The following is a 144,179-nucleotide window of genomic DNA, read 5'->3' as shown; positions in this document are numbered from 1 at the left end:
TAAAAGGATTAAATGAGACAATGAACATAAAATATGTTAGCACAGTGACAGACAAATAATAAGTGTCCAATCAACGCCAGAAGATGCTCTCCATCACCTTCCATCCAAGGACTAGTGCCTACATACTTGAAACTCCATGAAAACATCCCTGCCTGACCCAAGCCGATCCTACTTGAGGACAGTAGAGAGAACTTTAAGGGCGTTCTTATCATACATGGCAGATTCAGGACAAACACTTTCATTGCTTATGATCCAATCGTATTTCCTTAATGTGATTTGGTCTTGAAGAATCCTCGGGTTGGGAGCAGAGTGGATTAGGTGAAGATGAAGCAGTCGCAAAGAGGCCTGAGGAAAAGGAGGAGCGTCCCTAATTACCAGAGAGGGAAAGGGGAGGGCTGAAATAGTGGGAGGGAGTGGGATAACAGGTGTTAGAACCAGAGAATAATCACTCCTTAGCTTACAAAGAAAATAGACCTACAGATTCCATTAGAAAATACAAAACGCGCTGGGCATGGGATTGCGTGCATATAATCCCAGTACTTGGAAGGTTGAGGCAGGAGGATTGATGTCAGCCTCAGCAACTCAGTAATTTAGCAAGACCCTGTTTGAAAAGATAAATAAAAAGGGCTGGGAGAGTGGCTTGGAGGTAGAGTGCCCCCAGGTTCAATCTGAAAGACAGAGAATGAGGAAGGGAGGAAGGAAGGAAGGGAGGAAGGGAGGGAGGAAGGGAGGGCAGAAGGCATGAGGGGAGGAATAGGAAATACTAGAGTTAGTATGGAAGAATTACACAGCATCTTTCACAAACAAAAATTAGAACTACTGAGGGAAATTCAAATCTCACTTTCATATTGCCATGTTTACAAAGTAGATTCCCAAGCACTGAATCCTCCCAACAGCCCTGTGAGACAGGGACCATTCGCTCCATTTTATAGATGAACACCAAGGCTTGGAGGAAGAAGCTAATTTGCCTAAAGAAATTTTTAGACATGAAACTCTGAAAGAACATTCCCAATCATTGGAATGAAGAGGTGAATGCGAGGTGAGACTAAAAAGAGATGAGAATGAGTGATATGTACATGTCTGCCTCTGCCATCTTGTACCCCATTAAGACGTATGACTTCAATGTGCCAATAAATAAATAAATAAATAATAAAATAATAAGACGTGATGTGTCTTCTAAGCTGTGAAGGGCCCACAACACCACATCAGGGCCTCTGATCCAGCCCTACTTGTTTTGTTAAGTGTTTTCCAATAGATGGACATTTGAGGTGATTTTTTAGGCTCTTCTACATGAGGGAGTCAGGAGACATGACCCAAGGTCTCTGTTAAAGCCCCGTGGGGTAGAGAGAGTAACTAGGATCAGCAGGTCTTAACTTTCCCATTGACAGCCAATTTCGCATCCCGTGCTTTGAAGCCGTTCACTCCACCACCCTGCATGATTTCGGTCTTGGTGATTGCCCTCTTTTCTTAACCAATGATACACCTTCTCCCCAGCCAACAGGAAAGACGAGGATAGACCCCACTGCTTTCCTCTGATTCCAGTCAAAAGTCACGGAAGAGCTTGGATGGGGGAACTGGTCTGGGTGGTCTCGGGTGGTCGACTGCACCATCAGGAACTCAGTCTGACTTCACATCAATGCTCTCAAAGCTGGAACCCTGCGCTGGCACCACAGGGCCCCAGATCATTATGCACCACATAGAACCAGGGCAGGACTGATAACAGAACAGACAAGAGCTCCCCATGTTCAACCGCACGCTCTGCCTCCACTTGGAGGCTCATAGGTAGATGTGGGGCTGCTCTTTAACAGACTATGCTGGAATCACAGAGAAGCCAGCACCTTCTGCAGGAGCGGCATCCCACTGTGGGTTCCCATAGCCCTCAGTAACTCCATAACCTCATTACTGGTCGGCAGGACAGCCATGTGAGGCAGTGTGGCTGCAGTGCACAGCTCCCAGGAGCTCCCGCGGAAGCAGCAGGGCCCCCTGCAGAACCAGCAGAGAGATCCTGCCCCTCTGAACAACCATCACCCCCCACTACAGCCAGGCTCAGCATCCCTTTCCCATCTCCCAGTCTCTAGCGAGAGAAGAGAAACAGGACCCCTGAGTCCCAGAGTACAATGTGAGGCCACCCTCAAACTCCTGCTCCTTCAAAGGACCTCTTCTGACCCTGCCCACCACTAACCTAAACTTGACAGCTTCCTACTCTAGCCTGCAAGACTGTCTCCGAGAAAAAAACAAAAACATTGCCAATTTTTCGTGGCCTTGCATGTTGTGGCAAATACCTTCTGGCTCCGGACACTCCCGCACGCCCAGGCTAGTATTCATGCTAACTCCACTGTGCGAGCTAGCCTTTGGCCTCCTCAGTCTGCACCGCAGCGCCTTCTGCAGCATGGTCCTCGCTTTTTTCCTCTGGATTTCATCCTCAATCCTCTCTTCTGCGCCCTCTGCTGAGACCCTAAGGCTGTCTGTCTCCCACAGAGCCCTGCCCTCACCCTCTGCTCCTCCTCATTTCCTCTCCGTGGGCCCACCACCTGCATCTCCAAGTCTGAATTCCACCTCCTCCACAGACCTTCCTGAGGTCCAGATCACAGTGGCCATCTCCCTCTTCCTCCAAGCCTCCCTTTCAGAAACACCAAGAAGGCCCAAGTCCCTCTGGAGTAAATCAGGAACATGAACACCGACTTCCCCTGGTTTACCTGAATGCTACATGGACTCACTAGCTCACTCTAAGTGGATGTTATCACGTCAGAGATTGTCTATGGCTGTGTTTTGTTCCTTTATTAAATTAAATAACAAATACTCTTCTATGGCATAGTCCCCCTCATAGAAGATACCATTTCCCATAAATGGTCCATGCATTAGGGTCAGACAGATCTGTCTAGCCATCTCAACTCAACCCCTTGCTAGTGGGGTGGGCATGCTACTGTACCTCTCTGTTTATTTCTAAGTCAGAAATAATACTGTTCATCTCTCATCCTTAAAATGGAGGCAATATTAAGTAGACAAGACATATTTATAAAGTTCCTACTCTGCATAATAATTTCTTATCGAGGAGCTTATATAATAGAAGGATTTACAGAAGAGACTTAGAGTAAGTTTGACCCTACCCTCATCCAATCTCATAACTTAGAGTCCAGAGATTTGCTTCAGGGCAACTTCGCTGTCCACCAAGCGGCAGGCCGGGAGCTAGAGATCTTTCCTTCCTGTCCTCTAAATGAACAAAGGACGAGAATGGATCTTCTATTCCCAGGGCACGTGTCTTGTTGATGCACTAATAACACAGCCACGGGAAATTCAGGTCAGGGATTTGGCGGGAAACTAAAGGAACTGACAACAGTCTTTGGGGAACCCAGCGTTAGGATTCTAAGCTTTTAAAACAGCTTCTGAAATCCAGGAGAAAACTGCCTTTAATAAGTGCCAGCATCCCAGAAGAGACTGGAGAAATGATATTGTGTTTTATCTTGTATTGTCGGCTTTGGAAGGTGGTTGGAGACCTCAAAGACCTGCCAACTATCCACTCAGAGGCACACGCTCTGGGGTCTCTGTGGAGCCTGCCCTGATCTCTTCTGTCTGAAGCCTAAGAAGCTACCAGAAAAGAAGGACAGATGACGCAGCGCCCGGGAGGTGCGGGCACAAACACAGACCGGCCACAGAGGGGAGGGGTAGTGGCAGCATTCCTAACAGTAATAATTGGGCTCTTCCCTCAGCCGGTGCTGTGCTGGGTGTCCTTTGTGTAGGACCTCATATTCCAAGACAGAAGTATGATTATCACCACCGATTTCAAGGTAGAGAAACTAAGTTCAGAGCTGTTAAAATAACTCCTACATCAGAATGCAAAAGATCACGTTCTTTGCCACTCAGTCTCGCTGCCTTTGTGGATATTATCCCACCAATGCTTTGCTTCCAAGAGCATTCGAAGGCCAATTGCCCTGAAGGTCTCTTAAATACTCCCATGTGCGTGGGAAGGGGCCTGCAGGCCCAGTCCTTCTGAACAGGCTCCAATTTCCTCTGCAGTCTTCCTGCCAAGCGCTCGCTCAGCACCTGGCTTTATACCTGCGGCGACACACACCTCAATTTTCTCAGAAGACTTCCCCCTCGCCTACCGACCTCCTTGACTGCAGGAAACCCCATATCGAGCTGAAATATCTCTCCCTAGAATGGCTACCTACCGGTCTTATTTGTGCCCTTTGGGACGGCACAGACAGAACAAATTCAACCCTTCTTCGGCGTAATGGCCCACCAGGCACTTTGGAAACAGTCTTTCTGGTTTCTTGAAATGTATCACCACTCCCCATCCTATTTCCCCACAAATAAATAACAAAGAAGAGTATCTGTTCGTACTCTCAATAAACACCGTCAGAATACCTGCCACAGCTCAACATTCTGCCACCTGTGTGCTGAGAGGAATGTGGAGCATAAATTCCAGGCAAGAAAACCAAATACACACAAGTGATAACATAATAAGGTGGGGTATTACGAAACTGCGGGTACCTCCCAGATCCCTGTGCAGGTTCAGAGGAGAGTTCCTTTCCAGGTGGGTGATACGTGGGGATAATACGGAGGAGCTGCTGTTGGAGCCCGGGCTTGAAGAAGTACTAACAACCATCTGCTACAGAGAAAACCCTGGATGGTCGGAGGGCCGCCAAGCAGTGTAACAGGAACACTGGCCTCAGGCCGGACCTGCTACGCTGTGGCTGTGTCTCCTACACTTCCTCTTCCTCATTTGTAGAATGGAACCGGCAACACCTGCCCCAGCGATAATTGAGTCATCATGAGGATCAGATCAGTGCAACGGTTTGGGAGGTGACCACAAGAAAACTGGCCCCAGGTGTGCAAGGGAAAGTTAGAGCCTATTGGCCTGCATTTGAAGGCTTCCCCAACACGGCCACGACTGGTAGAGGGCTGGGGAAATCAAAGCACTCTGGCTCTGGTCAGAGCCCCATGGAGATGCTTCCATTTAGCATCACAGAAGAAAGAAGAAAAGCAATGTCGGTGCCCAGCCACACAGCCCAGGTGAGAGCCAAGACGACCAAGCAACAGCCCCGGCTCCTTGAGCTGCCTCATTACATGGAAATCCTGTAAGGCGTGTTCAAAGAAAGGCTCAGCAGCTCAAACACGTTATCAGCCACCTAAGCCTGTGGGGGAGAAGGTCCCACGGAGAGACTAAGAGGCTGCGGACAAGCCTGAGAGCTTTCCCGCAGTCAGAGCTCGTACTAATTGATAGCCGGGCGTCGGCAACCACTCCAGCTGGCTCGCTATTGCCTCCCCCCGAGCGAGGACCCAAGCTGGGAGCTGAAGGAGGTGTATGGGAGATTTTCTTCAAGGGCATATGGGATGTCCTCATGCCTCCAGCTGGGCTACACTGTTGGGTTAGGGCCCAGTTGTGTACAGAGTCAACAACCATCAGTGGACATTTATGAAACATCATATGAATCAGGGTGTGGAGGGGGGTCTGCCACTGAGCTACACTCCCAGCCTTTTTTATTTTGAACTGAAGTCTCACTACGTTCCTGTGCACCAGCCTTGAACCTCCTGTCTTCCTGTCTCAGCCTCCCAAGTGCTAAGATTATAGATGCACGTCACTGCACCGGGCTATCAGGCTCTTAGACGTTAGGGAGAAAGAAATCCAACTACAACAAGCTTAAGCACAAAATAGATTAATTGGTCCATTGAACCAAAAAGGTCAGGGGAAGAGGTCTGATTCCCTTTCGCCTTGGGTTTTTACTCCCTCTACTTTGGCTTCATTCCTGTTTGGCTTTTGTTGAAGAGCAGGGTATTGGACTCTCCTTTTCGGGTCCTTCAAAGCGTTAAGACTTAAAAGAACAAAAGTAACTTAAAGTGAGCTTCTTTCCAGCAAAGACTCAGAATGAACTCTGATTGGATGGACTTGGGTCAGATGCGAACAAGTACCTATTTAGAGCCCAGTGTGTTTTGGTTAGGTAGTCCTGGGTCAGGCCCTACCACCTCGGGACCCTGGACTAACCCCAGCCAAACCACCTGAACTACACTGGGTGAGAGAGGGGTGATCCTAAAGAAAATCTAGGTGCTATTCCATTAAGAGTGACTTATGGATCCTGAGGGAGAAAAAACAAGAGATATCAGTTCTCAAAATTCTTCTGATGAAAATCTACAAAGAAAATCCAAAGTAAGCCTTATTAATAAATGTATTTATATATTGTGAGTGGTAGCAGGGATCTAACACAGGGGCATTCTACCTCTGTGCTACATACATTTAGGGGTTGACAGTGTAGGCTTGGGGTTAAATCAATTCCACCAGTCACCTGCTGTAACTGAACAAGGTGTTTGATTTTGGAACCTTAAGTAGTATTCCTCTGTAAACAGAGACAATAAGACTCCGCAGGATTATTCTAATAATTGAATGAGAGTGTATCAGAAGCATGAAACACAATGCATGTCCCACGGTAAATACAGCTTGTAGAATTCCATTCATTCATTTCATGCATGTTCAAGAACTACTATGGGCACTGGCGATGCACTGGGGAAATCGAGTCCTGATTATCATGCTGCACGTACTCTAAAATAAAAAAGTAAATGAATGCAATAATTAATGCTGGCGAGGGTGTGGGGAAATAGCAATGCTTATACACTGTTGGCAAGACTGCAAATTAACACCACCACTGTGGAAATTAGTTCCCAGTTTCCTCAGAAGACTAGGTATAGAACCTCATATGACCCAGTATTACCACTCCTGGGAATCTTTCCAGAGGAATTGGAGTCAGCCTATTAGAGTGATAGATGTATGTCCATGTTTACAGTAGAACAATTCACAATCGCCAAACTATGGAACCAGCCTAGGTGTCCGTCAACAGATGAATGGGCTGTGAAACTGTGGTCTATACGCACAATGGAACTCCACTCAGCCATAAAGAAGAATAAAATTATGTCATTTGCAGGAAGAATGGATGGAACTAGAGAATATAAGGCTAAGTATGATTAGCTGGTCTCAGCAAGTGAAGGGGCATATGTTACCTCACATACTGTGAGCTAGTGAGGAGCGATCCCAGGTGAATAGTGGAAGGGAAATAGAGGGGACGGGAAAGGGTGAGGCTTGATGAAGAAATCAGTTCAAACTATATCCATATATCTATATCTATATATACATATATATATGAAACTATAGATATTAATTTTTGTGTGTTGCTGGGGATATTTTATTCTTTATTTTGAAACAGGGTCTCACTAAGTAGCTGAGGATGGCCGTGAACCAGGATCCTCCAGTCTCAGCCTCCCAAGTACTGTGATTACACCACCATGCCTGGCTTATCAATACCAATTTTAATATTATGAATGGGGAGGAGGAGGGAGTAGAGCAGGATCTAGAGGGGAATGAACCAGGTGCTATGTACAAATATGTTTCTATTACACTAAACCTCAATATGATGTATGGTTACAATGTACCAATAAAATTACACATTTAAGGAAAACTTTTTAATGCATAAAAGGTAAATGCATAAGTTAACATAAATTAGATAAGGATAATTGCTATAAAAATATGGCGGAGTGAATGATAGAGACAGAGAAGTACTTTGGGAGGATAGTCAGGGAGGTTTTTTGAGGAGTTATCATTTTGACTGAGATTCGCGTAATAAAAAGAACCAGTGAATATCTAGACCCAAAACAAGAGTGAACAAGTCTATAGCTTGGTGGGAGAAAGGGAGAGACCAAGGTCATCCAGGAGCAGGGCAGGGCTGATCACAGAAGTCTGAGGTGTGTAGTGGTATTTCATTCTAGATTCAAAAGGAATTCAGCACAAGTGTTAAGACTTGATAGTGTAGAGATTACTCAGGCTGCTGCGTAAAGAATGGACTATGGGTTGGGTATAAAAATAGAAGTGACAGCTGGAGAAGGACAAGAAAGATGCTCGATGGAAGAAAAGTTGTTGTGTGTGTTTTTTTTTAAGTAGCAGCTGATCCATAAGGAAAGCCTAAGATGAGACAGAAAGATGGACCCAGAGTGAGCGCCTTAAACAGCCGTGGATTGGTGCAGAGGTGGGGGACACTCAGTGGCTCCCACTGCCTCCTGGCCATGCAGGAGAAGCCCACATGGGATGGGGTGTGAGGACAATGATAAAACTGGATCAAAAATACAATCAGAAATAAATGAATAACTGAGGGGGATGAGAGGGAGGAAGAGGAAAATCCCCTAATGTACATGATGTACATTCATAAACATATCAAAGTCAATCGCCAAGCCAAACATGAGCAGGAGGGATTGGGGTGGGAACTGGGAAGGGCTAAATAAGTGATGTGTGCATGTGTGCCTCTAGCATTTTGTGCCCCATTAAGACGTACAATTACAAGGCATCAATAAAAAATTTAAAGAAATAAATGAATCAATAAAGTGAAGTATTTGAAGGCAGTGGGTAGCAATCTAGACAGCCATGACTTGACAAGCCAGAGAAAAGGAAAATACATTGAAGTGAACCCTAAATCACTAGTGTTCTCCACTCAGGGTATTTTCCAATTTCTTTGCAGAGCAAAAAAGCAGAACAGAAAGCAGTGACCACGAGCTTTCAGGAGTTTCACTGGACCAGAAAGACAAAAAAAAATTAGAAGCAGCCAGAAATTGAGGAGCCAAGACCCCCAGAGAAAAAGAACCACAGAAAAGTGAGCCCAGTGTTCTGCATGCAATCTCTCACCAATGTGTTTGCCAAATTCTTGGCTGCACATATATAGATATATGAAGTCAGAGGCCAGGAAGTCAAACACACAAAGCTGATAACCTCCAGGAGTTCAAGCTAATTTCCCTCTCCTAGAACGTGAACTAGACTTCATGACTCACTTCCAAAGAACAGAATATGGAAATTTAAAAAATAACAACTTTATGACGGAAAAACCTGGCAGATACTACCTCAGTCTAACAAGCAATGTTAACATCAACACTGAGATATAGTCTCCATCCTCTGACATCATGGGACAAGGGCTTTTCACCTCTCTAACATTCTTCCCAAAAATTCTAATTTTAATCTAATCATAAGAAAACCATTAGACATAGTGGCTGAACCAATGAAACTCCAGATAATGGAGGAGATTCTTAGTGGAGCCAGGGAAGAAGGGTAGGAGAGGAAGAAGGCTGAGGTTCATTAATGGAAGTGCTACCTGAGACTACGTGTATATATGTGAATATAACATTGTTAACCTGGACACTCGGTGTTGGGAGGGTGGGAAATGGGGAAGTTGGGAGGAGAGGGAGGGCACCAAGCACTGTGTGGATGTATGCCACAGAACATAAAAAAAATAGACAAACCCAAATTGAGTGACAATACACAAAACATGTGACAAATACCCTTCAAAATTACTGAGATCATAAAAAAAAATAAAGACTGAGAATCTATCCAGTTCATAGAAAACCAAAGAGACAGGAAAACTAAATGTCATATGGTTCTCTGGATTGGAACCTGGGCCAGTGAAAAGATAATAAGAAAAAACTAGAGAAATTCCAAATCAGTCTATAGCTTTGTCAATAGTAAGGTGCCAATATTCATTTCTTAGTTTTGACAAATGTGCTATGTTATGCAATGTGTTCGCATCAGGAGGAACCAGGGGATGGGTATCTAGAACATTCTCTTTAAGTCTAAAGCTAAAACAACATAAATAATGGTAATTGTATGCGTTATTCAGAGAGGAGCATCAAGGAAGACTTCATTACAAAAGAAAATCAAATGATTACTTTCAAAAGGCAGCTGCAAAGGGTTGAAAACTGTGGCAGCCTCATAGAGACAGGGAAGCAATACTTGGGGTTCAGGGCTCACCTAAGAAAGGGTTTCAGTTGAGACACTGATGAGTGAGCTATGCCCAAAGAATATAGTATATCAGAATTAGACCTTTCTTACAAAGCTTGAAACACAGCTCCAAATCAACCTATGATTGGATCAAGGTAGTCAGTCCACCACCCCCATCTGCCAACCAGAAAGAGCTTAACCCTTTCCAGAAGAGAACATGGTCCAGAGACACTATCATATATCATATGCCATTTAATATATTCACTCCAAAGGTACAGATACAAAGGAGAACATTCAATAATAGGAATACATCAATAGATGACCCAGTTTTTACTTTTAAAATGATCAAGTTTAATATGTTCTAGAAAAAAGGCATCAGATGATGATGAATCGCACCAGAGAGCTAGAATCTATTTTAGAAAGAAAAGAACAGGAAAAAAAGAAGCAATGGGTAATGTGAGAGCTGAAAATTAAAACAACTGAAACTGGTTCAATAGGTAAGCATAAAGGCAGATTAAAGGCAGCAGAAGAGATGCATGAGATGAGTTAAAAAAAAAACCAGCCAGACTGATGGAGAAAAGAGAATAAGAAACACAAAGAAGGCCACCAGCAGCCCAGGTAGCAGGAGAAGATCTAGCACGTGTATAACTGGAGCCCGTGGAAATACTGCTGATGCAAGACGTCAAGACACAAATGCAAAAGGGCTCAGGATCCTCCAGTAGGATACTTTATAAAGACAACAAAACTGAAAGGCATTACCTAAAACTGATAGAAACCAAAAGCAAAAGGATCTAAAACATTAAAAGAATACTTAACTACCTTTAAAGGAAGGATCTAGAATAACACATATTGCTGACTTTTCACAGATATGATAAGCTGGAAAACAATGAAATGATTCCATCACACAGCACACCTCTAAACGCCTCTAAGGATCAAGGAATAAAGTAGAGTGGATACCAGGAAAGATGCTGAACTGAACAATATTGAAATGCAACTGATCACAGTTTGTGGGATGTGGTTAAAGCAAAATTCAGGGGAAAATACAAAGACTTAAATACTTAACACAATTAGAAAATAAGAAACGTTAAAAACTAATTATCTAAGTAATGCCAGAAGAGATGATTAAGTTCAGCTCTCCCAAAATGCATAAGTTGAGAGCCAAATAATATGATAGAAATAAATTTATAATATAGAAAAAAATCATTGTGGCCAATCAAACGAGTTCTCTCCTAGAAGGAACATCAAGAAAAAAGAAAGAAAGTACACGTTAAAATATGACAGAGAGGAGATCTAGAAGGTGGCAGTGGCCGCGGTCGCAGTGGTGACCATGGCTGCAGCAACAGTAGCTGGCAGTGGCCAAATATGACAGGTATTCCTCTGAGAAACCCTGAACATCAGATTTTGGGTTAATATCTGATTGGGACAATATATAGAGACATTTGTAGCCATGACTTCCTAACTAAAATATAAAAAGAAGAGACAGACCAATATGGTGGAGATGGTGGCGGCAGCGGTGGCCAGTATTCGGGAGAGGTAGATAAAACCAATCTAACCCGCCTTGAACTGTTGGAGAAATCTCCCCAAAAAAAGACTGCTCCCGCCCCACAAGCTCAGGAATTCTGGACAGTATACTATGTAAGAAAAATGCTTGGGAGGAGGGCCAAGATGGTGGCGGCGGCAGCGGGCAGTATTGGGAAGAGGCAGGTAAATTCATTCTAATCCGCCCCGAACTTTTGAGGAAATCTCCCCAAAAGTAGATTGCACCTGCCCCACATGCTCAGGAACTCTGGACAACATACTATGTAAGAAAAATGTTTGGGGCGTGTCAGATGGAGCCCCACATAGTAGGGTCGGCCTGCGCCATGCGACCCGGGAGCCAAGGGTGCTCCTGCTGCCACCACGCTCCTCTGTGCAGCACTGGGGCTGGGTACCACAGAGCAGCAGAACCTGCTCTCCATGGTGAAGCTGTGGGCCTCCGCTCCTGGAGGGGAGATAAAACACATTGCTACTAAGTACTTGGGCCCCCGACTCCTGCAAAAGACACATACTGTTTTCTTTTATTAAAAATACTAAAGAGGGAACTGGGTGTGGTGGCGCTCGCTTGTAATCCCAGCATTTGGGAGGCTGAGACCGGAGGATGGCGGTTCACGGACAGCCTCAGCTACTTAGTAAGGCCCTCTGCAACTCAGTGAGACCAGGTGTCAAAATAAAGAATAAAAAAATAGGGCAGGGGGTGTAGTTTGTAGGTCGAACGCCCAAATGCCCCAGACCCGAAAAAAAAAAAAAAAAAATATATATATATATATATATATATACACACACACACACACACATATATGTATGTATGTGTGTGTGTGTATGTATGTATGTGTGTGTTGAAGAAGGAGGAAGATGGCTGCAGGGGCATTTGCAGCTGCAGCAGTGACCACAGCCGCAGTGGTGACGGTTAGCAGCAGCTGAATAGGATATGCATCCCCCTGAGAAACCCTGGACAACAGATTTTGATTTAATAGCTGATTGGGACAACACACAGAAACATTTCCAGTCATGACTTCCTATCTGAAATATAGGAGAGAAAGTGGAAAACGGTGGAATTAGAGGTAAGACTGCAGCATGGCGCCCGCCACTGCAAGAAAAGTGATTTTGGGAGGAATATCCCAGAAGACATCAGAAAGCAGACTGCTCCTGCCACCCATGCACAGGAATACTTAACAACAACATACTCTAGGAGAGACCAAGAAGGTGGTGGCCAGTATTCAGGAGAGACAGATCCAATCCAATCCACCTTGAATTTTTGAAAATATATCCCCAAAAGTAGACTGCTCTTGCCGCACATGTGCAGGAATCCCAGACAATACACTATGTAAGTGTTAGGTTTGCGCAGTAAGTAAAAGCACAAGAGAGACCAGGGAGCGCGATACCAGTTTTAATGTGGTCCTCTCGGGTATGGGGGCTGGACGGTTCCAAAGACCTACGGGCCCATCCGAGGCTAGAGGGAAAATGCCTCTCTTTTTAAGGTATACATCTTGGGGGTGGGACTACCTATGGGAATGCCACTTCTCTCATGATATCACCTGCCTACCTAGCAGAGTCTCCTCCTCCTTCTCCAGGGTTCCGCCTCCTGTGGGGTAGGGGGGAGGGACCCGACTTGTCAGTAAGAAAAATGCCCAGGGCAAGTCAGAGGGAGCCCTGCCCATATTGCTAGGCTGATTCACTGCACCAGGTGTCCTGGGAGACCTCAGCTCATGGCCACTGCGCTCCTCTGTGCTGCTCTGGGGGTCAGGGTGTGCTTGGAGCAGCGGATCCCGCTCTCCATGGTGAGGCTGTGAGCCTCTGCTTTCAGTGGGGAGGTAAAATCCATTGCTGCTAGAGAATTGGGCTCTCAGCTTCTGCAAATGACACGTGCTGTTTTCTCCTACTAAAAAATATGTGGAGGGAAAAATGGGAACCTCTGTAAACATCATGTCCACAGTGACAGGAACCAGAGCCTGCCAGGCGGTGAGGCTGGGTATGGAGCCAGCGAGGCCAGGCCTGGACCCTGTTGCTCAGCAGGCCTGGAACTGGAGCCTGATCCACAGCAAAGGGCCAGCAGGTTTCTTCAGCTGTGTGGCCAGGAAGCACTAGAAGCTGCTGCCGCCTCACCTAATCTCTCAGCAGATTTCCAGGTCCAAGTGACCTCTATTTAAAAAAAAAAAATTGGTTGTGAGTGGATCATCCTGTCAGTTACTCACCTTCTGGCTTTCAGGTTCTCCATAAGTGAGAGTAAGTGTGGAGAAATAGAAGCTCTAATACACTGTTGGTGGGATTGCAAGTTGGTGCAACCACTTTGGAGAACAGTATAGAAGATCCTCTGAAGAAGGAAAACGAACTTAACATATGATCCAGCAATACCAGCTCTGGTATCTACCAAAAAGAATGAAAAATAAAATACCAAACTAATGCATGAACAACCATGTTCATAGCTGCACAGCTCACCATTGCCAAACTGTGGAACCCGCCAAGATGTCCTTCAATGGATGAATGGATTTCAAAACTATGGGATATGTACACAATGGAATTTTGCCCAGCCATAAGGGAGAACAAAATTATGGCATTTACAGTGAAATGTCAAAAAATATAAGAAATCAGATGCTTTTCTTAATGTGCAAAATATTAGGGAGAAATGGGTAACAGGAGGAACTCTAGATGAAGAAGGGACCCTCTAGAGGAGCAGTGAAGGTGACATATCTGAGGGGAGAAGAGGGAGGATAAGGGAAACTCTCTAAAGCACATGATGTACTTAGACATATCAAAGTCAATCAGGAAGCCAAGCATGGGTAGGAGGGAGAGGGAGGGAAGGAGTTAGAGATTGGGTTGGGGCTGATTGGGTGATGTGTGTATGTTTATTTCCACAAGTTTTTTATCTCGTTGAGATTATATGACTACAATGCACCAATAAATATTTATTTTTAAAAAATTTTTAAAAATATGACAGAGGGGAAAAAACACATGTCGACAGATTCTGAACACCAACAAATTAAGAGGATGATAAGATATAGTGCAAATAAATATGAAAATTTAAATAAAATAAACAAATTTCACTTACTATAACTAAGAAATACAATCTAAATGGTTATATATTCAGTAAATAAACTGAATCTATAAATAAAAACCTTTCACTAAGAAACCTGCAAGCCTACTTAACTTCACCAATGAACACTTCCAAACATTTAAAACTAAAATTCACTGAATCCAGGAGTACACACCTGTAATTCCAGCACTTGGGTGTCTGAGACAAGAAAATCAAAGTTCATGACCAGCCTCAGCAACTTAGCTGAGACCCTTTTTCAAAACTAAAAAAAGAAAAATTTAAAGGCCAGGGGTGTAGGTCAGAGGTAGAATGCTCATGGATTCAATTCCCAGTACGAAAAAAATAAAATAAAGATTGGACTTCCGGGAAGATGGCGACTGAGAAAAGCGGGGCTTAAGAGCCCCGCTAACAACCAATCTCTATTAACACAAAATCAGCGCCTTTCATAGCCAGAAAACACCATCACCAGAGAAACAAAAAAATGTAACTACAAGGGACAGAGAAAAAGAGGGCTGGCAAAACGGGACACCAGAAAGAAACCAGATCGCGGTGCTGTGGCCGGAGTTGTGGCACGGAGCGGCGGGCACCATCTTTTCTTGCAGCACCAGCCCCAGAGAGGAGGGGTACTCAGAACAGAGCTCAGAGCCACAGAGGAGATACGCTGGCCTCACGCCCGAGGATGCAGCAGCAGCGCCTTACTGCCAGCAGCAGTGGCGCGTTCACTGGACAGCTACGGCTACAGACCAACGCACTCAACAGCCCACCAGGCTCCAGAGAGGAGCGGCGGACAGCAAGCCGAGGTGAGCCGCTGCAGAACTGCCAGGAGGATTCGGCAGATTTTTCAGTGCAGGGTGCAGCTAAAGCTCCCAGTGGCTGGGCTCAGCGCACCCTGCAGGGACTCAGAGTGAAGTTCAAAAACAGAAAAGAAATACGCCAGCCTAATGGCCAAGGGCATAGCAGTGGCGCCATATTGCTACCGAAGGCAGCAACAGTGAATTTACCGAGTCCATGACAGCTCCATCTGCGCACTCAACAACAGTGAGTCAAATTGCAGGCCCCAGAGGAGAAATCCCAGTACTGACTCCCAGGGACTTGACCCGGTGGGGAACTGGTGGTGGCAAAGATATCACACCATAGGAGAACGCCCAACCTGGCACCCCCCATAGTCTAAAGCAGACTCAATTGACTCCCTGGGTCTGAGACTCTGCGATACAACCCAGTAAAGGAGTAGTGGGGACTGAGATACCACAGACTCGAGATCCAGAGCACCTTAAGTGAAGTCGTAGTGACCCAAGGGAAGAACCCAGAGAAGGCACAAACTTCCGAAATCATGGGAAAGAGGAATAACAATGGAGCAATGAATGCCCCCACAACATCAGAACCCGATAAAACAGAAATTCAGAGATTTCTAGAAGATCAAATCAGGAAAATAACTGTAGAAATAATAGAGGTGTTTCGAAAAGAATTCAGAGAGAGCCAAAAAGAGATAAAGGATGCAATTAATGAAGTAAAGGCCTCAATTCAAAATACAAACAACCGATTGGACCACATGGAGAACAGAATCTCGCTCCTAGAAGATGATCATTCAAAAAATGAACGCATAGTTTCTAATTTAGAAAAAAAAAATCCGACAGCAGGAATCTGACATTGAAGAAATATGGGCCCATTTTAAGAGAGCTAACCTAAGAATAATTGGAACAGAGGAGGGAAAAGAAGGTGAAACCAAAGGGATCAACAATATCTTCAAGGAAGTAATAGCAGAAAATTTTCCAAACATAGAGCAAGAGATCGATACACAGGTCCAGGAAACTTATAGAACCCCCGTTAGAGAGGATCAGAGAAGAGGATCCCCACTGCACATAATTGTCAAAATGATCAATGCGGAAGCCAAGCAGAGAATCTTAAAGGCAACAAAAACAAAGGGCCAAGTGACATTCAGAGGAAAACCAATTAAAATCACTCCAGACTTCCCAAACCAAGTCATGAGAGCCAGAAGGGCTTGGAGTAACATATTCCAAACTCTAAAAGAAAACAACTTCCAGCCAAAAATTTCCTACCCAGCAAAACTTTCTATCAAATTAGATGGAGAAATAAGAAGCTTCCATGACAAACAGAAACTCAAGGAATTTATGTCTTCAAAACCAGCACTAGAGAAAATACTCAGAGATTAACTACAAAGAAGAAATAGGTAACACTCACCAGAACCAGAGAAACAAGAGTTTCCATCCAACAGACAACTAAGATTGGTTATCTGTGGAGATTCATTATTTATGTTAGTCTTTTACCTATCTCTAAATTGTATTGTTTGCTTTTATTGTTGTTAATTTTTAGGATTTCTAGTTGGAATATTAATATACCTTCAGATATAGCATTTGGAAATATTTTATCCCATTCTATCAGTAACTTTTAACTCTGTTTACATTGTCTTTGGATATACAATATTTTTTTATTTTTTAGGGAGTTTGTATACTCTTCTGTTGCCTGTGCCATTGAAATCATATCCAAGAAATCACTGCCAACTTCAGTGTTGTGAGGTTTTATGACCTAGATTTTCTTCTAAAAGTTTATAGTCTTAAGATTTATATTTAGGTCTTTTATCTATTTTGAGTTAATATTTGTATATGGGATTAGGTAAGGGTCCAATTTTATTCTTTTTCATGTAATTATTATTTTTCAACAATATTTGGTTAAAAGATTATTATTTCCTCCACCAAATGTTCGTAGAAACCTTGTCAAAAATAACTTGACATTATATGGAAGAATTTATCTCTAAGCTTTTATTTAACTCCAGTGGTTTATATATCTGCCTTTAGAACAGTACTACACTGTTTCAATTATTGTAGCTTTATATGGTTTGAAATCAGAAAATATACATCTTCTAGCTATGTTCTTCTTTGAGATTGTTTTGGGTATCTAGAGTCCATATTCCATATCAGGATAGATTTTTTCTGAAAAATAAATAAATAAATAAATGTATGATAGCTTCACCTAAAAAAAAGAGAAAAGAAAAAAATATTCTCTGGTAAGAAAGAAAGCAAAAAGAAATATTGAACTGTTATCTTTTAGTCATCAAAAGCTTGGTATCAGACAAATGAAACTGTTTTGTGAGATTATCATCGTTAATATTGGATAAATTGCTATAAAACTAGATGTCAACCACTAAGCCAAGCATGGGAAGGAAGAATGGGGAGGGAACGGGGTGGGGATCAGGTAGGGGCTAACTGGGCGATATGTACATGTATGTCTACAAAAGTATTTTCTTTATACCATTATGATGTATGAATACATTGCACCAATAAAATATATATAAAAAATAAAATAAAATAAAAAGTAAAAAGAAAAAAAAATAACTTGACAATATAGGGAAGAATGTATCTCTAGGCTTTTATTTAACTCCAATGGTTTATATATCTGCCTTTAGAACAGTACTACACTGTTTCAATTATTGTAGCTTTATATGGTTTGAAATCAGAGAATATATATCTTCTAGCTTTGTTCTTTTTCAAGATCGTTTTGGGTATCTAGAGTCCATATTCCATATTAGGATAGATTTTTTTCTGAAAAATAAATATATAAATATATGATAGTTTCACCTAAAAAAAAGAAAAAAAATATTCTCTGGTAAGAAAGAAAGCAAAAAGAAATATTGAAATGTTATCTTTAAGTCATCAAAAGCTTGGTATCAGACAAATTAAACTGTTATGTGAGATTATCATTTTTAATTTTGGATAAATTGCTATAATAATAGATGTCAACCACTAAGCCAAGCATGGGAGGGAGGGATGGGGAGAGAATGGGGTGGGGTTCGGGTGGGGACTGACTGGGCGATGTGTGCATGTCTACAAAAGTTTGTATCCCACTATGATGTATGAATACAGTGCACCAATAAAAAATTTAAAAATAAATAAAATAAATTTAAAAAATAAAATAAAATAAAGATTAAATTCCAACAATCCTGCTAGATATTTCTAAAGAATAGAAAGAAGAAAACATTTATAACTTAATGGTGTCATCATGATCTTTTTATACCAAACTAGAAAAGACATTTTATAAAGAGAAAGTTATAGGTTGGTCCCTCTCATAAACATGTTTACATTTGATCAAAAGCAAAATAAAAGTAAGAGAAATCAGAATACTAACGATCTTGCATGGATAGTGGCCAGGCGGAGTTTGAAGGCAGGCTGCTAGAGTTCTCTATGGTGATATGAGTTCTGATTATTTCATACATAATTCACTAAAATGGATGTAGTGTATTTCTCAAAGTGAATTGAGATGGATACCTTAAAAGATAGCTTATTAAAAATGATTGTTTCATATAAATAAAAGTATTTTCTTCTATTTCTAAAAAAATAGGTTATTTATATCTGTATTCAATTTTACATACATATATATATATATATATATATATATATATATATATATATATATATTGGCCATGCCAGAGATCAAACCCAAGGGCCCTCTACCACTGAGCCAAATCCCCAGCACTTTTTTAAAAATAAGGTCTTGCTAAATTGTCCAATCTGGCCTTGAACATGTGATTCTCCTGACTCAGCCTCTTAATCAAGTCACTGAAATGTGTGTGTGTGTGTGTGCGTGAGAGAGAGAGAGACAGACAGACAGACAGACAGACAGACAGAGAGAGACAGAGACAGAGAGGGGGGCTGAGGACTGAACCCAGAGGCATTCAATCTCTGAGCTACATCCCTACCTCTATTTTATTTTTATTTTGAAGCAGGGTCTCACTAGGTTGGTCAGAGTCTCACCACTTGCTGAAGCTGTCCTCAAACCTGCAGTCCTCCTGTCTTAGCCTCCCAAGTACCAGAATTACAGGCATGGGCCACCACACTCGGCCTTAAATGGTTGTTAAATATGCAATACAAGAATTCATTTTCACTACCCCCTTCTTCAAAGTGACACTAATCCCAAGGAAGGTTAGAAGAGGCTGGCAGCAAGCCTTCAGCTCCTTGGAGGAAAGGCTCCTCGGCGGTCCCGTGTTCAAACTCACATTCATCATGGCACCGTAGCACAATTAGGCAAGCTGCTTGCTTGCTCCAAATTCCCACCTGTCTTTGCAAACCACCACTGAAGCCTGTCAAAGCAGCATGGGTGCATGGCCCTCTCCTAGGTGAATGCCACCATGGACAGAGGCTGGCATTACATTAACTACACAAACTGGCTCCAGCCAACAGAAGCTCACCAGACCAACACAGTCTCTCCTCTCCCTTGGTTCTCTTCAGGCTATTTTTGCTTTTCTTTCATTTATTCATTCATTCATTCTTGCAAGAAATAGTTACCATACACCTCTTATATGCAGTGCTTGATGTGGACAGGCAGTCCCAAACTTACTATGGTTTGACTTACAATTTCTTATAGCTTTTTTTTTCTTTTTTTTTTTTTTGTACTGAAGGCATTCTAACTCCAAGTGATACCCCCAGCCCTTTTAGCTTTAAAAAAAATAGGATATCACTAAGTTGCTGAGGCTGGCCTCAACCCTAATGATCTCTCTTGTCGCAGCCTCCCAAGTACTGGGATTACAGGTATATGTCATTTAATGATGGTGGGAAAATTATACACATTTAGTAGACATTTAGTAGGAACCATACTTCTAATTTTGAATTTGGGTCCTTTTCTGGGATAGCGATATATGCAATACCATATTCCCTCATGATTTTAAATAGCAGCAGTGAGCCATGTTCCAAGCCATTCATGCAACCATGGGGGTGAGCAACCAGTACTCCACAACGTAGTCAACAAATACAAGATAGTCAACATTTCATTATAAGTCATCTTTGTGCTAGATAATTTTGACCAACTATAAACATACATGTGTTCTAGGCATGTTTAAGATATACTAGGTTATCGAGGCATGGAGGCACACATCTATAATCCCAGGCTTTGGAGGCTGAGATAGAAGGTTCACAGGTTCAAAAACAACCTCAGCAACTTAGTGAGATACTCAGCTACCTAGCAAGGCCCTGCTTCAGAGCAAAAAGGGCTGGGGTATAGCTCACACATAGAAATATAGCTCACACATAGAATGCCTCCAGGTTCAATCCTCAGTAACACACACACACACACACACACACACACACACACACACACACAGTACTAGGCTAAACTGTGACGATTTGGGTAGTTTAAGTGTGTTGAATCCATTTTCTACTTAAGGTATTTTCAGCATGTTATGGATTTATCAAGATGTAACTCAATCATAAATATATATGTCAATAATAAGCCAGGTAAAGTTCTTTCTTTTGTGGATTTCCTTGATAGTTCTGCATTTGAGTTGGGGTTAAAAAATCATGAAAAAACTCTGTAACTATAGTTAGGGTACCTGTGTTCTTGTACCAGCTGTGCTAATAGTTAACAGGCAAGTTGATCAACCTCTCTGGATATATGTTTTCCCTTCTGTAAATAAGAGTGTTGAGTAAGACTAGTCCGTAAGAATTTCTTGCATAGACTTTTTCAGTAACTCCTAACTAGTCTCTCTGCTTTTACTTTGCCCCCCATCTGCATCCTACACACACACACACACACACACACACACACACACGCACGTACACACACACACACACACACACACACACACACGATTCTAAGCACAGTATCCATACAAATCTTGTTAAAATGTTAAGTCAGATCTTTTCCCTCTGTTTATAACCCTCCAGTGGTGGCCTGTCTCACTCAAAATAAAACTCAAAGTCTGCACCTCTCTGCCTCCCTCCATTAGAAAATGCGCTTCACTAGAACAGAGGTTTTTACCTGTTTTGTTTCTTCAGTGCCTAGAACAATGCTGAACACATTAGAAATGCTTAATAAATGTTTGTTGAAAGAATAAAAGAATGAATCTTTTCCAGTAACAATTCTCACGGTGTGTTGAAATTCATTTGTATTTGGTAGTGTTTCAAATCTGGCTACCTGGACCTAAAGAAAGAAATCGAGTAGTAGAATTTCACTCAATAGTGGGCTCTACAGAATGCTTAACCAATAAAAAATGAACCATTAGTTGAAGCTAATACAATTCTATTCCATAAAGATTTCGATTTTCTAAAGAATTAAAGTGAGAACACCATAGACACATGCATACCCATGATTATAATGGCACAATTTACAATAATCAAGCTATGGAACAAACCCAGGTGTCCATCGACAGATGAATGAATAAAGAAAACCTGGTCTATGCACACAAAAGAATTTTACACAGCCAAAAAAGAACAAAAATTATGTCACTTGCAAGAAAATGGAACTAGAGAATATTATGCTGAGATTAGCCTGTCTCAAAATTTCAAGGGCCAATAAGTTTCCTCTCATATGTGGAAGCCAGAGATAAAAAAAAATAAAAAGGAATTTAAAATGCAATGAAGCCGGGCGTGGTGGTGCTCACTTGTAATCCCAGGCTTGGGAGGCTGAGACAGGAGGATCGCAGGTTCAAAACCAGCCTCAGCCACTTAGCGAGGCTCTCAGCAGCTGAGTGAGACTCTGTTTCCAAATAAAATATAAAATTGGTCTGGGGGTGTAGCCCAGAGTTAGAAGGCTTCTGGGTTTAATCCGCAATATCACACACAAAATAATAATAATAATAATAATAATAATAAAATAATGCAAAGACAGACCAGTAGAGCAGTAGTAAGAGATTAGGGAAGAGGGTTGAGGAGGAGAAGAGGGAAGAATGGGGAAATAAAGAGTTCAAATAATACTATTAGCCGGGCATGGTGGCGCACGCTTGTAATCCCAGCATTCGGGAGGCTGAGACCGGAGGATCGTGGTTCGCGGACAGCCTCAGCTACTTAGTGAGGCCCTCTGCAACTCAGTGAGACCCAGTTTCAAAATAAAGAATAAAAAAACATAGGGCAGGGGGTGTAACTCGGAGGTAGACTGCCTCTGGAGAGGAGGAGAGGGGAGTGGGGGGACACAGAGAGCTGTGTGCATATCTGTTTTTAACACATGGAACCTCACTATGATTTATAAACATAATGTACCCAAAAACATAAGATTAATTAAAATTAACAAATAAAAAGATATAGTGGACATATCAAAAAACCAAAAAGATCTGTGTCTGATAGCACGGTGCGTTACAGTGAGATTAGACCCAAGGTGGTTTCTTCTCTGCAGCGTCTTCTGGTGAGAAGAGCCGGCCTACTGCTCTCCTCTGTCATAGCCGGGGGACGTTTAGCCCTTTATCCAGTGCATCCAGGCTTCCGGAGGCAGAGATAAGGGCACAATACCCGACCGAAGCCACAGTGGTTTATTTTCAGTACTGGCAAGCACAAAAGCAGGACGGTCGGGTATGCTGTTTGGGGGCATAAGAAATCAGGGGGTGTGCGGTAAAAAGCATGGATTAACAACCACGGGCTGCTTTGCTGCTTTTCTCACTGAGCCTCTGAAGCAATCGCTTGGTCCAGAGATTCAAAGTACTGTTTATCTCAAGTATTTTCATGATGCTCGGTGCCTGTCCAACCCACAGGTACCGATTTAACGAAAACACCAGCCTCATCCTTATTAGAAAACAGGAACCCCTCCCTCCAGGTCATATACTCTTAGCTCCTGCAGAGGCAACAGCCTTGGAACTTTGTATGTTTACAAACAGGAACACACACACACACACACACACACACACACACACACACACACCTTCCCTCAGCTGAGTGCACCAGCCAGTTGAGGACAAGGATGAAGTTGCCAGCTCACAGCTTGTTTTACCACCCCTGGGACACCACAATGATGTGTGTGTGTCTACATGTCATGCACACATAAACACACACACATACACATATATACACATCCATGCCCATGTGGACACAGACCCGTGTACAAACACGAATGTACAAATACACACATGCACTTCATATGCACTCCAGAATTAAGCAAGATACAAATCACAAATAAATCTCCACACATAGAAATATACATACTGGTTCTGTTCAGTATGTATATCTGTGCAGGTATACTTAGAAATGTACACACATGCATGTACACAAATATATGCATGAAGCAACAATACTTACCTCAGGATAGGACTGTGAAAAGCAAACGAGGTTGCGTGAAGCTCACAGTTGTGCCTGTCACCAAGAAAAGGGGGTTAGCTTTTCTCACATATACTGTGCACACACGTAGACACAACATTGCATACTATGCCAATATATGAATTTGAATCTAACTCATATGACTATCCATCACCAAAGCAAAATTTCCTCTGCAGCCATGCCTCAAAACATCACGGCAATTCTGATCTGTGGGAGCCAATAAAAGCAGCAGCAGTGTAAGGTGTGCTGTTACAGTGCAGAGAGAGGGGAGGAAACTCCTGCCTGTGGAAGCCTGATAAACAAAGCTTCCTAGATGACTTTGCCTGGGAGAAGACCTAGACCCAGGGAAAACAGAGCCGTTCAGAACTATCCTAGGAAGACCCAGCAACCAAACACTCCAGATAAGGCATTGTTAAAGTCACTGGGCAAGGGATGGGGTGTCCTCCGTCAGGAGCCCCGGGGAGAGAGAGCCCCCAGATTCACCCGGAGTTCAAATCAACCAGAAAATCCTGCAGAGGCCATTAATCCTTGAAGTCCCTTCGCTTGCAGCAAATCTGATTAACCCCACCTCCCCAGATGGGCTCTGGAGTGAAATGGATATCTGGTTTCAGAGACTCAAATAAGGTGGGAAAACAGAGGGGGGCGGGATGAGGGAAATGGGGAGAGGGGCATACAAGTATCGGGTACTTCTGTGTGCCTCTGGGCTCTGCCATTCAGTAGGAGCAAGCCACCAGCTCGATGAGGCTGTTTCCCCAGCTTACGAAGTGTGAATGGAACTGTCTCCTGTCCAGTTGGAAGAGGGTGTATCTTCCTTCTCTCCCAAAGGGGTTCCACTAAGAGCAGTTCCCTCTTGACCCTGGAAACTGTTTGAGGGATTTTCCTGTTGCCGCCATCGTGAGGACTTCCTCTAGCCGACAGACTTCTTTTTGAAAGCCTCTCGTTTCCTTCCGGGGGTGGGGGGTGGCAAATAGTTTAACTTCAGAGCTGTTCCATCCAACTCTGCCCTCTTAAAATGATCTACAGCCCAGAAGCACGTCCAAGCTGGGATTCGTGGTGTTGTACACCCACAAGCCCACGTTCTTTAGAAATCCAGGGAAGATTTTGAGAGGGAAACTCCATAACCTTCGTCACCCCCACCGAAGCACGCAGACTCTAGTAGGCGGGAGACGGGGGAGGCGGATCTCGCCCAGCACGCCAAGCGTTAAATTCAACCCAGAGCCTAACACGCGATTGGCCAAATAACGGGAGAAGATGTGGTTTTCGCAGCCTCGAGCCAATGAGCGCCTCGAGTGGGAGGGTTTGAAGATACTAAGGAGTTTTTTCTCCCCTTTTCTTTCCTCCCTCCACCCCCTCCCGTCGGCTGTCGCCCCCCCCCCCATCCCCTACGCCGCCAGTTTGTTAAATTGATGCAGTAGGAAAGTCTGAAGATCTGAGGGAGTCCTGGCCAAAGGAAGATGGGAGAGCTCAGAAAACGGAGATGTGTCTGAAAGCTTGGGCTCCCGAGCCCCGCGGGGTAGCCATGGACCCCGGCAGCCCCTGAAAGTTGCCCTGGGCTCTCCCCCGCCTGCAGCCCCGAGCAATGGGACACCTTTCCCGCAGCGATCATAACTTATTCGGCGGGGACCAGAGAACAGGGATTGCAAAACGACAGCAAAGCGGAACGCAAGCAGGAGGAGACTCCGGGACTCGGTCGCGATGCGCCAGCCTGGCACACTCTCCCGGATCTAACTGAAGGCAGCGGCGCCGTCCACCGCTTCCCCCCGACCCTAGCCCCCGCAGGCCAGCCCAGAGCCAGGGAGATGCTCGCCCAGCGTAGAGGTCCGAGGCCAGCGCTCTGATCTCCACGGAAGATTTGTTTTTTCCTTGCACGGAGCTGGCCGTTTAAACAGAAAAACAGGGGTAAAAAGAAAGAAAGAAAGAAAAAGAAAATATACCCACCCCCAAACGTGCCTCCCCAGCGCCGCAGGGAACCGGCAGGCACGCTGGAGTTTAACCCGGCGATACTCCTCGCTCCGGAGCGGGCTGGGCGCTCTCCGTGGTGCTGAAACGCTTCGCGGCCGCCGCTGTCCCTGGTACCCACCGCCTCCTCGCTCCAGTTTCCCCGGGGCTCTCCCTCCGCACCCCTGCTCCTCGCCTCCTCTGAACATCTGGATTATCGTCCCCGCCGCGCTCGCTGGTTCTTCGTTAAGTGCCAATCTGAAACAGTTTTTTTTTTTTTTTTTGCCCCATAACTCGTGGACTACAAAGCACAAGGACCTGAGAAAATGTACAGCTTCAATACTCTTCGACTCTACCTTTGGGAGACCATTGTATTCTTCAGGTATGCAATTTTCTACTGACCACGTCGCTCTGGTGGAAATGGGGGGGGGGGACAGGAGTTCAGAGTCTGGACTCCGTCCGTGGTCCCATCATTTGGGGGAAGGGGCTGCTGTATACACCGCTGCAATCGGGTCCTTCCATCCCCCCAACACACCCCCCCGCAGGGTGTCTGGCTTGTGCGTGGAGCTCTGAGGCAGTCGCTGCTTCGGCAGGCAGCTGTTTTCCGATTTCTTGCGGTTTGTGTATCCTTCTGCCTCCTCTGCCCCCCTCCCCGACCCTGTTCCCTGGCCCCCTTGCATATTAGCCCTCCCGCGGCTGGGGACTTTAAGGGGAAGCTTTAGGAGTTACTCTGTTTAATTAGGACTGCATTCTCTCTAACCGCAGTGCCGAAAACCTCAGCCCTCCCGTCTGGGAGCCAAGTGACAACTAGCGGTGACGGGGAGGGTTGCATTCAAACTGGCTGGACACAAAACATACCGTTTTCTATTCTTTTTGTTGTTTTGTTTTTCGGTCGGGGCGGGGGAGGGAGAGGGGTTACTGAAACGACAGTCTTGTGACCTCGGTCTGTAAAGCCCTGAACTCGAACGCAAGGTGAATTCATTTAAGAGAGGTGCTGGGAAACATTCCCCCTGTAAAACTTTGACACCCTCCTTTCCCCCACCCACCTTTACAAACTACTCTTTTAGCAACACATCCTAAAGTAGCAGACAATTCTTGTTTGTTTTGTTTCTTAATTTATGCCTAACCCCGATTCGATAGCTGGGTCCCCCCCCCCATCCATTGTCTCCTAGGTTAAAATTGTCTGCCTACGGCTTGGCATTCTCCTGTTGGTACAAATGAAAAGTAAAATAAATGATCTCTTAAGGCAGGGTAGAAATAGATAGGCCTCCGTGAGTGGGTGAATCATGCCATCTTCATAGGTGGTTATAATAAATTCCATTTATGTGGATTGAAAAAATTACTCTTCTTCCATAACCTGCAGTGATCATTAATCTTCCTCAGTTTAGGTGCCTGCTCCTCCTGTTCTGTCACCGCACTGGGTTAAGAGACATTTGAGAACCCCACTCTAGGTGTTTTTAAAACTAAACAACCACCAAAGGTTATCCTCTCCCGTCATATAAAGCAGCAAATACTGTTTGTTTTATTACACTGCATATGGATAGTTTGTCTGGCTGCCCCGTTGATTGGCTATTAAATGAATGACACCCCCTTTCAAATTTTTAAATTTCTATAGTGAGCCTCTCTTCGTGTCTCTCTCTTGAGCTGAAGAAAAGATGCCCCCTTTTTAAAATACCCAATTTTAAAAAGGGTCTAATCTTCGGTTGGAGTAGTTGCTAGTCACTATCCTGGCCCCAGCTCAGAATGTAAATAGCCAAGGAGTCAGCTCAAATTTAAAAAGTACAACAATCCAGGGCCCTCTAAAATTTACCTGCTTTATGGGGGAAAGCAGAAAGCATCCTATTAATAATAGCAAGTCCTTTGTGCCCTTTATGTCTAGTAGAACTGTAAAAGGCTACGCAAGTGAGGTACTTGGTAACATTTGTATGCAAATTGACTCTCTGTCTTACCAGAGACAGAACTGAAACAGAGATTAAAGAGAAAATTAATAGGACCGAGCACATCGTCCTACCCCCTCCGACTCTTTTTTCCTGACGAACAGTATACGATGCTCGATTTTTCTCTCCCAGACATTGTCTTTCACAAAAAGAGAGCCTCAGTCTAAAAGGTCTGCACTGTAATCCTTTTGATACGGCTATGAATCCACTGTGTTAATTCTCCAAGTAAACTGGTGGTGGCCTGTCACGAAGTACCGCTTTATATCTCTTTCCCCTGCGTGCTTAGAGGCACGCATGAGCTACAATGGACGTGAGCCACAATTCCATGTATTTAAGAGAAAAGAATTGTGCAGAGAGCTGGGGAGGCAGCGGGACCCAGGCACTTCCAAAATATAGGAATGGCCACTTCGTTTGAGAAGTAACTGCTCATTTCTGAAACCTAAAATACAAGGACTTGAACTAGAGGAATACCCTTAGCAATTTTTTAGAGAGATGGAGCTCGGGGGAGGTGGGGGAGGTCACAAGGACGGTAAACCGAATAGGTTGTCTTTGAACCATTGGAACTTTCATTTCTCATTCTTTCAGTTTTAGATTTTAGGTGAAAATACAGAAGCATTAAAATCCGGGGGCATACTGGAACTTATGAGGGGGATGGACGCTGGCAGCTCTGTAGCAGGTTCCATATGAATAACCCCTTCTCCCCCAAGGGATGGGCACTGTGTGAGGATGAACCATTCCAATCATCTCAGGCACCCAGGTGCCCCGTAGGTTAAGTGACATCAGCTTCTCCCCTTGTTGAGAAGATGTAGGGGCCGGGGAAGCTCTTGATTACAGAGGGGCTGCTGCATCCGCAGGTACCCAGAGACATGGCAATAGCAACAGCCAAGCCAACGAGACGGCAAGGGAGGTGGGCAAGGACAAAGTGCCACATGAAGGCAGCGCAGAGAATGGCTCGAAGCCTCGGGAAGGGAGCCTGGGGTCCCAGGACACCAACGGCAATGCGGTGCTCAGCGCTGGGTCCCCAGGAGTAAAAAGGGGTGGTTTACCTGAAATTCTTGCTATGGTATTTTAAAGCTGCCATTTTTATATCCCATAAGTGACGTTCTAGGGCTCAATAAGTTAAATTCTGTGCCATTTTGAGGATAGGGCCTTATTCAAGACAAGCCCAAAGTAATAGGCAAAGCGTTTTTTTTTTTTTTTAAAGTGATGGAAATACATTTCTTTAAAACCTTTTAAGCCAAAGGGGACTTGGCTTTAACTCCAAGAGTGCTTAAAGGAGCTCATGGCTAGGACAGACCCAACAGGATCCCCAAATTCTCTTGCCTTCTCTGTAACTCAAACAGACCCACGGCATCCAACTCTATTTCTCAACCTCTGCACTTCGGGCATTTGGGGCTTGGTTAGTTGTTTGTTATAAAGGCTGTCTTATGCATTTTAGGATGGTTAATAGCATTCTGGTGCCAAAATTGCACCCCCTACTAGTCATGACAATGAAAAAATATCTCCAGAGCTGCTGAATAGCCACTGGGAGCCAGGAGAGGAGATAAAATCACCCAAGCTTTGAACCACCACTTGAAATGACTACATTTTTTAACCAGCTGCCTTAATGTACTAATTATAGTAAGGAAGAAAGTCTAGCTTCCTTTAGAAAAAATGCACCATAAAAATATGCAAAACATCCCAGTAAAACAAAAATGACCCTGGTCTGTACTTCAGGTGGGAAGAAAGACAGGGAGATAAGCCAGGTCCGATACATGGGTAGCTTTCCAGGGCATGGCCACTTTTTTGTTTTCGAGCATCTTTCATCTCCCATCCTAGCAGATAATTCTTTGCCTGGGCTTTGGTACTGAACATGGCCCTCACTCGCTAAGAAAGGTCATCAGAGCTTGAAGGGAAGATGTTTCAATCCACACTAGGGTCAAAAGGAACATGACAAATATATTGTCTCATATTTCAGTCCTAAAAACTACCCGCTGAAAGGTAAATAGGCTTTTCCTGGAGGTGGTCCCCTGGCTTCAAGGTCTCCAAGATCATCAAGAGGGGCAGATCCTTTGCATCTTGGATCTGTTCATCCTGGAGGCATAGCTCTATCCAGCCTCCAATTGTACCTGCTGCATTTGGGGCACTGCGGAAAGTGTCTGAGCGCTTTTGAAATGGGCCAAGGACTTTCTCCCAAGGGAAGAAGCCCGTTGGACGAGTTTGTATCACAACCAATAAAAATGTCGATCAGTCCACCTCCACGCTGGGGGCTTAGGAACCTTAAGAGAGAGAAAAGAAACCGTCATGTTCTTGTAGTGTCAGCTCAGATGGTGACCCAAAGCCGGTAAATGGAGTTATGAATCGGCACGTAACATCTGCATATTTGCAAAACTGTTAATGACCTATCAAGGGACACATAGAGAATTTATTTTTGAGAGTGCCTTATGAAAGAGGCTGTAGGTACATGGTGCAGCGGAAAGGGCCATTTGCCTGGGATTTGAGAGCCCCTCCTCCTCGTGTTAGCTCTGCTCCTGTCCTACAGCGTGGCCAGAACAAATCTCTTCATCATGATGAGGACTCAGCGTGCACCTCACATGACTGAGTCCAGCCCTGGCGAGTTCCCTCCAGCCTCTGAGAAGCTCTTCATCAAAGACAGGGTCCGACACCCACAAAGGCTCAGGATAAACTGGCCCAGGGGTGATCCTGTCTGAGTGTCTTCACCAGACGCTGACGTATCCTGAGCTTACATGTCTTGTCCAAAACTAGGCACTCCGCAGGGATGGATGCCACAGTCCCTGTCTTTACAGAAAGGGGAGATGCAGCTTCTTTTTCTCCCTTTCTCCTTCCTTGGAAGGCTCCCCTCAGGCAGCCTCGGCATGTCCTGCAGCAGTTCCACATTTACGTGGGAGTCATTAACTTTATTTCCTTCTCATATGGTAGAAGCCAGAACGGTTTTTAAGATGGATGGCGCTCTCTCCCAGAAGGCCATCCTGACGGGGTGCTACAGGGTTTAGAATATGCTTTTGGCAAAGTGGCCTGGGCCAAAGGGCAGCTGACCTAGGATCCAAAATTTAGCTGGCAGCATGACCTTGAGAGGGCTTGGCGACCTTTCCGAGCCTCAGTTTCCCCACCTAGAAAATGAAAGAATATGACTCATCACTTCCTCTAAAAATATCTTTAGCCATGCCAGGTCAGGATTATCTTCTCCCAGCCTCTTCCAGAATAGCTCAGTTTGGGGTACAGTTCTTGCAGTATATTTTTTATTAGGGAAAAATAGCCACACTGAGGTGTACCCGGCTCGAGGTCTGAGAGAACTGAGGATCGGAGTAAGCAGGTTTATTCTTTGGAGCATTATCCCAACCCAGACACATTTGGGGGAGGGGGCGCAGGATGATGCGGGGAATCGAACCCAGGGACACTCTGCCTCTGAGCTGTACCCCTATCCCTAGCTTATTTTATTTTTTATTTGGAAACAGGGTCCTGCTAAGTTCCCAAGAACCTCACCAAGTTGCTGAGGCTGGTTTGGAACTTGTGATCCTTCTCTATCTCAATCTACCAATTACTAGGATTACAAGTGCATGTTAGACACAATTATTGACAGATCCTATAAATATCCCAATTTCCCAACCCCCCCCCCAGAAAGGCTTCGAATGATGAGAAAACCTGATGTCTGATCACTGTCCTCAAAATCTTAAAAAAAAAATGTGAGAAAGAGAGAGACTGAAGTTTTTATACTTTCAACCGATGATTCTGTTTAGGAGTTATTCCCCCCATAAAGCCTCTATTTAAAAAAAAAATGTTTACCAAACCCCATTCATCATCCACTTACGTCCTCATCTTTATTAACCAAAGGCATACATACCAGGATATACTGAATATCCGCAAAACACTGAATGCCGCAGCAGCAGCAACACCACCGCCCCGGGTTGACCCACGAAGACACAAAATTAGAGACACGTGATGCGCTTTCGTTAGTCTGCAGAGCTTTGTCGAAGAAATATGCAATTTGTTAGAGTCTTTGAAATGTTTAAAATGGATTCTGAGTCCTCATTACTATTTCATGGACCTCCTAGGTACCCAGGGACCCCACATTGGGAAACATTAGATTTGATTTATTCTATAGAGCTCCAAGAGAAGAATTGGAGCCAGTTGGTAGCTTTTTTTTAAATGCACACACATAAATGCAGGCTCAATGTCATTCAGAGCTTTCTGGCAGCCAAATATGTGGTGGGCTGCCTCAGTGGTAGAGAGGGTCCCTGTCAGCGGAAGTGAGAGCTCAGAGACTGAGAATCGGCCTCCCAGGAGGCCAGCAGAAGAAATCCCAGCCTCTTTTGTAGCTCAAAGTCTGCAATTTGCTGCAGAGGGGTAAATAAAACACATGACAGAGAGAAGCCTTCGCCGTGCTTACATTCTGTCTTTGCCTGATTTCCGAATTAACGCCGGATCTCTGTGAACTCTGAATCATGCCATAAACACAGCCTCACGGTGGCTGTTGTTGTTGTTGTTGTTGTTGTTGTTGTTGTTGTTGTTGTTGTTGTTTTTCATTCTTTAAAATGCACTGGATAATAAAGAAAGGAGGCAATGAACATACACAATGTGACAAAGAATTCTGAAAGGGATCTCCCTGGTTAGGAAAAGTTTGCTTTGAAGAATTGAGAAACACCTTAGAAAACCCGGAAGCCCCACCAGGAAGTGCACAAGTCCACAGGATTGACGGCCCACGGGACTGACAGCCTACAGGACTGACGTTCTAGAGGACTGACGGCCTACAGGACTGACGGCCCACAGGACTGATGGCCTCTACAATGAACTGCAGCTGTCTCTCTCCCAAACCAGTTCCCTGTTATGCCCAACACACAACCGGAAACACCATAAGGCCAGCCAGCAAATTCGTTCAGAAAGCAGGTTAGAAACAATGCAGGAGATGACGGGGTAGCCCGCTTTGTAACAGGAGCCCTTCCAAGGTGCTGAGGTCCCAGCACTTTCGAAACTGCATATAAAAAGATCCCTTTGTGGCTTTCTGAAGTTGAAATTGTCCGAGTCTCCTGAGGCTAATTCAGGGCAATTAGATTTCGACTCTCAGCCTTTGCATTCGGCTGTTTCTTGGTGTCCATGGCTAAATGCATTTACCGTTTTAACAGGGAGCTGCTGACAGTCATTAATCCCAGCTGAGGAATGAACAACAGCTCCTGGCCCTCTCTCACCAACTGGGCTCCGCAACCGCAGGCGCATTCCTGTTTAGATACATCGTCAGCTCTCCTGAGCTACGCCCTCAACTGTCCCAACTGTTCACCCCCGGAAAACCACATTTTCCTTCCGAGCCCTGCAGTCTTGAGGGAACCCCAGGCTTTGAGTAGGTCCAGAATTCAACAGCTCTCAGACCTAGCTGTGAATGTCTTGGCAAAAAGATAGCTTCCCCCAAATTTGCTAAAGGGGTAGATCTTACACTAAACATTCGCATTGCAAAGTGACAACAACAACAACAATAATAATAATAATAATAATTAATAATAATAATAAAAAATAAAAGGGCAGCTACCACTGTTAGAGGTACCAGATAGGTTATGGCACTAATTACAATGAGGGTTTCACAGGTGTAGACTTAGCTCCAGACCCACCAAGCTGTGTACATTAAATATGTAACTGATTTTTGCACGTCAATCACCCCTCAATAAAGTGGTTTTAAAAATTAAATCGAAGCCGGGCATGGTGGCGCACACTTGTAATCCCAGCATTTGGGAGGCTGAGACCAGAGGATCGAGGTTCGTGGACAGCCTCAGCTACTTAGTGAGGCTCTTTGCAACCCAGTGAAACCCTGTTTCAAAATAAAGAATAAAAAATAGGGCTGGGGATGTAGCTCAGAAGTAGAAGGCCCCTGGGTTCCACCTCCAGTACTACCAAAAAAGAAATTAATTTGAGTTGGAGCTGAGGGCATCGCTCAGTAACAGCACATTTGCCCATCATGGGGAAGTCCTGGGTTTGATCCCAGCACTGCAAAATAATTAAAATTATTAAATAAGGCAAAAGACGAACACCCCGGCTACTGAAACAAAACCTTCCCAGATGGGGATCAAGAGACCTGCAATGTTAGTTTCTACCTCGCTGCTTTTCAAACTTGCATGTGCATGGGAACTGCAGAGGTGTCTAACAAGGGTGTGCGTCTGCCTGGGGCCCTGCGAGCCTGCCTTTCTGACAGCAATCAGGCGAGACAGAGCCTTCCTGAGCAAAGGCTTGAGAGGAAAGGCTCTACATGGTCCTGACCAGAGAGCCCCACCATGGGTCCACTCTTTTCCTTTGCAGATAAAGATGGGATCATTGAGTCCCTTGAGGTTCCGGAGTGATAGGACTCCCCAAAGCCCGCCCTGTGCTTTCCGCAAACTCATCCCCAACGTGTCACCTAACCGACCACTGCGCTTCCCTTCCTTCCTCCCTCTCAAGCCCTGTCCCCATCAGAAACATAAACACACTCCCACTTCAAGAGGGTTGGTTCCTCGAGGAGTTAGCCCCATCCCAAACTGGTCCTGCTCGCTGAAGCCCTAATGCACCAAAAGCTCCTGTTGGCGCAGCTGGGGGCTCCATTTGTGTGTGGCTGTGTGGAGAGAGGGGGCGTCCACGGAATGGGCTTTGAATCCCGGGACACAGCAATGAGGGTCTGCTGGGATTGGTGGGGGGAAGTGAATCAAGTGGTCAGGAGGGAATGCTTGGTTTCTTTCTCCAAAGATCTCACTCACCAGTCTTTCTGTACATACCAGACCATCAGCCTTGGATAATGAGAGATATTCCCAGGACTCCTGGGTGTCCAGAGACTTCTGCCCAGTTCTACCACTCGCCTGGCCTCAGAATCACAGCCTTTCTTCTCTGCTCCTGTGACCTGTCCACCTTTCCACGGAGCCTGTTAGTATCTTATGCTCCGAGTACAATAGCTGCAATGGGCCTCAGCCCTCAAGAGCAGCATGTTTATTGCTGTGTGCTCCGTTCTGCAACCCGCCCCAGCTCTAGAGAACTGCGGCAAGGCTGCCGCAACCCCGGCTGCCAGGCAGACTCACTCTGCTCTTCCCAGCCCCTACAGTATTTCACCTCTCCAGGCCCACAGGAGCTGCCCAGTTGCCTTGAAGAGTTGAGCTAAGACAAGGCTCCCTCTTCCCATTGTAGAGCTGAGGAAACTGAGGCTTTGAGAGGAACAGTGACTTTCCCTTGAGCAGTAGCCAGTCACTAGGCTGTCAACCTCAAAATAAAGCTAAGATTTGAATATAGATTCCCCTGCTCCTAACTCGCCATGCTGAGATGGATGACAGAGAGATGACAGATGGATTAGATAGATAGATGATAGACAGATTGATAGATGTGTGTGTGTGCGTGCGTGTGTGTGTGTGTGTGTGTGTGTGTGTGTGTGTGTGCGTGCATGCACGTTCGCCTCTAGCTGCAGTTCCTGTGAGCTGGTCAAGACATCAAGAGAACCACCCTCCTCCTCTGCCAGTGGGCCACAGGGATGGGAAGAAGCTTGGCAGAGAAGAGCCGGGAATTTCCCATCAAGCCTGGGTTTGGACAGCCCCGTGTCCTTTCTATTCTTAGCTAGATAAGTACTTCTTCCTCCACTCTTGATCATTCTTAACCAGACGGCATGGGTTACACCTTCACTTTTTAAGAAATTCTAATACTAGACGTAAGCCTAAAAACCCCTTTTAGAGTGACCTTCAGGTTCCTTCTAGCTGTGACCCCTTCTTGATCACTTTTATTCACATATACTACATATTACATATATATTATATACATATATATGTGCACAAGCGATAACTGATATACATATTTGTGTACTATCACTCTTGGACACATATTGCTCATGCAACCCACTGTCTGTTCATGTATCCCCGGGTCTTGGGGCTCCTTACCTGTTGAGGTACACAGCCCCAGCACGTTTTTTGAGCTGCAGCAGAGCATGTTCTCTTACAGATGTGCCCCCATGGTATTCTGGCCATCTCCCTATGGATGGGAGTTTATACCTTTTTTTTAATGTTTCCCACTGTAATTGGTGCTCCAATAAGCACAGTGTACACACATCTTCATGAACACATGTGGCGTTTCTCCGGGTAGATAATAGAAATAAGAAACAGAGATGCTGGGACACAGAGCATGTGTCTTTGACCTTAACAGACACTGCAGGCAAATATTCCTTTCCTTCTAAGTCTTCTCTCCTGAGCGCGCTCTCTCTCTCTCTCTCTCTCTCTCTCTCTCTCTCTCTCTCTCTCTCTGATGACCCATCTCTGTCTAGACTGTGACGACTCACCAGTAATAATCCTGATCATTTATTGAGTGTTATTGAATGCTAGATACGGTGCTAATGGCAGCACATGGCTTATCTCAGAATTTTCACAAGGCTCCTAAGAGGTAAAGAGCATCATACCCCTTTTATAGCTTGACAAAAATTGAGACATAAAGAAGTTATGTAACTTGCCCAAAGTAAGACAACCATGAAGAGACAGAGGCAAAAACTGAGCGAGATGGTGCATGCCGGTACTTGGGAAGCAGAGACAAGAGGATCACAGGTTTGAGGACATCCTCAGCAAGCAGTAAGACTCTCATCAATCTAGCAGGATCCTCTTTCAAAATAAACTTTTAAAAAGATGACTGGGAGTGTAGTTCAGAGATAGAATGCTCTGAGCTCAATCCCCAGTACCACAAGGGGAAAAGAAGGAAATGGAACCAAGATTCCAAAACACAAACGCACACACCAGTAATCCCAGCACTTGGGAGGCTGAGATAGGAGGATCACAGGTTCAAGGCCATCCTCAGCAGTTTGGCAAGACCCTTCAGCAACTTTTATTCTATTTCCAAAAAAAGAAAGCGCTAGGGGTGTAGCTTGCAGGCGAATGCTACTGGGTTCAATTCCTGGTACCAAATCAACAACAAGGGAAAAAATCCACAACAAAACCAGGTGCGACTCTGTCTTGCCGTCCTTGTCCACAAACAAACAGGGGTGAGGTGGGAGGAGAATGAAGGGGGTGAGGCCCCCGGTGGTAAGTTCACTTCTCCAGATACTTGAGAGCCGACGTAGTGTAGGTTGTTCCAGATTAGACATATGTTTCCAACCTCCATCCTTCAAGTAGGAGGGGAGTTACACTATATTCTATCCCCCTCATAAAGGTGCAGAGTAGCTTTGTTTAAGGGCCAAAGTGGCTGACCACACAACAGCCTTTCTTTTTCCCACCTGCCTGGTGGCCCAAATCATTCAATTGAAAGAGCTATCCAAGAGCTGGGCGTGGTGACACAAGCTTGTCATCCCAGCATTTGGGAGGCTGAGAGAGGAGAGCCACGGGTTTTGGACAGCCTCAGCTACTTAATGAAGCCCTTTGCAACTCAGTAAGACTCTGTATCAAAAATAAAGAATAAAAAAAATAGGACTGGAGGTATAGCTTGGAAGTAGAATGCCCCGGGTTCCACCCCCAGTACAAGAAAGAAAGAAGGAAGGAAGGAAGGAAGGAAGGAAGGAAGGAAGGAAGGAAGGAAAGAAAGAGAGAGAGAAGGAAGAGAGAGAAAGAGAGGAGAGAGATCTAAGGTTATGGAGAATTTCCAACTGACTTGGGAGCACAGCAGAGTATCTCATCCAGAAACAAGACTTTTTAAAGCCTCCATCCCTTGTGCTGAGACCCGGGACCTGCCAGCCTCACAGTCAGCCTCCGACACCGAGGACTGCGCACCCCCAGTCTCCCTTGTCATCTGTGTGGGAGGCGGGGTCCGATCTCTAGCACTGGAGATCTCTCTCGTGATCTGGGTTTGTCACTCCCAAGGCAGACCCAGTGGGCTCCTCAGAACATCCCTAGCCAGGAAGCCACACCCAGAGCAGGGTGGCACTTGGGGTGCATAGATAATGCCATCTCAGGCACCTGTGTATCCCTCCGGGCCTGTTGCTAATAGAAGAAAAAACACAATAGAAATAACATCTCCTAATGTTAACTCTGTGTGTTGTGTGTGTGTGTGTGTGTGTGTGGGAGAGAGAGAGAGAGAGAGAAGGAGAGAGGAAGAGAGAGACAGACAGACAGACACTGGGAATGACACAGGGGCATTCTACCTCTGAGCTATATTCCCAGCCCTATTTTACCTTTTATTTGGAAACAGGGTTTCACTAAGTTGTGAAGGGCCTTCCTAAGCTCCTGAGGCTGGCTGTGAACCTGAGATCCTCCTGTCTCAGCCTCCCAAGTACTAGAATTCCAGGTTTGTACCACCATGCCAGGCCTAATATCAACTTTTGAAAGTGATCTACTAGATTGTTATTTAGTTTTTTTTTTTTTTACTATACACACACACACACACACACACACACACACACACATTAGCCTTTGTGGTTAAATAATACAACATAGGGAGAAATGTTTAAAACAAATACAAAAATTTTATTCCCTAGGATAAATTACTTAGCAGTTTCATATCCAACTTTTGAGATTATTTTTAGAACATAACAATAAGCAAAGCACGAGTACTTACGTGCCTGGGGCCACTGTACAGTTGGGTCTGTGTTAACCCACACAATCCTCCGAACACCCTGCAAACCACATGCTCCTGCTCATCCCATAGTAAAGAGGCGATGGGAGCAGATCCCAGCGTCGCCCAGCCTGGGGGTGGCCATGCCAGGTTGGAATCCAGGCGCTTCAGCCTCAAAGAGCCTCTTGTTGGCATGCCAGAGGCACAAGCTATTTTTTTCCAGTTGGACTTTGTTTATACCTTTGTTGGTACATTCTAGTCTACCAGCATAATACAGTTCAAAGCGATGGAGATATACACACACGCGGCACTGGGTGAGCCCCCAGCTCCCGCCCGTTCTCGCTCCTTCCCGAACATGCTACTGAGATCGACGTGGGTAATTTCACATTTGTATATAACTTCAGTGGAAGTGTTTCCTTCATGAATCCCCCTGTCCCGCCCTCCCCCACACCCCCGACTGCTGCACTGGGGCTCCTCCGCTGTCTGAGCTTCCTCTTGTATCCCAGTTACTCCCTGGCTTCTGCATAGGAGAGAAAACACGTGAGCCCTCACTTCATGGAGGCGCTGGTCTCACTTCACATTATGTTCTCCAGCTCCATCCATTTTCCTGCAAATGACATAATTTTGTTCTTCTTTATTGCTGAGTAGAAGTCCTCAGTGTGTACATCCCGTAATTTTGAAATCCATCCATCGATGGCCACCTAGACTGGTCCCTAATTTGGCTATTGTAAATTATGCTGCTACAAGCATGAATACGCATGTATCACTATAATATCCTCGTTTCAGTCCCTTTGGAGAGATACCCAAGTAGTGCAGCTGGACCGTATGGTGGTTGCTTCGCAACCCCACCAACCGCGTGTAAGATTTCCTACTTCCTCACATCCGGGCCAATCTTAATAATAAGCTCTTTGTGTTGTACCAAGTTGGACTTACTCTAAACTTCCCTTTATCCCTCAGTAACGCCTTCTCAAGTGCGCACAGATCTGTCTCGCTCTTCCTTGCAGCCAGGTCGCCTCTTAAGAACAGCGGGTTTGAGTATAACACGAAACTCAGCTTACCATACGCAGCCTCCCCTCCCTTTCTAGCTCCTTCGTTTCGCACACACCAGATCCCAAGCCACGATGGCCCCCCTGGCCCGTAAGTCGCACCTCTGTGCTCGCGGTATTCCTGAGCCCCTCTGTAAAGCTGGAAATTCCACTCCTCTCTGTTCTGCCAAGAAAGGCGATGTGCAGCCCTGGCTTCAGGATGATGTGATTTAAACCTGGCTCTTATTGCTTCCCTTGCTATACAATGTGTGTGGTTTGTCCAACATTTCTGAGTCTCGAGTTCCCCATTTTAAAAGTTGGGGATAACTCCTGGGTATCTTTCCAAAGGGGTTGAATTCAGAGAAATACAGCAACATATGCATACCTGTGTTCATAGCAGCACAATTTGTAATAGCCAAAATATGGAAACAACCCAGATCTCCATCAACAGATGAATGGATAGCAAAACTGTGGGAAATGCACACAATGGAATTCTATTCAGCCATAAAGAAGAACAAAATCATATCATTTGCAAGAAGATGGAAAGCCCTGGAGAACATTATGTTAAGTGAGATCAGCCAAGCACAGAAGGAGAAGGTACATATGTTTCCTCTAATATGCTCAAACTAGGAAACACAAAGAATACCAGTGGGACTCCAGATAATGGAGGGGAAATATCAGCAAAGTTTCAATGGAAAGATAGGAGAGGAGGAAAGCTGATCTTGATTAATGAGGGTCTACATCTGAACATGTATAAAATTATGAATAAGACATGGTTAACCTGGACAACCATTGGTGGGAGGGGGGAAGGGCAAACGGGGGCGGGGGGGAGAGGGCACCAAATATAGTTTAAATGTATACTATTTATGTTCAATTAAAAAATTGTTAAAAAGAAAAAAAAGCTGGGTGTAGTGACACACGTTTGTAATCAATGCGCTTGAAAGGCTGAGACAGGAGGATCACACAGGTTCAAAGCCACCCTCAGCTACTTAGTGAGGCTCTCAGCAACTTAGTGAGACCCTGTTTCCAAATAAAATATAAAAAATAGGTCTGGGAGTATAGCCCGGAGGTAGAAAGCCCTGGGTTCCACCTCCAGTACCACAGGGGGGGGAGGGAATATATATATATATATATATATATATATATATATATATCCTGAAATCAGACTGAGATAAAATAGACAAGCCCTAATTGACTATTCCTAATAGAAAATACATGCAATTCAATATGTTTCCAGCCCAAGCTCACATAAAGAAATATGATGAAGTCTTGATAAAATTTTGGAGTTTGCATGGAGTATAGATGACTTCCAAAAGTAAACTTAAAATACTGTTTGTCTCTTGAAAAAAAATAAATAAATAAATAAAAGTTGGGGATAAGAGCTTCACTGATAGCTAATGAAGACCCATTTCAAATGCTTTCTTCTAATGGAACACAAGCCCTTAACCAATGGTAATCCCCGCCCCACATCTCTGAGCTCCTGTGCACGCATCAAGCCCCATCACAGGCATTGCCTCCTCCAGGAGGCCTCCCGGGATGGCCACTGTCCCTGTCCCCAGCTGGGCATGGCCCTGCCTTTCTGAAGCTCCGTGGGCATTGGCACTCCATCTGCTTAAAGTGACTGCCATACATCTGGGAGCCCTTCTACTTTTCCTGCTGGATTTTAAGCCCCTCACAGACCAAGAAGAACTTAATGAATTTCTTAGTCATGTGAAAGGCACCAAGGATGTATCTCCTGGTGCTTCCAAGAGTTTTCAAAACGCTCCATTTCTCCTCAAAAACAGTGTCATCCCAGCGGTTTCTGTGTATTAGACACGATGTTCGTTGGATCAAGTTGCTTTGTCCTCATATGCCCGCTCCCATTCTCCTCTTACCGGCTCTGCAGAAGCCCGGCACCTGGAAGATTCCAAGCCCAAAGCAAAGCCCTGTCTTGCTGAGACCCCTCTTTTGCTCCCAGGAACGAGTCACGAGTATGCGCTACAAGTAGCCGCCCAGCCCTGACCACTGCAGCAAGGTGATCGGGCCTCATCCCTGCTGCCGGGCAGGGCAGGACAGACTTCAGGGCATCCAAGATATCGGAGCCACTGCAGATAAGGTTGCTTCCCACCATGAGCCAGGCCTGCAGAGGGGCCCCTTCCACGGGACAAGAAAGACTTTCTAAAATGGTAGAATTTGTGCAGAAAGCATGAACTTCTTTGGAGGTGTTCTTTTCTTTTCTTTTTTTTTTTTTTTTTTTTCGTTTTTTGCGGGTCTGGGGATGGAACCCAGGGGCATTTGACCTCCAAGCTACACCCCCTGCCCTATTTTTTATTCTTTATTTTGAAACAGGGTCTCACTGAGTTGCAGAGGGCCTCACTAAGTAGCTGAGGCTGTCTGCGAACCACGATCCTTTGGTCTCAGCCTCCTGAATGCTGGGATTACAAGCATGTGCCACCACGCCCGGCTAGAGGTAGTTTTTTGTTGTTGTTTTTTGGGGTTTTCTTTTTTTTTTTTTTTTTGCGGTACTGGGAGTGGAACCCAGGGGCTTTCTACCTCCAGGCTATACTCCCAGACCTATTTTATAATTTATTTGGAAATAGGGTCTCACTAAGTTGCTGAGAGCCTCACGAAGTAGCTGGGGCTGGCTTCAAACCTGTGCAATCAATCCTCCGGTCTCCAGCTCCCAAGCACGGGGATTACAAGCGTGCGCCACCACGCCTGGCTTAGAGGTGGTTTTCTTAATGTAGCCTAAAACATCTAGTAGAAAAGAAAAATTCTCCACGGAAGCAAAAAATTATATATATATATATCCTCATTCCCAGATGGAGACAGGGGGCTTGTAGGAAATCACTGAATATGCCTTGCAATGTAAAAGACATCCCTCCAAGATAGGGTGATAAGGCTCTGTAAACGACATAATACTGCTGCTGCCTCAAAACTGGATAGCCTCGAGATCACAGCAAGATTTTTCCTCCCCCTGCAAGCTCTCCTCTGACTTTGAAAGTGAGTCTAATTTTCTTTCCATGCTGTCCAAGATGAGACTGGACTATGGTAGCACTATGGGTCCCTCCAGCTGCCGCGGCAGAATCCCTCAGTTTGAGGCTCATGGAGAACCCAGAGGTGGAAAACTGTATCTTGCAAACCAGATGTCACCTAGAATTCTGGCTATACCACTTAGTAGGTGCATGCATTGCAAGCAAATTAAGATTTCAGGGCCTTAGTTTTCCTCATCTGTGAAATGGGAATGATAACTAGCTCTCCCTCAGAGATGACCATCAAATGTTTACATGGAAGAAGACGTGTAGAGTGTGGCATTGCCCGTGACACATAACAATTGTACAAAGCAGGAAGGCCATCATTATTATAATTAAAGTGGACTGGGGGCAGAGTGTGGTAGGGGCACAAGAAAGAGTCTGCCTCCAGACGGAGGTACAGAGTCGAACACAATTCCACAGGACCCGAGACAATTAAACTGGGCCACAGAGAATGACTAATTCTCCAGGTGGCAGAGAGTGCCAAGAGAGTGATGCGGGCTGAGGACAAAGGCTGGCCGCGGAGGCCAGCAGGATGACGCGGCGCTCAGGGACTCTGGGATGGGGGCAGCTGTCCACCCTGCCGCCGGCGCTGGCCCGGGCCTGCTCTGCCCTGCTCTTGCCCAATGGGCTTTGTATCGACAAGAAGAGCTTCTGAGAGTGGATAATCCGTTATCATCCAAAACGCGCATGTATTAATTCCTACTGCGGGCCAGCGATTGCCCTCCGTTCCCAAGCTAGATACGTTAAGGAACAGAAGAACCCTGGCCCCTGCTCTCCTGTGGCCGAAGGGGTCCCAACCATTCAACAAAGTGGGAAGCTAGAAATTCAGGGCCTGATGCGTGCCACAAAGCCAGTAAAACAGGAGGACGTCCATTAGGAGCTACGCGCCACAGTGCTACACCTCGCACACTCTTTATCCCTCGAGCCTTACGGGCTCAGAGATGGACAGGTGCGAGGGGCTGCTCCTTCCTTCTGACAGGTGAGGAAACCTAAGTCTGCAAGAAGCAATCACTCATCCAACATCTCATGCTCAGGAAGAGCCATGCCAAGCGACCTCACTCCATGCAGAAAGTCAAAAATATCCTGAATGAGTACTGAATTGGAGAGGGTGGGGAGAAGCAAGTAGCAAAATCGTATTATGGTAGGATCCCATTTTTATTTTTATATAGATTGTTGTTCCCATGTGGGGGGAGAAGTCTAGAGAAATATACCCAAAAAACTGTTTATTGTTGTTATTTATCTCTTGAGAATGAGCTATGGGCACGTGTGTGTGTGTGTGTGTGTGTGTGTGTGTGTGTGTGTGTGTTACTGGGGATGGTACCCAGGGGCATTCTACCTCTGAGCTCCACCTACAGCCCTATTTTTTAATTCTTTATTTTTGAAACAGGATCTCACTGAGTTTCAGAGGGCCTCACTAAGTAGCTGAGGCTGTCCGCAAACTGTGATCCTCCTGTCTCAGCCTCCCAAATGCTGGGATTACAAGCGTGCGCCACCACGCCCGGCTATGAGGCACTTTTATTTTCTACATTAAATATTTCTGTAATGCTTGAGTTTTTTATAGTAATATATGTTACTTTTAAAAGCTGAGAAATGCTTTAAAAAGAGAAAGTCAGAGCATGCAAAGTCAGAGGCATACAAACGTAGAGCCCACCTTAACAGAAGACAAGCTGCCCCAGGTCGGGAAAAAAGACAGCTTTCCTGAGCTGCTTGCGTTTTCTCCGAGTGCAAATGAGCCTCGAGGCTCGCACCATTCGGTATGTTCGTTGGAATTTCCTGAACAACTAAAAGTTGACTTTCCCACTGGAATTATTCTGCTGAAAGTAAAATATCGTTGAAAAACAGAAGGCCGGAGTTATTTATTTATGTATCTGGGTTTTTAGAACCCGGTGATGGATGGGACATATTCTGATCAGGGTGATGGTAGTCCTACCCAATTTTGTGCCCAATTTTATAAAATCTTCCTCGTCATGGGAAAAGGGGGTGGAGAGATGGGAAGAATTATCTGGCCCAATTCCTTAAATTCCCAAGGAGAAATGAGGCCAGAGAAAAGGTGCTTGTCCAAAGTCACAAGTCACAGTGGATTAGTGCTCAGTCCAGAGAAGAACTGAGGACTCCAAGTCTCTTACCCCCAGGACAACTTTCCCTAAAACCTATTAAGTGTTGTGTCGGTAGCGCGCAGGGTACATAGCAATGGTATGGGAATTTTTCCTTTATCTTAGTCATCATGAATTTTATTTTATGAGGCACCAGATATACTGATTCTATTACAGTATGGATAATGTGAAAGGTCAAGTTAAAAACACATTAAATAACAGCACGGAGAAAGCCCAACTCGCAGCACAACGGGCAAGTGGTTTGGGTTGGGAAGAGACTGCAGTCCGCCGTGTGCGTCAGACGCTGTGACTGGGAGAAGTGGAAAATACCACAAGGACTTTCTAAACTGGGTCAGTTCTGAGCAAACCCTAACTTTAAGTCCCGAATCGTTTCTCTGGATGGGCCGTGGACATGAGCTACAAAGTTAATTCTCATCGTTGGTAAAAGATGGCACGTTTGGATAAAAAGTGACCACGTTCATCAAGCGGGACACCGCTGGGATCGATCGGGTCACCTTTTGTCTAATTCACAACAAGGAGCTACCGGGGCTGTGTTCACGGACTCCTGGGCCCTCCTTATGCTAGGCCTAACATCTGTGACGCCCGACACCTTGCCTCATGCATAGTAATTCCTCTCAATTATAATATTTATAATTAGTAATATTAGGAACTGGCATGTGGCAGAGCTTGTGCTAGGAACTGGCCTAAGCGCTGTCTGTGTGCACTGCTCAGTGTTCACAGCAACCCCGTGGAGTAAGGACTAGCACCATCCCCACTTGCGGGCGAAAAGACCAAGGCAAAAGATCTGAAGCCACCTGGGGCCCTGGAGGCCGCCTCGCCCATCCAAGTTCAAAGTCTTTGTCTGGAGAAACACACTCTCCATCTGAAACATCATTCCCTGTATGAAATGTTTCATATGAGAAAGACACACAAACTCCTCCAGAGACGTGGTGGAGCAGGGTAGAGAGGGCACCATACCCTGGGGAAGGAAACTAAGGGGCTCACCCCAAATTACAGCAGTAAGGTGGGGGAACAGACGGGGGATCTGACGACATATCTCCCCTACACTTTGCTATCCGAAGCCCTGATTTCCTTTCTATCTATCACCATGGGATGTATGAAGAGACAAAAGAGATTACTTCTGGAACTGGGTATAGTGATTCTCACCTGTGGACACAGCTACTCAGGAGGCGGAGGCAGAAGGGTCCAGAGTTCAAAACCAGCCTGGGCAATATTAGCAACATTACAAGACCTTGTCTCAAAAAAAGAAATGGAAGGGAGGAGAAATAAAATGAAATATTTAAAAAAAAAGAAAGGATAGAAAAGAGAAGAAATAAACAGAGTAATAAATAAAGGATAATCCAAGTAATAAAAAGGAAAGAACATTAACAAACATGTCAAAGTCCATCACTCAGCCAAACATGAGGAGGGAGGGGGAGGGAATGGGGCGGGAACTGGGGAAGGGCTAACTGGGTGATGTGTGCATGTGCGCCTCTACTATTTTGTACTCCATTAAGATGTATGACTACAATGCACCAATAAAACATTTAAAATATATAAATAAATAAAGAGGAAAGGTTACTCAACGCAACTGTGGGCTGGGTCGGCCCAGAACTCAGTACCTGAGTCCCTTTCCTCTCTGGACCACGGCATTCTTATTTGTAAAGCAGATGAGGAAGCTGCACCGGGTGTCTTTTAAGATCGCCCTCAACTCCATCATTCTGGAATTCAGAAACAAATGAAAGTAAAGGAAGGAAGTAGAGGACCCAAAAGGAAGAAACCAAAGCTACGGAGGAGGAATGAGGAGAGGAGGAGGGAACCGAGAGAAGGAGAAGAGGGCATTTGCCAAAGCAATGGGCATCTGCTTGTCTTGCTTAACAAGAAGGAGTGCGCCAAACATCAGGAACCCGTTCCTCCTCAGGCAGCAACTCCATGCTTCCCTCTGTGAGCCCCAGGGCTGACAGTGGGAGAAGCCCAGGTTGGTGTCCGCACATCAACTTCCACACCCAACAGTGACCACGATAAGCAGCATCCTCCCGGGCTCTGGGGATGTCCTAGAGAAATTACTAGAATCAGCGTCCTCTAGGAAGCTCCAGCTGCACGGGACCATACTGTGCCTTCTAAAACAAATCCTGGGAACCATCAAAACAAGAAAGTCCCAGGCCAGAAAGAGATCTTCTCGGGTCATCTCCCATGCCCTGCCTCTGAGCATCCCTTCCCAATCTGCCTACAAACCAAAAGAGGGAGCACTGACTGATACTCAGTCCTATTGGCTAATCTTTTCACAACTGTTTGAGCCACCTCAAGCCCAGAGACCTTTGAAGACAGAGGCAGCACCTCGACTGGCTGAACCAGCCTTCATCCACACGCTCACCGCTGGACACACAGTGGTCTCCTAAAACCATCTGATGTTTGATCAGTAGGATGAGTGGTTCTGATCTCCATTCCAGTATCTCTGTTGCTTAAGATTTCAATCTAAATCCTTCTGTTTGTTCCACTGGCCCTGTTTTTTAATTCTTTTATGTTCTTGCTTAATTTTATTTTTAATAAACTTTTATGGGTGCGTTGTAGTCTCACATCAAAAGGTACTTCAAAATGATCGGAGCATATGAGCACATGGCACTGGGTGGGCTTCCTCACCATGGCCTCCCCTTCCCCATACATGGCATTGAGATGGGCATCGGTAACTTCAGAAATGTACGTAACTTTGGTGGAAGTGCTTCCTTCATCGACTCTCCCCCTCCCCCGCCAGCCTCCCCTAGACCCCCGTCATCGCTCCACTGGAGTTTCTCCGCCATTCGCCAGAGTCCTTCTCGTGAGGCAGGTTGTAAGTCCTGCTCATGGCGCACACTTGTAACCCCAGTACTTGGGAGGCTGAGACAGGAGGATTGCAATTTCAAAGCCAGCCTCGCCAACTTAGGAAGGCTATCCATAACTGAGTGGGATTCTGTTTCCGAATAATAAAATTAAAAGGGCTGAATATAAAGCTTGGAGGTTAAAAAAATGGCCCTAGGTTCAATTTCCAGCATAAATAAATAAATAAATAAATAAATAAATAAATAAAGTCCCTCTGGTATCCGGATTACTCCCTAGCTTCTGCATATGAGAAAAAACATGTGACCCTTCCCTTTCCATGACTGGCTGATCTCGCTTAACATAATGTTCTCTAGGTCTGTCCATTTTCCTGCAAATGACATCATCTTGTTCTTCTTTATTGCTGAGTAGAATTCCATTGTGTGTGTACCCTGTAATTTTGTTATTCATGCCCTGTTGATGGACACCTAGATTGGTTCCATGATTTGGCGACTATGAATTGCACCCCTATAAACATGGATATGTGCGTATTGCTATAAAATTCTGATTTCAGTTTCTTTGGAAAAAAAAATACCCAGGAGTGGTATAACTGGGTCACAGAGTGGCTCCATTCCCAACTTCCATTGTCCCTGTTTTAAAGTCCAATTCCTCATTTGCCTGCAGGGACAGAAACTAGCAGGTACCTGCCTTTGCGGAAGTGGGGTACCATACTCACTCCGGAGGAGACCTCCCCAAATCTGGAACTGACCCCAGTGAAGAAGCACATAGAGGGCATCCCCAAATAAACAGGGGACGCTGGTGCAAGTAGAAAGACTGTAGACAGTCGTTCGGTTAATATACCACGAGCAGGTTCTTAGCTAAACAGTCCGTGTGTTTTGAACACTTCCCAACAATTCTAACACTAGCAATAAACAAATAAACAATTCTAAAATTTCTGATTTACAGATGAATACACTGAGGCTCAGGGAGATTTACCAACTCCCAAGAATTCATGAGCAGTTGGCAGAGTCATGGTCCCAGCGCCCTCCCCAGCTACCATCCTCACAGCACGTTCTGAAGCAGAACGGCAGCCTCTGCTTGAGCACATCCGGTGACCAGGAACTCCCCGTCCACTTGGGCAGCCTTTCCCAGTATCAGGGAGTTCCCATGGTCAAAATGTTCCTTCCTCACACGTACCAGGCAGTCGTACTCCCTGAAAGCCACACTGGCTTTCCCTGGTCACTTGGTCAGTGTGCTACAGAGGGCAAAGATCTTGGTCCCAATCCTACCTCGCCATCCATGAGCTGGGCAACTTCCAACCAAGTCACTCTTCTTCCCGGACCTCAGTGCCTTCCTCTGTGCGATGGAAACAGAAATATGCACAAACTACACGTGCGGGGCCTTGGAGAAGAAAAGTAATAATAATCATTGCAAGGGACTGAGCTCTGTGTCTGGGAAATAGAAAAACACTCAAGACCATTATTTTATTAAGTTGGGTCCCTCTTCCCCACAACAGCCCAGCAGGCTGATCCTTCTGCCTAAGTCTTTTCTGAGCCAAATGCCCGCAGAGTCTTTAATTATTCCTTATAGGTCAATTTCAAGTTTGTTTACCAGCCCAGTTGTTCCTTTCTGGACCTGGTCCAGCTGTTAATGTCCCTCTTAAAATGCAGGGCTTACAGCTGAAAACAATAAATTAGGCAAGGTTTAAAGTATGATCCACACCCAGTATTTCCTGACATCCCTGCCTCTTTCAGACTTTAGATTTTTCTGAGGTCCTTCAGAATGATTAGGTTTAGTCTATTTGGTAAAGAACATCTAGGCCCTATAAATAGAAACCTTAATTTTTTATCTTTATTTGTAATAATGACAGTCAGCCTGGCGTGGTGGTACACACTTGTGATCCCAGTACTTGGGAGACTGAGTCAGGAGGATCACAGGTTCAAGGACAGCCTCAGCTACTTAGCAAAGCCCTCTGCAACTTAGTGAGACCCTGTTTCAAAATAAAAAATAAAAAACAGAGCTAGGGTTATAGCTCGGAGCCAGAATGCCCCTGGGATCTAGGAGTGTAACTCAGAATGACCCTGGGCCCAATATTCAATACCAAAAGAATAAAAATAATAAAGGCTATCATACTAAGTGGTTCCAAGGTGCCTGGCACTGCAGTCGACCCTTAAGATGTGTTTTCATATTTTGCCCCAACAGCAGTAGGAGGGAGTGCGTATCACCCTTGTTTTACTGGTAAGAAAACAGACGTGAAGGAGTCCAGTGACTTGCCCAAGGTCAATGGCAGAATCACTGTTGGGCCCACCATGCTGTCCCAACTCCCATTCCAAGCATGAACATTGCATATGATACCAGCCTAAAACGTTGGTGGGGCATGTGAATACAAAAAGAAACTCAGTATACCAAGCACTGTGCTTGCCTCTGGACGATCTTCCATGAAGATTGCCCCCTCTCCTTCTAGAATGTTCCAGCGTTCTATGGTTCCACAGGAAACCCAAGTCAAGCGGAGAAGAAGGAAAGGGAGAAGTGGTCGCCAAGACCTCCTTTTCGCTTCTTCCTCCTCACTCCCGCCTCCAGCCCTTGCCTCTAGCAGATGCTGCGTTATGAAGAATTAATTTTCAATTTTTGGCCAAGCTGCTGGTCCTGGGGGGTATTATAGCCTTTCTCCCTCAGAAACATCCCTACCCTTTGACTCGGCAATTTTGCTTCTAGGACATGAACAGAGGTTTGTCGCCAAAGGGGGTTTTCACATCATAATTTATAATAACTAAAAATTGAAAATAATATACATGGCCATCCATATGGGGGAATTGCTAGATGAATGCTAATTCAGCCACCCACTGGCATAGGCAGTCACCTAAAACTGTGCTTCTAAAGGTTTAATAATGAGAGAAAATGCTCATTTAGAATCATCAGTAAAAAGAAAAAAAAGAAAAGAAAGCTGATTATAATCTATAGGGGAAGACCTAGAAGAAATTTCCCAATATGTTAACAGCAGGTATCTAGATAATGGGACTTCCAGGTGGGTTCTAATTTTTAATTTAAACCTTATTGCATTTTTCCGACACGCATTCATTATTTTAATCATCAAAGGAAAATGTTGTTTTTGTAAAGGGTTGAAAGAGTCTGGAGCAAGGGCAACCGGCCAGCTTGGTGAAGAACAGGCTTTGCCCTGGACTGCGTCCATCTGTGCAGCAGCAATTACTACTCTGTTACCGTCAGACCATCTTAATCCTATCGACTGAAATGCCAGAGTAGTGCTATGCATTTACTACTTCGCAGTCAGGTGACTAGGAGCGCAGCAGTGGGATTTCCTAGAGGCGTGGTGGTACCCTCTAGTTGTGGGAGTGGCCGGCTCTTGTGGAGTCCAGTGTCCAGTACTAAGAAGCTTCTAGAACTTCACATATTTACCCCCATCACACAGCTTAGATCAACCAACTGTCTTTGAATAAGTTGAATCAATAAGTCTCCTGTGCACCAGGTCCCAAAGTGAGCACTGTGTTATAGGTTGGCTCTGGAATGCTCCCCCAGAAAAGCTATTGTGATGGCAATGTAGAAATGTTCAGACGTCATTGAATCAGGGCTTGGACCGCACAGTGGATAAATCCATTGATAAGTTCAGCATCGTCGGAATGGACTCCCTGGGGGTAGCTATAGACAAGTATGGTGGAGCTGGAGGAAGCAGGTCCCTGGGACTTGGTCTTGAGGGCTGTGTCCGTCCCTGGTCCCTTCGCTCTCTGCTTCTTGCTGCCATGAGGTGAGCAACTTTCTTCCACTGTGCTGGCTGCCATGATGCTTCTGCCTTGGAGCCGGGCGACTCTGAAGTGCACCTCTGAAACCATGAACCAAAATAAATGTTAACTCCTCTAAGTTGTTCCTTTTCAGGTACTTTGGTGGCAACGATGAAAAGAGAATACACGCTAAAAAAAATTGTGGTTGTTGTTCTTGCTGACAACTCTGTGAGCAGCAGCTTCTATCTTCTCCATTTTACAAACATAGAAACAAAGGTTAAGGATATGTAACTTGTCCAAAGTCACAGCTAGGGCCGGGCGTGGTGGCGCACGCTTGTAATCCCCGTGCTTAGGAGGCAGAGACAGGAGGATCGCGCAGGTTCGAAGCCAGCCGCGCACGCTGGCTTAGGAGACCCTGTTTCCAAATCAAAATGTAAAAATAGGTCTGGGAGTGTAGCCCAGAGGTAGAAGGGCTTCCAGGAACCCCAGTACCACCAAAGTCACAGCTAGTAAATGGCAGTAAATTCTGAGTTAATGCCAGAATTCATGTGCTTAACCCTGGAGCATGCCCTACTACAGCCTATCAGAAAAAAAAAAAAGAGGGAGATAGAGAGTTCTTGTTTCTGTATATCTTAACGCTTTCATTAACATGATATTTTTTCAGTTCAAAGTACTAAACCCAGGGCCTCACACACACTAGGCGAGCACTCACACTGAGCGACATCCCAGCCCCCAACATGATTTCAATTTGTAACCTACAAGATAGGACAGGCAATAAATATCTATACCCTATGAGGACGAAGACGTTGGCGCTTACCACAGAAAGAGACTTACCCACGATCACAGGAGAAAGACTCATAACAGAAGGGGTCAAAGCCAGGATTTCTGACTCTTCAACCACAGCTCACCCCCTTCAATGGGCTTCTTCCCTTCGCCTCTGAGACACGCAAGAAGGCAGTGGGACCAAGCCCCAGTGAGCTATGAAAAGCTGATCCTGCTAGAGAGCCCTGAGGTGAGAGGTGGAAAGGGAAGAAACCCCAAGAGGAAAAGAAAGCTTAAGGGCCAGGCATGGTGGCACAGGCTCGTAATCCCAGCATTCTGGAGGCTGAAACCAGAGGATCGCGGACACCAGAGGATCGCGGTTCGTGGACAGCCTCGGCTACTTAGTGAGCCCTTTGCAACTCAGTGAGACCCAGTTTCAAAAATAAAAAGACTCCAAAATAGGGTTGGAGGTGTAGCTTGGAGGTACAATGCCCCTGGGTTCTATCCCCAGTACCACAAGAAAAGAAAAGGCTCTCAAGCCTTTCACCCTTTACCCCGAAGCTGGAAGGGCCCTGCTCCTTGCTCCATCACCTACGGAGTACCTCTCCATCTCAGCTGGTGCCACCAGCTCTTACTGACAGCGCTCCTGAGTTCTCCCAAGTCAATAGTCTTTATGGAAGTGTATACTAAGCCACAGAGGGGCAGAAACTTAAAACAGTGTGCATTTGAGTTGAGTAAGCTGGTTTAGCAGGTTTGAAGAGCTGCTCCAAAGCCTGTGCCAAAAACACTCCACCCCCGGATTCAGGCTCCAACCCTGTCAACGTGTCACCTCCACTGAGCCAGTCAACCTCGCCAAGAATCTGTTTCCTCATTTGAAAAAATAGAGAAGAAAGTGAAGTCGTCGAATGCTCCATGAGGTTTCTGGGAGGACTAAAAAGCACGTATGAACAGCCCTTAGCTCTGTGCATGGCACCTAGAAAGCATTTGATCACTGTTAGCTACTGCTAGTGTGTGTGTGTGTGTGTGTGTGTGTGTGCGCGCGCGTGTGTGTGTGTACATGTGTGTGTGCACTGTGCGTGTACATGTGTGTGCGCACTGTGCGTGTACACATGTGCGTGCACACGCGCGCATGGTACTGGGGAGGAAACCCAAGAGCATTCCACCTTGAAGCTACACCCCTAACCCTACTTTATTTTTATTAAAAAACAATGTCATAAGCCGGGCATGGTGGCAGACGCTTGTAATCCCCGCACTTGGGAGGCGGAGACAGGAGGATCACGCAGGTTCGAAGCCAGCCTCGCTGGCTTAAGAGACCCTGTTTCCAAATAAAAATATAAAATAGGTCTGGGAGTGTAGCCCAGAGGTAGAAGGGTTTCCAGGAATCCCAGTACCACCAAAAAAATAAAATAAAATAAAATAAATAAAAACAATGTCTTACTAGGTTGATAAGAGTCTCACTACTTGCTGAGGCTGTCTTCAAACCTACAATCCTCCTGTCTCAGCCTCCCAAGTACTGGAATTACAGGTATATGTCACCACATACAGATCAAAACCAGTAATTCGTGTGTGTGTGTGTGTGTGTGTGTGTGTGTGTGTGTGTGTGTGTGTTTTACTGGGGATTGAACCCAGGGGCCTTCTATCTCTAGGCTACACCCACAGCCCTATTTATTTTTATTTTGAAACATCATCTCTCTAGGTTGATGAGAACCTCACTACTTGCCGAGGTTCTCCTCAAACCTGGGGTCCTCCTACCTCAGCCTCCCAAGTACTAGAATCACAAATGTGCACCACCATGGCCATGGCTGGCTGGCTATCGCTACTTTAAGTTCAACTCTGAGTCAGTTTCTTCATCTACACAATGAAAATGACAGTCTTCCCTGCTGACCTGGCAGAGCTGCAAAAAAACAGTGATTAGTTGACAGCAGGTGGTCAACAAATGTCTTTTTTCATTTTTAATATACAAGGTGACCAGGTCCCATAATTCTGACTCTTTTACGACCTCGTCCCCAAGACTCTGGAAGCTACTGAACGAGATAAAGCTACACTGAAAACCGCAGTGGCTTTGACTCTGCCTTAGACATTCAGGGGACTCCTCAAGGGCTACTTGGAGAAGAATATTAGAGCCCTGGAACTTCCCTACCATTCTGTGTTTACATAAAAATACCCACTTCAGCTAAACCCTCTGATCTCACCCTGAAGTGTTCAGCTTTCAGAGTACCAGTCGCTCAGCTCACGAAAGGCAGCTCCAGATGTTGATAAAACTTGCTCTTTCTATAATTTGAGAGCCTTTCTTCCTCGGTGCCTAACAGGGAGTGCTTATTTTCCAAACATCAGCCTTTGGAGTGTATTCTTTTGAATGCTTGAAGACCACACACATCCAAGCTGCACTTCAATGAAAACTGCTGTTCTCCCAGGGATAAAGGGTCCCCATTATGTTGATGCGCTTCCTGTGGGTTTCTTGCAACTGGCTTCTTTTACTCTATAGGTTTGAAATAGTATAGGCTTGGGAGGGGAAAGTGAGGTTATTTCTTTTTCCAAGTAGGCCCAGAGAGTCAAGCACACACCTATTTTCATGTAGATTTCTCCCTACTACTTTGAGAGCCCCTGAAAAGCAGTGGTTACATGTCCATTGATATATGTAAGAGAGAAACCTGTGAGATCAGATGAACCTGGATAACACATTTAGTCCTAGGAATCTCTGTGTCCTCATCAGTAAAGTGGGAATAATAATAACCACATTTCAGGGTTACCTGGGACATTTAATATTTCAGATAAAGCTATTAATATAATACCTGGACTACATAACCATTTGATAGGGTTTAGTGGTTATTATTTTATTTATACTTAAGTATTATTTATATTTATTTTATTTATATACTGCTCTAACACCTACTACTCAGACACATAATAGGTATGCTAATCATTTTGAATATGTGGGTAAATAAATAAAATAATACATTTGTGATTCTCTGAAATGATATGATCATTATCTCAAAGTACCTGATAAGTTCAGAAGTTGAAGAATCTGAGAAATAAGCACTTCATTTTACAGCATTTGTTCAAAGCACTGTGTGGCCTTTTGCTACTGAAACCACAGCTGCAATTGGTAAAGGCACATCATAGTTTCAAGATGAGTAAACTGGGACAGGAAAGGGTAAAATGAAAGAACTGTTAGGTATGGTGGTGCACACCTGTAATCCCAGTACTTAGGAGGCTGAGATTGGAGGATAGCAGGTTCAAGGCCAGCCTCAGCAACTTAGCAAGACCCTATTTCAAAATAAAACATAAAATGGGAGCCAGGCATGGTGGAGCACACTTGTAATCCCAGCATTTGGGAGGCTGACACAGGAGGATCACGGTTTGCAGACAGACTCAGCTACTTAATGAGGCAACTCAGTGAGACCCTGTTTCAAAATAAAGAATAAACAATAAAGCTAGGGCTATAGCTCGAAGGTAGAATGCCCCTGAGTTCCATCTCCAGTACCACAAAATTAAGTAATTAACTAATTAATTTTAAAAATGGGACTGGGGGTGGAGCTCAGAGGTAGAATGTCCTTGGGTTCAATCCCCAGCACCAAAAAAGAGAAAAGAAAGGCAGGTTGATTTCAGAGAAACTTTGATAAAGACAACTTAATAAATAGTCAAGAGGGCTTATCCACCCCCACACCATGTTTGGGATATCCCAGGCCAGATCTATAACCCCCGCCCCTGGTTACCTTCTGACTCTACCATCCCAGGACCCCACTCAGAGCCCTCAGCTCTTCAGTTGAGCCTCGCTGTCATCATCTATATCTGAAGTGGTGACTAAAGGCAGTCATGGGTTGGAATTGCCATAAACACCACAAACATTACATGCATACAAATGATTACCACACTGCTCCTAACTTACACTTTCTGGCTCTTAGAGCTCCGGATTCTCACTTGTAGTTCCAAAAAAGTCCTGGACACATTTCTATCCTGAATCAGAGCAGCTCCTCAGAGGGCCTCTGCAAATCGCTATCGCTTGGAAGAGTCGACAGAGCGCAGTGGTTAATAGCGTGGGCTTTGGAGACCAGTTGACTCGGGGACTTGCTATTTAACAACTGTGATCTTGGCTACACTTCTGAAAACAAATGAATCCGCCTCCTCGCCTGTGAAATGGGGTAATGATATCATCTTCATGGGATTGTGAAGGAAATTAAATATGGTAACACACACAGATATTCGCCTGTAGTAAATAGTGAATGGCTGTCATTACTGCCATTAGCTGATTCCATGTTTTCCTCTATTTTGAGCCTATTACTATTCCTCCCCGATACTTATACCCCCTCACCTCTGTAACTCCCAATGAGCCATCCTGCCAACCACTGCAATCATTTTTCCCAAAAAACTTTTTGTCCAGAAGCCCTGAGCTCCCTCCTCTGCAGAGATGCCTCTCTCCAGTGAGATTTATCTGATTTAAAAAAAAAAAACTGTACCGAAGGTAATGAGAGTCGTTTGCTCTCCTGTCCAAGTTGCAAGATGCATGCTAATGATGCAGGGCCTGCTAAGAGCTTCTGCTCAGGCAGAGTAAACCCCAAGGGCCCGGCCTCCAGCACACACACCTCTGGACAATGCCCCTGGACTGCACCCAGGGTAACACATCCAGGGGCTGCTCAATGCCCACAGGCTCAAGCCAAAGGCTCTTTCGTCGTAGAAGGAGACTGCGGAATGATTCTGAAGGTCAGAGGCACAGAAAAATCTTCCCAAGTGAGACAGACCAGGGTGGGCAGGGCCAGGTGTGATAGAATTATACAGGCTGCTGTAGAATTATAGTTAGTGGCATAAAGGGGCAGGGCCCCTGCACAGGCAGGCAGGTTTGAGGTAGACCAGTTGCTCGGATCATTGTGTGGAAGGTTAGATGAATCTTCTTGCCATTCACAGGAAGATGGATGGAAGTAGAAAAGAGTGTGCCAAGTGAGATCAGCCAGTCTCAGTGAGCCAAGGGCTGTACGTGTGCTCTCATGTGTAGAAACTAGAGACAAATCGGGTAACTGAAAGCATGATTTCCACAAGCTTCTTTCTGGGAGCACAGAGTCCTTTATCAAGGGACTCAGATAAGGGAGGCATCCATGGAGGGATGAGGGCTTGGGGCAGGGAGTGGGAGGGAGATATGATGAAGGGGACAGTGAAGATAATATTATACACATAGACAAAATGATCGGGACCAATCTCAATGACACGTACAGGCAAGGGTAGGGAGACACCAAGTGTTGTGTGCATGGGTGTCCCTGTCATTACAAAGCACCAATGAAAATGAGGGAAGGAAGGAAGGAAGGGAGGGAGGAAGGAAGGAAGGAGGGAGGGAGGGAAGGGGGGAGGGACAGGGTGGCATCCTCTCCTACTTTCCCACCTTGGATCTTCCCAGAGGACATCAGGTATTTTCCCAAGGGGGCTGACTAAGGGTATCAAGCCCAGAGTTTGGGGCTTTTTTTTAACTCTAGCCAAATCATGTCACTGATGCCAAGTGACTACAGGGCTAAATTAAGCTTCCTCTGAAATGGCAGGCATCTATCATCTACTTAACAGATAGACAGTGACCCCTGCCCGCCCACTGGGCTCTGTGCCCCGTGAAGATGATATCCATGAAGAATCCCAGAAAGAAGCTTGTGGAAATCATGTGGAAATGATGCTCTCAGAGTCTCATCCATGTAAGACCTTGACTGCCCCAGTTCTAAGGGGAAGGAAGGTCACAGAGCTCAAGGTTGACCTTGAACCAGAAGAGACCAAAGGCTTCCACAATTCTAGCTTTTATATTTTTGGGGTGTGTGTGTGTGTGTGTGTACGTGTGTGTAGTACTGGGGATTGAACCCAAGGTTTCAATTGTACCTCCAAGCAATACCTATGGCCCTTTTATTTTTTATTTTGAAACAGAGTTTCTCTACGTTGCTGAGGGCCTTGCTAAATTGTTGAGGCTGGCCTTGAACCTGTAATCCTTCTGTCTCAGCCTCCCAAGTACTGGGATTACAGGCATGGGCCACTGCATCCGGCAATGATTCTAGCTTTTACATATGCACATGGGGGAAAAAATCAAAGGTGATAAGAAAGAAGAAAATGTGGGCATAGTTTAAGCAGGCGCCGGGTGGAGTGCCAGGATTGAACAGATCCAGCCAAGCGCTGCTCAAGCCTCGATTTCCTTATGTGCAGAATGGGAATGGATATCCCTACGGCTCAGGCTGTTTGGATAATTTAATGAGATAAATTAAGGAATGTACATTTCAAAGTGCATATTAGGGACAGTAGTTGCTCAATTAATGGTGTTTCTTGCCACCAAATGGGGGCGGGGGGTAAAAAAGAAGCCTTAGGGAAATGGAATGGGATATGTGAGGGGAGAGACTCCCCCTTCAAAGGACTGCACTCAGTAGTCTCCCTGAACAGACCCGGGCTGGAGGGTCCAGCATGCTACAGCCAGGACTAGAGGGTGGCAGGGGAGGTACAAGGTTTAAGGTGGCACTCACTCCGAGGGCCCTGCTGGTACAGGATCGATACTTCCACGAGCCTGAGAGTTAGAACTTCCTTAAATGTTGCTAGGCCCCTCATTCACCCCATTCTATTGGGGCCCTGTGTTTTGGAGATCCACAAGATAAAACAGGCGATTTATTTATCCAGAGAAGCCGACTAGAATTGATGATAGCGAATACAAGGAATCCTGAGAGAATCGGACTGTCTGAGGGCAGGGACCAAACCAGATAGAATCTCAAGGTTCCTACCAGCTCCACGAATCCAAGATTCTATTTCAATGGCAGAAGCGAATCATGTTGAAAGGTATTTGCTTCTTGCCCAGATCGGATTCCTTAGAGGAGGCAGAAACACCCAAGCAAAGTGAGACGAGACGGGGGAGGATATCTTGTCCCATAAGACCCAGGAGACCCGGGTTCAGGTTACCCCAGCTCAGACACTCTGCTCCCAGGGATGCTGAGCAGACCATGACCCGAGGAATAAATGTGAGGCACTCCCCTGCCAACCTAAGCCCCTTACAGCCACCAAATAAAATCAGAGCTGCACAGCTGGCTGGGGAAGCCAGATGTTGACCCGATGAGGCAACGCAGCCGAAGCCGAGGGAGACTAGCTAGAGCCCGTGCTGTGTGACAAGCTCCAAGTTCCCTGGGGCCGGAGCCCAGGACAGGAAACTGGTTCCATCTCTGAAGCCGAGGGTCCCTTCCATCTCGGCCCCATGTCATCCTGGGAGCCCAGAACACTGAGCCCTCCCCACCAACCGCCCTCCCTTTCCCAAAGACAGAGCAGGGGCAATGGGCAGAAGAGAGGTCTCTCCTCCACATACACAACCTGGACAATGCAGATGCTAGGTCTTTCTTTACAGAAGCTTAAAGTCAACAAAATTCAGAAAATTTCTCGATGAATCCCCACTCTCCCCACCCCCAAATGCCATCTACCTCCTCTAAACCATCATAGCGAGTCAGTTATGCCCCCCAAGGCAGATGGCAACCATTTATAATAATTGCTAGCCGGGCACGGTGGTACACACTTGCAATCACAATACTTGGGAGGCTGAGACAGGAGGATGGCGGGTTCGGGGCCAGCCTCAGCTACTTAATGAGACCCTCCGCAACTTAATGAGACCCTGTTTCAAAATAAAGAATAAAAAATAGGGCTGGGGGTGTAGCTCAGAGGTAGAATGCCCCTGGGTTCCATCCTCAATACCACAAAAAAAAAACAATAATTGCTAATGTACCAGATCTATTCTATCTACCTGACAATAAATAGTTAGAGGGTAAAGGCTATTCGACAGATGATTCTAGATTCTACGACTTGCCCGGCACTGAAAGAGACAGACGCAGCGCCATCTACCAGGAGCACTTTTTCTGGCAGGCAGAAAACATTGAGACATTTGTCTGGACTCACCCCCAGGTTCCTTAGGCTTACAGCGGGTGTTTCATCAGTCATAAAGATCATAGGGGCTTGGAGCAAGAGGGCCCATGGAAATCAGAAAAGCCACTAGTCCAAAGCACGGCCCCTCGGCAGCGACTCGACCTGTCCCTCTCCTCTTCCCTGTGGCTCGGCCTCAGGTTAAGGGACAGCTTCTCTTTAGTTGCCTGGACACCAAAGACACTGACCATTCACAGGTGTCTGGGAAAGTCCTATTTCTCAAGGTCGTTCGGCCCACAGTTCAACTTAACCAGGAGACAACGGAGACATTGGAAGGATTATCATGGCCATAAATGAGCAAGGAGAAGTAACCATTCCTTAAATTTCAGACCTACCTTAAGGGCCCAGACTGGCGGTCCCATCCTTGAGCTCCCCACCCCGTGGACCCGTCAATCACCATCCCCTCCCTCCTTCCCTTAAACACACATTGAACTTCTTTGAGTTGTCCAAGTTCCCTTCCGCCTCTAGCTTTACCCAAGCAGTTCCTTCTACCTAAAACCATCTTCCGCCCCGATTTCTCCAAGTCAACTCCATACCGACCTCCAGGTTTTACTACCAAAATCATTCTTTCCATTAACCCCACACATACACACCCATCCTTCTACCAACTCCAGTGGGGCGCGTGGTCCTAGGCTCAGTGGATGTGCGCCAAGCACACCCCAAACATCTCTATCTTCACGCTCACACTTCCTCTCCTCCTTCCCACCTTCCTCTCCTCCTTCCCACCTTCCTCTCCTCCTTCCCACCTTCCTCTCCTCCTTCCCACCTTCCTCTTCTCTCCTCCCGCACCTCCAGCTGGTCCCACCGCGGTTCCCCTCAGCCTCTTGTTCTGTCTCCGGCCTCTCACTCTGTCCACCCTTTTCCCACCCGGACCTCTGGCACTTCTCTTCCCAAAGTGAACTGGGAGATGGACTCTGCTGTAGGGTGGGGAAGCCCTCTGCTAACCCTCATGGGGGTCACTGGACTGTGCTCCCCCGGTCTCACTGACAGCCCCGGCTCCTTTGGAACTCAGAGCGCCAGCTCCACCTTGATTCTCTGTTTCCAGTTGATGTTGGATCGGGAGAGGCTCTGAGCCCTGATCTGGCTTCTACCAAATCCTAGAGGAACAGAGGGGTGCGGTGGAGAGGCATCTTAGGATGGAGACGGAGGAAGACAAACACGTGACATGTGTCCCCAAGGAGTCCAGACCAATTCAGATCTGAGCACCTGAGAACCAGAGGGAATATCACAGACTCGTGAGATGCTGGCTCGGGTGGAGGACTCTGCGATCATCCTAATCCCCTCACTTACACCTTGGGAAGCTGAAAGCCAAGCAAGGACACACTGAAGGTCACACGGCCCCTCTCAGGGCCTTCCCTCCCTGAGACCTCCTCCACCGACTTCTACTGGATCCTCCCCAGCCTCCATCACAGGAACCAAGCTGAGTCCTTTAAACCCCCAAGGCCTTGCCAGGCGTGGTGGCGCATGCTTGTAATCCCCGCGCTTGGGAGCCAGAGACAGGAGGATCGCGCAGGTTCGAAGCCAGCCGCGCTGGCTTAGGAGACCCTGTTTCCAAATTTTAAAAAGTATAAAATAGGTCTGGGAGTGTAGCCCAGAGGTAGAAGGGTTTCCAGGAACCCCAGTACCACAAAAAAAAAAACCCAAGGGCCTGAGTGTGACAGCCCCCTCATCAGAGCTGTGTAAGGGCCTGCTTGCCTAGTGCAGACATCACTATCAGCCTTCCCTGAGGGACAGAAAATTTAATCCCAGAAGACCTCACCGTTCTTCCAAAAATTACTATTAATGAAATCTTTCTAAACCAAATCTGATCCACCCATTACACCCGGTAATCCCTGAAACAATTTGCAGCATCTCCAGATACTTATATCAAGGCAGAGAATCCCAGCGACCGAGCGCATCAGCCCAGCGTCCTCGTCCTGTGGCTGGGGGTCCGTGAGCAGGCGCGGAGTCCCCCAGGGACGGGGCCTCCAAATACACATCAGCGGACCCTGCGAGTGTTTACACAGACACAGATTTGCTACGGGGAGGGGGGAGGCTCAAAGTAATCCTGTGCAAATTGGACTGTCTAAATATAGGCAGAAATGTACAAGGATTAATGAGGAGAGAGAAACGGCTATTTTGCCATTAAAAATGAAGCCCTTGTATTTTGGGGAGAAAGGAGAAAACTTTTGGACGAAGGCTATGAGGAAAAATGGAGGGTGAGTTATTGTTACTGAATACACACAATAACGCGGAATCAGTAGTGAACCAAATGTCTCAATCCTTCTGACCGTGTGAAAGAAAGTCTCGGTGAAGGGTTAATACGTCTCTAACACCTTCTAATCCTGCAATTCTTTCTTTGTAGCTTAGATCAGGCCTCAGGTCAGGACACTGGAGGACACCCAGCATTTCAAACTCCTGTTTGTTTTGTTTTTACCCTATTTATAAATATGGGTGTGTGTGCGTGTATGCGTGTGTGTGTGTGTGTGTTTTACTAGGGATTGATCCCAGGGGTATTCAATCCTCAAGCTTCACCCCCAGTCCTGTTTTAGTTTTTTATTTTGAAATAGGGTCTTGCCAAGTTGCGGAGGCCATCTTTGAGCCTGCAGTCTTCCAGCTTCAGCTCCCCAAGTACTGGGATTACACGCGTGCGCTACCTTACCTGGCTAGTACGGCTAGCTTCTATTATGGCAAGGGATTCTAGTTTTGCACCTGTGAGTAGTAAAATATAGTTGCCTTCAAAAATAATTGCCAAATGTGGTGGTGCATGCCTCTAATCCCTGTACTTTGGAGACTGAAATCAGAGGACCACAGGTTTAAGGCCAGCCTCAGAAACTTAATGAAAACCTCAGCAACTTAGCAAGACCCCATGACAAAACACACCCGGAGGTGTATCTCAAAGGTAGAATGCTCCTAGCTTCAACCCTACAAAAAATAAGAATTTATCCAGGCATGGTGGTGCACGATTGTAATCCCAGCGCTTGGGAGGCTGAGACAGGAGGATCGCACAGGTTCAAAGCCAGCCTCAGCTACTTGGTGAGGCTCTCAGCAACTTAGTGACCCTGTTTCCAAATAAAGTATAAATTAGGTCTGGGAGTATAGCCCGGAGGTAGAAAAGCCCTGGGCTCCACCCCCAGTACTACAATAATAATAATAATTCATAGAGGCCGGGCGCAGTGGGCACGCTTGTAATCCCCGCGCTTGGGAGGCAGAGACAGGAGGATCGTGCAGGTTCGAAGCCAGCTGCGCACGCTGGCTTAGGAGACCCTGTTTCCAAATAAAAATGTTAAAATAGGTCTGGGAGTGTAGCCTGGAGGTAGAAGGGCTTCCAGGAACCCCAGTACCACCAAAAAAAATAATAATTATTATTATTATTATTATTAATAATAATAATAATTTAAAAGAATTTAAGTACAAGTTTAAAAGATGTGAAGTGATTTAATTTTCCGACGTAAGTGGATAATAATAGAGATGGGACACAGACAGGACCACAGTTATGGAAATGAAAGCCCTGGATAAGCAACGCGTGCAGTAGATAAGGCCAGAGAATTTCAATAGGTCACGGAATTCTGCCGTGGACCACTGGACAAACAGAGGGCCATTTCGGTCACTTGTTATTAGATCATCTCTATTTTTAAGTGTGACAAAGTCAAAGCTATGCCCATGAGGGTCACCAGGAGCCAGACACACGTTTTGTTTTTATTAACTATAATGGGATCTAACAAGCTTCAGAGACCAATAGTAATGATACCAGCCATCTTCTCTTACAGCCACACCATTGACAAAAGGCTTTCCCATAGGCTGTGACATTCATATAAGTCAACCCTGGAAAATCGGAGTTCTACCGGGCATGGTGGCCCAGGTTTGTAATCCCAGGACTTGGGAGGCTGAGACAGGAGGATTGCAGGTTCGAGGACAGTCTCGGCAAGTAGTGAGACTCTCAATCTAGAGAGACCCTGTTTCAAAATAAAAATAAAATAGGGCTGGGAGTGTAGCTCGGAGGTAGAATGCTCCCGAGTTCACACCCTAGCACCACAATAAAAAAGCAGCAAAAAAATAAGATAAATTTGAGTTCTAGTCCCTTCTCTCATTAAAGCACTGTGTGTCCTGAGATCAAGTACATAACCCCTCAGAGACTCTGTTCCTTCCCGTGGGGCTCAGAGCCAGGGTTTTAAGTGACCAGACTGCAGATACCTTGCTGCAGACACAGGAGCCAGACAGCAGAGGACCCACCAGCTCTGGGGATTCTGCTAGTACATGGCACGCTACGCCAACAGACGTGCTGTGAGGTCATCCGGGCGACTACGAGCTCCCACCACACTGCCTAATAGGACTCAGGCCTATGAAGAGGCCAAAGGGGCCGTGAGATGGCTTGTGCTTAACAGCTGCTGGGAAGGAGTCCTGTGTCCCCAGATCAGATTCTCAGAGATGTGGGGCTGCAGAGAGGACAGGACTCCAGGGTCCCGTTCAGGGTCCCCTCTGCTCACGCCAGGGCCACAGAGGGAAGGGGCTGTGACGGCGGCACTAACTGTAGGACCCAGGAAGGTGGTGAGGCCACGGTGCAGCTGAAAGGCATACATGCACACTCACAGGCACACACACACACACACACACACACACACACGTGCGCGCTATGTGGAATACAGTGTACTTGATATTGCAGGACCCAGGAAGACGGTGCAGCCATTCAGGCTACGGTGCAGCTGAAAGTTGTGCACACGCACACACACGCATGTACACACACACCACACACATATGCACACTCAGGCACACATGCATGCACATACAGGCACACATGCATGCACACACGCATGCATACATGCACGCATGCATGCGCACGTGCATGTGCGCATACGTGCACATACAGGTGCACATACATGCACACATGTACACGTGCATGCATGCACACACAGTGCACATACAGGCACACCTGCATGCACATACAGGCACACATGCTTGCACACACACATGCACATACAGGTGCACATACAGGCACACATGCATGCACACACCACACACACATGCACATACAGGCATACATGCATGCACACACATGCTATGGGGAAGCCACTGTATTTGATGTCTTCTGTGTTCCAAGAACGGTCCTGGGCATTACCCTTCCCCAAGGCTACCTCAGTTACTCTCTCTGTGACACCGACTTGGCAGAAGTGGAAACTGGAGCTCCCTCCCAGAAGGTCCCAACTTCCCCGAGGGCCACAAGCAACGAGCCGCAGGGCAGGACCGATTCCAAGCCATCGTGCTTTCCCTCCGTCACACTGTCCTCTATTCTACCACAAATGCGCATGATGCACACGTCCCAGACACCCCTCCACCTACGGAGGCATCTTCATCTTCCCCCCTGAGGCCCCCTGTGTGTACTGACCCCACAGACACCCACAAACGCCTGTGCTGAGTGCCGCACTCGTCACAGACACTGTTCACAGCATTGCACAGGCACACTTACGCCAGATCACCCACTCCAGGCTCACAAACGCTCCCACGCACACTCTAATACCAGCACAGCCACCTTTTACACAAGCGCACACACACACACACACACACACACACACACACAGCACCGAGAAACCTGCCTACAGCAGACGTCACCTACATCCGTCGTCACACACAGGTAACAGGAGAACGCACCTGTCCTCGCCTGTCCATCAAAACCAGCTCTTCCGGATGTGATGAGGGCGTCTCCAGGCGTGAGTGAGAGGTCTAAATGGCCCGGACACCTTCCGATCGCCAAGGGAATACCAATTGTGGCAGTAGTGTTATGACTGCATATAATAGTGTAATTATTTTTAAACTGTTAATCCGTATATAAATATTCATGAATACGTCCTACTAGCCAGGATATTTGATTAAAGTAGTGTCTTGTCCGTCTATTCATTCACTGCGCAATTACTGAGGACCAATTGAGTCCGAGGCATCATGGTAGACACAGTGGGGGATGAAGAGAAAAAACAAACAAGCAAATAAATAAAACCACCACGATTCCTGCTTTTAAAAAACAAACTCAGCCAGGCATGGTGGCGCACGCTTGTAATCCCCACGCTTGGGAGGCTGAGACAGGAGGATTGCGGTTTGTGGACAGCCTCAGCTACGCAGTGAGGCCCTCCGCAACTTAGCGAGACCCTGTTTCAAAATAAAGAATAAAAAATAGGGCAGGGGGTATAGCTCGGAGGTCAAATGCCCCTGGGTTCCATCTACAGATCCGTTAAAAAAAAAAAAAAACTCAAACCAGGGGCGGAGGTCCATGCCTGTACCCCCAGCACTGGGGAGGCTGAGACAGGAGGATCACAGGTTCCAGGCCAACCTTGGCAACTTAGGGAGACCCTGTTTCAAAATAAAAAGGGCAAGGGGCATAGCTTAAAGATGGAATGCCCCTGGCTGGGTTCAGTCCCCAGTACCAAAACAAACACAAATAGCTAGATTACAAGATGGCTCCTTGCTTGGCAGTACCCGAGGAGCGGGTAAGAGGAGAGGGCCACAGGGAGACCAGATGGCCCTGGGGTTCTGGTCCTGGAGAGAAGGGACACAATAGGAAATGGAATCTGGACAGGTACATTTGGGAAGGGAGCCGTGGCATTCAGGTCGGGAAGCAGACCTAGGCAGGGGCAGGACGCTGAGGTGAGCAGCCCTGCAGGTGTTTACAGATGAGGCCAGAGAGGAGGTGCAGATTCGAGGGCCGCCCCTAGAGCAGATCCTCCGGAGAAAGAGCCAGAAAGGGAGCCGCGGCAGAGAACACAGCCGCTCAGCCCCAATCCTCGGGGAAGCCCGCGTCCTACTTAACTCAGCAACAGAGCCTCCTCTTACAAACGCGCGTGTGCACGCACACACACGGCGCACACGCACGTGCACGCACACGCGCACCCCACATACACGAGCACGTGTGCACACGCTCTGCCCTGCGCTTCCGCCAGCTGCGCCTGGTTGCAGCCACCCCCCAGATCGTCTCAGGATTAGGAAAGGTCAGAGGCTCAAAGCAGCCCAAACAACTGGCCTCCGACCCTTGAGCCCCAGCCTGGACTCTTCCTGAATCTGCCCCTTTGAGAGCTTGGCAGAGGGAAGGTCGTTGTTCCTAGACGCGAGTCACTCGTACTACGATGTGAGTGAGAGCCTGGAACTCCTGGCTTGGGGCGGGGGCGCAGGAACAGAAATGATGCAAAGCCCTCCCCAGAGTTTGATTTCGAAGCACCCAAGTCTTGAGATGAGGAGGTGGGGGGCGCTGGTTTCCGTACATTGGTCCTTTCCACTAGCTGGGCCTCAACTGACCCATTGAGCATTTCTTTTTTGGGGGGGACGGTGGGGGGTACTGGGGATAGAACCCAGAGGCATTCTACCTCCAAGCTACACCCCCAGTCCTATTTCTTCATTATTTAGTTTTGTGGTACTGGGGGTGGAATCCAGAGGCTTTTCTACACCCAGGCTACACTCCTAGACCTATTTTATATTTTATTTGAAAACAGGGTCTCACTAAGTTTCTGAGAGCCTCACTAAGTAGCTGAGGCTGGCTTCGAACCTGTGCGATCCTCCTGTCTCAGCCTCCCAAGCGCTGGGATTACAAGCGTGCGCCACCACGCCCGGCTTCATTATTTATTTTGAAACAGGGTCTCACTGAGTTGCAAAGGGCCTCACTAAGTGGCTGAGGCTGCGCTCAAACCGTGATCCTCCTGTCTCAGACTCCCAAATGCTGGGATTACAAGCGCGTGACCCCACGTCCAGCTGAGCATTTCTTAAAGTGTGCATTTCATGAGACAGTAGCCCCCTAAGCATAAGCATATCCACTGTCACGGGTTTGGGGGACACCCAGGATAAAGATGCCCGGTTAGGTTTGTATTTCTACCTGCATTTGACTTTGGCAACTTGGTTTTTAACCACTGGCCAATTCTCAAAAGAAACCGGTAGGAAAGACTGAATGGACCTTTTCTCTAAGGTCCTTTAGGGCTACACTTGTGCCACTGAGCTCTGAGCACACGGACACCCAGAACCCAGGATCAGACGGTTAACCCTCGCTCCCCTCCCCCAGAGGGGCCCTGCAGCCAGGCTCGATGGCTCAAAATCCCAGACGGGAAGCCTGGAAAGGGTCAGTGGCTCCTCAGCATTGCAGGACATCTGGCTGGCTGCCAAGACCCCATGCAGGCCTGTGTCTGGGCTGGGTCAACACTTAGGCCTGGGCTTTACCTCCTTGAAACCCATTTGACCCGGTCCCAAAGTTAAGGATGCTCTGGGGGTCCTGCGGGGCTGGGTGAGGCTGGGCTCTGACCACAGCAGGAGGAAGCACCATTAACCCTTTGCTCCCCGTCTCTCATTTCTTAGCCTTGCTGCGTCCAAGGAGGCTGAAGCTGCCCGCTCAGCGCCCAAGCCCATGTCACCCTCGGATTTCCTGGATAAGCTAATGGGGAGAACTTCCGGCTACGACGCCAGGATCCGGCCCAACTTTAAAGGTAGAGAAAACGCTCCTTTCAGAGCCACAGGGAAATGCTTTCCCGGATTATAAAAGCAAGCCACATGGCACTGTTTGCAGATGGTAAATACATGGTCCGAATCCCAGGACTCTTTCTCTACCCAGGGCAGACATTGCTAATCAATTCAATCTTCTTTCTCACCAAGGCCAGACAGAGCCTCAGAGAATTCGACTCAACAGTACCGCTGGCTACCAGGAGTGCAGAAGTGAATTAAGATCTGTTTGCTGCCTCTGGTATAATAGACAGAGGATAAACACAGAATGTGGAGAAATAGGTTCCAGTTTGGGCTCGGGCGCAAACTTACTCTCGGAGCATGGATGACCCCCTCCCTGCCTCTGGGCCTCAGATTCCTCGCCTCTGCTGTGATGTGGGTGGCTACACCTGCAGTTTTTAAAATGTATGCTTCATGGAGCTCCAGAACTTCCGCTAGGTCTCCTGAAAGGGAGAAGCAGAGAAAATAACAACTAGGTCCACCTCTGCATCTCCCCAGCAGCTCCACTTACACAGGGGCTTCCAACTCAGACTCATCTGCCCCAGGTCTCCGTGGATTCATGTATACTTTGAGAGTTTCGTGGCTAAATCAGAATCACATGTTCAAATGTCTATCAGAAAGGTAACACAAATGAGCTAAGCCAAATGTAAGACAATAGGGAGCGGTGGAGACTGCAGATAAAAGGAGGTGCAGGCTCCTCCACTGGGGAACCGTCCCCTCAGCCCCAGCCTGCAGGAACGTGGACCCTCTGCTGCCGGTCGCCCAGTGGTCCAAGAAGAGCCAAAAAAAAAAGCAAGATTTATGTAAAGCTTTCTAATTTCCTAAGACATATCCATTCAAACATGTTAATCACCCAGATATGCCCTATGGTTGGTCAAATTATTATTTTTTGCTGCTGAGAATTTAACTGAAGGGGAATTCTACCTCCAAACTACACCCCCAGCCCTATTTTTTATTCTTTGTTCTGAAAAAGGGTCTACCTAAATTGCAGAAGGCCTCACTAAGTAGCTGAGGCTGGCCGCACACCCGCAATCCTCCCGTCTCAGCCTCCCATGGACTGGGATTTACAGGCATGAGCACCACGCCTGTCTTATTTTGTTTGTTTGTTTTGAAACAGGCTCTCACTAGGTCGCTGAAAGTCTTGCCAAACTGCTGAGGCTTGTCTTGAACCTGCAATCCTTCTGTCTCAGCCTCCCAAGTACAAGGATTGCAGGTGGGCACCATCACGCCCACCACTGTTGTTCAAAACACAAACCCTAGTAGAGGTGACCTGACAGTGTCTTCTAGCGCTGGTAATCCTATGGCATCTTAGTGTCTATAATGACAGGAGACCAGTTCTGTGCAAACACTGAAGGCTCAGAAGTTGTTGCCATCTTACACTCTGTAGTAGACCCATGGAACACTGCTAACCAAGTCAGTCTTCTTTCTCACCATGGCCTTAAGCCTGTGCAGCGTCGTGACCTTCCTCCCAGCACCCCTGCAAAAATTGTATTCCAAGGACCTACCTGCAGCCGACCTGCAAATCAACTCCTGATTCCCGATGCCCTTCCTCCCGGCTCCTCTTGGCTCAAGTCCAGGAACAAACGAGGGCTGTGACAGCCGGTCACAGCTTTCTAATATTTGCTCGCTTTACCCCTGTTTGCAAGTCCCCTCCTCACGAGCGCTCCGTCTACACGGCTCTGCAAAGAAAAAATGACCCGCGAGACAGTTTGGGTCTGAGCCCGCCTCTCAGCCCTGGCTACCTCCAGCATCCTTTGCTCCCCTGAACCTTCATCCCAAGGCCATATCTTTCATTATTGTTAGCACGACCTTGGCTCCCCCAGGGAACAGATACGTCAAGACCAAGTTGATGCCACAGCACACGTGACCCCGGCCCTTCACCTGGGTCACAGTTACAAATACTCAGAGGGCCAGGCAGGTTTTTTTTTTTTTTTAATAAAGCAGAATGGGGATAAGAAAAGCAAAGCAGAGCCAGGTGTGGTGGCACGCCTGTCATCCCAGCACTTGAGAGGCTGAGATAGGAGAGGCGTGGTTTTGAGAACCGCCTCAGCAGCTGAGCAAGCCTCTCAGGAACCCAGTGGGACCCTGTTTCAAAATAAAAATAGGGCTGGGGTTTAGATTAAGGTAGGATGTACCTGGGTTCAATCTCCAGAGAAAGAAAGAAAGGAAGAAAGAAAGAAAGAAAGAAAGAAAGAAAGAAAGAAAGAAAAAGGGAGGGAGGGAGGAAGGAAGGAAGGGAAGGGGAAACAGAAAAGAAAACCAGAAAACACAGACTCCTCTAAGGGCCACCACTCCACCCTGCAGAATCTACCAAGGGGTGTGGAGCCTGGGAGGCTGGCCTTCCCAGATAAGACTTAAATCTGGGGTTTTATGTGAAATCTTCCAAATGGGCAACTGAATCACATCTCAAAAAGCCTCATTGGCTAAATCAACCCCATGTAAGAACTGACGATGGCAATCCCGGGCGGCATCCTGTGCCCCAACAGGTGTGGGGACTTCCGGCCCGCCACGCCCGCTGGTGGGCCCTCTCAGAACTGCATCCTGAATACCCCTGCTCTCCCGAGAAACACGCCCCACCTTGGTGGAGGTGGGTGCCCCAGGGCTCCTGAGGTGGTTGTCCTTTGTGCAGTCCACCACACCTGGCAGGTGGAAGGCTTCCACAGACCTCCCATACATGGATGAGGGAATAAATGAGTCAGCAAGATGCCAACGCTTAGAGCAGTTAAACTTCCCCAGTTCACACTGTCAAGACCAGAGACTTGAATCCAGCTCCTCTGGATTAAATGTTTCATTATATATTTGTTTGTTTGTTTGTTTGTTTGTTTATGTACTTATTTCGCAGTGGCGTAGTGACACATTCATACGTAGCAGCAGATGTTTTTAAGAAATAAAATTTTAGCCAGGCGTGGTACCACGGGCATGCCTATAATCTCAGTACTTGAGAGGCTGAGACAGGAGGATTGCAGGTTAAAGGCAAGCTTCAGCACCTTAGTGAGGCTCTCAGCAATTTAGTAAGGCCCTGCTTCCAAATAAAAACTAAAGTGGGGCTAGGAGTGTGGCTCAGAGGTAGAACACCCCTGGGTTCAACCCCCAGTACCACAAAAAGAGTGAAAGAGAAAAAGAAGCCGGCATGGCGGCGCATGCTTGTGATCCCAGTACTTGGGAGGCTGAAACAGGAGGATCACAGGTTCATGGCCAGCCTCAGCAAATCAGTGAGGTCTTTCATAATTTAGTGAGACTCTGTTTCATAAATTAAAAAATAAAATGGGGCTGGGGGTGTAGCTCAGAAATAGAATGACCTTGGGTTCAATCTCCAGTACCGAGAAAGAGAGAGAGAGAGAGAGAGAGAGAGAGAGAAATTTTTATTTCATCCAGAGCAAACAAACCCTCCCCTTCCAGCTCTATGAATCTCGCTCAAAAGACATGAGCCCCAAATCTGCAGACCTAGATAATGCCTCAGGTCTCTCCCAGCCCTGCAGTGGCTCCTCCTCCCCCAACTCGAAGTGAGCACAGGAACCGCAGAGCTCCCAAAAAGGCCGTGCCCACCAAGCCCCCGGTGGCCCCAACACATAGGAAGAAGCCAGCATTTTTTTTTTAACTCTGCATAGTGATTAAACTCAGCAGCTTCCTTTGGCCCCAGAAATTTCCCAGCTCCTGACCCTCCTAAAGTAAGGGGCAGCCAAGGGCCAGCGCTCTAGTCTGCCGAGCAGAGCGGCCACGCATATCGCACTCCACACGGATCTAGCCCTCCCCCACCCACCTGATACTGGTGATCCTGAGTCAGCCCTTCACGGCATCTGAGCCTCTGTTTCAGCATCTGCAAAGTGATCCGGGAGGACCCTGCCCTCCCAGCTTTGACGTTCTGCGTCGCTGCTAAGACCTTGTGGATTATAACGGCTTTCAGGATCAGGGGCACAGCCCAGTGCAAACACATACAGAAAAGCAAAATTAAACTTTAATATTTAATGAAATATATACATTATCCTGCTGCCAAAGGCAGCCGGATTGTAATTTTCTCGAGATAATTTAATTTCAGATTTATATCAATGAACCGCACTTCCCCGTGGGGTTCTTTAGGCTGGCGCCCTCTCCCACACATAAATCAGGATCTAATTTATATGGGAGTCACAGAGCCAAACACTGGCAGGGCCTGGGTGGGACTCCGCACGTCATTGCAAGGCACCTGCTCTAACTCTTTGGGGCATCTTAATGTATGAGGCAAAATGAAAAGAAAAACCTGAGACTGAAGCTAAATGAGGGGAAAAAACAGGCCTTTGTTTAAAGTGGAAGTAACAGTGAGGCAGATTTCCACTTGGTAGAAGAAAAAATATCAACACCTGGAGCTATCCAGCTGTGGAAAGGGCTCGAGCGGAATGGGTACCTCGCTGCTGGAGGTGTTCGGGCACTCGGCCTCAAGTGGGATGCTGGCTGCCTGTGGGACTCACCTAGGTAGCTCAGTTACAATAGATGCAGGGCTAATCTTCAGAGATCCGGGTTCACCACGTGTAGGGTCAGGCCAAGGAATTTGCAATTTCACATGCTTCCCTGGTGAGTCTACCGCAGGGAACCTGGTCTGTGCACCAGTGTGAGAGTCAATGGATGAGGTAACCTACTAGAAACCCTCCAGCCCTGAAGCCCTATGACCCTGAAATCCAAATGGATTTAGAATGGGTCACTTCTATTAGAGAATTCTAAACCACCAGAGCTGAGAATGACCAAGTACCCCCTCAGTTTGATGGGGAAATAGAAACCCAGAAAGTGAAAGGGAATCCTTACGGATAAATAGCCAATGGGTGGGTCCTGGGTTGTGCCCAAATCCCAGAGCCCCAGATTCTGACCCCAAGAATAAGACCCCACCTCTGCTTCTAGATTTCTGAAAAAAAGAAAATGATAGTTGAGTTCAGGTGCACGGCTTGGGATACCATTTAAAGAATGATAGAACGGATTGGCTATCAGAGGACATGAGGGTACTTACTTCCTTCTTTCTATAACCAGAAAACTTTGTTTCAAGTTCTGACTCCATCTCTATTTAAGTCAATGAGCCAAGTGAGTTACTTAAGATCTCGATACTCATGTGTGAAGCAGGGACAAGGATTCTCTGCCTGTCTCATGGGGATGGATGAGAAGCGAGACGTAATGAGCATCTCCCTGCTGGAGGTGTCCAGGCTGCGTGCATGAGACATTCAACAGGAGACTCGGGGAGGATTTGTTCAAAAGTTCACAAAGTGCAGATCACAAGCTATCCAAGTTCCAACTACCTTCAAGGCTGTCGACTTTATGAAGTCTTTCCAGGCTCATTCTTCTAGACCTTTCCCATCCAGACTCCTCTGCTTTGACCGCCCATACGCATGGTCTTGTGTGTTCCTCTCTACTTCTAGCGTGCCCTCTTGACAGCTCATGTGGAAGCCCAGTGCTTAAGTTTCTGGGTTCCTAAAATAGATGATTCACAAAAGAAGAGATACAAATGGCCAATGAATATATGAAAAAATGTTCAACATCATTAGCCATCAGGGAGATGCGAATCAAAACTACCCTGAGATTCCACCGAACCCCAATCAGGACAGTGATCATCAAAAAGTCAAAAAACAGTAAGTGTTGGGGAGGATATGGGGAAATTGGAGCTCTTCTATGCTGTTGATGAGATTGCACGTTAGTTCAGCCACTATGGAAATCAGTGTGGAGATTCCTCAGAAAACTGGAAATGGATCGACATATGATCTGGCCATACCTCTCCTGGGTATCTTTCCAAAGGGACTGAAATACAGAACCACAGCGATACATGAATCTTCATGTTCATAGCAGCACAATTCACAATGGCCAAGTAGTGGAACCAACGTGTCCATCAACAGATGAATGGATTACAAAATCACAGGATATACATACAGTGGAATTCTACTCAGCAAAAAAGAAGGACAAAATTATGTTATTTGCAAAAAATGAAAGGACCTGGAAAACATTATGTTGAGTGAGAGTAGCCAGTCACAAAAAGTGAAGGCTCCTGTATTTTCTCTAATATTCGGAAGCTGTGTAGCAATCCGGGTACCAGAGGGACTCCAAGACAATGGAGGAGAAACCTCAGCAGAGCCAGGGAGGTGGTCCAGGGGAAAGGGAGGAAGAAGCCTGAGGATCAATGAAGGAATGACTACTATCAGCCTTGTGTACAGATGTAAACATACCAGCGTCAATCTCAGTACTCTGTATGGAGACGGGGATGAGGAGGGAGGCATCAAGTGCTGTGTGCATGTATGTCACTGTCAACGTGATTTACATCATGATGTGAGATTCTTATGCACCAATAAAAAATAGACACTAAAAAAAAAGATTCTGGCTTTCACCACCATCCATACGGCCTTGACTGTGCCTGTTCCTTCCTCTGAGCACCTTTCCTAGAATTAGAGACACTTTGGAATTAGACAAATCTGAACTCAAAGCCAGCCTCCACCATCAACTTATAGCGTGACTGTAGACATGAGATTCTAACCTCGCTAAGCCTCTATTTCCCCGTCTGTGAGAGGGAAGTAAGAACCCAGCTGTCAAGAGGATGCGGGAAGACGACATTGACACCTGCAGTGCAGACGGCAGCCCTGTGGCGTTGGCACGTGTTAACTGCTATCGCCAGGAGGGCAGCGTGAAGCGACGGGGCTTCAGCGAGGAGCTGCCAAGCAGTGGCCACCTCCGCCTCCCTCCTGTGCTTTGTGGCGGGAGTCAAACGCCCCGGCCGGGGAGTACTTAGCAAAGGCTGTGGATGTTCCCCGAAGTTCCCTCTGGTGCCTCAGCTGCAAATCGCCATCATCGCCCTTCCAGGCTGTCATCCTTGGTTCAGAAGTTCAAGGCAAGGAACTTGCTGTTCCTGGCGATCCCCAAGATGGCTTCCAAATGTTGCAGCCATAAATACATTTCAGACACAAATTAGAAGGCAGTCAGTGGGGCTTGGGGAAGGGATTTCAGCCATATGGCAGGATGATGAATCATTGTGTGTTTAATGAAAGTACATCTCAGCTCGGCCTCTAGCGTTCTGTACCGACGCTCACCTGGGGACCAGGGAGCCTGGCACGGAGATGTTACACGAAGGCTGGGACTCCCGGGCGCACCGGGGTGGGGTGGGGTGGGGTGGTGGGCAGGGCAGGCACTTCTCCTCCAAGGAGATCCGTCCTCCGATCCGTGCTCTGGGGCTGGGCCCTGCCTGCGGGTTTCGCCATGACCACCGGCTAAGCAGGAATCTCTCTCGATTGGCAGGTCCCCCCGTGAACGTGAGTTGCAACATCTTCATCAACAGCTTCGGATCCATAGCGGAGACCACCATGGTGAGTCAGGCACAGCTGCCTCTCCAGCCGGGACGGCGCTTCCTGAGGGACTAATTGCCCGTGCTTCCCGGGAGGCAGAGAGCCCAGTTTGGTCTGTTTGTTTCGAATCAGGTCTCCAGTGCTATCCCGTGAGCACCAATGTTTTCCCAGCCCTGTTCCGTGCTTTGGGTAAAGACATAAGGTCTGAAAAGTGGCTAAAGAGTTAACACAGGTTAAAATAAAAATATATACTAAATATATATTAATGTATATGGGTAATGCATGCCAGAGACCCAGGATGGCAGAAACAAGGTTATTCAACAGGCTCAATGTTTAGGTGTTTGTTTTTGTTGTTGTTGTTGTTGTTGTTTTTTGGTGGTACTGGGGTTCCTGGAAGCCCTTCTACCTCCGGGCTCCACTCCCAGACCTATTTTTACATTTTTATTTGGAAACAGGGTCTCCTAAGCCAGCGCGCGCGGCTGGCTTCGAACCTGCGCGATCCTCCTGTCTCTGCCTCCCAAGCGCTGGGATTAGAAGTGTGCGCCACCACGCCTGGCCTCAATGTTTAGTTTTTTTTTTTTTTTTTTTTTTTTTTTTTTTTGGTGGTACTGGGGGTGGAACCCAGAGGCTTTCTACCTCCGAGCTATACTCCCAGACCTATTTTATATTTTATTTGGAAACAGGGTCTCACTAAGTTGCTGAGAGCCTCTCTAAGTAGCCGAGGCTGGCTTCGAACCTGTGCGATCCTCCTGTCTCAGCCTCCCAAGCGCGGGGATTACAAGCGTGCGCCACCACGCCCGGCTTCAATGTTTAGTTTTAAAATAATGTTAAGACCTGTTCCTAAGACTGCTGGCTATAGGTGCTGAGATGAAGCAGTCAGCTAATTGCACAGTTGTCTCGTGTGTGTGTGTGTGTGTGTGTGTGTGTATGTGTGTGCATATGTGTATGCATATATGTGTATGTGTGTATATGTGTGTATGTATGTGTGCATGTGTGTGTATTGTGTGCATATGTGCATATGTGTGTATATGTGTGTGTGTGCATGTGTGTGTGCATATGTGTGTGTATGTGTGTGTGGTACTGGGGATTGAACCCAAATGTGTTCTACCTCCAAGCTACACCCCCAGCCCTTTATAGTTTTTGTTCTGAAACAGAGTCTCTCTAGATTAGTGAGGGTCTCCAACCTGCGATCCTTCTGTCTCAGCTTCCCAAATACTGGGATTACAGGCATCTGCCATCAGGCCCCATTCAATTTGCTCTGTTTTTATTACATTTAAATTTTTCTATAATAAAAGGTTTAAAATAGGTCAGCAGGCATGGTGGTGCACACCTGTAATTGAGTAGCTGAGACAAGACGATCAAAGATTCGAGGTCAGCCTCAGCCACTTAGCAAGACCCTATTGCAAAAATAAAAAATAAAAAGTAGTAGGGGTGTAGCTCAGAGATTGAACACCCCCAGGTTCAATCCCCAGTTCCACAAAAAAGAAAAAATAAAGTTGGAAATTGATCACTAGAAAAACAAAAAGTAAACTATAAAGCAAAAATTGTTCAGTTTTCACAGCTGTTTTCTCTGAATGGTAGACTTACACATATTTTTATTTCACTCTTTCAATATTACTACATTTTCCAAGTTTCTACATGGGGCAGCTATTACATTAGTAATTCTAAATATAATGACATTTAAAACATTCTTCTCAGCTGTTAAAAACTAAATAAAACATCAATTGTACTCATGTGAAAGGTGCATGTAGCTTGTGAAGAAATTATCAGCGCGAGCTCTAGCGGAGTCTCGGAGAAGAGTGGGGGCAGTCAGCGGTGGCGGGGTCCTAGACACCCCCGCCTCCAGGCCCTCTTAGCCACCAACTTTCTTTTTTTTCTGTACTGGGGATGGAACCCAGGGGCATTCCAGCTCAGAGCTACACCCCCAGCCCTATTTTTTTATTCCTTATTTTGAAACAGGGTCTCACTGACTTGCAAACGGCCTAAGTAGTTGAGGCTGGCCAGGAACCTAAGGTCCTCCTGTCTCAGCCTCCCAAATGCTGGGATCAGAAGAGTACGTCACCACACCCAGCTAGCCGCCATCTTCATGTCCACTGACCTCTCCGCAAGTCTCCTGCCCGGGGCTCCCCACCATCTTTAGCACTAGGCCCAAGGTCCTTTGCAAAGCCCAGAGGGCCCTTTGGGGTTCTGCCGCTTCATCTCGTTGCCCTAGTCACACCCACTGCTTAGTTTTCTGCACAAGGAAAGCCTCCCCTTCTGTCCATTGACGATGCTAGGCCTCTGCCCGGAGCCTCTCTTTCCTTCCTCTCCTGTTCCAAGACTCTTGGCATTACCTCCATAGGAGGTCTTCCCACCCCAGCTCGCGTGCGTATACATGGAGTTCACATGCGCTCAACCCAGGGATAGAGGGCCCCTCCGGTCTATTCTCACGTTTAGAGTTTCCACCACCCCCCCCCCATCTGCTTACTCACCAGCCAACAACCAGAACGCCCGTTCTTTGCAGACCGGAGTTTCATTTCCGAGCGCTTCCTTAGCAGCGAGCTCGGGGATTCCATCGTGGGTACACCGTGATTCCTTAAAATAAATCAACCAAATCAGCTATGTCGCTCGTCAGTTCAAACCATTATGCAGTCCTAAACATTTATGCAGGTCAGTCTTGACCTTTCAGTTCCAGACTGGCCAAAATCATAGAGCTATGGACAAAATCATTTGTCCTATACATTATAGGACAAATATTCCAAACTTTGTTCTTTTGCAAAGAAAACAAATAGAGATGCTCGCACATCCGAAGAACAACTGACGAATCCCTGCCGGGAGCCGGCAGTGAGCGGGGCTGCGGCTCACGGGGGCAGCCGGGTCACAAAGCCACATTCTTCTACCCCTTGAATGACCCTCGTGCAAGGTCTGCTATGAGCCCCTCCGCTTTCCTCCCTCTCCTCCCGAATCAGAAGCACGCTGGCCGCTGCATGATTCATGAGCTCCGGGCAGTTGAGTATTGGCACTTCCGCTCTCCTTCCTAAATAGTAAGGGATTCTCAAAACAAGTCAGGAGCCTGCAAGTTAAAGGGGCTGGCTCCTTGGGAACAAGTGCACACATCTGTACCTCACCCCCCATCACACAGGACACACACACACACACACACACACACACACACACACACACACCTCAGTTTCCTTATAATGACGGACTTAGCTCCTTAACACAGAGCCCTGAAAGAATGAGAATGTTCTCTTGTTCTTTGTAGAGATTAAAAGCCTGTGGAGCACACAGCCCCGAGCCTGCTCTCCATCCACGAGGAACTCACTTGCCTCAGTTTCCTTGTCTGTACAACTCTGATCAAGATTAACATACCAACCTCGACGGGTTATTATATCTTTGTTTTTCTTTTGTGGTTTAGCTCAGGGGCATTCTACCTCTGAGCTACACCTACAGGTTTTTTTGTTTGTTTGTTTGTTTGTTTTTGTTTTGTGTGCGGTACTGAGGATGGAACCTATGGGCATTCTACCTCTGAGCCACACCCCCAGCCCTATTTTTTAGTCTTTTAATTTTTTGAAACAGGGTCTCACTGAGTTGTGAAGAGCCTCGCTAAGTAGCTGAGGCTATCTGTGAACCGTGATCCTGTCTCAGCCTCCCGAATGCTGGGATTACAAGTGTACACTCCCAAACCTGACCCCCCCACACCAGTTCATTTTTTACTTTTTGTTTTGAAACAGGGATTGGCCAGGTTAGTGAGACTCTTGCTAAGTTGCAGGGGCTGGTCGTGAACCTGCGATCCTCTTGCCTCAGCCTCCCAAGTCCTGGGATTATAGCATTGTGTCGCTACCCTTGGCTCACCAGGCCATTATGTGTGGTGTGTTTAGGAAAGTGATTATCACAGGAAACACTTTGTAGGGTCACTAAATGTTTCTGACGATGGTAATGATGATGACTACAATGACGGCAATGGACCTGGAGCCGCAGCACTGGCGCTGAAGAGCTGTGTCCGCTTGAAAATCCCTAGACCGCTCTGAGTCTCAGCGCCTCCTTCCCCGCCCTCCTGTGCCCTCTGTCCACTCCTCCGGCTGCCCTTGGCTTTCTGCAAAGACAACGTAGCGGTGATCAGAGCACTATCTTTAAGAGCCAGATAAAATCTGAGGCTCACTCGGTGACCTTGGGCAAGGTCCTGAGTCTGCTTCCTCCTTGGTACATGGGAATAGCAACGGCATCCACCCCGGGGCCTGGTATAAAGAGCAGGAAAGCAGGCATGGCGCCGTGTGCCTTCAATACCGTACTTGGGAGGCTGAAACGGGAGGGTAGCAGGTTCGAGGGCAGCCTCAGCAAGTAGCAAGACTCATTAATCTAGCAAGACTCTATTTCAAAAGAAAAATAAAATTGGGTAAGGGCTAACTGGGTTATGTGTGCATATCTGTCTCCATCATCTTATCCCATCAAGATATATGACTACAATGCACCAATAAAAAATTTAAAAAATAAATAAAAAGCCAGGTGTGGTGACACACGCTTGTAATCCCAGCATTTGGGAGGCTGAGACAGGAGGATCGCAGTTCACGGCCAGCCTCAGCTACTTAGTGAGACCCTCTGCAACTTAGTGAGACCCTGTTTCAAAATAAAGAATAAAAAATAGGGCAGGGGTTGTAGCTCAGAGGTGGAATGCCCCTGAGTTCCATCCCCAGACCCACAAAAAAAAATAAAAATAAAAATAAAAATAGGGCTGAGGATACAGCTCAGAGGTAGAATGCCCCTAGATTCAATCCAGAAAGAAAGGGACAGGGAGAAGGAAGGAAGGAAGGAAGGAAGGAAGGAAGGAAGGAAGGAAGGAAGGAAGGAGAGAGAGAGAGAGAGAGAGAGAGAGAGAGAGAGGGCGCACAGTGTCTACCACAAACTGCTCACGCATGAGTCAGCACTACCACTAAATACCACCTGCATCTTCAGTAAATGTTCTCCCTTGCTTCATTTGTTCACCAAACGCTGGGTCTTGGGAAGCAGTGGCCACAGCTCACGTAGTGACCCCCTTTTACACCATCACATCCCAGAGCTAGTCGGTGACCAAGCAAGGACAAGACCCAGTGCTCAGAACCCAGAGCTAAGTGCTTGCTTTTTCCCACGCTGGCTAACGGCCAAGAGCAGACCAGAGAGACCAAGGGACGGGAGAGCCACAAGGCACACCTAAGCAACGACCCCAGTGAAGTCAAAAATGGAAATCCGTGCCAGGCACGGAGGCACATGCCTGCAATCCCAGCTATTCGGGAAGCCAAGGCAGGAGGATCATGAGTTCAAGGCCAGGCTGAACAGCTAAATGGGACCCTGTCTCCAAATAAAAAATAAAAAGGGCCAGGCATGGTGGCGCACGCTTGTAATCCCAGCACTTGGAAGGCTGAGACAGGAGGACCGCGCAGGTTCGAAGCCAGCCTCAGCTGCTTAGTGAGGCTCTCAGCAACTTAATGAAACCCTGTTTCCAAATAAAGTATAAAATAGTTCTGGGAGTATAGCCTGGAGTAAAATGCCCCTGGGTTCCACCCCCAGTACCAAAAATAAAATAAAATTAAAATAAAAAGAGCTAAGCCAGGCATGGTGGCGCACGCCTGAAATCCCCTTGGGAGGTGGAGACAGGAGGATCACGCAGGTTCGAAGCCAGCCTCGCTGGCTTAAGAGACCCTGTTTCCAAATTAAAATATATTTTTAAAAAATGGGTCTGGGAGTGTAGCCCGGAGATAGAAGAGTTTCCAAGAACCCCAGTACCACCAAATAATTAATTAATTAATTAATTAAAAAGGGCTGAGGGAGCATGTGTGATAACTAGCAAGCGAAGCCAGAAAAAATAGGAGATAGGAGATGACCCGTCCATGAAGAAAAAGACTCTCTAGAGGAGATGAAGGCTCAACAATGGCGAGCTTCCTTGTATGGCCCACAGGCTGAGGAGGCCAACGGTAATCCTAGTAGGGCAGGGGCGCCCCTTTGCAGCTTGTGTATCCCATAGGAAGGGAGAGGGAGGGAGAGCAGCTCTGGAGAAGGAGTCTGCAGAGGAGAGGGGGCTCCAGGAAAGGATGGCGCCCGGCCTGCGTCCAGGCTGAGGGGCTATCTAGGTTACCTGGGAGGGAAATTCAAATTCTGGTGGGCAGCTTCTGAAATGAGAACGTGGAAGTCCTTGAGGGAGAAGATAAGTTTCGTAAAGGCCCGTTGCAATCTGTGATAATCAAGATATGGGAGGGGGGTTAGTCAGAGAGATACGGGGACTTTCGCAGTAAGTGAAAAGCCTTTGGCCAGCCATCTAATGGAGTACCATGATTTTTTTTTTCCATTAGCTTCTTAATTATCTGTATTTGTTTGGTTTACTTTGCAGGTGATTGGGGGATCTAAATCAGACCTACAAAACAGTTTGTGTGTGCGTGTGTGTGGCACTGGGGGATTGAACCCGGGGGCATTCAATTTCCAAGCAACCCTCCCAGCCCTATTTCATTTTTTTTTTATTTTGAAAAAGAGTCTGACTGAATTGCTGAGGGTCATGCTAAGTTGCTGAGGCTGGCCACAAACCGGTGATCCTCCTGTCTCAGCCTCCCAAATACTGGATTACAAGTGGGTGCCGCCATGGCTGGCTAGAGAACACCTTTAGGAATGGTCCAGTCTAGCCCTTTATTTTACAGAGAGGAAAATGACGCAACAGGAAGCCAGGCCCATACCCTCTGCGGTAGCCTCGGGTCCCTCCCCTCACCTCTCTGCCCTCGGCCCCCGACCAAGCCTCTAACCTTGTCACTCCAAGTGTGCTTGAGAGCAAGAGCAGACTCCTAGTCACGTGACAGCTTGTTCTTAGACTAGCTTAGCCAGGCATGGTGGTGGCACACGCTTGTCATTCCAGCATTCGGGAGGCTGAGACAGGAGGATCTGTGTTCACAGCCAGCCTCAGCTACTTAGTGAGGCCCTTTGCAACTCAGTGAGACCTGGTTTCAAAATAAAGAATAAAAATAGGGCTGGGGTGTGGCTCAGAGGTAGAATGCCCCTGGGTTCCATCCCCAGTACCACAAACAAACAAAGAATAGCTTATGCCCAGATGCTGGAGAGTAGACAGAACACTTCTGTATAGAGGATCTCGCTTAGACCTTACAACCACCTCATGAAAAAGGAAATGTTCTTCCTAGTCAATGAGTAAAGAAACTTGGTGATCAGAAAGGTAATATTATACTGGGTGTGGTGGCACACACTTATAATCTCAGCATTTGGGAGTCTAAGACAGGAGGATCGTGGTTCACGGACAGCCTCAGCCACTTAGGCCCTCTGCAACTCAGTGAGACCCTGTTTCAAAATCAAGAATCAAAAATAGGGCAGGAGGTGTAGCTCAGAGGTCGAATGTCCCAGGGTTCCCTCCCCAGTACTGCAAATAAAAAAAGAGTGAATGTAAATAAAGCTTATTTTTATTTGAATATTAGTGTATGGATATTTATGAATACATAAAGACACATATTAGCATGTTAGTCATATTTCTATTTGTACGTGAATAGTGAAAAAGTAAGTGTGTGTTAATATGTCTATATGTATGTAGGCACACATGTGAGTGTGCACACATAGGGCCTGTATACACTGGAATTCATCTGGAATTATGTAAATAGATGTAAAATACACATAGAGACAGAGAGATTTGTATAGGGGGTTCTTTGGGCTTGAACCCAAGTATTTAGCTATTAGGACATGAAGTACAGCCTCTCTTGTAAGAAGTCAGGTTATCCAGGAACAAAGACTGCCACACTGCCTGGGCCCCTGGCGACTGGTGACAGGCTGTGCAACCAGAGTCCACCACTTTGGTGCTATTTGTAGACCTGGAGGGACAAGGGCAGAGCCTCAAGCCAGGTGTGTCAGTCAGCTTCCTATTACTAAACCCAGCTTCCATAGAGGAAGGTTTATTCAGCTCGCAGTTTGGTGGCCGAGAGTGCGGGTGGTGGTACGTCATCGTGAGGATGTATTGGGAGCCGATCGGGCGGCTCTCAGCCAGGCTTGGTGGCGCACGCCTGCCATCCCAGTACTTGGGAGACTGGAACGGGTGGCTCGCAGCCTCAGCAACTCAGTGTGCTGCTCAGCAACCTGGCAAGACACTGTTAACAGGCCAGGCGTGGTGGCGCACGCTTGTAATCCCAGCATTCGGGAGGCTGAGACAGGATCACAGTTCGCAGCCAGTCTTGGCTACTACTAAGCGAGGCCCTTTGCAACTCAGTGAGACCCTGTTTCAAAATAAAGAAGGAAAAATAGGGATGGGTGTGTAGCTTGGAGGTAGAACGCCCCTGGGCTCCATCCCCAGTGCAGCAAAAGAAAAGAGAAAAAAGGAAAGGCAGATCTTTTACAGCAGAAAGAAAGAGACTGGAGTCTCCCAATCCCTCTGAGAAAACAGCCCCCCTCCATGACTTACAGACTTCCCACTGGGTCCTCACCCGGTCCCACCTTCTAAAGGCTCTGCCAGCTCTCAAGAGCGCCCCCTGGGGGCCAGGACTTCACAAATGAGCCTTTGGGGGACACTCCCAGAGTCTTGACAGCAGGGCTTAAGTTTTAGCTCTGCCGCCATGTGACACCTCCAGGCCCAGCTCTCCTGGGCGCCCGGCTCAGAACGGTGCTCAGGACTGCACAGAGCACTGGGTACATGAGCCTTCTGTGAGGCCCTCAGAACTTAGGGAGACCCTGTTTCAAAATAAAGAATAAAAAATAGTGCTGGGGGTGTAGCTCAGAGGCAGAATGCCTCTGGGTTCAATCCCTACTTCTGCAAAAAAAAAAAAAAGTGTGTGTGTATGTGTGTGTGTGTGTGTGTGTGTGTGTGTGCACGTGTGTGTGTGGTGCTGGGGATAAAACCTAAATGCATTCTACCTTTGAGCTACACTCCCATCCCAATTTTATTTCTTATTTGAAAACAGGGTCTCACTATGTTGATAAGAGTCTCACTACAAGCTGAGGCTGTCCTTGAACCTGCGACCCTCCTGTCTCAGCCTCCCAAGTACTCGGATTATAGGCATGTACCACCACACCTGGCTAAATTTTAAAAAAAGAGAGAGAGAGTTGAGGCATAGCTCAAATCCCCAGTACCAATAAATAATAATAAATCAATAAATAAACAAACAGGACCAAGATACTGGTGAATGGTGGGTCTCTGTTTTCAAGGAGTCTCTTAGACAAAGAAAAAGATAAAACAAGGTGCAATGACTTTGATTACAGAGGTCTGTGCAGGGTGCTGTAGGACACACAGGGTGATTATAAACAAGAGTAACACTTGCCCAATACATATCGGCCAGGCCTGTGAAAGTGCTGTCGCATGACCTTTAGTAACTTTGCGAAAGTAGTCGATCTGAGTGTGCTACTCTCCGCGTTAAAATCTCCCAGAACACAGCGGTTGTATGGGGAAACCCAAAAGGGCAAAGAGCTTTCGTGATGTGTGTTCAATCGTTCCAAAAGAAGAGCCGAGTGTGATGGACCAGGCTTGGAATCCCAGTACGTGGGAGGCTGAAGCTGGAGGATCACAGGTTTCCAGCCAGCCTCCGCAATTAAATGAAACCTTGTTTCCCAAAGAATAAAATAGGGCTGGGGATAGAATCCAGAGGGAGAATGCCCCTGGGTACCATCAGGTAACCATTAGTTACCTGGGTAACTAATACACACACACACACACACACACACACACACACACACACACACTTTTTTTTAACAGAACTAGGGGTTGAATCCAGTGGCATTCTACCTCTGATCGACACCCCCAGCCCTAATTTTTATTCTTTATTTTGAAACAGGGTCTCACTAAGTTGTGAGGGTCTCACTAAGTAACACACACACACACACACACACACACACACACACACACACTAGTTCCAAAAGCAAGGGTGGGGGAACCGAGTCCCAAGAGACTAAGGGCTGGGTGCTAACTCAGGCGGGCGCTCACCTGGATGTGAGGCCCCGGGCTGGATCCCCAGCACTGCAAGAGAAGAAGGAGGCGTGGGGCTGAGGGAGAGAGAACAAAGATACGTGAGATTAGGGAAGGTGACTTCAGCGCCACCGAGAAGCAGCGGCAGACGAAAGTACACAGCGCGAAGAGAGCCGCGCCTTCACCAGGCCCTGCGCTGGGCGAGCTCAAGGCTTGGGGTTGGGGTTTGTCGTTACCAAGTACCTTTCTGAAAGCCAGATAATAGTGGTTAATGAGATCTGGGAATTAAGTTATGCAACACAACAGCCTCGTTTGATAGATGAGGCAGCTGGGGCTCTGAGAGTCCTGATACACCCCGAATCTGCTGACTCCTGGAGGCCCGTTGTTGGCCTGGGCCATCCAGCTGAGCATGAGACAAGAGGGGAGTTGGCAGCTGGGGTGGAGCTCAGAGGCCGGTGCCTGCCTACCATGTGCACGGCTCTGGGTTCCCTGCCAGCACCACAACACAGAATAAGAGAGGGAGAGACGGCAGCGCCTGGTGCGGTCACACCCCCACCCTAGACTTCTGCACTGTACCCGTAGCACAAGAGGCTGGGCAGGACTCGTTTCCTTCTAGAAAAACTTATCCCAAGAAGACTCTGCCCATGCACCCCTGAGGGTAGTTGCAAACAAGACCTCTAGATAAAAGAAAACAGCTTAAGCCAGGTGTGGTGGCCCATACCTGTAACCCCAGGACTTGGGAGCCTGAGACCCAAGGATCGCAGGTTTAACGTAGCAAGATTCTGTTTCCAAATAAAACTGGGCTGGGAATGTAGCTCAAATGTATCTGGGTTCAATCGAAAAAAAAAAAAAGAAAGAGGGAGGAGGAAGGAAGGGAGGAAGTAGAGAAAGAAAGAAGAGAGGAAGAAATAAAGGAGAGAAAGAAAGAAAGAAGGAAGGAAGGAAGGAAGGAAGGAAGGAAGGAAGGAAGGAAGGAAAATAGGTAGGTAGGTCCAGTTACAACCCTCAGACCCAACCACAAACATTAACACAGCGGTCAGGAACAGTCACCTGGCGTCATCAACCTACTTGGAGATCAGATGATTGGATGAAAGAGGTATTTTCAATCATAGAAATAAAACTGAAATCTATCTGCTGCTTTCCATCTTCGCAGCTGTCAAGTCTGGTTAAGACTGGCCACCTCTCTCTCCTGCTTGACAAAGCAGCCACCTAACTGGCCTCCCTCTCCCCTCCTCCATCCCTTCCCACTTCACACTGGAGTCATTTTAAACCCCAAATCAGATCACAGAATTCTCCTGCAACAGCTTCCTAAGGCTCTCACTATATGCTGTCCCCCTCTGCCCAGGAAGATCTCAGCACGCATGCCTCCTTCTTCCCTTGAGCCCTCAGCTCCGGGATTCCTCCACGGATCCTTCCCCAACTCTAAACTAAAAATGTGTCCCCTTCCCCTCTCGGTCATCGGCCACGCTCTGTGATGCTCAGAGCAATATCTGCCATTTCAGAGCCCACTGGTTCATTTATCTGTGGCCTTGTTTGCTTTTTTATTAAGAGTGGGGATCCAGCCGGGCATGGTGGCACACGCTTGTAATCCCCATGCTTGGGAGACGGAAACAAGAGGATCGCGCAGGTTCGAAGCCAGCCTCACTGGCTTAAGAGACCCTGTTTCCAAATAAAAATATACAATAGATCTGGGAGGGTAGCCTGGAGGTAGAAGGGTTTCCAGGAATCCAGGTACCACCAAAAATAACAATATAATAATAATAATAATAATAATAATAATAATAATAATAATAAATTTTAATTTAATTTTACAAAGAGTGGGGATCCTATCTCAATAACCTCCACATTTCCAGGGCCCGACACATTGCTCAAATTATAAGAACTAATCAAGCCGGGCGTGGTGGCGCACGCTTGTCATCCCAGCATTCGGGAGGCTGATGCAGGAGGATCACGATTCACGGACAGCCTCAGCTACTTAGTGAGACCCACTGCAACTCAGTGAGACCCCGTTTCAAAAGAAAGAATAAAAAAATAGGGCTGTGGGTATAGCTCAGAGGTAGATTGCCCTTGGGTTCCATCCCAGTACCAAAAAAAGAAAAAGCAGAACTAATCAGTGTCTGTGAAAAGAACGAGGCTTGGAAGTCCTCTAGTGGAACCCTCCATCTGTTGCTGAAACCCCGCCACCAACCTGGCTAAGCGGTTTCCACCTGCACTCCTCCCCTGATGGGGCCGCCGCCTCCATGGCCGCTCATTTCATCTTCGGATGACTCTCGAATCTGCATGTACCCGTGGCTTTGGTCCTGACCCTCGGGCCACGCAGAAGCCATCCACCTACCTGGGGAACCTGCAAATATATGAGGTTGGCCGGGCGTGGTGGCGCACGCTTGTAATCCCCGCGCTTGGGAGGCGGAGACAGGAGGATCATGCTGGTTCGAAGCCAGCCGGGCTGGCTTAAGAGACCCTGTCTCAAAAAAAATATATAAAATAGGTCTGGGAGTGTAGCCCAGAGGTAGAAGGGCTTCCAGAAACCCCAGTACCACAAAAAAAAAAAAAAATATATATATATATATATATATATATATATATATATATATATATATATATATGAGGTTGGCTCGCTGGGCACCTCCCAGGCCTGAGTCTTCAACCATCCTGTGGAGGTTTCGGTCCTTTCGCTATCCGGAGCCCCATCCTTAGACTGTATCCGGTGCGCTAATTTCCATCTCGAAGTGAAAACGCAAGAAATAAACCCAAGAGTGCTCAGAGGAGGACAAAGCAGAGGCCACCAGCATCCTTCCTCTGGGATGCTGAGTCTCGAAGCATTATTTGTAACAGCCGCCCTGCCTCCATCACTTTGAAGCTAAAACCTTATAGAGGACTTTAATCAACAGATACAAATGGGCCATTCTGCCCAAGTGGAGCGGGATCCAAGAATCCCACTCGGTTGACTTCTCTCGATATCTGCCTCCCTGGGGAAGACCTTGAGGAACTCCCACAGAACCCGAAAATCAATGTCTGCGCCTTCCCCCTCAAAGACCTGTCAATCCTGGTGGTTACGGCAGGACGCTGGCACGGCATGCTTTGGACAGCAACAGTCTGGAACCTTTTCTGGAAAACCCGAGGAGCACTTAAGGACAAGCCTTTGCAATTAGTGCAGTAGAAAAGAGAGAACTAAGAATGTCCCTGCTTTCTATTCTTATCCTGAGTTTACCACTGCAAATAAAAATTAGAGGACACCCTATTAGCCTCCTTTCCTTGATTGTACACAGACACACACACACACACACACACACACACACACACGCACACACACACCTCCGAGCAAATAGGATTGGACAACACAACTCACTCCTCCTACATCTGCCACAACTTGATGCCTTTCTCAGCATCACTACACTTAGACCTACCTCATTAACCTTTTTAATTTCTTTGTGTGTGTGTGTGTGTGTGTGTGTGTGTTACTGGGGAAGGAACACAGAGGCATTCTATCTCCAAGCTCCACCCCCAGCCTTATTTTTTATTCATTATTTTGAAACAGGGTCTCACTGAGTTGCGAAGGGCCTCACTGAGTAGCTGAGGCTGTCTGCGAACCACAATCTTCCTGTCTCGGCCTCCCGAATGCTGGGCTTACAAGTGTGCACCACCACACCCGGCTCCCTTTATAAGGTTTCTTGAGCTTTCTGTCCCATCACCTCTTAAATACAACCTTTAGAATCAGCTTCTTGAAACATATAAAAATCCCCTCTGATTTTGATTTGGATTACATTGAGTTTATGGGTTAACTTGGGAAAAAATAGTTCCTTTATAGTATTTTATAAACATGGTATATATCTCTCCACTGATATAGGTTTTTCTTTATGCCTTTCAATAAAGTTTTAGAGTTGCTGGATTTTTTAATACATACAGCTCATACATTTCTTATCAGGTTTATCTCTGGGTATTTTGTGGAATTGGCTGCTGCTGTCAACAGGATATTTCTTGTTCTTTTCCACTACCCTCTCCGTCCTTCTACGTGGTTTGGGTTGGAGTACGTCCACACTCTGGGGCGTAGGGGATCCAAGAGAAAGTGTGTTAAATGTCATGCAGGAGCCGGGCGTGGTGGGCACGCTTGTAATCCTAGCACTTGAGAGGCTGAGACAGGAGGGTCTCAGGTTCAAACCAGCCTTGGCAACTTAGAGAGGCTCTCGGCAACTTAGTGAGACCCTGTTTCCAAATAAGAAATAAAATCGGCCTGAGGATGTAGTTTGGAGATAGAATGCCTCTGGATTCAATCTCCAATATCAAGCGCTTGGGAGGCTGAGACAGGAGGATCGCACAGGTTCGAAGCCAGCCTCAGCTACTGAGTGAGGCTCTCAGGAACTTAGTGAGACCCTGTTTCCAAATAAAGTATAAAAATAGGTCTGGGAGTATAGCCTGGAGGTAGAAAAGCCCCTGGGTTCCACCCCAAGTACCACCAAAAAAAAAAAATCAATCTCTAATATCAGGAGACAAAATGCCTTTCAGTAAGATATGGCTCAACTTCACAAAGGCTTGGGAAACTGAAGTGCAAGAGAAGGCAAAGGAAAAAGCCCCCCCTCCAAAGAGACAGACAGAAAATGGGTTTTGGAACAGTCTTGGCCATCATCTCCCGAGCAACTCCCTCCCAGTACACCACCAAAGGAAGCATCAAAATCATGAATTTACCAGGCATGGTGGTCTACACGTGCAACCCCAAGGAGGCTGGGACTGAAGAATTTTCAAGTTCGAGGCCAGCCTCAGCAACGTATTGAGAGCCTGTTTCAAAATAACACTTAAGGCCGGGCGTGGTGGCTCATGCTTGTAATCCCAGCATTTGGGAGGCTGAGACAGGAGGACCACAGTTCACAGTCAGCCTCAGCTACTTAATGGGGCCTTTTGCAACTCAGTGAGACCCTGTTTGAAAATAAAATAATAAAATATAGGGCTGGGGGATATAACTCGGAGGTAGAATGCCCCTGGGTTCCATCCCCCCAAATAATAATAATAATAATAATAATAATAATAATAATAATAACAACAACAACAACAACAACAACATTTAAAGGGGCCAGAGGTAGAATGCCCCTAGGTTTAATTCCCAGTACCACCAAAAAAAAAAAATCATGAATTTATGTCAGTTCTGAATGTGGCTGTCAGATCAAATTCAGGAAAGTCAACTCTTGGCAAACTCACAAAAGGCTGAGGTGGGGAAATCAGACTGCCAGGTCTCCCAACTAACAATGGGGCTTTCCATTGAATGGAAATATGAGTATAATATAAATACAACAGGAATGCTATATCCTCCTGGGGATGCGCCCTTGCCTACCCAAATACCAGGCGAGCCAAGCTAAAGTTGCTTCTAGCACACACAGAACTGGAGAAAAGGGACGCAGACAGTCTTGAGGGGAATTTGACCCAGGCTGGAGGGAGCTCTGAGAAGCCATCCCTGCCTCGCCACACAGATAACCTCTGTCCAGGGACAAGAAAGTCAGCGTTCCCCAGCCACAGTGACGCTGTCCCCAGATGATGCTAGATACCACGGCCAGTTTCTGTTTCAGGAGCGGCCCTCTTTTATTGCAGCGTGACTGCCCACATATGTTTATGAAAGATCTATCATATCTTTTATCTCTATTTATCTAATTTATCTCTAACTGAGATACAGTATAATAAGTTAGGTCTATGCTTCTGCAAGTGAAATACGTGCCAGTACATAAACACTGGGGCCACACGGGGATCGCTGGCCCACGCTGGGCCTTCCCAGAGTTCCCCATTGCATAGCTCTCAGAGGGTGGCCATACCGCTGTCCCGTCTTTTTAGCTTAGCATTCACCCTCCGATTTTCACCCTTTGACAGCCAGTTATAAATCTACCTCACTGTCCAATACCCCACGCCCCCCCGACCCCCGCTGTCAGGATGCTTATGCACTGGGCCCTGGACTCAGCCGTCTCGCTATACTGTGTCTGCTGTCTTTCCTTATTGTATACAAAAGATGGTTTACATTTTTATATTTAATGTTGAATAAAAATGTTAATTAGATGCTTTCAATATTTAATAAAATACTATTTGAATAGTAAATATTTAACTAAATAAATATTTTAATAGACCAATAAATATTTTTAAAATAGAAGGTTTAAAATAAAATAGATGGATAGAACTTGGCTTAAGAATGTTTTTTCAAAAAAAAAAAAGAGACAACATAAAATTATCAAGAGTATAAAATTGGAAACCAGAAGTCCTGGATCCACATACCTGTTCTAGGACCCACTAATGATGGGACCCTGGGTAAGACACCACCTCTGTTTTAACTTCACTGAATTTCAGTTTCCTCCCCTGTAAAATGAGTATAACAATACCCAGTATGTTAGGTTGATTAAGTTTAGAGATTAGAGCCAGGCGTGGTGGTGCACGCTTGTAATTCCAGCATTCGGGAGGCTGAGACCGGAGGATCGCGGTTTGCTGACAGCCTCATCTACTTAGTGAGGCCCTCTGCAACTCAGTGAGACCCAGTTTCAAAATAAAGAATAAAAAAAATAGGGCAGGGGGTGTAGGTCATAGGTTGAATGCCCCTGGGTTTCATCCCCAGACCCGGAAAAAAAACAAAATAGGGATGGTGTGTAGCTCAAAGGTAGAATGCCCCTGAGTTCTATCCCCAGTTCTAAAAAAAAAAAGTTTAGAGATTAGCCAGGCATGGTGGCACACACCTATAATCTTTGTACTTGGGAGGCTGAGACAGACGATCATAGGTTCAAGGACAGCCTCAGCAAGTAGTGAGACTCTCATCACCCTAGCAAGACCCCGTTTCCAAATAAGAAATAAAATAAAACTGGGGGTGTAGCTCAAAGATAGAATGTCTCTGGGTTCAATCCCCAGTACCACAAAAATAAAAAGTTTAGAGATATAATACATATAAAGTTCTAGCATATGTTGGGCATTCAATACAAGTAGCTGCTGTTAGCATTCTTGTGTGATTATTAAACTCATACCGGGCTTCAGTGATCCCCTAAAAGACAGACAAGGACACGCGGCTGCACTGCTCCAAACCATCCCTGGCTCTTTACAACAACAGCAGCCCTGACCATGTGATAGCCAAGTGAGGAGCACCCGGCAGCGCGGGACCTGGGAGGGGTTTAAGCACAAGTTAGGCATCTGGAGCAGGGGAGGCAGAGCCCGGGGGCATCTGCCCAAGCTGGATTGAGTGCAGGCAGACAGAGGGTCAAACCCATGGGTCAAATCAGAAAAAGGGTACTGTCAGACACGGCGTAGATGCTCCCTGCCTCCGCCCCTTGTGATCCTCCCTGCCAGTTGCAGGCATCTACAAACCCACAGGTACTATAGCAGCCAGGGGCCATATTTGAGGGCACTGTGCGTCACAAAACTGTCTCTCGATGCCATTCTGGAGGCCCCGGCTGGATTAAATGCCTGGACTCTGCATTAACTTCCTGGGTTCAAATCCCAGCTTTATCACTAACTAGTCCTGTGAGGTCAGAAACAGTGTTGTAAAATCTCTGTGCCTGGATTTCTTGACCTGAAAAGATGGAAGTCATGGTAAAAAAAAAAAATACACATCACAGGGCTCTTATGAAGATTAAAGAACACAGTGAACACTCTTAGCATGGTTTATCGCAAAGTCTCAAAACAAAAGTCTTGTTTGCACTGTCTACCCAGAACCTGATGAGGGGGATTTGGGCTTCAAGGGCCTCAGTTTCCCTATCTGTCCAGTGGGGATAAGACTCTTCTTCCATACCAAACCTCATGGTATAAAATCTTATGTAAGGACACTTTGAAAAGTAAAACACAACAAATAGTGTGTGTGTGTGTGTGTGTGTGTGTGTGTGTGTGTGTTTGCTGGAGATTGGATCCAGAGGCATTCCACCTCCAAGCTACACTCCCGGCCCTATTTTATATTTTACAAGCAAAGCTTTAATGGGGGTGAGAGCTGGTAGTGGGGGCTTCATTATGGGTGAGTAGACACTTCTGACTGTATAAATAGTTGAAATTATCCTGGAACAAAACAATAGCCCTGCTTTTTATTATGTGGCCAGGACAGACAGGAAGGGTCTAATATTTTTTATGATAATACCGTTAAGAAGTTACTTTCTGAAGCCAAATCTGGTGGCACACACCTGTAATCCCAGCATTCCGGAGGTTGGGACAGGAGGATCACGGTTCACAGACAGCCTCAGCCACTTAGTGAGGGCCTCTGCAACTCAATGAGACCCTGTTTCAAAATACAGAATAAAAAAAAGGGCTGGGGTGTAGCTCAGAGGTAGAATGTCCCTGGGTTCCATCCCCAATACCGCAAAAAAAAACAAAAAAAAGTTTCATTCTCTGGGAGGAGACTCTTGTGTCTCTTGGCAGGGCCTCACACCTGGTATTTATAGTTGATCTGATTGTGAATAGGGTAAGAAAGAGCACATTACATGCATCAAAAGAATGGGGGACAGGAAGACTTCTAATAGGTACAAGCTATGAATGAAGGCCTATTTTGTTTTTTATTTGGAAACAGGGTCTGTCTCACTAAGTTGCTGACAGTCTTGCTAAGTGGCTGAGGCTGGTCTTGAACTTGAAACCCTCCTGTCACAGCCCCCCACGTGCTGGGATTACACTCAGCTAAAACGCAGAAAATGCGATGAGAACATTATCAATAATGAGAGCTAATACAGTATACTACTTAAAAGCACAGTGCTGCGGGGCGTGGTGGTGCACGCTGGTAATCCCAGGACTCAGGAGGCTGAGACAGGAGGATCTTAGGTTCACTGACAGCTTCGATTACTTAGCGAGGCCCTCTACAACTTAGTGAGACCTTGTTTCAAAGTAAAAAGAAGCCAGGCCTGGTAGCGCACGCTTGTCATCCCAGCATTTGGGAGGCTAAGACAAAAGGATCGTGGTTCGAGGACAGCCTACTTAGTGAGCCCCTTTGCAACTCAGTGAGACCCTGTTTCAAAATAATTTTAAAAGGGGGCTTGAGGTGTCGCTCGAAGGTAGAATGCCCCTGGGTTCCACCCTCAGTACCACAGAATATTAATTAATTAAAAGGTTGCTCCTCTGGTCCCTGGACTCAAACATGGAACAGGAGCAGGTCTAACCGCAGCGACCCACAGATGCAAACCAGCCCTTAGCTCTCAGCCTACTGCACGCAGAACCGGACTCTCTCCTGAACGCCCCGCCCCCCGCCACTGAGCGAGGGCAGGGGAAGCAATGGCGCCGTCTTATTGGGCGAGCAACTGCCGAGGGGCGGAGCCTGCAGCTGCGGGTGGGAGGGGCAAGCCACCAGGCCTCTCGCTATAGTCTTTCATTACTCATCGTATAATGAGACCCTCTGGGTTTTATTTTCTTCTTTCTAAAGATGTACTTTGATAGTTTTTACAGTCAGCATGCATTTTTTTCTGCAATAAGAAAAAATGTTGTAAAGATATCAATAATAAAATACAGATATCATAAAGTCCATCATCCCCAGTTAAAATTCTTCAAAAGCAGCCAGGCACGGGGATGCGTGCCCGTCATCACGTGGGACCTAGGACAGGAGGATTGCAAGTTTGAGGCCAGGTTCAGAGATTGAGCCAGACCCTGTTTCAAAATAAAAATTAAAAAAAAAACAGAAGGGCTATGGGTATAGCTCAGTAGTGGAACACCCCTGGGTTCAACCCCTAGTACCAAAGACATTTTTTTTTCAAAGTCTTTACATTACAGTCATGATAAAATCCAAATTCCTTCATGAAAAACCCACTCTGCTTTCTCCCTCTCGTTCATTTACCTGGAATTGTGTTTGTTTGTTTGTTTGTTTGTTTGTTTGTGGTGCTGGGGTGAAACCCAGGAGCTTGTCTACACCTGGGCTATACTCCCAGACTTATTTTATACTTTATTTGGAAACTGGGTCTCACTAAGTTGCTGAGAGCCTCCCTAAGTAGCTGAGGCTGGCTTCGAACCCCGTGTGATCCTCCTGTCTCAGCCTCCTGGGATTACAACCTAAGCCACCACGACCGGTTTACTTGGAATTCTTTCCAGAGCACCACTCACTCTGCTGCCCAAGAGGATTTCCTCTTTGATTCAACCATATTGGGTCTGTGTGTGTGTGTGTGTGTGTGTGTGTGTGTGTGTGTGTCAGAGACAGAGAGACAGAGAAAGAGAGAGACTGACTGAGACAGAGAGAGACAGAGATAGACATAGCTGAGGCTGGCTGTGAACCTGTGATCCTCAGGTCTCAGCCTCCTGAGTACTGGGATGTTGTGTGTGCCACCACGCCCAGCTTGATCTCACACACGCACACACGTGTGTACGTGTGTGTGTATTACTGGGAACGGAACCCAGGGGCATTCTACTTCTGAGCTACACTCCCATCCCTATTTTTTATTCTTTATTTTGAAACAGGGTCTCACTCAGTTGCCAAGGGCCTCACTAAGTAGCTGAGGCTGTCCATAAACCACAATCCTCCTGTCTCAGCCTCCAAAGTGCTAGGATTACAAGCGTGCGCCACCATGCCTGGCTTGGTCTCACTTTAAATATCCCTTCTTCAGGCCAGGCTTGGTGGCGCACGCTTGTAATCCCAGCACTTTGGAGGCTGAGACAGGAGGATCGCGCAGGTTCGAAGCCAGCCTCAGCTACTGAGTGAGGCTCTCAGCAACTTAGCGAGACCCTGTTTCCAAATAAAGTATAAAATAGGTCTGGGAGTGTAGCCCAAGTAGAAAGCCTCTGGGTTCCATCCACAGCACCACAAAATAAATAAATAAATAAATAAATAAATAAATAAATACCCTTCTTCCTGAAGACACCCCTGATCTCCAGCCCCCCATGTAGCAGGGGGACCCCTGTTTGTGTACCCCCCACACCCTGCCCATAGCCCCTACCCGTTCAGCACAGTGCAAACACTACCTGTAGCCTCTGCGGCTGAATAAATGATCTTGTTCTCAGCAGATTCCCCAAGTACCTCGAACAGTGTTTGGTTAATAGATGCTCACTTAAATGCTGCTGGGGGGAGATAAAAGTGAGGCTATTCAGCTGCTGGCTGGGGGAGGCTCTTAGAGACCGTCTAACCTAACTTCGGCCAGTGCGGTCCAGAGAAGCAGGGCCAGGTTCAATAGCGAGCCCTGGCTGAACTGCCACAGGACTGCAGAAAAGCATCCCATCGGGTGCTGGTTTTGCACCTATCACATGAGGAACTCTGCTCCATCTAGCTCCGCTCTTTCCTCCTGCTCCTTCTGAGGCCCGGGCATCCTGCAGGGCACCGAGTGGGTGCGGGCAAGATGGTGCAGGAGGATCTTGAGATGCCGTTCATCCCTCCAGTGACTGCCCATCACGTCCCGGAGCTGAGACCCACACCAGAGCAAGCGCTCCATTCCAAGCTCCTGTGAGCCTTCTTCTACTCAGAGAGGGAAAAGCCTGGGGAAGGGGAGCCAAGGCGGCGGCGCTCCTGAAGATGTCCCCGCCAGTAAGGACGAGAGCGAGGGTCCCCGGCACAGAGTCCCCCGCACCCATGTGATGGCACGCTCCAGCTCACGGGAGGGTCGGGCTGGGTCGACTGCACTGCACCCTAGCTCTTCTCCGCCTTCCCGAGCCCGTTTTCTCGCCCTCGCTGTGGGAATCGGAATCTTTGGTCGCCACTATTGGGTGCGAATTAAATGTCTGTGATGGAATCTCCAACGGCGCCTGGCCCATCTTAAGAAATGCCACTTTCTTTTCTCCCTTCTGGCCCTGACACGTCACCGAGGGGAACATCAGAAGTACAGCTGGGGTTTGGGGACCGCGGCCTCCCCCCCAGCCACTCATATTCTGTGCACTCAAATATGACCGTCCCCATGCCTCATATCACACACACACATACACACTTACACACACACGCACATACATGCACATACATGCACACACACGCATGCACACATGCACACACATTTTATTCATGTAAAATGCCAGGGAGCAGGAGAAGCTGTTCCTAACACCCCTGCTCAGATCAGAGGGGTCGGACTCAGAGCTGTCCCGCACCATCAGCCAGAAAAGCAAAGAGCCACCATCGAGGCCTGGCTTCCAGGTCTCACTCACTCCGCCACGGGACTTACAAGACACGAGATTATGAGACCAGATGTCACGCTCTATGGGGCTGGAGGGAGAGGCCGCAATTAAATTACAGAAAAATCCTATAAAATATCTTGGATCGTTTTATGAAGCTATTGATATTTCTGTAGGCAAACAGCACGAGGTGGGCGCGGTGGGAGGGATCAGGCAGGGACGGGGAAGAAAGGGGGAAGGTGGCTTTAATTCACCCCCCTGGCCACAGAGCTGGGCTCATGAGCAGGTAGAAGCAGCACCCCCAAAGAAAGACAGCATGACTTCATTTACACAGCAACCCGGGAAGGAGCAACGGGGCCCTCCAGTGTCGAGATTATTTCTTTTTTGTTGTTTTGGCTTTTGTTTTTTAGTACTGAGGATTAAGCCCAAGAACAACCTCCCTTTGAGTTATACCTCAGCCCCTTTTATTTTTTTTATTTTTATTTTTTGGTGGTACTGGGGTTCCCGGAAGCCCTTCTGCCTCCGGGCTACACTCCCAGACCTATTTTTATATTTTTATTTGGAAACAGGGTCTCTTATGCCAGCGCGGCTGGCTTCGAACCAGCGCGATCCTCCTGTCTCCGCCTCCCGAGCGCGGGGATGACAAGCGTGCGCCACCACGCCCGGCATTATTTTTATTCTTTTGAAATAGGGTCTCTCTAAGTTGCAGAGGGCCTCACTAAGTTGCCCAGTCTGTCCTTGAACCTGTGATCCTCCCATCTCAACCTCCCAAGTACCCAGATTACAGGTGTCCGCCACCACACCCAGCTGAGGTTATTTCTCCAAGGAAAGCATTTAAAGTTGGACTCGAATAAGAAGATTCATCCGCAGGCCCTTCTGGGAATCCAGCACAGGAGCGAGGCCCTTCTTCCTTGGAAAACACACAAGTACTCCGAACTCTACCTCTAATGCCTCAACCTTTGCCTCATGCAATTAAAATTTGTCTCGGTGAAAAATTTCTTAACCGTATTAGTTGCCGGCCACTGAGACCTACCCACACCACTCATTGCTTCTCCAGTGGTGAATGGGAATGACTTGGACTCTTTGGGCTGGTCCAGGTCAGCTGGGCAGTCACACCGCCCGCAGCCCGGAGCCGGGCCTCGGGGAGGACAGATGAGCCCTGTCCTGCGGGTTTACAGATCTGAGCTTCCATCCTCTCTGGCCCTCAGTTTCTTCATTTAGAGAAAGAGCGACTGGAGGGAGGGAGCAGAGTTTTGGCTGTGACAGTAGTTCCTAGCCTGTGTCCATGCTCCACCACATACAAAATAAGTGAGATAATAGAACGCTCACAAAATACAGCGGGGAAATGTTGCGCCTCTGATTCCTTTCTTTGAGACATACACACAACTCATGAGAACAAGAAGAGCCCTGTGAAGTCCTGCAATAAGGAAGCCTGTTGTGTTTCTTTTAGGCTGATGTTTCGCTAATTCATCTGATCCATAAATATTTCCTTCCAATGGAATAACTGCACCATAGTCTCATCCATCAAAAAGAAAATTAACTTAGCAACCATCTTCAGAAGCAGTAAGGCGAGATTCCGTGATACCTACGAACTCTCCCAGCTGGGCACAGTGGCGCGCACCGATAATCGCAGCTCTTTGGGAGCCAAGGCAGGAGGATCACACAAAGGCCAGCCGTGGCAACTTCGGGAGCTCTGGTCTCAAAATAAAATGTAAAAAAGGGCTGGTGGAACCTAGGTGTCCATCAACAGTCAAATGAGTAAGGAAAAATGGGGTCTATACGCATGATGGAATTGTACGCAGCCATGAAGTAGGGAATTACATCATTTGCAGGAAAATGGACGGAAAGTGAGAATACTGCGCTGAGATGGGCCAGCCTCAGAGAGCCAGGCAAGGGGCTGTGTGTTCTCTCCTAGGAGGAAGCTAGAGAGAAAAGAGGAGACACGAGGAGGTCAGTAGAACAGTGGAGGGGAGTTTTAAGAGGGAGGCGGAAAGGACAAATGAGCGCTGAAGAAAGAAGCGGTTCAGATAAGGTTCTGTCCATACAAAAAGGTTTCCCTACTAATCTAACACCGACAGGGAGAGGAGAGGGAGGCTAGGGTGGCAGGCAGAGAGAAATACTCCAAGTGCCCAGCGCCCGTGTGTTTGGACCACTTTGATTCTCAGTATATTGCGTAGTTACACCATACCAACACAAGTATATATATTTTTTGTTCTCTACTGGGGATTGAACCAGGGGCATTATACCTCTGAGCTACACCCCCAGCCCCTTTTTTTTAAAAAAAAATTCCTTATTTTGAAACAGAGTATCAGCATTGCGGAAGGCCTAAATTGCTGAGGCTGGCAGTAAACCTGAGGTCCTCTAGTCTCAGCCTCCCAAGTACTGGGATTACAAATTTGCCTCACCATGCTGGGCAAACAAAAGTGTTGTTGTTGTTGTTGTTGTTGTTGTTGTTGTTGATGTTGTTGGGTTTTTTTGGTGGTACTGGGGGTGGAACCCAGGGGCTTTTTTACCTCTGAACTTTACTCCCAGACCTATTTTTTCATGCTTTATTTGGAAACAGGGTCTCACTAAGTTGCTGAGAGCCTCACTAAGTAGCTGAGGCTGGCTTTGAACCCGTGCGATCCTCCTGTCTCAGCCTCCCCAAGAGCGGGGATTACAAGCTTGTGCCACCATGCCCGGCAAACAAAAGTATTTTAAAAAGGGGGAGGCTACCTAGGCGTGGTGCTGCACGCTTGTAATCCCAGCGCTTGGGAGGCTGAGACAGGAGGATCGCGGTTCGCGGCCAGCCTCAGCTACTTTAAGGCCCTCCACAGCTTAGTGAGACCCTGTTTCAAAATAAAGAATAAAAAATAGGGCGGGGTGTGCATGTATGTCTCTACCATCTTGCATCTCATTAAGATGTATGAATACAGTGCACCAATAAATAATTTAAAATAAATAAAAGATAGGGCTGGGTAACAGCTCAGAGGCAGAATGCCCGTGGGTTCAATCGCCAGTACCGCAAAAAAATCAAGAACAACAACAAAACCTAACAGATTGCTGAAAACCAGTTATATTACATCAATCTTTGGGTTTTCTTTTTAAATCTCTTCAAAAGAAAGAATCGCATTTAAATAACTTCCACGCATAGCTGAATATGCCCAGCCAGGCAGTCCGAGGACTGGGGGAGTAGTTTTGACTCCTGGGCACCCGATGTTGGTCCTCCCTCTCACCCCCACTAAGATGCAGCCACACTCCCGCAAGCTCCTCCGTGAGGAGTTTCGGGGACACTGACCCAAAGCTCCTGGGCCCCCCGAGAGTCATGGTCCCCCCCCCACACCTAACCCTGCCTCCACCTCCTGCCTCCGCCCACAGGACTACAGGGTCAACATCTTCCTGCGGCAGCAGTGGAATGACCCCCGGCTGGCCTACAACGAATACCCGGACGACTCTCTGGACCTGGACCCGTCCATGCTGGATTCCATCTGGAAGCCCGACCTGTTCTTTGCCAACGAGAAGGGCGCCCACTTCCACGAGATCACCACGGACAACAAACTGCTACGGATATCCCGGAACGGGAACGTCCTCTACAGCATCAGGTGAGTCCCCGCGGACCCCCGCCCTCCTCGGAGCCCACCCTCCCAGCGCCCTCTGCAAGCAGACACCTGAGAGCGGGACGATCAGGGCCAGCTCAGCACCTGCGCGCACAGGCAGGCTGTGACCAACACACAACCTTAGAGGAAGACACGTGCGGCCGGTTGCGGCCTGCAGGGTCAGCCCTGAAGCATAGTGCGTGCAGGGAGGGACGTGACTCTCACGCCAGAGGGACTGGAGGTACAGAGACCCAGGGAAGGGGCCCGGACTCGTATCACCACAAACTACATCCCCAGCGACCCAGGTCCTCCATCCAGGCACCGTTTTGCCGACTTTACCACCCAATAAATCATTCAAATTAATTTGGCTGGGTGTGGTGGCGCACGCCTGTAATCCCAGCATTCGGGAGGGAGGCGGAGACCAGAGGATCGCGGTTGGGTTCTCGGCCAGCCTCAGCTACTTTGACAGGCCCTTCTCAACTCAGTGAGACCCTGTTTCAAAAAATAAAAGACTAGCCGGGCGTGGTGGCGCACGCTTGTAATCCCCGCGCTTGGGAGGCTGAGACAGGAGGATCGCGCAGGTTCGAAGCCAGACGCGCGCGCTGGCTTAGGAGACCCTGTTTCCAAATAAAAATGTAAAAATAGGTCTGGGAGTGTAGCCCGGAGGTAGAAGGGCTTCCAGGAACCCCAGTACAACAATAAATAAATAAATAAATAAATAAATAAATAAATAAATAAATAAATAAAAAATAGGGCTGAGGGTGTAGCTCGGAGGTACAGTGCCCCTGGGTTCCATCCCCAGTACCGCAAAAACAAAACAATTAATTCCATTGATGAAATTAAGACCTTCATGAGCCAATCGTTAACACCTCTGAAAATATTTGCATTCCCAATGCATGAAATTTACCCAGGAGACTTTTCTATATCCAAACCGTTAACACCCAGCTTTGAGCCCGGCGTCGTGGCGCACGCCTGTCATCTCAGTACTAGGAGGCTGAGGCAGGACGATCGCAGGTCCAAGGACAGGCTCAGCTGCGGGGCCTGGCGGGGGTGACGCTCACACCAGCACAATCAGGGCTGCTCTGTCCTCCCAGAAACTCCATCCCACACGCTTTGCCTTGAGTCTAGGAGGGGGGACACTCTTCCCCAGCTGTGGGATATCCTACAGACACTAAGGGCAAAGCTTCCAGGGACTTCTGTCACCCCCCCCCACATAGTCTCAAATCTCCCCCCGACCAAGGCCTGGGGACAATGACCAGTGGCCAATATGCGAAGAAATAACTTTACACACGTGCCATTCATGGAGAATGTGCTCACCGCCCTGGATACTTTTCATGTATTATATCTAGACCTTTTCTTTCTTTCTTTCTTTCTTTCTTTCTTTCTTTCTTTCTCTCTCTTTCTTTCCTTTGGGGGGTAGGGAGGTTAAACCCAGGGGCATTCTATCTCTGAGCTGTGTGTTCAGCCCTGTTTTATTTTTTGAAACAGTGTCTTAGCCAGGCACGGGGGGGACTCGCCTATAATCCCAGTACTTGGGAGGCTGAGACAGGAGGATCACAGGTTCAGAGCCAGCCTCAGCAACCTAGCAAGGCTCTCAGAAACCTACTGAGACCCTGTTTCTAAATAAGAAATAAGAATAGGTCTGGGGGTGTGGCTTGGAGGTAGAATGCCTCTGGGTTCAATCCCTAGCAGCAAAAAAAAAGAAAGAAAATTGAAAAGAAGGAAAGAAGGAAGGAAGGAAGGAAGGAAGGAAGGAAGGAAGGAAGGAAAAGGTATGGGTCATAAATGACCCGCCCTCTTCAGCTCCTCAGGGGAGTAATTCTTATTTCTATTAGGAGATGAGCCTTAGATGAGAGGCCTGTGGGAGAGGCTGATCAGCTCCTGACCTCAGGAGAGCAGGCTGGGCAGGTGCAGGGCAGGCTGAGGGTTTAGGTGAGGAACTGGCGGCTGGCTGCCCCTCACCCTGGCGCCCGGCCCCTCGCACCCGTCCAGGAGGCAGCCAGGGCCGGCGGGGAGGCGAGGGCCACCCTGCTGGGGTTTGGCTGCTGCCAAGCTGGTTTCGTATCTCTGGGCAGCGAAGGCCCCATGTAGCATGACAGAAGGACAGGTCAGCAGAAAGTGATGCTCGCAAGGTCATTCAACCTCGGGGAATTAACCTGGAGTGACAGCTGCCCCACTTCCAAGCTCTTATCTTCAGACACCCAGCTGCATTCCCTTCGCCCCACTTTCCCTCTTCTTCCCCGCCCTCTTCCTTCCTCCTTTCCCCTCCTGCTTCTCCTTCACCCTTAAAGGATGAGGAGAGCCCGGGGGCTAAGCTGGAGGGAGGATGCTCGCCGGGCGCAGCTAGGCCCAGCCAGTCGGGGTGGATTCCAGGACCCCAAGTCAGGAAGCCTGCCGCAGACCAGCCAGCCCTGCCCTGCCCAGAGCGGACTCTGGCTGGGCCATGGGCTTGCCCTGCGCAAGGATAGGTCCTGACCTGTCCACCCTTCTCTGCAGCCGTGTTCTCACCTGCCCGAGGAGGGAGCTGGCCAGATGGAGAAGAGAGCCTTTCTTGCCCGCTTCCTGCAGCAGGCACTCTGGCTGGCAAAGCCTTCTCAGCTGAGCTGGTTCTGCTAAGGGCCAAAGGCTGCAGCCTCTGCAAGGGCGAAACAACCCAAAGAAAGCAGCCAGCCCAGAGTCCTGGGGAGCTGCCCCTTCCCACCTGAGCCTAGCAGGAGCCCACAGATTTGATACAGCTGGCGGCGAACTCCCCAAACACAGGGGCCCTCTTTGAAATGACTTTTCTCCAGCCCAGTGTGTGAAGGAAGGGAGCCAAGGCACCGGCCACAGGTGAACCCTGGAAGCCCGAAACCTGGTGCAGCTCAACCTAGAAATTGGGCTGTCTCTGCCATAAATAAATGGGGCTGGGGTGGAGCTCAGAGGTAGAATACCCCTGGGTTCAATCCCCGGTACCACCAAAACAAAACAAAACAACAACAAAAAAAAAACCATGGCTCCAAAGGAACCCAGAAGTTCCTGAGTCTGTGTGAGTGTAGGCAACCTACTTTGCCTCTCTGAGCCTCCACGTTCGTATCAGGAACTTGGAAATATACACCTGTTTATAAGCACGAGTTCTGCCTTTCTTTTCCTGGACAACCGGTTCTCTGACAGGAAGGAGCTTGGAGGCACAGCCTCCCCTGGGCGCGGCCCCAGCCTCCTCGACTGCCTTCTCTCCCCAGGATCACCCTGACGCTGGCCTGCCCCATGGACCTGAAGAACTTCCCCATGGACGTCCAGACGTGTATCATGCAACTAGAGAGCTGTGAGTGCCCCCCGTGCACCCCTCGAAGAGCCAGGCTGCCCTCCACCAGGGCCAGCAGGGACGCCCTGACTGATGGAGCCCGAGTCACTCTCTGGGCTTTGCTTTTGGAAGATACACTAGACACGTAGCTCCCTTACACGGTCTGCCTGAGGCTGGCGCTCCGTGGCCCTGGTGGACATCTCCACATCCCTGTGAACGCGCTCAGAGGAACCAAGGAGAAATCGCCTGAATGAGTCAGGGTCCTGGGGCTTGCAGGGTGCTCGCGCCAGCAGAGGGGACAGGCGACCACCTGCAGGAATCACTTTGCGGGTCTGGGGATGGAACCCAGGGCTTCTACCTCCAACCTACACCCCCAGCCCTATTTTTTATTCTTTATTTTGAAACAGGGTCTCACTGAGTTTCAAAGGGCCTCACTAAGTAGCTGAGGCTGTCCATGAACCACGATCCTCCTGACTCAGCCTCCCAAATGCTGGGATGACAAGTGTGCCCACCATGCCTGGCTAGGAATCACTCTTAACTAAGGGCAGGAAGTGGTAGGCCAGTCATTAGAAGTGCGAAACGTGGCGGCCTTTGTGGGAAAGAGAGACGGTACCGGAGAAGGCTATGTGGAGGAGCAGGATCCTGAGAGATGGGACGGCTGACTTCCTTCATGGCAACACAGAAACCATCTGAGCTGAACCAGAGGGGCATCCGGGCAGTGGGGCTGCTGGGCCATCTCTGTAAGCACCAGCCAGTTCTGAACCTGCCTCAACTTCTCTCCAGAGTCAAAGTTGTGGGCACTTGGTCTGCAGGGTGCAGGTGACATCACCATTCCACACCATCCACCCCTCCCAGCAGTGAACCCCACCTAGGCAGTGTGCGGCAGACTCTAGAGTGTTCCCCAGAGGACGATCTGGAGCCAGCAAAATAAGGGCTGGCCAGGAGATGCGCGGGCAGGAGCAGCAGGTGTCAACTGCATCTCCCCTGAGGGGTGAGGAGGAGACCACCGGACAAGCCAGAATGGGGTCTGGAAGGACAGGGAGAGAGTGGAGCCGGGCGTGGTGGGCACGCTTGGAATCCCAGCATTTGGGAGACTGAGGCAGGAGGATCGCGCTTTGAGGACAGCCTCAGCTACTTAGTGAGGCCCTCTGCAACTTAGTGAGACTGTTTCAAAATAAACAAATAAAAAATAGGGTTGGGGGTGTAGCTCAAATGTACAGTGCCCCTGGGTTCCATCCCCAGTACCGCAAAGAAGAATTAAAAATAGGGGTAACGGTGTAGCTCAGAGGTAGAGTGCCCCTGAGTTCAATCCCCGGTACCACAAAAAAGAGAGAGAAAATTTGAACAATTGCACAAGTTTTAACCTCCTTTGTGAGAAAAAGAAAAGGTCCAGGCAGGCATGGTGGCACACACTTGTAATCCCAGTACTTGGGAGGCTGAGACAGAAGGATCCGGGATCACAGACAGCCTCAGCTACTTAGTGACCTTTACTCAACTCTGTTTCAAAAAGAATAAAATAGAAGCCCAGAGTGGTGGTGCACACTTGTAATCCCAGCATTCAGGAGGCTGAGACAGGAGGATTGTGGTTCGCTAACAGCCTCAGCTACTTAGTGAGGCCCTTTGCAACTCACTGAGACGCTGCTTCAAAATAAAGAATAAAAGCCAGGCGTGGTGGGGCACACTTGTAATCCTAGCATTCAGAAGGCTGAGACCAGAGAATGTTCGTGGACAGCCTCAGCTACTTAGCGAGGCCCTTCACAACTCAGTGACACCATGTTTCAAAAAATAAAAAGACTGGCTGGGCGTGGTGGCGCACTCTTGTAATCCCCGGGCTTGGGAGGCGGAGACAGGAGGATCACGAAGGTTTGAAGCCAGACTCGCTGGCTTAAGAGACCCTGTTTCCAAATAAAAATATAAAATAGGTCTGGGAGTGTAGCCTGGAGGTAGAAGGGCTTCCAGAGCCCCAGTACCACCAAATAAATAAATATCATTTTAAAAATAATAAATAAATAGACTAAAAATATAGGGCTGGGTTGTAGCTTGGAGGTAGAATGCCCAGGAGTTCCATCCCCAGTACCACAAAAAATAATAATAATAATAAGATCATGGTACAGTGTCGTGACCTTCCAATGACTGGCCCTAACCCACCCTGACGCGCTTCCCACGAGCGCCCAGCGTGCTGACTCCTTCTCCATCCCACCCCAGTTGGCTACACCATGAACGACCTCATCTTCGAGTGGCAGGAGCAGGGCGCGGTGCAGGTGGCGGACGGACTCACCCTGCCTCAGTTTATCCTGAAGGAAGAAAAGGACTTGAGATACTGCACCAAGCACTACAACACAGGTAGGTAGGGGGCGCTGTCCTCAGACCCCACCCAGCCGGCACCAGAGCGCCTGCCCAACGGCCAGCCCAGCACGGAGCCTACAGAGCGCCCGTGGGGGCCAGCTCTGTATCTGTTACCTAGTGGTTAAGAGAACAGGCTTTGAGCTGGGTGTGGCAGCGCACGCCCGTAATCCCACGATTTGAGAGGCTGAGACAGGAGGATTGCAGGTTCGAGGACAGCCTCAGCAAGTAGAGAGGCTTTCATCAACCTAGTGAGACCCTGCTTCCAAGTAAAAATTAAAACATAGGGCTGGGGGTGTTCCTTGGAGGCAGAATGTGCCTGAGTTCCATCCCTAGTACCACAGAAAGAGAGAGAGGGAGAGAGGGAGAAAGAGAGAGAGAATGGGTTTTGAAACCAGAAAGCAGCTCTGAAACGTTCGTCCTGTGAGTCCTGGGGGAGTGACCGCAACCTGGGCACGCCTGGTCACGAGGGAGCCTGGCTCAGAGAGTCATCCATCCTTCCAGGTGGTGGATTCGATCCCATTGCTAAGACGTGACCTGGGAGGACAGTCTCTGTCGCACAGGAAGCGACATTCTGGTAGGGCAGAGGCCCGGCCTCGCCCGCGCTGGGCCTCAGTGAGGGGGCCAGAGAGGCCGCTGTTCAGAAGGAGCCCATGCACCTACACCCGGAGCCACGGGAGGCAGGCCACGCGAGCGGGCGCTTGGCTGAGCTCAGCATCTCTGGGGCTGGGAGCACTGTGGGAGAGAGTCCGCGAGCCGGCAGCTCCTAGGAAGCTGCTGTGTGAACCAGCTGAGCCGGGAGAGGCCTGGACGGGCAGGGAGCAGCCACTGCAGGGCGGGCGCAATGGAAGGACAGGCAGCCTGGGCTCTGGTGGGGCTGGGACAGCTACCCTTTTCTGGGTCACCTCAGAGAAGTCTCAGAGCCTCCAGAGATGCTCTGTGTCCCTGAGCAAGGCCAGGCTCAGCCAGGACGGTGCTCCCTCCCGAGACTCCCTCCCCACAGACGCGTCGGGTGATCAGAGCCGCCTTCACACGCCACCGCCCCGGGCCACTGACAGTATTTTCTCTTCTTTATTTGGCTTTCTTGAGGTATAATTGGCAAATAAAATATAAATCTGTATCTATTCAAGATATATAACTTAATGGGGGTTTTTTGTTTGGTTTTGTTTGGGTACTGGGGATTGAATCCAGAGGCATTCTACTTCTGAGCTATACTCCCAGCCCTTTTTATTTTTTTTTTGTTTGAAAACAGAATTTCACTAAGTTGCTGAGGCTGGCCTTGAACCTGTGAATTTCCTGTCTCAGCCTCACAAGTACTGGGATTACAGGTGTGGGCCACCAGGCCTGGCCAATGTGATGCTTGGATATCCATGTACGTAATGACATAAAGACCATCACGAAGCGAATTAACGTATCCTCATCTCAAAGATCAGCCCTGGGGGAGGGAGGCAAAGAGGCTGGAGGTCCAGCTGCCTTCCTGGATTTTTTTTTTTTTTTTTTGCAGGTCTGGGGATGGAACCCAGGGGCATTCTATCTCCAAGCTACACCCCCCAGCCCTGTTTTTTATTCTTTATTTTGAAACAGCGTCTCACTGAGTTGCAGAGGGCCTCACTAAGTAGCTGAGGCTGTCGGCAAACTGCGATCCTCCTGTCTCAGCCTCCCGAATGCTGGGATTCCAAGAGTGCTCCACCACGCCCGGCTTCCTTGCAAATTTTGAATAAACTCTAATTACACTGCTGTACTTGAGACCTCCAGGACTTCTTTGTCTTGCATAACTAAGTGTTTGTACTTTTTTATTTTTTATTTTTTGGAACTGGGGATTGAACCCAGGGGCATTCTACCTCCAAGCTACACCCGCAGCCCTATTTTTATTCTTGTTTGAAAACAGTCTGAGTCGATGAGGATCTCGCGAAATTGCTGAGGCTGGCCTCAAACTTGCAATCCTCTTGTCTCAACCTCCCAAATACTGGGATGACCAGCATGTGCGACCACATCTGGCTCAAAATTTTTTAATGGCGTATAAGTAGATTTCGTTCTGTATTATGTAGGGAATAATGACAAGAAAAAAGTCTATGTATGTTCAGTACAGATGCGATTTATCCTGGGTATTTTTTACCTGCCTCTGGCTCAATCCAAGTGTGCAGACCTGTGGCTTGGGAGAGTGATCCAAACACTTGCCCAGGCATGTGGCCAGAGTGAGCGCGGAGCAGGACCCAGCCCAGGCTGTGGGACCCAACACCTCTGCTCCGGGCACCGGGCCGCGCCCTTCCACTGCCGTCCCTTGCAGGCAAGTTCACGTGCATTGAGGCCCGGTTCCACCTGGAGCGGCAGATGGGCTACTACCTGATCCAGATGTACATCCCCAGCCTCCTCATCGTCATCCTCTCCTGGATCTCCTTCTGGATCAACATGGACGCGGCGCCGGCCCGTGTGGGCCTGGGCATCACCACCGTGCTCACCATGACCACGCAGAGCTCCGGCTCCCGGGCGTCCCTGCCCAAGGTAAGCGCCACTTTGCACAGCGGACACGGCGCCCGTGTCCCCACCCTGCCTGGGACAGGAGGAGCGTCTCAGCAGGTATCTACCCACCTGCAGCAATGCGCAAGGACCAGCATTCTGATCCATCAGCGTTCTGATTCCTCCAGCTTCGACGTTGCATCCTGCAACAGGGTGCCAGACACTGCGTTCTACCCCATTCTCTGCTCACATTACCGCCAAAATAAAAATTAAGACTGCAGGGACCGAGCCGGGCGCGGTGGCGCACACTTGTAATCCCAGCATTCGAGAGGCTGTGACAGGAGGATCACAGTTCTCGAACAGCCTCAGCTACTTAGTGAGGCCCTCCATAACTTAGTGAAACCTTGTTTCAAAATGAAGAATAAAATAGGGTTGGGAGTGTAGATCGGAAGTAGAATGCCCCTGGGTTCAATCCCCAGTACCACAAAAGAAGAAAAATTCAACTTAATCTGGGTGTGGTGGTACACACCTGTAACCCCAGCACTTGGAAGGCAGAGACAGGAGGATCACAGGTGATCCTAGGACAGCCTTGGCACTTCAGCAACACACTCAGCAACTTAGTGAGACCTTGTTTAAAATTTTTAAAAAATGGCCAGGCATGGTAGTATGAAATCCCAGTACTTGGGAGGCTGAGACAGGAGGATTACAGGTTGTGGACAGCCTCAGCTGCTTAGTGAGGCCTTCTGAACTTAGTGAGAACCTGATTCAAAATAAAGAATAAAATATAGGGCCAGGCGTAAAAGCACACACTTGTAATCCTAGCATTTGGGAGGCTGAGACAGGAGGATCCCAGTTTGCAGACAGCCTCAGCTATTTAGTGAGGCCCTTTGCAACCCAGTGAGACCCTGCTTCAAAATAAAAAATAAGTTAGAGGTGGTGGCACACGCTTGTAATCCCAGTACTTGGGAGGCTGAGACAGGAGGATCAAGGTTCCAGGACAGCCTCAAGCCAGGCGTGTCACACACTTGTAATCCCCAGTACCACCCAAAAAAAAAAAAAAAAGGACAGCTTCAGCTACTTAGGCCCTTTGCAACTCAGTGAGACCCTGTTTCAAAATAAACAATAAAAAATAGGGCTGGGGGTATATCTCAGAGGAAAAATGTCCCTGGGTTCAAACCCCAGTACCAAAAAAAAAAAAAAAAAATTAAATGGCTGAGGGTATGGCTCAGAAATAGAATGTCCCTGGTTTCTAGACCCAGTACCAAAAAGTAATAATAATAATAATAATAATAAAGATAGCAGCCTCCTGCCTTCTGTGTCAAGGAATATCCCAATCAGCATATCCAGATTCCCACCAGCACTGACCCTGTGCCCTGGGGCCACAATTAAGTAGAATAAGTGTTACCTGAATACAATCACTGGGATATCTTAAATTTTGTGTGTGTGGTACTGGGGTGGAACCCAGGGGCTTTCTACCTCCAGGCTATACTCCCAGACCTATTTTATATTTTATTTGGAAACAGGGTCTCACTAAGTTGCTGAGAGCCTAAGTAGCTGAGGCTTCGAAGCTGTGCGATCCTCCTGTCTCAGCCTCCCAAGCGCTGGGATTACAAGCGTGCGCCACCACGCCCGGCTTTCACTGGGACATCCTGACATTCGATCTGATGTCATCTAGCTGCACCGAAGTAGCTAGCCGGCTCCTGCGCGGCCTGCGGCAGCTCACTGCCACAGACACGGCCTCCCCTGGACGAAGGGCTGATTCAGATCCTGGGCCGGTCTGGGCAGGTTGACGAGAGACTTCTCCATGCAGAAAGGTGCCCAACTCGAGACTGCCGGGATGTCTGTTTCTGGACTTTCCCATTTCTGGTGGTGGTTGTGGCTGGGCCACGGCACCAGGAGCCTGGAGCGGGTTGGCCGGGGCCTGCGGCGGCGGCTGACCACTGGCTCTCACCTGCGCCCACCCGGCTGCGCTCCCCTCTGCCCAATTCCAGGTGTCCTACGTGAAAGCCATCGACATCTGGATGGCCGTGTGTCTGCTGTTCGTGTTCTCGGCGCTGCTGGAGTACGCCGCTGTCAACTTCGTGTCGCGCCAACACAAAGAGCTGCTGCGGTTCCGGAGGAAGCGGAGGCATCACAAGGTAGGCGCCCGCGGCCCAAGAGGCCCAGGCACCTGTGTTGTGCCGCCTCCCTGGACCCTCCTTCTCATCCGGACCCGCAGGCGGGAAATGGGGAGTCAAGTCTTAGGAATCTTAGCTTCACCCCACCCCAGTAATGCCCTCCTGGGGTCCACAGGCAACCTTGCAACCATAACAACACCCTGCAAAAATTACCAGGTGACGCCCAGAGGCAGCACCAAGGGAGCCTGATGGGCTCTACATGCAAAGATGGCGGTGGGAGGGCTGCTTGTGTTTCCTGCAAGCCTGCATTCTTGCCTTGGGCTTGGTTCCAGAAGAAAATTGTACCACAAAAGGTGGGCTCTTAAAATGGAATGTCCAGGGTTCCAGCCCTTCCCCCTTCCTCCAGGAGGGGGTAATGAGCAAATCCATCCCGAGAGGGTCCTCTCACCTTGGGAGGGTGGAATAGAGGAGTCTGACAGGCCGCCTCTGAAAAGCCCCCGACAGGCAGGCAGGCAGGCAGACAGCCGCCTCCATCGTCACCTCCCCGGAAGCCCGCTCTCCTCTCCTCTCCAGCCGTGTCCCTTTGCCAAGTCTAGACGCACTGGCTTGTTCCTTAGTTCCTCACACTTGACACATCACTTTCTCTTTGCCGGCTTGCTCTTCCGGTGAGGTTTGCTTGACGTGACCACACTTGTATTCCGGTCTCTCTTAGGTTGTGTGTGTGTGTGTGTGTGTGTGTGTGTGTGTGTGTGTGTGCGCGCGCATGCGTGTTTTGGATACTAGAGACTGAATCCAGAGGCATTCTACCTCCAAGTGACAGTCCAGCCCTTTATATTTTTTGAAACAGGGTCTCACTAGGTGGCCAAAATTCTGGGTACGTTTCTGAGGCTAGTCTTGAAACTTCAGTCCTCCTGTCGCGGCCTCCCAAGTGCTGGGATTGTAAAAGGCTCTATCCAAGGAGGCATTCTGCCCTAAGCCGAGCCCTCGCTCGGTCTGTATCAGCCAAAAGGAAGGGAGTCTAGTTCATCTGCCCAGAGAAGGGGCACCCTTTCTTCTAACGCATGCGTGTACTGTGTATGTGCTAAAAGGCCAGGTTCTCCTTGAAGCCCATTTCTAACCTTCTAAACATCTGTGCTGATCTCTAACTATCCACTGGACATGTGATGCTTCCTGTGCTTCTATTCCACGTCAGGGCAGAGAGCTTGTCCATTTTTGCTCAGCACTCTATCCCTGGAGCCTGACCTAATGTCTGAGATGTCATAAGCATGCAATCAGCATCGCCAAACCAACCAGCAAATAAGGAGGAGCCTTCCACCAGAGGGCCTGCCCCGGGACAGAGCAGAGCCACCATGGAGCCACCCCTGACCTGTCAGGTCACCCTCCATCCCTAGTTGTGACGTACCAAGGGCCTCCAACACCAGACTGACCTGTGTAAAATGCTGTCTACTAGCCAGGCAGGGCAGGGAAGCGCACGTCTGCAATCCCAGTACGTGGGAGGCTGAGACAGACCATCTCGGGTTTGACACCAGAAATTTAGCAGGACTCTCAGCAACTTAGCCAGAACCCACTTCAAAATAAAATAAAAAGCCAGGCGCAGTGGCGCACACTTGTAATCCCAGTACTTGGGAGGCTGAGACAGGAGGTTCTCAGGTTCAAAGCCAACCTCAGCAATTAAGCGAAGTTCTCAGCAACCTAGAAAGATCCTGTTTCCAAATAAGAAATAAAATCAAGCTGGGGGGTATAGCTTGGAGGTAGAATGCAACTTGGGTTCAAGCCCCAGAACCAAAATAATTAATTAATTAAGAGGCCGGGCATAGTGGCTCATGCTTGTAATCCCAGTTCTTGGGAGGCTGAGACAAGAGGGTCACAGATTCAATGAGGCCCTCCACAACTTAGTGAGATCCTGTTTCAAAAAATAAAGAATAAAATAGGGCTGGTGGTGTAGCTCAGAGGTAGAATGTTCCTGGGTTCAATCCCTGGTGCCACAAAAACAAAACAAAAAATAAAAGGGCCTGGAGGTGCTGTTTGGAGCTCTGACATCCCTGGGTTTAACTCTCTAGCACCAACAACACCTACAAACTCTCCAGCCAGCTCTGGTGTCCAGGACAGAGGACTCTGCTCCTGAGCTTTCTCTGGCACGTGACTTCAAGCCATCTTCTTCTTGGGCCATTTCTCTATCTGTAAAATGGACCTGAGCAGCCTCGTGGGGACGGTGGTGAGGATGAAGTCATAAGATGCCAAAGAAGCTTTCAATTTTGTCCTGGCACACAAGCACCAAGAACTAAAATGACTGCACCTATACACACATTTCCGTCAGCATGTTTAAGCATCAGCGACATGATTCAGTGAACTTTTGGCAGTTTACCACAAGGAGGAGGCGCACCTTCTGAGACAGAAGATGCCATGGGAGTTGACATGTCACCATCCTTCTGAATCTGCACTGGAAAAGGACACTGTGGGGTAGCAAGCCAGACAGGCCCCCTTAAAGGACTCCCAGCGCGGGTGTGGTGGTGCACAGGCTTGTAATCCCAGCATTCAGGGAGGCGGAGACAGGAAGATGGTGGTTCCAGCCCAGCCTCAACAACTTAGCAAGACCCTATTTCAAAATAATTTATTTTATTTTGAGATGAAGCAGTTTTATTTAGGAAAAATGGGGATACATGTTCATGGGAGAACGTGGGCCATCTTGAAAGGAAGAGAGGCCCCCCAAATTTTTCTTTTAAAAAAGGCACTGGCTTGAGCCGGGCGTGGTGGCACACACTTGTCATCCCAGCATTCAGGAGGCTGAGACCAGAGGATCGTGGTTCGTGGACAGCCTCAGCTACTTACTGAGGCCCTTTGCAATGCATTGAGACCCTGTTTCAAAATAAAGAATTTAAAAATAGGGCTGGGGGTGTAGCTCAGAGGTCGAATATCCCTGGGTTGGGTTTAATTCCTAGCACATGCATACACAAACACACACACAGACTATAAAAGATCTCTGTGCCAGGAATGGTGGTGCACACTCATAATCCTAGTACTTGGGAGGCCAAGTACAGGAGGATTGCAGGTTTGAAGCCAGCCTCAACAACTTAGCAAGATCCTTTTCCAAATTAACAAAAACAAACAAACAAAACAGTGTAGCTCAGAGGTAGAATGCCCCTGGATTTAATCCCCAACACCACAAAATAAATAAAATAAAATAAAACAGGTACTAGGGTGGGCTACGGCCCTCCAAAGGCTGCCTCCACCTTCCCCAAATGCCTACCCGTGTATACGCTAAGGAAAGTAAAAACTCTGCAGCCAGGTAGAGTGTGAACAAGGCCGCTGTCAGGAGTGGACCTGACTCTCCCACTCAGGTCTCTCCTGGGAGAGGTCGCAGAGGTCATGTCCTCCACTCCCCACGCAGCCCAGGAGGACGATGCCCTGCTGCAGTGGGGGAAGCCAGCCACCTGGGCCCCCAGGGGAGCACAGCTGGCGCTGGAGGGGAGCACTGCTGGCGCTGGAGGGGAGCATTGTTGGCACTGGAGGGGAGCACTGCTGGCGCTGGAGGGGAGCAGAGGCTCCAGGACCTGAGGCGCTTTCCAAAACATTGACCACACGCCGTTGAGCAGTGTGTCCATCCTGAGGCAGATTTTTAAAAGTCCTGCATTTATTAGATCTTAATCAAGAGCCAACGCTTATCCAAAGCAGAGGTCAAAACGGGTCCCCAGAAGGCCAAATCTAGAGTGCACGTATCTTGGATTTGGCCAGCAATGTTTCAAGAATCTGGAGTAGGTACCCAGAGTTTTAAAACCACACCTCTGGCTACACTGGACAAACCCAGCATCTGGCCACACGGGATGCGCAGTGCCGCAAGGCACCCGTGCCCTGGAGCCGCCTCAGAGAGATGCTGTCTCCGGCCCGGCCCGCTCTTCCAGCCAGAGACGGGAGGCCCAGCTCAGCTCAGGGCTCACACTCCTTCCCCCTGTCCTGGGGGTGGGGGGAGGCCTAGTTAACATGACCCCATTCATGAGGGCTCTGAACTGGGCACCAGGGTGCACAACTGGGCTTCCGGCCTGTAACCCCAGAACTTGGGAGCTGAGACGGGGGGATCACAGGTTGAAGGCCAGCCTCAGCCATTTAGCAAGACTTGAAGCAACCTCGTGAGACCCTGTTTCAAAACCAAAAAACACAAAATGAAATGAAATAAAATGAAAAGGACAGGGGTGTAGCTTGGAGGTAGAATGCGCCTGGGTTCAAACCCCAGCACCACACACACACACACACACACACACACACACACACACACTCACAGAGCGTGCTTTGGAGGAAGCCACTCAATGTGCTTCTTACAGTAGAGGTGTGCGAGTTTGGGCAGCAGAAACCTTCCTTTGCAGGAGGCTCACAGGGGGGTTACCCCGCTGCTGAGTGCGGAGGAATGGCCGACCGCAAGCTGGATTTCCGAGCCTCTGACCTCGGCCAGGCTCCTGGCTCTATACCACAGTCCCAAGTTACCTCATTTGCTGGGCAGAGAGCATCTGATCTTCCAGCTCCCTGGCCGGCCTCATTAGGTAGATTATTAGGAAACCTCTATGAAGCCCAGACAGAGCAGGCACACGCAGCCTCCCTGGGCTCCAGAGTACAGCCTTGGAGTTTGCCCTTTGCACCCCAAGCAGTGGATGGGCAGATGTCTCCTGCCACCTGCTGGTTGTAATGGGAACAGCAAGCTTTTTCCAGTGGCTCCTGGGAATTTCTTTTCTCCCAGACACTAGGTGAAGTTGGTAATCTGCTAGCTCGATTGGGGCCTTCAGTCCAAATCTCAGCTCCTTCCACTGCAGTGTTTAACAGATGAGGAAGGCAGACAGTAACTCACCCAAAGGTGCACAGGATGCCAGTGCGGCGCTTCCCCTGCACTGAGAGGTGTTTCCTTCACTGCCTTCCCCGCTACCCCTCCCTCGCTCCACGGGGTTGCCCCTTGTCTCCCCATCACTCCCCAGCTTCCCCATATGAGCGAAAACAGGGCCCTCCACTTTCTGCGGCTGGCTAATCTCACGCAACATAATGTTCTCTGGTTCCCTCCATTTGCCTGCAAATGACATAACTTTGTTCTTCTTTATGGCTGAGTAGAATTCCATTGTGTGGTTATCTCAAAATTTTGTTGCCAGGCGTGGTGGCGCACGCTTGTAATCCCCGTGCTTGGGAGGCTGAGACAGGAGGATCGCACAGGATCACACAGGTTCAAAGCCAGCCTCGGCTACTTAGGCTCTCAGCTACTTAGTGAGACCCTGTTTCCAAACAAAATATAAAATAGGTCTGGGAGTGTAGCCCAGAGGTAGAAAGCCCCTGGTTTCTATCTCTAGTTCCACAAAAAAAAAAAAAAGAAAAATGTAATCGACTCATCTGTTAATGGTCACCCAGGCTGGGGTGTAGCCTGGTGGTAGAGCACCCTTGGGTTCAATCCCCAGTACTGTAAAAATAAAGGGGAGGGACAGACAGAGAGATCGATAAAGCTGGCCAGGCGCGAGGCCAACTGGGGAGTGGGTAGGTAGTCCGGGAAAGGCAAGTTGAAACCAAATGATGAAGCATCTTGAACCGTAATTTGATTAAGATTCAGAGGTTCTCCTGAGATGTTAACTTCGGGGAACCTGGAGGCGGAGGCAGGGGGGTTGCTGGCGCTCCCCTGGCTTGGGACGGAGGGAGGCCCAGACCTCTTGCTCCCTCCCGAGCCATCATGGGGCGGGGACAGGGGCGCGGAGACAGCGGCAAAGCAGGGGATCACTCCAAATTGTCCTCAGAAATCCTAACGGAATCCAGCGTGGCCTCAAGCGGCTCTTTACTCAGTGAAAACCGGGGAGGGGCGAGAGCCTTGGGAGGGGGTGGGGAGCCTCGCCCCCACGTCCCCCAGCTGAGGCCGTCCACAGGGACTTGCAGAGCTGGGAATCTGAGCTGTTCCCATCCCCTGGTTTGCACCTGTGTCCGCAAGCCGGTGGCGCCCCTCTATAAGGCGGAACTCCCCAGCCAGCCAGGAAGCCTTCGGGGAGCTGGGCTGGCGCGGTGGGGGGCGGAGGACCAGAGGCCTGGCCTGGCCCCAGGGAGCGCCTTGCAGGGAGGGTGCCCAGCCCCTGTCTTATTTTAAGTAGACCCCCATGTTGAACCTATTCCAGGAGGATGAGGCTGGGGAAGGCCGCTTCAACTTCGCCTACGGGATGGGCCCGGCCTGTCTGCAGGGCAAGGATGGCATCTCGGTCAAAGGCGCCAACAACAACACCACCAACCCGCCCCCGGCGCCGTCCAAGTCCCCGGAGGAGATGCGAAAACTCTTCATCCAGAGGGCCAAGAAGATCGACAAGATCTCCCGCATCGGCTTCCCCATGGCCTTCCTCATCTTCAACATGTTCTACTGGATCATCTACAAGATCGTCCGCAGAGAGGACGTCCACAACCAGTGACGGGCTGGGCGCGGGAGGCTGGGGGCCGGGCTGGGAGCTGGGGGGGAGGGGGCCATCTCCTGCTCTCGCCTAGCAAGGCGCAATTGCGAAGCGCAGCCCTGCGTCGGGTCTAGAACGTGGCACTATCTATTTAACCTCGGGGGGCTGGGGGGCTTTTTTAACACAGGAACAGAGGGCCTGCAGGGAGGAAGGGCTGGGGTACCGGTGGGGACAGGGGATTCCAGCTCTCAAGTTCTGAGTCCACGGGCTGTGCGGTTTTCCTGTTCGGAAGCAGAGTGCAGCGCACCCCCAGCCCCGAGCAGGAGGAAAGCAATGTAATATATGATATCTATTCATGCTTAATACTAATGCAGAACCACAGGAACAAAAGATTCGTCTCTTAACCTATCAGCCTAGTAACTGCTTACATTTGTGAAGTCACACAAGTGACGGACAATGTTTCCCAGAGTGGAAACAGTCACAAATCAGCTTGCTCTGGTGTCTGTCCCACATCCGTCCCTCCCGGCCATACCCGACTCCACAACGGCCTGGGACACATCCCACAATCCCACAGCCACTCCGCCTCTGCTTCCAGAGGGCTGCGCGGCCTGGGTCGTGGAGATGGGGAGGGTGGAGAGAGAGGCGCAGCGACTAAGAAGGGACATTGGGATGCCCAAGGAGGGAGGACCGAGCCCCGTGTCCCCAGGCGGGGACTCGCTCGTCCTCCGCGAGGCCTCCCGCTTCTGTGCTTTAACGCCTACCCCACCACTGCCCAGAAACGGCCGCCATGGTTTTCTCATTATATTGCCAATATGCAATCTTTTTTATGGTAAAACAAAAAAAGTAATAATCTCAAGAGATAATATGCAGATAGAGAGTGTAAGAAGATGTGTTTTCTTTCACACGTCTATTTTTGGAGCGTCTCTGGAATCGTGAGCAGGTGCGTGCTGGGGAAGGTCGGGGCCAGTGGAATGGAGGAAATTCTTATTACTGTGGTTCTACAAAGTCAAGTTTTAAGAGGTGGGATGGAAGTGCTGGGGCTGCTGCGCCTTCGGTATATACGGGTGGGAAGAGACCGTAATGTGCAGACAGTCTACTCATTATATTTTGACATTTCATATATCACAGATAATGTGAGAAGCCTGGGGAGATGGCCCCATTCTATTTTTATAAGTCTTTTCTTTTCTTTTAGGTGCTTTGTTTAGCTTTAACATTTAGGAAAGACACGTATTTCTCTTTCCTTCGCCTCTGAAGTGCCAGCGTTGTCCCAGGATAGGTCGGGCACTCTAGAGAAGGCGGAGGGAGTAGAATGGACCGAGCTGCTCTGTGGAGGGTCGGGGCCATCGCCTGCCACTTGCAGGTGGAGAGAGGAGGGCTCAGTCACCACCACCGGCCATCTACGGGTGGCCCTGGGTGGAACACTGGCCTTCCGTTTGTTTCTTAGCACTTTGGCGTCTTGGCTTTGAATCCAAGTTGAGGGTAAATGGACGGAGATGCTGACAATCGTTCTGTACTGAGACCTGGGGTCTCGCGTCTCTTTAGAACATCCCCACCTGGGGGCAGGATGGAGGAGGAATGGCACCCCACTGCTCCCTGAGGCACCTTCCGCTTGGGAATGTCTTCCCGTGCTCTGTGGCTCGATAGTTAATGGCCAGGGCAAAGGGCTCGAGTGATTTAGGTTAAGAAAGTGCACTATGCAGCCAAGAGAGTTGCACTTTGAGGCCTCAGTGGTCAAGGTGTCACTGCCCAAGTCCGAGGTCTGTCAGCTGTTGCCTTCCCCCCTCTTGGCCTGTGTAGACCAAAAAGATAAATAATCCGGTTTTAGATCAATAACTGTACGACAGAACTCGTGGTCCTTTTTCCCTAAGACATCTTGAGCGATGGGAGCCTAGCAGGTGGGGAATCTCTCATCTGAAACCATCCTTTCCGGTACCATGAACATGTATTCAAAAGCGGAAAAGTTAAAAAGGACGTGAGCCGCGGTACAGCTCAGGACCAGAACGTTGGTCTCTAAAATGCTACGAGCACTTTTCATGAGCACTATATTCACTTTATGTAGGTAAAGATTATTTTTAATAAGAAAAATTAGTGAAGCCTTCACCCTATTTTGCTCATTACTGGGCTAAACTGAGAATGTCTAAAGTCTAGGTGAAGCTGGATGAGGTGGCGCACGCTTGTAATCCCCGCGCTTGGGAGGCTGAGACAGGAGGATCGCACAGGTTCAAAGCCAGCCTCAGCTACTGAGTGAGGCTCTCAGCAACTCAGTGAGACCCTGTTTCCAGATAAAATATAAAAATAGGTCTGGGAGTGTAACCCGGAGGTAGAAATCCCTTTGGTTCCATTCCCAGTACCACCAAAAATAAATAAATAAATAAAGTCTAGGTGAATCAGGCAACAAGCATGCACGCGCACGCGCACACGCACACACACACACACACACACACACACACACACACATACACACACACACACATTCTGCAAATTCCACCTCAAGAGCACCAAAGACAGGCTTCAGAAGTATAGGAAAATACATTTCAACCACTTAAAAAACCCTGCAGATTCTAAGCTGGCCTTCTGGGCAGCACCCACTTGCTTAACTTCCGTGGGATCCTTGGGTTTCTGCCTCGATGCCGCCATGTTTAACACGTGGGTCCCCTGCGTGGCGGTATCCAACAAGGGATTCATCGCTTTGAGAAGTGGGGGAGGGCCGTCTCTAGCGTCCTCTCTCAGGCTTCTCAACTCAGTATCATTTGTAGGAAGCCCGTTGGATGGGGCATTAGGAGCAGGACAGAGAACCTGAATTGAGTTCTACCATTAGTGGGCTGCGTGGCTGAGCTGGCCGCCCGCGGGAGAGGGCGGTGCAGGAGCTCGGCTCCCTCCCGCCTCCAGCCGCTCTGAGTCTGTGCTTGGCCAGGTCGGTAGGAAGTCTGTACAGCTGAAAAGCCGACGTCACTTGGACTTCTCATCCCTCCGCACGCGTGCGTGGATACCAGTGCAGGGACCCGCCCGATTCTTGTCCCTCTCTTCTCTGGACAGTTCGCCAATTCCTTTTTCCTTTGTGCCACTGTCAAGAGTGAACACTGCTAAGAAAAAGACATGAGTCATTATGAAGTCAAAAGTACCATGATCTAGGAACGGGCGCATGCTCGAGAAGACACTGCATCCGGGGATAATGTCGGCAAGACTTAGCAAAAAGCTTCATGAATTTCACTCTTGTTTTAAAAAATAAAACCAGACAGTGGAGGCCAAATCTTTTTAGGTGGTTCCAGCAAACAGGTTCATACTTGATTTCTTCTTCAGAATGAGCAGAGTATCATGGCTGCTAAATGGTACGGCAGGTGGAAAACTGGTGTAGCTGCGACAGGTTTATTGGCTTCCAAACCCCGTACGTGCAGAGACTGGGATTTGGATCGTGGGAGACTTGGACACTGGTGCAGAGGAGTTGCTGGCTTCACCCATCACCAAAACTCAGCAAGTGCCAGGACCCAGGTCGTAACACCAGTAACTTCACCTGTTGGCACACGGTGTACCGCACTTGCTGTAAGAACCGCCAAAGTAAACGTCTTGGCTTTGCTACCTCCAGTCCTCTCAAACATCTGAGCGTCCATCTGTGCTGCAGGATATAGGGAATGCACAAGGACAGGTGTGGAAAGTGCACATCTGTGTGTATGTAATGTGTGTGTGCTTTAGCTAACTAAAGTGATTAGCTTAACTCCTTTTTTGCTTGAATCTAGAAAGACAAAGGAGGGCCCATCATTGGACCCATATTTTTTTCTTCTCTGAAGCTGAATAAGTAGGAAATGAGTCTCTCAGAAGCTCACCAGTATTCGTGTGTGTGTGTGTGTGTGTGTGTGTGTGTGTGTGTGTGTATGTGTGTTGTATTGGGGATGGAGCCCAGGGGCATTCTACCTCCGAGCTCCACCTCCAGCCCTATTTTTCATTCTTTATTTTGAAACAGGGTCTCACTGCATTGCAAAGGGCCTCACTAAGTAGTAGCTGAGGCTGTCCCTGAACCACAGTCCCACCAGTATTTTTCACAGGCTATTTTTTCATACCTGCGAGAGAAATGAGTAGATGTGGCTCCTCCCTTCTGCGTCTGCATCCTTGCGAGCATCGCTGTGTGGGGCTCCAGGACGTTGGGTTGCACAGAGGAGGCTGGCACCATCAGGGAGGGTCTTTGTGAAAATGGGATTGCTGACTTAATTGCGACGCACGGAGACTGAAGGGTTATCTTTATGCCTGTGGCGACTGCGTCCTCAGGAAAAGCTGCTGCAAGCAGAGAGCTTGGGGAGGTTCACGCCGCACCTAGGACTTGAAGCATCTTCCAGTCTGGCTGGAAGCCCAGGTCAGAGCGGTGAACATACTCTGGAGGCGATCATACCTACCCAGCCAGTGACTTCTGTACCTTCCGCCTCCACCCTACTCTGGAGGGAAAGGCCGGGTTGGGTTTCCTCTGTGGCTGTGTCCTGGGCTGGCTGGTGGCTTGCACTCAGAGAGGCTGATGAGGTCTGTCTCGGAAGGGCGGATGAGCTTTCTGCCCACTGACATACGGCACCTCGACTCCAGGAGCCAGCCCCAACCACCTCTCCAAAGAGTCAAGCGTCTTTCCCGCCCCTTCCCTTACAAACTCCAGGGATTTGAATCAAGAATCATCCTGTTTTCTTTCAGTCCTAAAAAGCCAGAAACAAGAGTTTATAATCCGAGGGAGGAATAAAGATATATGCTTTAACTGAGCCGGCTTGTCCTGGAGAACTACTTGGGTCGGTATGAAGGAATCATATTGGCAAGGCTTGGCCTCAGAGTATCCCGAGATCCCGTGGATGGAAAAGAGCAGCCTTGGGTGGGTGGAACTCCGTGTAGAAATCGACATCTTCTTAAACATCCTCAAATGAAACCTCACCCCTCCCCAGCCCCATGTCAACAGAAGGAAGAGAAGCCTGGTCTGCCTCAACCGAGGATCTCGGTGTGTCAGGATCAACAAGGGCACCCCGCAGACCCCCACCCCGGGCCTGAGTGGCCGCCCATCTCGAGGCCCGTGCTAGATCTGCACTACCACGTTACCGCGGCTGCCTCCCGAGCCGTGGTGAGCGAGGTCTGCTCAGGCGTTCAGACGTGGGTGCTGCTGTGTGCTGCTTTGATGGAGCTGTGTGGGTATTTAAAGCAATAATTAAGGTGCTTTATCATTCTTTGGAACAGCAGAATGAGTTCCAAAGTAGAAATTATTGCCCAATAATTTTTTAGGATCATTAAGGCCTCTCCGGCCGCCATCCCCACCATGACTTCTCCCTCCTTGGCTCTCCTGCTCCTCCCACGGCTGCCTCTGCCGCGCCCCTCCTGCTTCATGGATGCGTGCACCTTGTTATGGAGCCAGGCTCTGCCAGAGATGCTGGATTATTTCTGAGAGAGGCAGGGGACTGGACCAGACACCGCAGTCAGTCCTGGTCTTGTTTTATGGCTGCGGTTTCCAGTTCTCTTCTTGTCTGTGCGTTTTGAAATTTCATTGCTCTGGAAATTTTCCACTGGAATACTGGGCTGAAAAGTCAGAGGATAGAGGATGGCAAGCCAAAAATATTCCCTTTAGGTGGAAACTGACTAAGGGCTAATTGGGTGATGTATGTACGTCTCTACCATCGTGTACTTCATTAAGATGGATGACTACAATGCACCAATAAAAAAATAGATATATATACCCTTTTATTCCGAGGGCCTCAGAATAAAAACAGTATTCTGCTTAGGCCGTTAACCAGCAGAGCAGCTTGGGCTACCTAACCTGAGGAGAAAGACACCTGCGGGTAGATTCCACGCCTGATGGCCTCCCCCCAACCCCGCCTCCGCCTCCAGCCCACTCATGAGGCCCTGCAGTTCTTTGGGTCCAGTTGCTTCTTGTGCAACTACGGGGATGCAGTCACCCCTTAAGCAGGCTCCCCCATGAAGCAGGAGAGGACGGTGGGAAGTGGGCCCTTGTTCTGGCGCCGCTGAGATGTACTGTGGAAACATGGAGAAACTACTTTCCTAAGGCCTGCTTACTCTCCTAGAAAGAGGGTTGGAGGAGATTTTTCTCAAAGTCAACCTTTGAAAAAAATTTGGTATTTGGATGAGTTGAAGGGAAGAAAAAAGGAGAAAGGCTACAGTGGTTGCAAGGGTTTTCTTGATTTCCCTATGTTAGTGCTAGCGTTGAGCCCCACCCCAGGCTTTCTGGTGGACAGGTAGAGAGAAGTTTCAGTCTTCATCTTCCCACGAGAGTCGAGGGATGCCCAACACTGATGGCCCGGCTCCACGCCTGACTACTCACCTTAGCATACGTGTCCTGTGAAGGCTGTAACCCGCTTCTCAAGGGAGTAGCTTGAATTGTCTCTGCCCACACCTCTGTAAGAATCAGAGCTGCATCAGAAGAGGGCCTGTGAGACCCCCCAGGGAAGGGATGCTAGCGCTTCCAAGTCCCCTCCTGGCCGCTTCCCCCCATAATTTGATCATAATGAGAAACTCCTATCAGGATTTAACAGTTTCCCCTCCTGTGATGTCCCTGTTACTTTAGTTGCAGAAGCAGAAAAAAAGTGGGAATACTGGAGAAACCAGGGGTGGGGGAGAGTAGCTCATACCATTAGCTAAACTACAGACATACAGGCTCAGTAAGGCCAGCTCTCTTCACCCCCAGCCGCCCCACAACAAAACCTCACCCAGGAGTGATGTCCGGGAAATCGCTTCTGAGCTCCTGAAGCTCCTCCCAGCGCTCCCGGTCCTCAGAGAACACTGTCCCTGACCTTGCTTCCCCTCCCCGGGACCAATGCATGCTTTCTAGCGAGGGAATCTTTCTCCAAGGTTTCCAGTGACCACACTGGGTCCGAGTAATGAAAATCTTGTGGGTTGAAACTTTTTCTGATTTCCATGTTTAAAGACGAGTTAAACTTTTTAAGATGTTGGGTTTTTCCTAAGACGATAGCATGGAGATACTATGTGAAACCAGCCCTGCCCGTCTCCTTGTGTCATTCCTTCCTGCCTTGCCTTAGAGTGAGTCCTGATAGTGAAGGCCTCTGGGATGCAGGGATGTGTGCTGGGCCTGGTGAGACGGGGTGGCGCCAGCTAGGTGGGGAGTGCAGAGGTGGTCACCAAGGCTTCCGTACCCCCTTTCGGAGCCCAGTTTTCTCATCTATAACATTAGTATTGACACTCGTTATCTGGAAAGGCTTTTCTAGTCTGCTTCTCCAGTCGTCTTGTAGCCGTGGAAGGACTTCGCCTAGGCTCGAAGGGGTTCCCTCTTAAACTCTCAGCTCTCCTCTCTCTAAACACATTGCGCTCTTCCCAAAGCAGGAGGGCGGGCATTAGCTTTCCACTTGAACGCTGTGGTGCAGCTCCTGTAGGCACATGACCTCGAGCAAGACCCTCACTTCCCTGACCTTTGGCTTCTTGGGGGATAAATTCACAACACAGGTAGTGATCTAGACAAAACGACATAACACCCGCAGTCCCCAGCCCCTAAACTAGGAAGAGCCCTGACCATCTCAGCCTCTCTGAAAGTATCAGCTCGTCTTCCGTGAGGTCATCAAAGAGCTTTCTCTGAGAATGGAGCTTCCTCCCGGACCCGCCTGCCCTACATCACGGTGGGCTCAGCATCTGTCATGACCTGACCCAAAGCCTTCCTTCCGGATGAGCTCCCACACGCTCGCCTCAGAGCTTGCCCAGGTGCCGAGACCAACATCCCAGTCCTGTTCCCACTTAGCCAGCACCCACTGGAGTTTAAGCAACGTGGGCCACACCGTAGGAAGCTCTTGGAAGGCTTTATGAGAATCCTCTCATGGCTAGTCAGGCTGGGACACACCTTGAATGTCACTGTTGTACTGTCACCGAGCACCTACCGCGCCCAAGTCTCCACTTTGAATGTGTAATTCGCACAGGGCCTTGATCTTTCCACTTACAGGAGAGAGAAAAGCTAGGAAGTCCAGCGCTAACTAGCCCTGTTGCACATTAACCTCTACTTAAAACTATATAATCCCTACAGTGGTCTGGATCTTACTTTCCACTTAGCGAGGAGTAAGGTTAGGTTCAGGAAGTTTATGGTTTACCAGCCCAGATTGAAGTCTTGCCAAAAAGGTGTGGCCGTGTTTCTAGACCACGGGAGGTTCAGCTTTGGAAACCCGCCCAGCGTGCAGGCCAGCGCCTCCCTGCCTGCTTCCTAGGACCTCTGGCCCCGCCTGTGTTCCTTCGGCTGCGTTGTTTGGTCTTTGGCGATGGCAGAATGCTCCGCTACTGTTCTGAGGGCCAGAAGAGCCCCTCCGTGCAGCTCTGGGCATGGGCGGGCGAGTGCCATGCTCAGAAGGCCCTGCCGAGCGGCCCCAAAGCCAGCTCCGGAGTCTTCGGGTAACTTCACGCACTCACCTTTGAATGACTTTTCAAAATGTCTCAGCCTGGCCCGTGCTGCAAGACCATCTGGGTGGCAACTTAAAGAACAGAGGAGGGGGCTGAGGCAGGAGGATAGCAGGCTCAAGGACAACCTGGACAACTCAGTGAGACCCTGGCTCAAAATTTTAAAACTGGGCCGAGAGTACCCCTAGGTTCAACGCCCAGCACAAGAACAAAACAAAAATGATGGGCTAGGGGGTCCAAGAAGATTATATAAAGCAAAACATGAGGTAGAAAGTTAGCATCACAGTAAGGCACCGTGACTGCACCTGGCTCAAGTGTGACGCATTTGAGACAAGTTTGGAGATGGAGTTTTTCACAACATGCTTAAGTGAAGAATTACAGGTCAGGACTCCCAGAGGCAGACTGCTGCGAGCACTCCTGGGCAGAATGCTCCTGTTGGCCGACACTTCCACCCAGGCCAATTTTTCCTGTACTTATCTTGAAAGAACTTACCTTTTATCTCAGAGGTATATATGGTACACACTAGAAATTCCCATCTTCAGGGACATCCCTTAAGCCCAACAATACTACGGTTTAGTTTGTGGCAGGCAGGATCCAGATGATATGGGAAAGTCCCGGGTCTAGAGCACTCACTATTCTCTACCGATTCTCAGAAGTTATTCCTAAGAACTTCTTCTTATTGGGCCCATATTTGCCATAATGAAGGTATTTCCAAAGGGGAGCTTGATCGGAAATGTTTCTTAGCAGAACAGACTTGGAAAAAGAGGGCAGTCCAGCATGTCTTTACCTTCAGCTGCGTCCAGAATGACTCCTCCCAGGCAGAACCAGGAGAATCATAGGTTCGCAGCCAGCCTCAGCAACTTAGTGAGGCCCTTTGCAACTTTGCGAGACCCTGTTTCAAAATAAAGAAAAAAAATTGGGCTGGGGGTGTAGCTCGGAGGTAGACTGCTCCTGAGTTCAATTCCCAGTATTGCATGAAAAAAAAAAAAAAAGAAATTATTCCTCCCAACCCAAAGAGCATCTCTAAGTCAAAGCACATAATTGGCCCATAGAGAAAAAAGCCAAATATGAAAAGAAAAAATAAAGAAAGATGTTATTTTTATTAAGTCATTGCTAAGGCATAGATGTAGAAATAATAATTTCCTTCAAAGTAAATATTTTCCTTAAGCAAATTCACTATTTGGGGGAAAAGTTAGTATTACTTATCCTAGTAAATAAAAGATTGCCCCAATCCCTCTTAAAGTGGTGCTTATATATCGAATAAGCTGTTTGGTAGACTCCTTCCATGTTAGGTATATTTCTACCTCATCCAAAATATACCATGTTTAACATACCAATTTAGCCTGAATGTTATCAAAGAAGAAAAAAAAGTTAGATGTTCCCACAGGCATTTCAGAGCATTTTAAATCCATACTATCTCATCTATTAGTGGTTCCATCTTCTGACACTTAAGCCATTATGATTTTTTCAACACTAACAACTTGAAATGAGATGTGTGAATCCCAAAGGGGCCCACCCTGGTTCTTTGTATGTTGGAACAGATAAAAAAAAGTCTGTGTCCTGTTTCTTATGCACACCGGACAAAAGGCTGGTGCAATATTCCCCCCCCAAAAAAAATTATTTAACAGACCGAGTTCTACTTTCGAAAAACAAAACATAGCAGGGCCCTCAGGAGCCTCCAAGCAAGTTTGAAAACCCAGATAAAACACGTCTTCAGCCGCTCTATGCTTGAAATAGCCAAAGTGGGTCATAAAGCAACCAAGACAAACACCCTTGATATGCTGAACCTCTTGGTACTGCCAAGGGTGTCCTGGGCTCCGTGTCTGTCCATCCGTCTGTCTATCCGGCTCGGATGCAAATTTCTGCAATGTAGACGAGTGCCGCCTGGAGGGAGGAGGTGCGTGATTGGAACGCACCGACTGCTCATTTTGCATGTATCCAAACTACAATGCTTCCAAATCACAAATTAAACTAGGTTGATCTAAAACATTGCAAAGCGAGTTGCAACACTGTAGAATAAACGCTCCCAGCCGGCCTCTGGGGAAAGGTTATTTACAGACCGCAACTTCGTTTTGACTCGGGGGGCGTGTTCACTACTCTACAACGGGCCTCTCTGCCAATAGAACCAGAGTGCACGATCTGAGTCTCACCCAGACCTGGCCAAAGCGTCGACCCCGCTTAACTGGGGTCATCCCCAAAGGACTTACCTCGCGTTCCCCATTTCCCCCACATAGGTATTTGCACAGAACTACCCTTAACATCCCCGTTTTGAGTTTAGGCATAAGAGCATATGCAGGTGATTCTTCTCCAAATAACTTTCCATTTCCTCTTTTCCAAAAAGGTAGCTGTGAACTTCAATGTGTCATAATACACATGAAAGGCAGATACTAACTTTCAACTAGAGGATACTTCCCAAAGCCTAACACACACTTCGGTCCATTTTTCACTGTGCAAGTGAAGTTAATTTGACCCCAAAGAGCAGAAGGGCACTGTGTAACTTTCAGGTCAGCCGCCGGCAGGGCTGTGGAGCCCGTTACAGGTAAGACGCACACACGTCGCAATTCTGTGACTCCAAGTACTTCTGGGAGGAGGCAAGGAGTGAGAATGACTGGCCACTGTGAGTTAAAACTTTGAAGTAGTTGATTATCCCCAAAGGAAGAGGTTCAGATGACTACATGAGACCAAGAAAAACACAACCCACAAGGGCAGCAACTGAGGGGAGCCAGAGTAGATCCCCAAGTAGTAGCCCACGGGCATCTCAGCTGGCTGGAAAACTGGGTGGAAATTATTCCCAAAGCCCTCGTCCTTCCCCAGCAGGCGACGTGCGTGTCTTTTCTATGGACATCTTTGTATATATGTACACATTTGGTATGGCCTTAATGCTGCAACTAAGGATTTGTCTGGCTACCACCTTAAGCAGCGTGTTAAGCAATCGCTTCCTTAATGTATGTAATATTTTTACTGTTTTACCTTGAACAACCAATTCTCTCCCCTTTTGCATGAAGTCATAAGAGTTATGGCAGTTATTTTTTGGCTTGTAAAAAAAATCTATTTCTGCAGTTTGGAGATGGAATGTAAAATTTCTGTGATACATGTATATAAAAGTATATTTATTGAACCATCCATACACATATCCATGCTGATTCCAATGGAAAAAAATTAAAGTTTTCTGAAATTTTCTGTGGTTAACTCATCATTGTTACTCTTTAGCAAACTTTATATGTGAGAAAACTTTTGAAATCTTGCAATTAGCCCAGAGAGAAAGCTAATATGACCTGGAAGGCACTCGCTTTACACAGGATTTGTGATTTGTGCTGAGAAATGAGAACTCACTGCTTCATTCAAGAAATGTTTATTGGTAGGTGCTGTGGATAACAGAGAAGACGCAGCACAGGCCCTGCCCCTGCCCGCAGGAGCTTACAGTCTAGCGGGCGAGGCAGAGTGCATGGCGGGCAAGGTACATGGTCAGGGCGGGTTCAATAAGATGACTCTGATACTGTGTATAAAACAAGCGTGGACAGGAGACAGTGTGAAGGCGAGATGGCGAGGGCAGAGGTGTGCAGGCTGCTGAGGTAGAGCCCCTGCGAGGAGCCGAGAGGAGGGCAGCAGTGGCCCGCAGAGAAGCAAAGTGCTGGGACCCCCCAGGTGCAGACACAGGGGCCGACCACTCCGACCATGTCTGGAGCACCTCCAAACGGCCAGTGGTCTCCTCTGCCGCCTCTGTGGCCCACAACCTCCAACCACTCTCCCCCACTGAAACGTCTTACTGCCCAAGTGCAACCAATTCTAGACTTCCTCCAGGTAAGCTTCCCTGCGGGTGGAAACAAAGCCTCGAGGTCGTCCGACCCCGTCACCAGCTGGGGACTCCGGCGAGCCGGCGCACCTCTGCCGGACGCGTGGATCGCTGCCCAGGCCCGCAGGCCAACAAGGCGTGCAAACAGTGGACTCCAGGCTGAAGGGCTAGAACTACGAGAAAGGCACAGTGCTCGAGGGCACCTTGCTGGAAGAAAGCCTCCCGCGAGAGGTCACCGCGGCGGGACCGTGGGCAAGAAGCTTAATCTCACCACAGTCTGGACACACCAGTTCCTTATTTCTGGTGCAAATCTTTTCTTAGGGGAAAAACAGCTCTTGAACGGAGCCTTGACAAAATGGCCGGGATGACAGAGACCGAGGGGCAGGTGCTATGCGAGGGGTATTAGAGAGAAGGCACTTGAAGCCCAGGCCAGTGCTGATCGGCTGGGCACACAAAGCTCCACACTTAAGGAAGGCGAGCACGGGAACAGTCCCAGGACACACGCACACACGCACAGTGTGGCCATGCTGCTGCCCAGGAGCTTATACAACAGCACAAGTGGACAGAGCCCCACCATGGAGCGTGCGCAATGCTCAAGGGCTTAGGTCAGCTGAGTTTCAGCTATAAAACCCCAGGATACCCCTGGCTTTCTGAGAGCGAGCAGTAAACCCATCCCTGAGAGGGCAGAAGTTACTGTCCTCAGACAGCAGGCCCTGGCAGGGCCGAGCACGAAGACAGTTCTGACGAAACAGAAAACACGGGTATGAAGAAACTGACCCATACACAGGCCTGATGAGCAGACGACACGGTGCCTCCCGCCTGCCACAGCCCAGCCCTCCTACCGGGAACCCAGCCTGTGGCTCGGGAGGGGGCTCCGTATGTTCCTATGAGTAGATTTAGAACTCTATACCGACCAATCCTCAGAGCTGTCACTTTGGTAAAATGAAGGGGTTGAACAAATTACATCCTAGTTTTTTCCAGCACTAACAACCTATGACTGAAACACAAGTAGGAATATATCCTGTTTCTCCTCCTAGTAATCTAAACAGGAAGAAAAACTTAAAATAGTATTTTATTTTTCTCAATTAAAATAAATCAATTCCTATCCCATTAGCTAAATTCTACCTCTACCCGCCCTTCTCAGGATCTACATCTACCTAGATGTGAGTTTGTTTTTAAGACAGTCTACCAGCTGCCCTAGTTAAATGTGTACTTAGCACTAGAAAAGAAAGCGTCTCTTCTGTTTCCCTAGGCCAGCTTCTGGGCATGAGCTCAGTCCATACACAATACTCATAAAAGAATCTCTCAATGTGAACAGACCCAAAGTAGAACAGGGAGAACCAGCAGCCAAGGTGGCTTCACTACACCAAGAGCGGAGATCGTGTCTACCCAGCTTAGAGAGATCGCTGCTCCCCAAACTACCCTAAGTACCAGGGATCAACCTCAAGGGGTGCCTGAAAAGGAAGTACTCGTCAAAGTATTGCAATAGTGGGGTTTCATGCTCTTAATTTACATTAAAAAATTTAAGACATACTCTATGTCCATCCCTTAAAATCTCAGATGCTGGCCATATTTCAAAGTACTAAGCAGGTATGAACTTCTGTAACTATGGTTTATGGAAGTCACAGTGGAAACATTTCCCAGTATTACTTTCTTTCAGAGAACTAAAAACAGCTATTAGGTTCAAGCTGGAAGCCGGCGAGGAAGAAGACTGCCCAAAGTTTCCTGAACAAGCCATATGAACTTGAGCTCGATTCTAACCCAACTCATAAGCATAATGAAAACCCAAACTGCTCAGGGTTTTAGGCGACCTCTACCTGCCTTGGACCGAGCCTGGACACAGGAGCAGAGCAAAGCAGTCTGGCTTACTGATGGGCGTGTGGTGACTGGCCAGGGCCGGCCAGTGAGCCTCCGCACACGCGTCGCCACCTTCCTCTACTGGCAGCTCTGTGAGGTCCCTGGACCCCAAGACTGAGTGGACAAGCATGAGCAGCATTACAACCCCTTACCTCTTGCCCCCAACCTGCCGCTCCCCACACAAGACACTAAAGCTCTAAAACACTGTGTAAAGTTTCCTAACCGCTGCCTGCTTTGGGCAGGTTAAGCAGCTAGCTAAAATCTCTTATTCAGATAAAATATTCCTTTAACAAGGGGAGAAACTGCTAAAAAGTCAACAATGATCTCATGTGTCTGAAGTTGTACAGATTCTTTCTAATAGCACAAAAGGAAAACTGAAGTAAGACATCTTGAGATCAGTAGATTTCACAAGAGCAACCTTTTACTTAAAGGAAATGTTATTCAGCATAAACCACAGTCTACAAATCCAGACTCATAGAGAGACTTCTCCACAGTCTAGCCAGGAAGCGCACCATTCCCATTAAATCCTACCAGGGCTTTTAGGTGAGGGATCAAGTACTAACAATGGCAGGTTTTAAGTATGAAACAACTATAAATTCACCTCAATTGTGCTATAATAAAAACACTGCTATCCATACGTACATTTCAAATTTATATCAAGTATATTATTACACCAGATGAGAATGCAATTTAGGAACAAATCACCATTGTGTTCTCACTAAGAATTTACAAAAATCAAGGGCAGACCTACCAAATCCAAATTCCGGCTCATTTGCCCCAAAGAAAATAAAGAACAGAATGTCAACCAGCCTTTCAGACTTATCCTATGAGTCACTCCAATGTCAATAATCATTACGGTGCTATAGAAAACAACCTGAAGAGTCTGCCCCTCGCCACACACGACTCAAAGCCTGGTCACCCACCTCCTGCCATGCCTTTTCTCCCATCTGTGCCGCTGGGCTGACCCGTCACCTGCGGGGTAGACGTGAGAACAGACTTCTAGCGTAAACAACGTGCGAGAGAGCTGTGCGGCGGCGGCGGCGGCCTCCTCACCCAGGCAGTCCAGTCCATTCACAGGCCCAGGGCTGGGCACAGAATACAGCCTCACCATGGAAGCAAACAAAATGTTTCTGTAAACTCAGGATCTATTTATTTTCAACAGGTCTTAAAAGACCAAAACCACTAAAGCAAACTAATCTTACCTAGTTAAATACTTTTGGATCGAGAGTCTTAAGCTCAGTAGCAAGGAACTATGTGCATCGGGCCATTCCTATAGCTGAAAAATCTTACATAAAGTCCAAAGAAGCTGCCTGTGGCGAACGCTATTGACTTGAGGAAATCTTACCCCGGTGTACTTTCCTTTCACTCCAACAGGAACGCCCACACCTCGGCTCCTGTGCTCATTCTATGCATAGTAATGTAAACAATGATACTGGGGTCTTAAAAGTGTTGCCCCTGATGCCGAATCCCGTTTCTCAGGCCCACTGCTAACCATCCCAATTCCCATGTCTTGACATGACTCGGGAAACCTGTTTTCTGAGATGATGCAGCAATTACCAACAAGTTACAAGCAGCATCCAACAGACGGGACCTCTCTGCTTAGACTTGCACTCACACCAGGGGCACACATGTGTGCACCACACACACACACACACACACACACACACACACACACACACAGAGGATTTCTTAGGAGAGGTTACTCAATTTCTGAAAGAGATGTATATTTCCTAGTTATTGATGAGTCTTCCTTCCCTGGTTTCCTAATCCCACTGCTTCACTCACCCCCTGGAGCAGGGACCGGCACCCCGCCCCAAAGGCGCGTGCGTCCCTGTCAGACAGCGCTGCCCCCCCAAACCCTTCACCAACCTGGCATTCCCACCTGCCCTCCAGAATGTGCTATCAACTCCAACTTGAGAATCACTGCATCGAGCTAGAGCCTTCAAATTCTGATTAAGAAAAAACTTGTTTTTAACTGTATAACTTAGTATTCAATTATAAAAATAATTTCTAAAAGTTATCTATAATCTATGACGTTGAAGTTACTACAACTAAATTGTTTCTAAAGTAACTCAGGCTAACATTTTCTTCTCACAAGCTTAATATAAGCTACAAAAGTGCAAGCTGGTTTCCTTCCAAGTACCACTGGCCTGGGCCCAATAAAGTGGTTGTCAAAGAGTTAAACTGCCCACTTAAAAAGCCTGTGACTCGGTTGCATAATCTCTTTATGTGAAGAAGATGTTGCCAATTTTCAAATACCTGAGGTACTGGATCTAAACTGATGACACCACACTTCATTTTAGTCTTAAATAACCCGTTCACAGCAAATCTAGTTTCTCAATAACAAGATATTACTATTAGCCTAAACTATGCTTATGACTGCCCTCGAGATGAACACTGTTAAGAAGTTAATCTGCGCAGCCTCGCTGCTCCAATTCCTAATGGCCGGTGGATACAAGGTGGAAACCACAGTCCAGCTGCCCGCCGCGCACGCAGCCCTCGACAGTAACCACCGTGCAACGTGAGGAGAGTCATCTGCACTGCCAGGTTACACTTTCTTCCAGAAATAGTTTAATAAAAATTGGCCATTTCCAAGAAACATCCACTGCATGCCCATCAATAAAGAACTATAACAAAATAGAAAATTTACCATATGGCTATGATTTAAAGAAAACTTGGAGATACTCAAGCACATCAGCAAAGTCCAATATCCAAGTCACATTCCTGCTTATGGGCTATGATTTAGAATCTGATGAGATATCAAAACCAAACCTGACCCACAGGCTGAGCTGAGAGAAGTCAGACGGCCCAACAGCCACTGGCTGTGGCCGGGCGGGGCAGGCCCGGCCGCCTGCGTGCTCAGCCAGAGCCACAGTACAGAGCTGGCCGCTCGGTACTTCTCTCAGAACACTGGCCAAGATTAGGATCAAGATAAATAGAAGGCACAACAGTTTGCTCTGGTGGTTATTCGGATTTGGGGTGGAGGGTGTTTCTTTTTTCTTTTCTTATCCTTTTTTTTTTTTTTTTTACAAATACAGATGAAACATGAAAACTACTTCCAAAATATCTAACAGTTCAAGAAAACCTATCCGATGCATTCTAGACATTAAAACCTATCTCACAATTTAAATTTCAATGGTAAAAACAGCAGGTTTTCAAATAGTTTTGTGATCACATATCAAAAGAAAAAATTCTATTAACACCTTTTATTCAATTTTTAACCATACCAGGATAATCAAACGTCAAATTTTCCAAAGAGCAATTTTCCACATCAGAAGAGTTATCTTAAAGAATAAACAATTTGGATTTTTCCAGCCTCCAAAATGTTTATCAAATCCTGTATTTCTCACAGGGTTTGAAACACGTAGAAAATAAGTAAGAAATATTCCAATGAATGAAACATACCAAATGTCAGTAATAAGTGAGACACATTCCTTTGGGGAAATGGCTGTTTAAAAACAAAAAAAATCCAGTCTGTATATGCAAAGTAAGCAAGAAAGTTCAGTCTTGTTTTTCTTCTTCTTTAAAAATCCGTTACTCCTAAAATATCATTCCACAAAACTGGAAGTGAAAGACTAAAAAGGCCAGGGAGGGAGGAAGGGGAAGGAGCACACACCATTAACAAAAGTAAAATTGTACAAACTTAAGCAGTTTATAAGACTAGGGTGATCAGACTCCAAGATAGCAAAGGCTGGCTGAAGAATTTCACCATCCGCGGGCGCTGGGGTCTCGGGGCCTCGTGGACATCAGCGAGGAGCAGGCGAGTCACTGCCGTGGGGCGACGCCCCTGCCCACCGCAAACCCCGGCTTCTGCACCAGGCCCCCGCGGGGAGGGCCGCGCATCCCGCCACCCAGCCCAGCTCGAGGGCCCCCAGGTCCTCGCAGGCGGTTCTCTCTCCGGTCCCCTTCCCTGGCAGCTCGCGTCTTCTTCTCTTCCACATTCAGACGGACTTCCCCTCGGAACAGGATGGGCTGCAGGGATCAAGGTAAGCAGGCTTACTGGCCGCGCTCACGGCGGGAGCCAGCAGAAGCACACAGCTCCCAAGGACGCCGGCTGCAGACTGGAGAAAACACTCTCCCATTTACAAGAGCACGAGGGCACGGCGAGGTCTGCAGGCTTGCTCAGAAGAGCCCATTTAAACAGGGGCAGCACAAGGGACTGTCATGGCACTTACTACAACAATCTCACATACACAGAACAGAAGGGAGACTGCCACCTTCCACATGGGCTGAGGTTTAAGATAAAGCCAAGGAACATGGAGAGATGGTCCTGTAACCTATTTATGCAAAGTACCTACACCTCTCAAATTAAAAACATCACTAGTGCTCAGGTTAGTATTAGCCTAAAGACTTCTAGAGACTAGAAAACGAGGTGAAGGAGGTTGAGACACTTGGCCTGTCGCTCTCCAGACCAGGCGTGAGGGAAAAGGAAGGCAAGGAGGCCTGGCCGGGAGCTGTACACTTGGGACCACCACGCTACAGCGTGTCCCAAGACCACGGTGATCAGTGCGATAGAAGCTATTTCTGTACTCAGAAAAAAATCACCAAAGGAAGTACAGTCCGCCAGGCGTGGTGGCGCACACTTGTAATCCCAGTACTTGGGAGGCCGAGACAGGAGGATCCCAGGCTCACAGCCAGCCTCAGCTACTTAAGCAAGGCCCTCCACAATTTAGTGAGACCCTGTTTCAAAATGAGGAATAAAAAATAGGGCTGCAGGTGTAGCTCAGAGGTAGAATGCCTCAGGGTTCAATCTATGGTACACAAAAAGACAAGTAAGTAAAAAGGAAGTACAGTAGATGTCTATCAGTAAAGTGAAATAAGAAAAGACAAGCACATTTAAAGTTCTTCAGGGTAGGCAGGGGTACAATCCTCAGGCAAGTCGGGCTTTTGCTTTGTTTTGGTGGTACAGGGAATTGAAGCCAAGGGCATTATGCGACCCAGCAACTCACTCAAGCCCTTGTTTTTTTGTTTCATTTAAACAGGGTCTCATTAAGTTATTGTTAGTCCCAAATCTGTGATCCTCCTGCCTCAGCCTCCCAAGTACCCGGATTACAGATGTGTACCACCATGCCAGCCAGGAAGGTCTTTTTTGATAAACATGGCTAAACATGATGGGAAAAAATGATACTTTACATAAGAGGACAGAGCAGTAAGGATGAATACATTCAGAGAAACCGACACACCCTCATATCGTGAGGAAAGCAGAGAGGGGCGGGAGGGCGGGGCCAAGGTGAAGGACACTTACCCTGCTGCTGAGGACCTTCTGAACAGGCTCAGAATCGTCAAACACCACGAAGCCAAAGTTGGGCAGCTTCCCTCCGCTGTTTATGCGCAGCTCCACCACATTCCCGTAGGCTGCACGGGAAAGAGTCGCAGGTCACTTGTTAGAGGACGCCCACTTTTGGAATCAGGGTCAGCCGGGCGCGGTGGGCACGCTTGTCATCCCCGCGCTTGGGAGGCGGAGACAGGAGGAGCGTGCAGGTTCGAAGCCAGCCGCGCTGGCTTAGGAGACCCTGTTTCCAAATAAAAAAAATATAAAATAGGTCTAGGAGTATAGCCCGGAGATAGAAGGGCTTCCAGGAACCCCAGTACAAAAAAAAAAAAAAAAAAAAAAATCAGGGTCTCATTACCCTCGAACCTGTGATCCTCCCATTTCAGCCTCCCAGGTACTACGGTTACAGGTGTGCACCACTACACCTGGCATTTGTTCTCTTTAAACACCACACATGCACAGCCCAAAACAGTGTCACCGGGCACACAAGCTACTTAAAGCATCCGAGGTGGAGCCCTCTGAACTGAGATGTGCCAGGAGTACCAGACACCCACTGATCTCTAAGATGTGCGTACATGCGCACGTGTGTATCTAAGTAATGGGGACTAAACGCACAGGCACTCCACTTCCAGCTATATCCCAGCTCCTTTTACTTTTTATTTTGAAACAAGGCTTCACTTAGTTGCTGAGACTGGCCTCAAATCCTCCTGGTCTCAGCCTTCCAAGCACTGGGATTACAGTGGTGCACCACTTCAAACAGTGAGCTTGTTTCAAGAAAAAAAAAATAAGAGAGGGCTTAAATATCGGAATAGCCCCCTATCCAAAAAGCTTGAGAACAGAAATGTTTCAGATTTTCTTGTATTTCTGAACATTTACACATAAAACATGAGATCTCAGGGATAGAATCAAATCTAAACATAAAAATGAATTTACCTTTCATATGTACCTTCTACAGAGACTGAAGGAATATTATCCACTACTACGGTGTATCTGCATATTTTTACTGTGAAGTGAGATGAGAAATTTTCCACTTGTGACTGCATGCCAATACTCAAAAAATTTTAGAGCAGTTCGGGTTTCCAGATTAAGGAAGTGTCAACCTGTATCTCATGATACTTTTGCGTGTGGAGATAACAACGTTTAGATACACAGGTTAAGGAAAAGTTGAGAATTAAATTCTCTGGATTCTTTTCACTCTAACATGACTACTGGAAAAGTTGCAGTCTCACAGGCCGCTCATCCTGTTTCTGCGGGACACCGCCACACCAGGTGAATTCAGTGTTCAAAGCTCTGGAACCTACTTTGAAAGAAATCTTTAAGCTCCGATTTGTCCACCTCATGGGGCAGGTTGCCAATGAACAGCTGGTGGCTGTCGGGGTGTCTCACGATTCTTCGAGGTTCAACATCACCTTGTTCACCAGCCTCCCGGACTTAAGAGACAAGAACAATACGAGAAAACACCAGAGAAGACGACAGCTGAGGAACTCTTCAACACTTCAACACAATAGTTTCCCCTCTTCCCTAAAAACAGCAAATCCCATTAACCCTACAATAAAACGCACACAAGTACCCGCTGACCCCCCAGTGCCCTCGAATCTGCCCAGACTAGAGACGCCCAGAGAGCCTGCCGTGCACTCTTACCTGGCCTGGGCCCCCTCTGCGGAGGGATGCTTATTCGCTGTTCCCGCACTCTGTGATCCCTCTGCGGCCTTTGCGGTGGAATCTGAGATTCAGGCTTAGACTCTGGACGGGGCTGAAAATATTGACCAAGTTAACTTCTGTATAAGAACAAGCAGGCTCATCTTTTTTTCTTGTGAGGTTTAAAAAGGTTTAAACTAGAAAGCGACAGTTCTCTCATGAAAGCTCATGCAGTACCTTTCTGCTCTGCCCTATGCACCAGTTCTATTCTCTAAACTACTATGGAATTACAAAAATGCAAGTACATCTGCCTGCTCAAGTAGCGAGTGTTACCAGAAGCTTACCTGTGAAGTCGGTACTTTAACAACGTGAGGTGGTATCCCAGTAACGGGGACGGCTCCACTGGGAGGAAGGTTCTTACTGGTCACAGATGCCCAAGAAAATGTCTAAGCAAATAATGACACTGTCTGGTTACACAGCGCATCAAAACACATGTAAGCTGTAACTCTTGAGTTCCTGTAGCTGATGTATCACATTCTCAACAAGCAGGATGAAGTTTATAAGCATCCTCCGATTCCTTTCACCTACTCACACATTTTGTATTAAAACCCCTTAGAACTAATGATCAAGCGGCAGCAAACTATGAAAGGCTTTGGGTCAAAAAAGCAACTTTCAGTCAATTTCAAGTTGATGAATCAAGTAAGATTCTCAGCCAGGCATGGTGTGCACTCCTGTAATCAAGAGTACCTGACTTGGGAGGCTGAGGCAGGAGGATCAAAGACCTCAAAACCACAGCGAGGACCCTCCCCAAGACTCTTTCAAAAACAAAGAAACAAAAAGACAAGAACTGGGAGTATAACTCAGAAGCAGACTGTCCCTGGGCTCAATTCCCAGTACAGTACAGTAAGTAAATAAAGTCCACTCCTCCAAAACCAGCTGTCTTCTTCCTCCCATGACCCGCCCAGCGCACAGTATCAATGTCACCCAATGGCCACCTCAGAAGCATCTGTAGCGCCTTATTCATTTTTTGGTTCCGGGGGTTTAGCCCAGGGTTGTTCTACTTCAGAACTGCATCCCCAGCCTCTATTTTTATTTCATTTATTTTGAAGCAGGGTCTCACTGAGTCACCACCAGAGGCTGGCCTCAAACCTACCATCCTGCAGCGTCAGCCTTCCAGCTGCTGTGTTACAGGCCTGGGCCACCACCAGCAACACTTTTTTTTTGCAGCACTGGGGATTAAACCCAGAAGCATTCTACCTCCGAGCTACACTCCCAGCCTGTTTCTCAGTCTTTATTTTGTTTTTTTTGTTTGTTTGTTTGCGGGTTTGGGGATGGAACCCAGGGCACTTGACCTCCGAGCTACACCCCAAGCCCTATTTTTTATTCTTTATTTTGAAGCAGGTCTCACTAAATTGCAGAGGGCCTAAGTAGCTGAGGCTGTCCGGGAACCGCAATCCTCTGTCTCAGCCTCCCGAAGGCCGGGGTTACAAGTGTGCCCCCACACCCGGCCCAGCCACGTGTTTCTAATACATGTAAAGCAGTTGTAACTTGTTATTCTACCCAATTATCTCATCTCCATCTCTGACCCAAACAATCATTATCTCCTACCTGGACTATTATTCTAACCACCTAATAGAAACTCCATTTCCAATAAGTTAATCTTTCCATCTGCAAACCACGATCGTTTCAACATTCTCTCCTACCTGCCTGGCAGCCAGAGTAAGAACCTCATTTGTTTTGCCAATTCAGTACCCACACCCACAGCACCTAGCACACGGCAAGCCTTGAGCAAGCCGAGCAAGCAAACGATACTGTTACGCCCTGGCTCTAAATGTGACGTTAATATTCTTTCGCAGCGCGTCAAATGTAAAAGTTGTGTTAATTCAGTTAACACATTTAATACCTTGATGGGACTCAGGAGTAACTGAAAAGCGTGCTTAAGACTTTTGAAAATAGGTATTCTGCTGGGCAGAGTGGCTCACAGAGAGGGAGACAAAGCACCAAAGGCTGGATGGAGACTGCTGACGAGGAGGGTAAAGGCGGCACCTGTAACTTCAGGTCACCTTGGAGAGGGAGCGAGCCACAGGGCATTTGTTTTCATATTACAAAGTTAACACTCACCATACCTCTTATCTGAGACATGGCCCGATATATTAAGAAAATTCCCAAAACCACCATGTAATACATCAACAAAGTCAACCAAGCAATTAGAAAAGAAAAAGGAGTTTTTAAAAAATAAGCTAAAAATATAATAAAAATGAACAGGGCGTGGTGGCGCACTTCTGCAATCCCAGCACTCCAAAGGCCGAGACAGGACATGTTTGAAGCCAACCACAGTAACTCAGGGAGGCCCTCGGGAACTAGGAGAGACTGTTTCCAAACAAAAAATGAAACAGGGCTGAGGTGTAAGTCGGAGGCAGAATGCCCCTAGATTCAATTCCTAGCACCACCCACCCCCCAAAAAACAGAATAAAATCGCAGACAAGTTCCGTACCCGGGAATCTTCCTGCGCCGTCTGGGCTGCATCTGCGGGCGCTGGAGAAGCGCTCTTCTGAGTGTCCTCGGGCGCGGGCTCCTCCAGCACTGGCTCAGCCTTCTCCTCTTGGCTCTCAGATACCGGCTCCTGCTCCGGTTCTGGTTCAGGATCAGGCTCCGGTTCGGCAACAGGTTCCTCTAAATGTTCTTCCAAGTCATTGCTTTCACAAAAATATTTGAGAAATATCATTCTGCCTCCATGGATTTAGCAAGAAACGCAGAAAACTAGCAAGCACATGAACAGCATGAGCAAGGTGCTGGGTTACCCCAGCATCAAAACAAAAAAGAAAATCTTCCTTTTTCATAAAAATACCTAAGAATATATGTGTATGTGATGTGATTTTGAGGGTTTTTTTAAGATTTAAAGAAGTTTATTAAAAAGATAGAAATACAGAAAATAGAAAGGCCGGGCATGGTGACGCACACTTGTAATCCCCACGCTTGGGAGGCGGAGATAGGAGGATCGCGTAGGTTCGAAGCCAGCCGTGCTGGTTTAAGAGACCCTGTTCAAAAATATAAAATAGAGCCGGGCATCGTGGCGCACGCTTGTAATCCCCGCGCTTGGGAGGCGGAGGCAGGAGGATCGCACAGGTTCGAAGCCAGCCTCAGCTACTTAGTGAGGCTCTCAGCAACTTAGTGAGACCCTGTTTCCAAATAAAGTATAAAAATAGGTCTGGGAGTATAGCCCAGAGGTAGAAAAGCCCCTGGGTTCCACCCCAAGTACCACAAAAAAATAAAATAAAATAAAATAAAATAGGTCTGGGAGTGTAGCCCGGAGGTAGAAGGGCTTCCAGGAACCCCAGTACCACCAAAAAAAGAAAAAGAAATACAGAAAATAGAAATACAGAAAACAGTTACAGCCCATGCCAAAATGGCATGAGGGGGGAGGGTGGCCCAGGCCAACTCACCACTCTCTGTGATTTTGAGTTTAAAAGAGTCAAAACAAGCCAGACATGGTGGTGCAGCCTTGTAATCACAGTATTTGGGAGGCTGAGATAGGACGATCGCGGTTCAGACAGCCTCAGCTACTACCTAGTAAGGCCCTTTGAAATTCAGTGAGACACTGTTTCAAAAAATAAAGAATAAAAAATAGGGCCTGGGGTGTAGTTCGGAGGTAGAATGCCCCTGGGTTTCATTCCCAGTACTGCAAAATTTTAAATTGAATAAAATCAAATTAAAAAATAAAAGAGGCAAAATAGCCAGGCACGGTGATACACACCTGTAATACCAGGACTTGGGAGGCTGAGACAGGAGGATTGGAGGCTCAAAGCCAGCCTCAGCAATTTAGCAGCTTAGTGAGAGCTTGTTTAAAAATAAAAAAATAAAACAGGGTTGAGGATGTAGCTCAGGGGTAGAAGGCCCCTGGGTTCAATCCCTAGTAATACAAAAATTAAATATACTACATACATGTTAAAAAAAAAAAAAAGAGCATGACAGCATCCCAGCATTTCAGCGGTGAGAAGGGGGACTGCAGGTTCAAGATCAGCCTCGGCAACTTAGTGAGACCCTTGGGTTGTAGCTCAGAGGTGGGATCCCCCTGGGCTCAATCCTCAGTATAACCCCCCCCCCAAAAAAAACTAACTCTAAAAGCAAAATTCAAGTAAAAATAAGAAAGAAAAAAAAAAAGATTCTCATTCTGTTGAAATTTCCAAGCTCCTCTAATTCAGCTAACAGCCTGAAGGAAAAGGGAGGCAGAGCTACTGTTCTCGATGATGGCTTGTTCTGTACAAGGGGTGACAAGAGCTCTAGAGGTCTTCTCCATGTGGCCGTGTGATTTACAGTACTGCACTACACACTCAAAGTGTTCAAACACTTACAGCCAGTGCGCTGGCACATGCCGATCAGTCCAGTACTTGGGCGGCTGAGAGGGCTCAGAGGTTCTCAGCCAGGCCCAGCAACTGAGTGAGACCCTGTCTCCAAATAAAAAAAACAGGGCTGGAGTGGAGCTCAGAGTTAGGACATCCCTCTGTTCAATCCACAGATTTAAAAAAAAAAAAAAGATAAGAGAGTGAGGTTCTATATATGCTTTTGATGCACACCACACTCAAAAACACAAAGAATTTAGGAAGAAAAAAGATACTATACAAACCAGCTGCTAAACTTCCACATAAATCACCAGAATACTGTTAAAATTAGTTGTTTTCCCTCCCAAAATTCTAATTAAGTAGGTCTGTGGCAGGGTCACAAGTCTTCATTTTCAATCAGCAACCCAAATAATATAGACAGTAACCATGCCTTGACAAGTACATGGCAAAACCCCGTAAGCACTGGAGTAGCTGGGCGTGGTGGCGCACGCCTGTGATCCCGGTACTTGGGATGCTGAGACAGGAGGACCGCACATTTGAGACCAGCCTCTGCAATTTATACAGACCCTCAGTAACTTCATGAGATGCCATTTCAACATAAAAAATAAAAAGATCTGCGGTTGTGTGTGTGGGAGGGGGATACTGAGGATGAAACCCAGGGGCATTCTACCTCCAAGCTACACCCCCAGCCCTATTTTTTATTCTTCATTTTGAAACAGGGTTTCACTGAGTTGCATAGGACCTAAGTAGTAACTGGGGCTGTCTGTGAACTGCGAAGATCCTCCTGTCTCAACTTCCAAATGCTGGAATTACAAGCATGCGCCAAAACCCTGCAATGCCAAACACACCCAGCTAAAAACTGGTTTTTTTCTCAGTAGTGAAATGCTCAAAAAAAAAAAAATTTTTTTTTTTGGTGGTACTGGGGATGGAACCTGGGGGCCTTCTACCTCCAGGCTACACTCCCAGACCTATTTTATATTTTATTTGGAAACAGGGTCTTAAGCCAGCGCGGCTAGCTTCGATCCTCCTGTCTCAGCCTCCCAAGCACGGGGATTACAGGCGTGCGCCACCACGCCTGGCTTTAAATGCTCTTAAATTTCATCCCCAGTTCAATTTTTTTTTTGTATTGGGGATTGAAGCCAGGGACGTTCTACCTCCAAGCTACACCCCCAGCCCTATTTTAACCCTGAGTTTGAAACAGGGTCTCACTAAGTTGTGGAGGGCCTCACAAATTGCTGAGGCTGGCCATGATCTACAGTCCTACGATCCTCCTGTCTCAGCCTCCCAAGTACTGAGATTACAAAGTACTGAGTTTACAAGCTGTGTGTCACTACACACAGCTCGTAATAAATTACTGAGAATTTATCTCCCCCAATAAAACTAAACCAAGAGTAATATATACTGACACCATCCTCCAACACTAATACATTTTATACTTTAGTCAGAGATACCAAAAGCAAAAAACCTCTTTTCTAGGAAATTATTATTATCCAACAAAGGGAACAACTAAACAGTGCAGTAAACCCTGGATACTGGGAACATATTTTCCTTACCTGACCGTCTGATCATAGAAAGTTCCAGAATCATCAGGTGCCACCTCAGGTGTCTGCGGTCTTTCTTCAGGCTCCTCAACTTCTTCCTCATATTCTAAACAAGGAAGGCATTTAAAGTAATTTGTTCTCGTACAATGTCTGCTTTAGGACTCTGAGCCTGCGATCCTCCCGTCTCAGTACTGGAGGACGGATGTGGCCACCACACCAGGCTGAGACCTTGCTTGATGTATTTTTTTGTTCGTTCTTTTGTTTTTGTAGCGCTGAGGACTGAGCTACACCTCCAGCCCGATTTCTTTTATTCTTTCTTTTGAAAGAGGCTCCGAGTTGCAAAGGGCTTAAGTAGCTGAGGCTGTCCGCGAACGCACTCCTGTCTCAGCTCGCCAAATGCTGGAATTACAAGCGTGCGCCACCACGCGCACCTGAGACCCTGTCTTGTGTACTTCATGCACTTTTATTGGCGCACTGCTGTCTCACGTAACAGTCACAGCATGGTGGCGTACACGCACAGCCCGTGGCGGGCTCTGCCCCAGGCTCCCTCCCCATTCCTTTTCCTCCCCCTCCCTATATAGGGTACTGAGACTGACATTAGTATTCTCACCTAG

General features: G+C 47.7%; 2 protein-coding genes across 4 annotated transcripts in view; one reads left to right on the top strand and one right to left on the bottom strand.

The window, feature by feature from the left end:
- Window positions 1–25,602: 25,602 nt before the first annotated feature.
- Window positions 25,603–116,784, top strand: GLRA1 (glycine receptor alpha 1; the record flags this gene model as incomplete). Of its 2 annotated transcripts, none has more annotated exons than XM_080699022.1 (9): window positions 25,603–25,658; window positions 67,296–67,423; window positions 74,673–74,740; window positions 99,960–100,183; window positions 103,396–103,478; window positions 105,663–105,800; window positions 108,088–108,302; window positions 110,249–110,395; window positions 116,500–116,784. In XM_080699022.1, the coding sequence occupies 9 exons, from the start codon at window positions 25,603–25,605 to the stop codon at window positions 116,782–116,784; spliced, it is 1,344 nt and encodes a 447-aa protein (XP_080555148.1). The 2 variants fall into 2 exon arrangements, with proteins under 2 accessions (XP_080555148.1, XP_080555147.1); XM_080699021.1 differs by having other exon boundaries at window positions 116,476–116,784.
- Window positions 116,785–134,539: 17,755 nt separating this feature from the next.
- Window positions 134,540–144,179, bottom strand: part of G3BP1 (G3BP stress granule assembly factor 1) — a gene marked incomplete at both ends in the record, with an annotated part of 19,417 nt that continues 9,777 nt past the window's right edge. Inside the window, 7 exons of one of the 2 annotated variants that reach the window (XM_080699493.1) lie at window positions 134,540–134,746; window positions 136,020–136,129; window positions 137,348–137,476; window positions 137,688–137,799; window positions 138,029–138,130; window positions 140,179–140,380; window positions 143,578–143,671. In XM_080699493.1, the coding sequence (XP_080555619.1) occupies window positions 134,540–134,746; window positions 136,020–136,129; window positions 137,348–137,476; window positions 137,688–137,799; window positions 138,029–138,130; window positions 140,179–140,380; window positions 143,578–143,671 (956 nt within the window). Of the gene's footprint in view, window positions 134,747–136,019; window positions 136,130–137,347; window positions 137,477–137,687; window positions 137,800–138,028; window positions 138,131–140,178; window positions 140,411–143,577; window positions 143,672–144,179 lie in introns of both variants that reach the window. The other variant, XM_080699492.1, reaches the window with a different exon arrangement.

The sequence above is a fragment of the Muscardinus avellanarius genome, assembly GCF_963383645.1.
Source record: "Muscardinus avellanarius genome assembly, chromosome: 7".
Taxonomy (NCBI): domain Eukaryota; kingdom Metazoa; phylum Chordata; class Mammalia; order Rodentia; family Gliridae; genus Muscardinus; species Muscardinus avellanarius.
The sequence above is the reverse complement of the archived record's forward strand: the minus strand, read 5'-3'. Positions and strand labels throughout refer to the sequence as shown.